The 102,581-nt window shown below is 34.0% G+C and overlaps 10 protein-coding genes and 1 pseudogene across 12 annotated transcripts; 5 read left to right on the forward strand and 6 right to left on the reverse strand.

The window, feature by feature from the left end:
• Nucleotides 1-10,141: 10,141 nt before the first annotated feature.
• Nucleotides 10,142-12,612, forward strand: LOC110731661 (protein CURVATURE THYLAKOID 1B, chloroplastic-like). The gene is made up of 6 exons (XM_021911540.1): nucleotides 10,142-10,548; nucleotides 11,152-11,306; nucleotides 11,421-11,507; nucleotides 12,001-12,063; nucleotides 12,173-12,210; nucleotides 12,302-12,612. Exons 1-6 carry the CDS (start codon nucleotides 10,377-10,379, stop codon nucleotides 12,357-12,359), a joined length of 573 nt encoding a protein of 190 aa, XP_021767232.1. The 5' UTR covers nucleotides 10,142-10,376; the 3' UTR covers nucleotides 12,360-12,612.
• A 185-nt stretch (nucleotides 12,613-12,797) lies between these two features.
• Nucleotides 12,798-16,782, reverse strand: LOC110731660 (caffeic acid 3-O-methyltransferase-like). Its single transcript, XM_021911539.1, has 4 exons — nucleotides 16,236-16,782; nucleotides 13,721-14,031; nucleotides 13,333-13,397; nucleotides 12,798-13,241 (listed from the first exon to the last, which is right to left on the reverse strand). The coding sequence occupies exons 1-4, from the start codon at nucleotides 16,709-16,711 to the stop codon at nucleotides 12,945-12,947; spliced, it is 1,149 nt and encodes a 382-aa protein (XP_021767231.1). The 5' UTR covers nucleotides 16,712-16,782; the 3' UTR covers nucleotides 12,798-12,944.
• A 7,319-nt stretch (nucleotides 16,783-24,101) lies between these two features.
• On the reverse strand, nucleotides 24,102-28,864 carry LOC110731662 (caffeic acid 3-O-methyltransferase-like). The gene is made up of 4 exons (XM_021911541.1): nucleotides 28,261-28,864; nucleotides 25,055-25,368; nucleotides 24,862-24,926; nucleotides 24,102-24,657 (listed from the first exon to the last, which is right to left on the reverse strand). Exons 1-4 carry the CDS (start codon nucleotides 28,698-28,700, stop codon nucleotides 24,361-24,363), a joined length of 1,116 nt encoding a protein of 371 aa, XP_021767233.1. The 5' UTR covers nucleotides 28,701-28,864; the 3' UTR covers nucleotides 24,102-24,360.
• Nucleotides 28,865-34,448: 5,584 nt separating this feature from the next.
• Nucleotides 34,449-35,312, reverse strand: LOC110731663 (flavone O-methyltransferase 1-like). Its single transcript, XM_021911542.1, has 2 exons — nucleotides 35,098-35,312; nucleotides 34,449-34,964 (listed from the first exon to the last, which is right to left on the reverse strand). The coding sequence occupies exons 1-2, from the start codon at nucleotides 35,194-35,196 to the stop codon at nucleotides 34,638-34,640; spliced, it is 426 nt and encodes a 141-aa protein (XP_021767234.1). The 5' UTR covers nucleotides 35,197-35,312; the 3' UTR covers nucleotides 34,449-34,637.
• A 4,735-nt stretch (nucleotides 35,313-40,047) lies between these two features.
• Nucleotides 40,048-48,283, forward strand: LOC110731664 (protein LHY-like). Of its 3 annotated transcripts, none has more exons than XM_021911543.1 (9): nucleotides 40,048-40,472; nucleotides 40,581-40,604; nucleotides 40,885-41,080; nucleotides 41,751-41,862; nucleotides 42,580-42,641; nucleotides 45,771-45,995; nucleotides 46,089-46,383; nucleotides 46,467-47,521; nucleotides 47,620-48,283. In XM_021911543.1, the coding sequence occupies exons 3-9, from the start codon at nucleotides 41,042-41,044 to the stop codon at nucleotides 48,034-48,036; spliced, it is 2,205 nt and encodes a 734-aa protein (XP_021767235.1). In that variant the 5' UTR covers nucleotides 40,048-40,472; nucleotides 40,581-40,604; nucleotides 40,885-41,041; the 3' UTR covers nucleotides 48,037-48,283. The 3 variants fall into 3 exon arrangements, with proteins under 3 accessions (XP_021767235.1, XP_021767237.1, XP_021767236.1); XM_021911545.1 differs by having other exon boundaries at nucleotides 40,888-41,080; XM_021911544.1 differs by having other exon boundaries at nucleotides 40,581-41,080.
• A 309-nt stretch (nucleotides 48,284-48,592) lies between these two features.
• LOC110731666 lies at nucleotides 48,593-54,919 on the reverse strand (annotated as a pseudogene).
• A 3,644-nt stretch (nucleotides 54,920-58,563) lies between these two features.
• On the reverse strand, nucleotides 58,564-61,433 carry LOC110731499 (SUPPRESSOR OF GAMMA RESPONSE 1-like). The gene is made up of 6 exons (XM_021911349.1): nucleotides 61,351-61,433; nucleotides 60,912-61,044; nucleotides 60,459-60,645; nucleotides 59,779-60,266; nucleotides 59,083-59,337; nucleotides 58,564-58,999 (listed from the first exon to the last, which is right to left on the reverse strand). The coding sequence occupies exons 1-6, from the start codon at nucleotides 61,431-61,433 to the stop codon at nucleotides 58,946-58,948; spliced, it is 1,200 nt and encodes a 399-aa protein (XP_021767041.1). The 3' UTR covers nucleotides 58,564-58,945.
• A 5,712-nt stretch (nucleotides 61,434-67,145) lies between these two features.
• LOC110731667 (probably inactive receptor-like protein kinase At2g46850) lies at nucleotides 67,146-70,108 on the forward strand. The gene is made up of 3 exons (XM_021911546.1): nucleotides 67,146-68,196; nucleotides 68,793-68,876; nucleotides 68,985-70,108. The coding sequence occupies exons 1-3, from the start codon at nucleotides 67,386-67,388 to the stop codon at nucleotides 70,016-70,018; spliced, it is 1,929 nt and encodes a 642-aa protein (XP_021767238.1). The 5' UTR covers nucleotides 67,146-67,385; the 3' UTR covers nucleotides 70,019-70,108.
• Nucleotides 70,109-71,912: 1,804 nt separating this feature from the next.
• LOC110731462 (soluble inorganic pyrophosphatase 1-like) lies at nucleotides 71,913-74,363 on the forward strand. Its single transcript, XM_021911315.1, has 9 exons — nucleotides 71,913-72,145; nucleotides 72,583-72,723; nucleotides 72,831-72,859; nucleotides 73,027-73,092; nucleotides 73,200-73,307; nucleotides 73,422-73,487; nucleotides 73,566-73,686; nucleotides 73,790-73,871; nucleotides 73,983-74,363. The coding sequence occupies exons 2-9, from the start codon at nucleotides 72,585-72,587 to the stop codon at nucleotides 74,023-74,025; spliced, it is 654 nt and encodes a 217-aa protein (XP_021767007.1). The 5' UTR covers nucleotides 71,913-72,145; nucleotides 72,583-72,584; the 3' UTR covers nucleotides 74,026-74,363.
• Nucleotides 74,364-74,781: 418 nt separating this feature from the next.
• LOC110731668 (endoribonuclease Dicer homolog 1-like) lies at nucleotides 74,782-84,911 on the reverse strand. Its single transcript, XM_021911548.1, has 20 exons — nucleotides 83,772-84,911; nucleotides 83,578-83,691; nucleotides 82,430-82,640; nucleotides 81,816-82,210; nucleotides 81,486-81,717; nucleotides 80,848-81,020; nucleotides 80,637-80,759; nucleotides 80,302-80,462; nucleotides 79,990-80,223; nucleotides 79,727-79,877; nucleotides 79,438-79,620; nucleotides 78,889-79,050; nucleotides 78,711-78,806; nucleotides 78,013-78,638; nucleotides 77,562-77,662; nucleotides 77,290-77,489; nucleotides 76,275-77,189; nucleotides 75,975-76,139; nucleotides 75,494-75,867; nucleotides 74,782-75,363 (listed from the first exon to the last, which is right to left on the reverse strand). Exons 1-20 carry the CDS (start codon nucleotides 84,909-84,911, stop codon nucleotides 75,186-75,188), a joined length of 5,934 nt encoding a protein of 1,977 aa, XP_021767240.1. The 3' UTR covers nucleotides 74,782-75,185.
• Nucleotides 84,912-87,795: 2,884 nt separating this feature from the next.
• On the forward strand, nucleotides 87,796-94,541 carry LOC110731669 (transcriptional regulator ATRX homolog). The gene is made up of 11 exons (XM_021911549.1): nucleotides 87,796-88,242; nucleotides 88,802-89,118; nucleotides 89,286-89,363; nucleotides 89,511-89,616; nucleotides 89,906-89,994; nucleotides 91,594-91,705; nucleotides 92,037-92,090; nucleotides 92,172-92,220; nucleotides 92,645-92,745; nucleotides 93,820-93,935; nucleotides 94,028-94,541. The coding sequence occupies exons 1-11, from the start codon at nucleotides 87,853-87,855 to the stop codon at nucleotides 94,374-94,376; spliced, it is 1,761 nt and encodes a 586-aa protein (XP_021767241.1). The 5' UTR covers nucleotides 87,796-87,852; the 3' UTR covers nucleotides 94,377-94,541.
• Nucleotides 94,542-102,581: the final 8,040 nt, after the last annotated feature.

The raw sequence follows: 102,581 nt of genomic DNA on the forward strand, positions 1-102,581 counted from the left end.
ATTTTGTACAAATAGAGAAATCATATGATCTTCTGGCATCTCATACGAGTAATAACTAGTTGATAAAACATCTTTGAATTGTTTGTTAAAAGGATCATTTCTACTCTATCTTTAATAATGCTCCATATCTTTTATGCATTACAAATTTATTTTGAGTATACTCACTAGTACTACACTACTACATAAGAACTGTGCAGTTTTTTACACCTTAGTGTCATTCCTCTAGTTCCAAATTAAGATGGCAAAGAGCAATTTGCAAAGAATAATTTCTCCTAAAAGCGTGCAATCAATAAATGACTATCTTAAGTCGGATCTTGATACAATTCCCTATGAGTCAAATGGCAAGGTATATTACGTATTCACCATAATATATCATACATCATTTAAACTAATAGATGATCACATTAGGAAGATTAGTTAAATAGATAATACTTTGTACATAAAATGATGAAAGATGGTATCAACAATATGAATAATAGTGACTACGAGAAAGTTTCTATTGATTATTAGTCGTGTATTACACACACTATATAACTATGGAGTATATAAGTAGCTTAGTGATTTCTCTTACAAGTGACAAATACTCCGTAGTATTTAATAAATGGAGTGAATGTACAAAGTAGCATGGCATATTCAGTATACCAGAAAATTTCCTAAGACATTGAACGCACGCTTGATACATGAGTTCATGGAAGCGTACCACCCGTTGACTTTGTTGCTCTAAATCATATCCCCTGCTCTGTCTACTCTGTATACCAGTTCCTAGATTGAATAAAAGCTACAGGTTAAACAACTCAAAATTCTTTCTAAAAAATAAAAGTAAATCAATCAATGTACTTGCTGACTTTGTCTGATTTTTACAGTATTTTTTACACTCAAAACTGTGGTGGAAATAATATCGTAAAATGCTAAATATCGCCATATTTTAATCAATTAATCTTACGTTATATTTCTTTTAGTTAGAAAAAATCAATTTAACTAGCAACCAAAAGTTATTATTTCTAGTGATCAATTAGCTGATCTGATCTAGTAATCTAGTATCATCTCAATTTTTGTCTAAGATACTATATTCAATAAGCTAGACGTGTGATTTAGGATCATGTCCAGTGTTGTAAATTGTCTTCCAGTATATAATAACTTGATAATATTCAAAATGAGTTTAATTTGACATAACTCACAAGTAAGTTGATAATTATGAGGAAGTGTATGTCTCCTTTGACTTTATTTTTTTTCATGAACTTTCTTCTCAAAATCCTGGTATCATTGAAAGTTTTGTACTTGTATTCACAAATAATTGAGATCTCTCAATTATTTATTCTCTTTCATGTATGTATCAATGATTGAAATTTTGACTGTGAAACATTGAAGAATAACCATAACAATATTACAAGGAGTATAAATTGATAAAATCCAAATATTTATTTGGCGGTGAACATTATTTGAACTTGTCTCGAATAACTCGTAAAAGTTGCCCTATAATGTGGAAATACAAAACTAATGGTGACTGTGAAAAGAAAGTGTAACACTTATTAAAACACGAAGGAAGTAAAAGTTGTCCTATGATGTTAAAATACAAAACTAATGGTACACTGAAATATGTGATATATGAAGAATGAGATTGTTATGGAGTATATAGTTATACTGACTATAGAGAAAATTGTGATTAGCCTTTTTTATCTATGTTACTCTTTAAAGGGAACACCCTTTTTTGGTTGGGAATTTTCCCTTTCCAAAAGTAACCTTTATAAAAATACTTATTTACTACAAAAATATAATCTTTTTAAAGTAAAAAATGAAAAAAAAAAAAAAAAAAAATGCCAACAATCTTTAAATAGTTTAACATGGGATTAAAAAAAAAAAAAACTACCAAAAACAAATTATACATAATAACTACCAAAAAGTTTGATAAAACTATTCTTTTCTATCTCATACTACCGTTAAATAAAAAACTAAAAAAAAAAAAACAAAAAAATTTGTTTACAATTGCATCAATTTGGGTGACTCAATCTCTCATCTATCAAATACATAACAATACTTACAAGGTAAATTTACATTTATTGTCTGTATATATCTTGAAAATAACAACACAAATCTAAAATCATTTCAATTTCTTATTTAATGAAATGCTTAATGAAAATTATTTTACTTCAAGTTTCTATCTACGTGAAATTTAAGTTGTTCGTTTATTTTACTTTTTTCTACTCCCTTTCGGTGTTTGGTTACGATTATTTTTTTCTCTTATTATATTGAATAACAATGAGTTTTTACCAAATCTTAACTTCGAGAAGTTTGTTGCATTTGATTGTGGGTAATGTATGTGTTTAGTCCTTCTTTAACATAGGGTATGCTTAATTATTAGTTTTTTTTATATATAATTTGATTATGAGTACATAATTTCAAAAATATATATTGTACTTTGTTCCTATGAAAAAAAGTTGTTTTGTTTAATCTATATAATTATTTAATTTTAATTTTTTTTTCCTATATATCTCTATTACTAATGTAATATGTGTTCTTATCTCTAAATTTATGAATGCGGGTTAAATTTATATATGATCATAAATGGAATCAATTCGCTCATTGGTATATGTTCGTGGATTTACATGCACATGTAAACAACACCTTTTTAATTAGATAAATTTTCATTTTATTATGGCTATGGATTTCTTTGTAAAATTGTGATGAGATCATTATAATTGTTTAAGAATATTTTTAGTGATGCTACTAACCATACCTAATATTGTTTGGTAAGTGAATGAATGGCTGATTAACGCATTGATTATTGAAGGATTTAATATCTTGGGATTATGCAATGACTAGATTTTATGTTGCCAAACCTTAACGTTAACTGAAGTATTTATGATTGTATGGAGTCAATGGTGTATCTCTTTCATCAAAAAAGCAAGGAGTATATCTTGCCTCAAATCTTAACGTTAATTAATAAGATTAAATTGTTGGATTTGTGTTGTACTGTAGGATTACTTTTTTTTAAAACAAAATAAGATGTACTATGATTAAACTCCTTTTTTTTTTTTTTTTTTTTTTGTAGATAAAAATTATTACTCAAAATGGTGTTATCAAGCTTATTAGTTATACTTAAACTCCTTTTTTTAGGACTAATTATACTTTTTACCCTGAATGAGGGTGACAACCTTTCTTTTATTTCAACTTTTATTTATTACTTCAATTTTCTAAGAACCTAACGTTTGAAGTCCTAGACAATATTCTTAAAATAAAAACTTCCAAGTAGAAGGGTTTTTAATTATTTTATTTATTTTTTAAAATTTTTATTTTTTAAATTTCAAATAGAAGGTTTTATGTAAAATGATTTGCTATGGTTAACATATTGGTTAAAGCAATTAAACTTTTAGTTTCGAGCCTGGATGACCCAAGGGAAATTGTAGCTCAATTTCAACATTTACTTTTTTACGTATAATATAATTTATATGTTGAAAATTACTTAATTAAACTCTAACAAAATGTAAATTATATAAATTTGCCACCTTGAAAATCGTGCACTTCCAAGCTTGTATTATTAAAATAAACTAGGGTTAACTTACTTCAAAGTCCAAACCCAACCCTATAGGAAGTATAATTTTGAGGTCAGAATATTGAATTTAGATTTGTGTTTTTTTTAGTCAAAAAGAATTTGGATTTGAATTATCGCCAACAATCTCTCGTCTTCCACTATAAATTTCACATATAGGGTCGGGATCCGGTGAGAACCACCCTTTATGTGAGAACACTCCTAATATGTGAGAATAAATCTAAGCCTTAGGATCAAACGATATCAATGGCTCTAACAAAACCAAACTTTTGATATCAAACGATATACTGCTGCTACTCAGAAAAACAGAGCAAAGAACTACGAGCTTCAATTTCAATGAGATTCAAGAATTTCGAACACAATTCCGTTCGATTTTTGTCAGATTTCAGCAGCAACAAGAATCACAAGCTTCATAGAATATGCAGGTAAATAATCAACAAAAGTTATGTTACTTTTTTCCGAATGTAATTTTCTTAATTTTTGTCAGTATTTTCGAATTTCATGGTTTGAATATTGGATTTTCGTTAAAATTTTAGCAATGAGTAATCTTAGCATCAAAATTTACAAAATATTTTTCAATTGCATGTTGATCTTAGTATTTGATTTCAGTTCGAATTATTTTTGTTAAAATAATTTTGGATAATTTTTGTTAAAATATTCGATTAAGTTTAAATCTTTAATTAATTGATTAATAAAAAAAGTTTTGGATATTGAATTTGTTTACGCACTCACTTCTCTAAAATTATGACCAACTCACATTAAAAAAAAAAAAAAAAAAAAAAAAAAAAAAAAAAACTAAAACTACATATTTTCTCCGTATTTTATTATTTGCTCCATTTCTCTTGAAAATGTATGCCAATGCAAATATTTGATTAATAGTATCTTTAATCATCAATAATTATAAATTCTAACAATTGAAAATTAATAATCTATTCATTGAGACAATTTTAACAACTACCCACAAAAATATATTTTTTTCTCATGTATAAATCACAAACATTAGTCGTATATGTAAATGGGAAGACATCTTTATCGTACAAATGAGGTGCAGACTAGGGTTTACTTTGCAGCACATGGCCACATGGGTGAGATAAATGTTGGACTTTGGGATCCAACAAAAGGCCCAATTATTTTTCTTGGAAGACAATTAAAAAAAAAACATCGTTAGTACTTAGTACCTTTCACTGTAAATAAAAGTAGTCCCAAAATTATTCACCTCGAAATTTGTTAATTACTTGTTCAATGTCTCTGTCTACAACTCAACACCCTAGGACCATTTTTACCTTCTACGAATCTAGTATTTCTTCGACCTCTCTTCTTCTATCTAAAGTATCTTTTACATTCTTTCGAAAAAAAAAAAAAAGTATCTTTTACATAATTGAAATTAACAAAATTAGAGTTTTCCATAGAGCAGTCAATCTATCACCCCTCTTTTTTTCTTTTATTTTTTTTATACCTTAGGCATTGTGAGGTCCTTGTCATTTGTTTCGTAATCACTTACTTTGATTTTGTCCCATTTTCCTATCAAAGCTTCTCCATACCACCAAATGGCTTTTTTTTTTTTTTTTATTTTTTATTTTTTTTATTTTTTATAATTTAATTTAATTTTTTTTTTTTTTTAAGTACTGTACTTTGTATTATAGTACTTATTCCGTTTTTCTAAGTGTCACAAGTGATAAAAATCAATTTCAGGATCACCTAAAATTGGGAGGAAAGTTTTAACCATTCGAGTTATCTCTCACTCTCAAGAATACTGGATACTTGAAGTTACATCAAGCCAATTCACCCACTTGTTAGGATTTCTTCTTTAGAAGTTAACGAAAAACCAAGACTATCATACATATTTCTCATCCTATACGAAGTAGTCAAGCCTGTAAACTCGTAAAGCCCAAACATATCAATCTAAAAGTGTTACAGTAAACATATCATTCTACAAGTGTTACAGTATTAGCACATAAATAAATACAGGGCCTGGATCAAAAGGGCCCAACTAACTAAATGGGTTTGGCCTTAAAAATTTGGAAGTGGGCTTTGAAACCTTTCCTCGGTTATCATATATTCAATATCATATCATATCATTAATAAATAAAGTCGATCTCGCAATCAGGCTACGAGACAGCGACACTTGACATTCTAATTTTTCGTCAAGTGTCGCGCCACATAGGAGATAAATAGGTATTATTGTGACATATATGATGCTAAGTAAGCGCTTTTTTGATAGATTTTTTAAAATAACACTGTTGTATAGAGTTTTATTATCGATAAAATTCTAATATTTCATATATACAAAATTAATTATAACTTTTAATAAATATCCTATAACTCAATTCTATTTCCATCATCAAATTCGTTTTAAAAAGTTTTTTAAAATAAGATCCATTTATAATATATTTAATCACAAACTTTTATATGTAGCTGGCCAAACCGTGTCACCAACTATTACAAGATTAGATTTACTTCGTTAGTGTTATAAGGGTTATTTGGTCAGTGTTATAGTGGTTACTCAATCAGTGTTATAGATAGGGGTTACTTAGTCAGTGTTAGAAGTTACTTAGTTAGTATTACAAGGGTTACTCGATTAGTTTTATAGGGGTTACTTTGTCCGGCCATATGGTGTGGTTAGCCGCATACAAAATGCATTGTTATTTAATTTATTTTTAAAAAATATTAGAGAATCAGTAAAAATAATTTTAGTTTGGTAAAAATACTTTCACTTCAGTAAAAATAATTGAAGTTCAATAAAAATAATTTCAAGTCAATAATAACATAGATATCTATTTACAAACAAAACTATACAAAGTACACTCCATATGATATCGTATGTCCAAATATCCTACATTATCAGAACGAATTATTTGATCGTATTTAACATTCAAGTAAAAATGTTATCTTAAAATTTTATCAACCGTCTGGACATCGCCTGGGCACAAAACTAGTCACTAATACATAAAACCGGTCTCGCAGCCAGGTCACGAGACAACGACACTTGACATTTCAGTTATTCGTCAAGTGTTGCGCCATGTAGGTGATAAATAGGTATTATTATGACACATATGATCCTAAATAAGGGAATTTTAGATAGATTTTTTAAGATAAAATTTTTGTATAGAGTTTTATTATCGATATACTTCTAATATTTCATACATAAAAAATTAATCATATATTTTAATAAATATCTATAACTCGGTTATATTTCCATCATCAAATTCGTTTTAAAAAGTTCTATAAAATAAGATTCATTTTATAATATATTAATTTTTTTTTAAAAAAATATTGAATATTGATAAAAATACTTTCAGTTCAATAGAAGTAATTTAAGTTCAATAAAAATATTTTAAGTTAATAATAACATATATATATTTAATTTTTTCAAAAAAATAGAGAATATGTAAAAATAAGTTCTAATTAGTAAAAAATAATAACTAGTTTGCCTAAAAATACTTTTAATTGATCAGTAAAAATAATTTAAGTTATTGTGACAGATATGATGCTAAGTAAGCGAATTTTGGATAGATTTTTTAAGATAAAATTGTTGTATAGATTTTTTATTGTTGATATCCTTCTAATATTTCATATATACAAAATTAATCATAACTTTTAATAAATATCCTATAACTCAGTTCTATTTCCATCCTAAAATTCGTTTTAAAAGTTCTTTTAAATAAGATCCATTTATAATATATTAATTTATTTTTAAAAATAATAATGAATATTGGTAATAATATTTTCAGTTCAGTAAAAGTAATTTAAGTTCATTAGAAATAATTTCAAATTAATAATAACAATAGATATATTTTATTTGTTCAAAACAATAGAGAATATTTTTAAAATAAGTTCTAATCAGTAAAAATAATTTTAGTTTGCTAAAAATAATTTCAGTTAAGTAAAAATAATTTAAGTTCAATAAAAATTATTTCAAGACAATAATAACATAGATATCTATTTACAAACAAAACTACAAAAAATAATTTTCAAAAAAAAAAAATACAAAAAGTACACTACTATAAAAATTATCAAAAGGGTTTATATGATCGTATTTAACCTTCACGCCAAAATTTTATCGTGAATCTTATCAACCATCTGGGCATCGCAGCCAGGCTACAAGATAACGACAATTGGTATTTCAGTTTTTTGCCAAGAGTTGAGCCATATAGGATAGATTTTTTGATAGATTTTTTAAATAAAATTGTTGTATAGAGTTTTATTATCGATAGAGTTCTAATATTTCATATATACAAAATTAATCATAACTTTTAATGAATATCCTATAACTCAATTCCATCATCAAATTCGTTTAAAAAAGTTCTTTAAAATATGATCCATTTATAATATATTTAATCACAAACTTTTATATGTAGCTGGCCAGACCGTGTCACCAACTATTACAAGAGTTACTTCGTTGGTGCTATAGAGGTTACTTGGTCAGTGTTATTGTGGTTACTCAATCAATGTTATAGCTAGATAGAGGATACTTAGTCAGTATTAGAGGTTACTCAATTAGTATTACAGAGGTTACTCGGTCAGTTTTTAATGAGGTGTTATTTAATTTATTTAAAAAAATATTAGAGAATCAGTAAAAATAATTTTATTATGGTAAAAATACTTTAAGTTCAGTGAAAATAATTTAAGCTCAATATAAGTAATTTCAAGTCAATAATAACATAGATATCTATTTACAAACAAAACTACAAAAAGTACACCATTATATAAATACTAGTACGTACCCCGAGCGATGCCGCAGATTTCCTCCGCAATATATATCTTTATGTTTTAAAAATCCTTACATTAATTGGCTATTTATAAAATAATTTAAAAGTAATAATTATTTTCTCAAAGGCATTATCGTTAATGTCTAAATCTAACCACGTTTGAAACATTTGTTGCTTTAAATGTTCATAATTGGATGAGTAATTTTATTCTACGGTTTCATTGGCATTTAACAATTTGAACTCCTAGACTTTATTCAAAACCCTTAGTTCGAAAGTAAGTCTTCAGCTCCTAGACTTTTAGATTTTTTTTTTTTTTTTTTGAAAGACGATTGTCTATTTGGAATTTTAATTCTGGTGGCGATACCCAGTTTGTTTATTGAATTTTAAAATAAAATTTTAATCTATATTCCAAATTTTAAAACATATCATTGATACAAACATTGTTATGTAAGAGGTGTACTGTATATCCCTTTTGATTTAGGATATTTTGACAAAGGACACTATTGATTTTTGTAAGAGCGCAATATATATTATAGAAATATACACTATGTATGAGAAACATGATATGAAAATGCTCTCTTTAAGTAATTTTGCTTTATTAATCCGATCCAATGTCGTCCTTCCAAAAAAAAAAATCCAATCCAATGTTGCATAATAGTATCTAAAAATATATTGCTATAATATTTATTGTACTTCAACTACTAATTGTATGGAGTATAGTAAAATAAACCCTTATCAGTTATCGCTAAACTTATGGGCTAATTCCACCAATTTTTTATTTTATTTTGAGGAAATTTTTTCATTTACTCACTTATGTCATAATTTAGGAAACTTATGGGCTAAAAATAGGCTTATTGAAAGTTATAATTAGTGAAAGGTATAAAATATTGGTATTTTATTGAAAATAAAACTCTTAACCAACAATTTTATCCTAAAAATCTATCCAAATTTTATTGAAAATAAAACTCTAAACTAACTTTTTTATCTTATAAAATCTATCTAAATCTATCCAATATTTTTATCCTACGTGTCATATTAATAATTAATTGTTGCATACATGTCGTGACATTTGGCGAAAAGTTGAAATGTCAAGTATTGATGTCTCGTGACCTGGCTAAAATTTTAGCTTTAAATATTAGTTATATGATAACTGATAAGCCATATGATATTGTATGTCTAAATATCCTACATTATCAGAACGAATTATTTGACTGTATTTATTAACATTCAAGTAAATTGTTATCTTAAAATTTTATCAACCATCTGGACAATGTCTGGGCACAAAACTAGTTATCATTATGTTTTCAGTCCAAAACAGGGAAGCACTTTGACACTGCGGAAACACCACTGAAAGTGCAATCTTTAGCTCCATGGCCTTCATTTATACATACTTTGGGCGTGTTTAGAAAAATTAGTTGTTATAGTAGTCGATTCTCCTAGTCGTCATGGTAGATATGTGAGTAGAGAATTAGAGATGTTAGATGTGAGAGTAGAGGTTAGCTACTAATTAGTATAGTAGTGATAGAGTATAAAATCCAATCATACGTAATGAGCTTCAACCATCCTGATAAACTATATTTATAAACCCAATCTCAGGCTTAATATAGATGATCGACACAAATTAGCTATTGAGATAGGTACTTCATAAAATCAATTATGGTAATTTAAGTGACTACTAACATCTTAGCACTAAAATCCACCATAAAGCATAAACCTTAAACAGATGCACAAAATCTACAAAGGTGTAATCAGCCAATCCCAAGTGTCCATCTGTAAACTGCTTACCAAATTATGCACCATAAACCTCCTATCCTAAAATCCATGTCAGCATTATCCAGATTACTTTGCCATTTGAGTGGCTCTCTACCATTCTTACTATTGTAAACAAAATGCATCTCCACCTTTCACTCTAAAAATCATCAAACACTAATTTTAAACACCAGACACTTGAGATTTTTGATGAAATTTAATCAACACTATTAATATTCATTTGTTTTCTTCCTTCCATATTTTCCCACTTATTAGGACTGCTTTGTGTGGCCTAACAATACATAAAATTTCAACATTTTATTTGTATTAGCAAGTTACAAAGTGTAGGAGTGTATAATAATTAGTAAATAATGGCCACCTCCACAACCAATGCACTCTCACTCTCATCTTCCTCCGCCCTTGTTGACGCCAAGGCCACTCATCGGCAATCGGCTTCCGCCTCGCCGCAATGCGTATCCCTTCCTACCCTCCCTCCGCCGCCTGTCCACTCCCAAAACCGCATCTCCAAGACTACTTCTTACTGTATGTCACTCTTACCTTTTTGAATCAATTTTAGTACTTTGAACAATTTTACTGATATGTACATACTTTATTAGTGTCTAGTGGCATGGTAACATTAACAATTGTACAAACTGCAGAAGTAGCATATCATTTTATTATAACTGTCGGTTGTTTTATTTGTGTCCTGCATACTCCGTAAATAGTTTGATATACGTAGTAATTGCTAAAATTACCAACAACAACAACAGTAACAAAGCCATAGTCCTAAAATGATTTGGAGTCGGCTAGCATCCAAGCAATTGGTTACCGATTAAAACATGGAAACCAATCACCTTGCCTAGCTACTTACTGAAAGCGCTTACGTATAGTACACATGGTTGATCATGAATTCTATTCATTATTTGGAATAAGGTATCTGTCCGGACTCCTGACCTATATGAGTAAGTGCCTTATGTTTGAGATTAAGAATGATCACTTATTTGATTATTTTGATACAGTATTAACAAGATGTACACTTCTTTTTCCTGGCTAAAATTTAGGCATTTGGCCTTTTGTGATTTTACATACATTTGGTGTCTTAGATTATACAACGAATATCATTGAAATATATTGGTGTAAATATAGGCCGAAAGATTGCTAGGAATGTTGTTTCCATGGCAACTGGGGACGCGCCAGCAGCAGCAGTAGCACCCGCAGCAGTAACCCCAACAACATCGACTGCTGAAGAAGTTCCTGCAGCAGTTGACACAACAGAGCTTTTGAAAACTATCCAAAATGCTGTATGATTTTTAATTCTCCTTTATTCTATTCAAAAATGTTGTAAGTTGATTTTACGAGTAGACTAGTAGCAGTAACATTTGCAATACATTTTATGGGTGGATGAATTGTTACAGTGGGAGAAAGTCGAAGACAAGTATGCAGTGAGCTCACTAGCTGTAGCTGGGGGTGTTGCTCTTTGGGGTTCTGCAGGCCTGATCTCTGTGAGTCATTTCTGTCTCTACTCATTATCAAAAGAGTGATTTGTTGCACGGCTTGAACCTGTATAGTGTAAACGAAGTATTTTGTTGGTGCGACCAACTATTCTTCAGTGACTTGTTATATGATTGAGTGGTGACTAATATATGTTGAGATATGAGTTATTATGTTACGATGAATATTTATAACTTAGACGAACATGCTTAAATGTTGACTGTAATCTGATTACTGATGTTGCTCATTTCACTCAAACTGGATGATACTAAGTGCTAACTAGGGTGTTAAAAAACATGATGGTAGAGTATTAGAATGGTCCATCTGTTATTAAGCTTTTTTTTTTTTTTTTTTTTTTTTTTTTTTTTTTTTTTTTTTAACTGGAACTGTGTTTTAAGTCAATTTTGTACTAAGGCATGAAAAAAGGCTCCATTCTTAGGGAATATAGAATAATTGTACTATAAAACATACTAACAGATGGGTGAATAACTTGCTATTTTGCAGGCAATTGACAGGCTTCCTTTGTTCCCTGGCATTTTTGAGCTTGTAGGGATTGGTTACACCGGGGTACTCTCAACACCCATTACTAATTTCTTTCATATGATTACATTGTTATTATTCTACTAAAATCATGTTTAACCGTACTTGAGTGTTTTATTTTTGTATTATTATGCAGTGGTTTGCATACCGGAATTTAGTCTTCAAGCCTGACCGGTAAATTACTGTTTAGATCAAATTATATTAACACTCCTACAATCTTATGCCAAATATGATAGCGTATTCAATCATTTACACTATGTTTCAGGGAAGCTTTGCTACAAAAAATCAAGGACACATACAAGGAAATAATTGGAAGTAGCTAAAAGAATATCAACAGGAAGGAAAGTTAGCAGGAAATTTGGGATGTATGCCCAAAAGAGTTGAACAGAGATGCTGCAATTTTTTTGCTTTTGAAACGGAAAATCCTACTACTCTTTTGTACTCATATTCCTCTTAACATTAAGTAAATTCTTGTAATTTACCCTCTCTCCCTCGGATCAAAAGACACTCTTGTACCTATATTCTTCTAAACCCTTTGCTTTGAGCATCACATAATACCAATAATATTCCATGCTATTTTCTTGAGTAATGGATCATGATTGTTTATTTCGCCAATTTCATGCTTTTATCATTTTATTGATATGCATCATGGGAACACAAATACAACCTAGATCGAGCACTCGAGCAGCGGCGGAGCTAGATAAGTTATACACTTACACTAACCCATGATACAATTACAAAAACTTGAACTAGAGAATCACTAACAAAACACAAATGCACTTAATTAAATTATGTAGAAACTATGATCCTCAAACACTAACACTTCCATCATCTCATTGCATTACTAAGAAATGCTTACATACTTCATATGATTTTCTTTTTGTCAAATTCTAATCAGATTTCTGAAATCATTTGTAAAATTCCATAACCCAAAAGTTAGAGACATAACAAACAAACTTGACACCAGCAAATCCAGTTGCTTTGGCCAGGGCCTCAAACTCTCTCCTAGTCCTCTCTTTTCCTCCTGGATTCTGTGTCATCATGCTTACATCCAATTGGCAAATGGCTCTTGCTAGGGCCGTCGTCTCTGGCTCATCCGTGATGTTTGTCTCCACGACGATGACCTTACCATTGTCCGGCAAGGCCTTGTGGCAGTTCTTCAACAACGTTAGGCAACGGTCATCACTCCAGTCATGCAAGATCCACTGTAACATAGATTAAAATTTTATTTATACATAATTGGAAATACATAAACCTAATGTAACAAATGAATGTGACAATTAATTTATAATTAACCTTCATGAAGATAGCATCTCCCTTAGGAACACTTTCAAACATATCTCCACCAACATGCTCTATACCTGAAAATTAAAGATTATTAGAAATTGAGGCATTGGATCATATGTATACCCTAAAATAGATTAATGACCTCATTGAAATTTCGAAATGTCCCTTGAAAACTTCCCTACCACCCCACCTTATTTAATTTATTCGAACATATTGTAAACAGGCATATACTACATCTGTTTCTTTTTAGTTGCAACAAAGAGGTATTATTTGTGAAATACAAAAAATTCCTTTATTGTAACTAAAAAGTTACGGAGGCAGTATTAGAATTGGACTAATCTAAACATATACGAAGTATAGAAGTTAAGATTATACACTAGGTATTTAATTTCCATACCAGGCAAAGAAGGGGCATGTTCGATAACATGAGGTAAATCAAAGTTGATACCCTTAATAGAGGGATATATAGATGTAATGGCATGTATACTATGGCCAAGACCTCCACCAACATCAACAAGTTGTTGGATGTTTTGAAAACCCTTGTACTTGTCAAGTATGAGCTTGATGGTATATGTTGTCTGATCATACATTGCTTTGTTGAAAATGTCATTGAACCTTGGATCCACACTTGGGTATTCAAATGCATGCATTCCATGTACCTTGTTGAATGGGATCCCTCCTTCTAACACCGTCTCTTTCAATTTACTCCTACAAAAATTACGCGCGAAAAAAAGATTTAATTTAATGTTAATTGTAATCTTAAGGATTGATCATGTATAAAAAGGGAAACGCAAAGATGTTTATTAAGCATTGAAAAACATTAAGCAAATTTGTCATTTACTAGCAACATGTTTTTGATTAAGTGATAACATTGTTTAACAAACTTGTGATGAGGTAGATGTGAGGAATTCACAGCGCACGGGCGTAATAACTGTATACTGTATAATTTTATTTTTTAAAAATAATTTAGTGATGACAGCATATTGGTACGTCTAGTTGATTGAAAAATAATATATTAGTTGTATAATTTTCTAATTGGTATCCACAATTATTGGAGAAGACATATCGAATGGAGAAAATGAAGTGGTTATGTTAGACGATAAGGACTTATCTTTGGCAATCGTGTGGAAATTAGGCCATTAATTGGAAGTGTGTAATACTATTCTTACTACAACTAATTAGTGGATTTATTTGAATGTTTGTGAGATGATTAAGAAAGCTGACTGACTATGATTAAGAAGGCTGACTGACGTTAATTGTATTATCATTGCCTCATTGGTTAGTGGTTACTCGCGTGTTGTGGATGGATTGATGATAATCTTATCTTATAATAATGTACTCTCTAATTACTTTCCACTTTCCTGCTTACTCCACTATCTCTGGATCTTTTTGCTGAAAAGAGTCCACCTAATCATCATGTTTTTTTTAGTGTGTTACGGAGTATTTTCGTTGACTCTTTAAGTGACACATTTATCTATTCATAACAGTTATCTTAATGAAAATTGTACAATTAAATTAACTACACATTTTAAGCCATAGGTTAACATGACTTACTAATTTCATAACTTTTTAAATAAGAAATCAAAAATCCAAGAGGCTGAGATTGAATTACTTCTACATCTTTATGGCTTTCTTTACACCCAAAAAAAAAAAAAAAAAAAATATACGAATATTGGATAACGTGTTGTTGCTATAAAAAAAAACTAGCCAAGATGTCAAATTTAATATTTCGAATGGAATAATGTGCTTATGTACGCACACCTAGAAGTATATATGTGCCGGAAAAATTATTGATTTATGGTTAAAAAATAAGAGAATTAAGTCATGCAAATAATGCAAAGGATTAATACTGTTTTTTAATCCCAACTTTCACCAATTTATTTTTATTAATCCTACCTTTGGATTATTCCTCAATAATCCCAACTTTAAGGTGGGTTATCATTCTTCATACCCAAACCGGTCAACAAAAATCAACAACCTTCTATTATAAGTTGCTGGACACGTGTCGCCACGTGAGTGGTCCAATTTATTTTTATTTATTTTTATTTTTTAAAGAAAAAAACAGAAAAAAAAAATTTTAAAAAAGAAAAAAAGAAAAAGGAGTTTGTTTTGTTTTCTTAATTTATTTATTTTAATTTTTTGACGTAATTAACATATGACATGTGTCGCCACGTGAGTGGTCCATATTTTTTTTTACTGAATCAATTTTTTTTTAAAAAAAAGAAAAAAACAGAAAAAATTCCCTTTTATTTTTTTTCCTTTCTCTTGATTTATTTTATTTTAATTTATTTTTTTAAAAAAGAAATAAACAGAAATTTCTAAAAAAAACAGAAATTCCTTTTATTTTTTTTTCCTTTCTCTTGATTTTTTTGATTTTATTTATTTTATTTTATTTTATTTTAATTTATTTTTTAAAAAGGAAATAAACAGAAATTTCTTTTTAAAAAAAGAAAAAAACAGAAATTCCTTTTATTTTTTTCCTTCCTCTTGATTTTTTTGATTTTATTTTATTTTATTTTATTTATTTTAATTTACTTTTTTAAAAAGAAATAAACAGAAATTTTTTAATAAAAAAGGAAAAAACAGAAAAAAAAGAAAAAGAATTTTTTTGTTTTTTCTTAATTTATTTGATTTTATTTATTAATTTTTAATTTTTTGAAGCAATTAACATGTGACACGTGTCAAATAATTTTTTAAATTTTTTTTTTTTTACCCATTCATCAGGTTACCGGTTTTTGGGATTGAAGAATGATAACCGACCTTAAAGTTGGGATTATTGAGGAATAATGCAAAGTTGGGATTAATAAAAATAAATTAGGGAAAATTGGGATTAAAAAACAGGATTAATCCTAATGCAAAATGAATGGCATGCATATAAGTACTCCGTAATAAGAGTATGTAATAGAACTGACCAGCTTTGAAGGAAGACCTTGTCAATAACTAAGTTCAACATAGGTGCCAATGACACCCCATCTTGATCAGGCACAAAGCACTTAGTCACAGGCGCGGGACCATACCGCCTTTGGACTCCACCATCGGCGGTGGGTACAGCCGTGCAACTAACTACAGAGTAAGTGGCTAGGACCCTCAACATCCGATCTAACATTGTAGGAGCTTCAGGATTTGTAGCCTTGATCTTGGATGCCAACTCGGCGGGTGATAGGCCGCTAGAGCACGCCTCATCTTGGATGATCTGAAGCACCCCCAAGTCAATGGTGGCGTTCAAGACCATGGGAAGGACACAAGAGTTTAGAATTTGAGCGGCGTAAGCGTAGGACTCTTCTTCCTCTTTCGCTTTCGCTTCGTGGTTCGAGTGGTCGCCGTTTAGTGACCCGTTGGTTAGACTAGTGTACATGTTTTTGTTTTGCACGTTGAGTTCGTTAGCCATTTGTCTTGAAAATCCACTTGTAAGTGTATTATGTATATGTTTGTTTTGTGGAATTTTGGTACAAGGAATATTAGGAGGAATTATGGGGTATTTATAGTACTACTCCAATTGGTCGATCAATAAAGTAGTCGAGCCAATTATTAAGTGTTGAATTGACTACCTTAATATTTTGATGATTGACATACGTAAAACAAACTCTGACCGTGTGTAAGTCTTGGTTAAACAGAAGATTCAGGTACAAAGCTAAATGTTCCGGAGTAGGAACAAAAGAGTTTGGAAGTCTTGACGTAACAAGCAAGCTTTCAAGATATCCTCACAAGCTCCAATACTTAGAATGTTTTTGTACGTACTTGAAAAGCAAAGTGTTGGAAGGAACAAATAAAAAACTTGAATTTCCTGAAGGAACCTGGAGTTCCTGAAGAAACTTAACGTTTTGACTCTGAAAAGATTTTTACGAAAAGATTTTGAAATCCTTGATTTAAGGAAAAGATAAAAATCAGTTTGAAAGGATTGTTTTAGAAATAAATAAATATTAAATAATTCCTTAAATTAAAAGATAAGTTTACTAATTTTAATTTAAATAATTATTTATTTATTTTATCTTTTTTTTTATCTTTTTAAATAATTATCTTTTTAAATATTAAATAAATAATTATCTTTTAAATAAAAGTTTTTCTAACTGATTTTTGACTTGGTAAAAATACTGCTTGCTTAATTCAAGGAATCACGTTGAACTTGGGAGACAAGTCAATGAAACCAGGTATCTCCACTTCCTCAACGTACATCCTAACTTCTCTGTTATGGTGAACGTGGGATTGAGGGGGAAGTGGGAACATGGTTGAGGCTTTACTAATCTCCCTATAAAAAGCATTCAACGTTGTTGTTTTAAAGTGTATAAAAACGATTTGAATTTTTGAGCTAAAAAGTTTCTAAGTGTTTTCAAAGTCAAGTTCCTTCCATCCTTGAGTTTCTTGAGTACGTTAGGGAAATCCTTGTAATTACTTTGTAATTGGGATTGGGGTTGTGAGAGTTGTAAGTGTGAGGCTTGAGAGAGTTCTTCACATTGTACAAGTGATTCGGAGCAGAATCACAAAGAGTGAGAAACTGCGATTGAGGGATCGTAGTTGGGTAACTTGAGTTCCTCACGTAACTTGAGTCTAGGCAGAACATTAGCGATTGTAATTCATCTTTACATAGTGAAATTATTCATTGTCTATCTCGAGTGTCTTCTCTTGTTAGATAATTTAATTCCGCAAAATTTTCTATAGTCTACAATTCACCCCCCCTCTTGTAGTTAGGGGTGAGCAAAGATCCAGGGTACCCGGTACCGGACCCGGAACCGGTTAGGACCCGCCGGGTCCGGACCCAGAACTGGTTTCACCGGTTTCGGGACCGGATCCAAAATTTCGGACCCGGTTGTAACCGGTTCCGGTTCCAAATCCTAAAATTTTGGACCCGGTACCCACTGGGTACCCGTTTGTATATGATATAGTATGTGGATTGTTTGTGTTTTTAAGAAATTAAAGAATTATATGCAGCCCATTTTAATTTCTAAGCCCAATTGCTTATAAAACTCTCAACCCACTATCAAACAAAACCCTAAAACATCTAGATTTTTCTCTCCGCTCTATTATACCGGCTACCCAACATATATTGTACAAAATATATTTAAAAAAACAAAAATATGTTGAACGTAACTAATTAGTGAAATAAAAAAAATATTAATATTTAATATAATTAAAATAGCTTAATGTATATAAAAATATAAGTATTAAACGCTAAAAGTAAAAATACACCAAAAAAAATATTATGATGTGTATTATATTTCAACACTTATATATATAAGTGGGTACCCAGAATCGGAACCGGTACCCGGTGGAACCAATTTCAATTCCTAAATTTTAGGACCCGGTTGTACCGGTTCCAATTCCGATTCCAAATTTTAGGACCCGATCCCAACCAATTCCGGGTCCAAATCCTAAGATTTTGACCGGGTACCCGATTTGCTTACCCCTATTTATAGTAGACATTGTTCTATCATTAAGGCAGACATGGTAGTTGTCACTTATTGTCACCACTTGATGTTAGTCCAGTACTCCGTATTTGACATGGTAGTGGGTTGGTAAGTAAAAGTTTATCGTCGAAGGAAATTTCCCTTTTACCTTTTTGATATACATCAAAGTGGACCTGTTAATCGGGTCGTTCTGCTTCAGGTTACGGGTTATTTTGGGTCATGGGTTGAGAAATGCTCAACCCTAACCCAAAGTTTTGGGTTTGAATCAACCCAATGGGTTTAGAACAAATTTTTAAAAAAATATATATTTTAACTAATTTAGAAATTTCTAATTTTTCAAGCCTACTCTACTTATTTTTTTCCTTCTTATTTTTTAATCGAATATTCTCACCAATATTATATTTATCCATTACATGCCTGCTACATAATTAAATCGTCACAATTTCACCATAATTCCTAACTAATTAAAAATGATAATAAATTTAATAATTAAACTTTTAAATATCACAAATTTAAGGAAAATGACAACATTATTATATATGTGGAGTATAATATCTCTTGACATAATATCGGTAGACCTGTCAATCGGTGGCATGATGATGTGGGTTATATGGATGTAATTGGTGTTGGTCGATAATTGATGTAGAAGGTGGTTGGTGTGGATTTAAGAAAGAGTTATATGAGATAGATAAATGGGGAAGAGAAATGCATGTTGGAGTTAGACAAACGATCAAACTTAATCAATAAACTAGATATTAATTTTCAAATAAATGTAATTTAAAAAAAAAACCATAAAATCGAGTCGATGGGTCGGGTTTGACCCATAAATGTACAGGTCAAACGGGTTCGGGTTAAATTGGATTACGCGTAAACCTGGGCACCGTGTCGGGTCGGGCCGCCGCGGGCCGTGCCTGGCGGGCCACGGGCTGGTTCGTGCCGTGCCCGTCGTGCTGGCGGGCCCAGGATTTCGTGTCGTGCCGTGCCGGCCATTTTCACAGGCCAGCCCACGGCACGGCCCTCGTGCCTGGCGGGCTCGTGCCTTGCCGGCCACGTGCCGGCCTGCGGGCTGATGCAGTTTTCAAATAATTTTTTTTTTTTTTTTTTTTTTTATGACAACATTATAAATTAATAAGTTTATAATGTATATAAGTTATAAAATTATAATTATAAGTTTTATAAGGTTATAACTTATAAGTTTATAACTTATAAGTTATAAGTTATTAAGTTATGAATTTTATAATTATAAGTTGAATATTTATGTTTTATAATTTGTATATTCAATATTTATATTTATATATTTACTTTATACTATTACTTTAAAATTTAATGTTTATGATTTATTAGTAATTGGTATAATTTTATTTTATTTTTTAATATGAATTTACAAATTGTAACAAAACGGGGAAAAAAGGCAAATTGGACTTTGGACGTGAATAATGCGTACTTTATATTATTATTACTTGAGTTGAGAAAATTGTACAATGATAACAATGATAAAAATCATACAATGATGGTATTAAACAAAAATTGGAAAATGATAAAATTGATATTTTTAAAATCGTACAATATACAATAATTGTCTATTCTTCTTCTCCTTCTTCTTGCTCGTCTTCGTCTTCGTCTTCGTCTTCGCCTTCGCCTTCAAGGTCATCGGCTAGTTGCATAGATTGGGAACTAGCCGAACCCGAACCGGAAGCGGAGATTCCTTCTTCGTTGTCGTTGTGGTCGTAAGAACGGTCTTGTGAGCGATTTTCCGCATCCAACCAATCTTTGAAACACACGCACATTTCTAGTGTTTCGGGTTTTAGACTTGTTCTTCTATCGTCTAAAACCCTTCCGGATGCGCTGAAAGCTCGTTTGGAGGCGACGGAGGAAACTTGGATAGCAAGAATGTCTCGTGCCATTGCCGCCAAAGTTGGATGCTTCGAGCTTTGTTGTTTCCACCATGCAAGGAGGTCGAGGTTGTTTATCTCATCGTCGTCCATGCCTTTGGTGAAGTCGTAACTCAGGTACATCTGCAACTCCGAGACGTCGCTTTGCGTTCTCCTGATTGATGAATCACCTGAAAACCTTGAAATCAAGTTAGTAGCTTGTGAAAATAAATGTTTGGCCTTCTTACTTACGTTTTTGGATGGTTGGGAAGGCCCTGAGCGAGGAACGGTGCCATATTTGGCTTCATAGACTCTATATAAAGCAAAAAACTGATCCTTCACATTAGTCTTATAGTTTTCTACATCATCGTCAAGAAACATGCATTGAAAGTAAATGTCAACTAACATAAATGTGTTTCCATACTTTTGCCTAGGATCTAATATGGAAGCAAAAATATAAATCAAAGGAATCTCACTATAATATTTACGCCACTTTTTTTCCATTGCTGGAAGATACTGATCATAATCACTTTGATGGCGATGATCAGCGAAAAGTTGGGCGAGTAAGCATGCATTAGAAAGAAAGTTTTGAGCACAAGGATTGTAAACAGTAGAAAAACAATACGTCATGTTATATAATAACTGTAAAAATTGCATATATCTTTCACAGTTATTCCAATCATCATCATACAAAGAATTTTGTGGAAATTTTTGGTTGTAAAATAATATTAACGGGCCCTTGTACTCAATTGCCTTTGTTAACATGTCATAGGTGGAATTCCACCTAGTTGGGCAATCGGTTCTAATTTTTATTACCCTTATCTTTTGTTGTTTTAGAAAACTCTTCCATTCTTGGTATCTCATGTTAGAGCTATTAATAGACATAATAGCATCTCTGATTTTGCTGTAGTATGGGCCAATTGCCCGAACTCCATCCTGTACACATAAGTTAAGTACATGGCAAACACATCTAGTATGAAGAGCTTCACCGTCTAATAGTACATCGGTTAAGTTTTGTTTGATAAGATTAGTTGTGTATGTCATAGAGGTTGCATTATCAAAAGTCATAGACATCATTTTATCTCGAAGGTTGTATTCGTCTATTGCTTGCATTAAATGGTGAGCAATGTTAATGCCGGTGTGTGGGTATTCCAGCATTTTGAAATGTATTATTCTTTTTTGTAACATCCATTGATCATCTACCCAATGGCAAGTCACACATAAATAGTGATATTTATAACCACTATCCCAAGAATCGGCTGTTAAAGATACTCTACAGTTAAGGTTACTCAATTCGGCCTGTAACCGGACTTTGTACTCTAGGAAATTTTTCATTGCGGCGGAACGAACGGTTTTCCTAGAGATTCTTTTATGTTGGGGTTGTAGTGCTTTGTTAATGTAGGTGTTGAATGCGTCACTTTCCGAGAAAAGAAAAGGTTGTTCGGCGTGTACTATCATTTTTCCTAGTTCATCCCTATCCCTCTCATAGTTGCATGTAAAGCCGTATGGATGGAATTGGGAAATTTTGGGCTGGGTTGGATCACTAGCTGGTTTTGCACAAGCTTTCATGTGTCTAGATAAGTGTCCCGTCCCGTTTTTGGTAACTGCCGTGAATACACTATTACATGTTTTACATTTTGCCCATTGTTCACCATCTTTACTTAGGACAAAATAACGCCATACCTCACTCCTTCGGTTTTTCAAAAGTAGCATCTCAGTTTCGGTTAACCATTCATGATGTGTGTGATGGTTAGTAGTGGGACTAGTGGGAGTGGCAGTAGAAGGGGTAGAACCGGAGGGAATTCGGGTACTTTCTTGGCTACCTTGGCTAGAACAATAGTTTTGTTGATCACCGATATAATTAGGTGGAAATTGGTATGGTGGTAGTGGAAATTGGTTTAGTGGTGGTGCTGGAAATCCCGACGTATTATATGGCTCATAGCCCGGGGGGAAGTAAATGGGGTCATTGGTTTGACTCGTAATTTGGGGGCTCGTTGTATTTGGTGGTTCCCTAGAACTACTACTACGGATAAGTCGGCCTTTCCCCCTAGACCTAGATGATGGGTTGTTCGATGCCATAATTAACAATTAAATTTTTAATAAAAAGTGGTTAACTATAATAATAATAATTAATAACAACAATTTTAACAATAAAAATATCAATAATATTAATTAATAACAACAACTATAACAATAACAATAACAATAACAACAAAAATAAATAATAACAACAATTATAACAATAATAATAATTAATAACAACAATTATAACAACAACAATAACAATTAACAACAATAATAATTAAACAAGATTATTCTAATAATAACAATAATACAATAATAAATTTAAGATTAGTTTAGATCTTACAACCGTGCTTCAACGCTCCACTAATTACGATTACGAACTTTTTAATTTTTTCCGATATTAGGAAAATAATTAGAGAATTTAAGAGAATAATTAGAGAATTTAAGAAAATAAGGATTATTAGAGATTTAGAGAATATAAGAGATAAGAAGAAGAGATTGTGATTTTGTGATTTGGGAATGAAATGGAGGTGAGTATTTATAGAATTTTTGGGGAGCAAATTGGCAAAAAACTAGCCGTTTTTTAGCCGTTTTTTTGGCTTATTAAGGAGTTAGAATAAACGGTAACATTACCGTTGGCCCGCGGGCCGTGCCTGCGGGCCGGCACGGCGGGCCATGCCCGTGCTCGTGCCGGGCCGTGCCTGGGAATTCTCAACCCTGTCCGTGGCACGGCCCGTGGCACGGGAGTTGAACTTCGTGCCGTGCCGTGCTTGAATTCGGGTCGTGCCGGGCTGCGCCGAACGGTGGGCCATGCCGGGCGGCACGCGGGCCAACCCGGCCCGTGCCCAGGTTTAATTACGGGTCAAAAAAATTTGTTTGAGACCCACACGGGTCAGATTTGCGGATTGGGTAAAAAATCGAAAGTTCTACATGAAAGGCATAAAATTAAACATCTCATGCTTTAAAAAACACCTATTTTTGACAATTAAGAGTAACGTCTTGACTTTCACATGGCTATACACAAAATCAAACCATTTTCATAGATTTCATGAGCCAATGTCTAAACACACAAGTGATGATAGATTGATAGGGAATGCATCCCGAGGTCGGGTCATATAATGTTGTTTGGAATCATGCACCCTTCTGGCCTGTCACATAAAACCTCATGGTAACCTTAAGTTGATGAAAGAAGAGGTGTATATGTATGTAACTAATAACTTAATTATTTTTTTTATCGGGTGCACCAAGCGAGTGCACAGATCAAGAATTATTCGTTAGTCATTTACAACATTTTATCATTAATAGGTAGAATCTTATAACATTATTTTTATTAGGTAGTTTCTCACAAATATTTAGTTTATTAGGTTGTTTTTGACAAAAAAAAAATTCCCTGAATTTAATTACTTTACCACTTTTTTGTTTTTAAAAACAATTACTTTACCACTTTATTATACATATGTTGTTAAAATGACATTGCAAGTGTATAATAAGTAACGGAATAAATTATGATGAAATTTATGCTTATTTCAAGCTCGAGATACAAATTAACTCTTGTAAAAGGTTTCTCAACACAAAAGTATACAAAGATTTCTTAGGATATAAAATACAAATGCACTTAATTATTCTGACATTTCAACTAGCTTAGTTGATAAAATAAGACTAATTAATGTCACAACGAATGTTGCATATTATTAATATACGATCCCTCAGAGTAATGTTTGCGTAGCAGATTCACAAAATCACTTGTAGAATTCCATAACCCAAAAGCCGTGCACAGTATATTGGAAGTTGAAGCATGTAAATCCAGCTCCTTTGGCTAGAGCTTCAAATTCCCTCTTGCTCCTCTCTTTCCCTCCTGGATTTTGCGTCATCATCAACAAGTCTACTTGGCTAATGGATCGTGCAAAAGTTGTCTTCTCTGGCTCATCCGTGATAATTGCCTCCACGACAATGACCTTCCCGTCCTTTGGCAAGGCCTTGTAGCAGTTCTTCAACAATATCAAGCAACGTTCATCGCTCCAGTCATGAAGGATCCACTACACAAAAATACATTATTGTTAACTTAATACTAGAATGTATGACCCATAAAGAGAAGGGATAAGTAATAGTGATGTGAATGGATGTGATTCGATTCCAAGTCTTATTAATTTAAGTCCCACCTCGGAAATCTAAGATTTCATAACTTTACACTTATTGTATATATATACACACGGAGTATATGTGTATGATTGTAATCTTACCTTAAGAAAGATTGCATCTCCTTCAGGCACACTTTCAAACATATCTCCACCAATATGCTCCACACCTACAAATTAAAAAGTACATACATATTACCATATATATAATTAAGTTTCTGTTCTTGAAAGTTGAGGGTACGAAAATATTAATTAAGAAAATACTTCAGTATTAATCATGCAATGTATGGTGATATACCAGGGCATGGAGGGGCATCTTTGATGACATGAGGCAAATCGAAGTTGATGCCTTGGATGGAAGGATATTGAGATGTAATGAAAGCAACAGAGTGGCCAAGACCTCCACCAACGTCGACGAGTTTGTGGACATTGGAGTTCTCCAAGCCTTTGTACTTCTTGAAAATCTTCTTCACCAACATAATTGATTGAGCCATAGCCTTGTTGAAGACTTCATTGAACCTTGCATCCACACCTGGGTACTCAAATGCGTGCATCCCATGCACCATGTTGAATGCTATTCCTCCTTCCAACACTGAATCTTTAAGCTTGCTCCTAATATTATTTTTAGGAAAACGTTAGGCAGGAATATTATAAATCTGAATCTGCTAAAAGTACGTAAGACTCTGCATACACACACATTTCATCTTTTAGATATTACTTGCACGTTGATCAAGATAAGACATACTTATTTTATTTATGAAGGAAACATAAAATTAGTTGAAGTTAACTTAGACAAAGATACGTAGTTTGGTTTTTGCATTTCATTAATTTTATTATAAATTATTCCGAAGAAAAATATGTTTCAGACTTTACCTATACTTAACATCACATGAACGTTACCATATGTTACATAGATACATCCAAATATACAATACTAATTATATATGCTTTTATCGTCCCATGATGTAACAAAATTCCATTGTCTACAATGCATGCGACCCATCTCTTTCAAAGTTTCAATTGTTAAGGTTAATAATGTGCGACCAATTGTGAATTAATGATATAGGGTACGGATTAGGCTAGCGAACAACTAACCGAAGCCAGTAAGCCACCTAATGTGGTGTACTAGTGTGTAATTTTCGTTGCACCACCTTAAAAAAAAAAAAAAAAAAAAAAAAAAAAGTTAAACAAAAAAGATTTATAAATTATTCAAAAAAAAAAAAGAAAAAAAAAATATTTACATATATACGGAGTATAATGCGTAAAAGACAAACATAATAGGGATATATATGATGTATGGTCCAAACTACTTTATATTGAGCAATCACGTTGCGTATAACATTTCTCTTATGACGTTCGAATTGTAGAAATTTAAATTAAGTGGAAAAAAAAAATTTAAATAGTGGCCATAAATTCATTTATTAATAGGTCTTCCTTAATATCATCTTCAAATACTTATTGACTTATTGTATTGTGGTATAGAGGATTTTTAGAGTGAAAAATTAATCTATAAGCTAAGGAAATTACATTACAAAGATTAGGTCTTAATGAAGGTAAAGCTATAGGAATAATGGTGTTGCCTTTTGTAATTATATACAGTATGAAGTATGGAGTATTTGTTTATGAAATCAATTTTTTATATTGACATTTTTTGTCGAGATAATTGCTTTGTATAAAAAATGTTCCAAGTTTATAATTCTTTTTTGTTATTTTTTTTTTTTACAGACAAGTTTATAATCTATCTATTAACTATAATTATAACAGAAAACTACTGACATCATCCTCTCTCCCAATCTGTATATGTGTCGCTTTCTCATAAAAACTTTTCCCACCAAATGCACTTATGATGTCATATATATATATATATATAGGAATTGGTTATTTTTTTATCATTTTCATTCCAATCTTTTGAGGGTGTCAATAAATAAATAAATAAATAATTTTTTTGGTTGGAATAAATAAATTGATATCGAGCTTAAACTTTTTAGGTAACTACGAAGTTTTTTTGAAGGATTTAATGTTATTTATTATTATTTTATTTTATTTTATTTTATTTTATATTTTTATTTTTATTTTTTTATTATTTTTTTGTAAGGATGCTATGAAGTAAATGTTAGCATTGTTTTGTGTTTCCAAGGTGCTTCTATTTATTTGAATTAGGATCTTTAAATCACAAGTATTTTTATTTTGTATTTTGAACTCTTAGATATGGAGTATATAAATTGGTATGTATATGGTTTGATTAGATCAGATTGGCTTTCATTTTTATATTTTGTTACTCATGTAATTTATGATGATAGCTAGATATCTTTTATGATCTAATTTATAAGTATACACGGAAAAATAAATAATAGAAATAAGCTATTTCATTTCAATAATTTTTGTAATCCGTGCATCGCACTGGTCTAATCTAGTTATCTTACAAAGAAGACAAAATAATGAATGGTGAGACATTTAAGCTAAGGAAGAATTGTCTTATTTGTATTATTTAAGCTAAGGGTGATGGCCTCATGGGTAGGTAATGATTCCCTCAAGTTTTGAGTGATTGTTTTTAAATAGGCATAATTAGTTAGGTTAACTTGATAAGTTGATTTTATTATTATATTGTATCCATAATGATCCCTAAACACAATGAATAAAGGTCTATAATACTCCGTACAGTATTTAAATATCAAAGTTCAAAATGCTTTTATAAGAAAAGTACAAATATCGTTAACAATAATTATTACTCCATCCTTTCTTGTTCATTGCTATACTTTAACAACTATTTAATGATTTGAAGAAAATATTAGCTACTTTGGACATGGTTATATTTGGAAGTTATTATAGATTAATATAATCTATATATGTTAATAATAGGTCAGAACTCAGAAGTGTTATTTTAATCTCTTTTTTTTTTTTTTTTTTTTTTTTAAGAATATCTCTACTATTTAATTTGGCTCCTTATTATAAAGATAACTTCTAGTAAAGTTGGGCATGGGCCGGGCTGGCACGCGGGCTGCTCGGCACGGCACACCAGATGGCCCGGCCCGACACGAGCACGGCAGCGGCACGACACGGCACGTGGAACGGCCGGTGAGCCGTGCCGTGAACAAGGAAATTGAAATTTGGCACGAACACCGGCCCGTCGGCACGGCCCGCCAGGCACGATACTTTTATAATAAAATTAATATTTTTTTAACAAAATAATAAAGCAAATATTGAAAAAAATAATAAAAAAAATGGGCGACACGGGGGGTCGGCACGACACGGCACGCTAGGCACGTGGGCCGTGGACAGACTTGTGAAAATGGCCGGCACGACACGGCACGATGCCCAGCTTTAACTTCTAGCTAGACCCTCATAATAATAATGCGACATTTATGCAAGGATTTTTGCAAGGGGAAAACACGAAAATACTAGAACCACATATTTTCTTTTATCAAAATTTATCTAAACACTTATCCTAATGTTTTCACATTAGTAAAGAAAGAATAAGAAGAAAGAAGGGTAATGAAAACTAACCAGCTTTGAAGAAAGACCTTATCGGTAAATAACTTCAAGCAAGGAGCCAATGAAACACCATCTTCATCAGGAACATAGACCTTAGTCATAGACGTAGGCTTGTAACGCCTTTCAACACCACCATCAGCGGTGGTGACCGTGGTACAACTAACTAAAGAATATGTGGACAATAGCCTAAGCATCCTATCCAACATGGCGGGTGCCTCAGGGTTCCTAGCATGAACCTGAGTAGCTATCTCAACGGGCAAGAGCCCATTGAGACCTGCTTTATCATTAATGATTTGAAGCACCCCGATCTCAATGGCCGCATTGAGGACCATAGGAAGGGCACAAGCATTAGCAATTTGAACTCCATATGAATAATTAGCTTCCTCTTCTTCATCAAGACTCAATGGCTTTTGGTTTTGGATATCAAGTTCGGTGGCTTTTGAAGGGGCCATGATTTTTCTTGTTACAAATTATTGTTTTTTAGTAGATTTGTAGGATTTCTATATATGTTTTACGTAGTAGCTAGTTTGATCATGTAACAAAGGTAGACAAGGTTGGATTTGCTTATATAAGAGTTGGAATGTCGCATACTACAAATAAAATAGTCCGTAATAATTATTGTTAAGGGTTAGTAATCAAAAGTTGGTAAAACCATAGCTGACTAAATGACTAAGTCCAATGAATTAAGAATTAACTATAACCGCATAGGTGCTATATCTTTGCTAACATATAAGATGGCATTGTTAAAGTTTGTCACATGAAAGTGGGCCAATAAATTACAAGGTGAAAGGGATTTTGGGGGATAATATGATGACAAAAAGTACCACTACGTGCATAATAGTACAAAAAAAGTACTATTAAGACAACTTATATTTTAATGGTACATTATACATGCATAATAGTACACATAAATGTATCACTGTAGAAAAACATCAAATGAAAAAAAAAAAAAAGAAAAAAAAACCCCAAAACGCCCTCCTATATACATGCTTAATAAATAGGTGTTATACGCCTATATGCACTCAAATCCAATGGGGTTAGTTGCAATTGCAAATACGTGATACACATACATGACACACCATATAATTGTGTTTTATGGATAGCATGAATATATGATATCATATGATCTTAACAATATGAAAATTAGAAAAGTAAGTTTTACCTACTACGATCTTGTCTTCTTTTCGTTGTCAAAAAAAATAAAAATAAAAGTCAAATATTGATGACTATTTTAATAACTATGCCATGATGATGACTAGTAGTGTTAGTACAGATGTAATGCATCAATCTCCTTTTCCACCAACCCCTTTGCGCCAACCAGCCATTATGAAGGGGACACACACTCTTTAAGTCCTTAAAATATGAACGAACCTCCCATGTTATTTCCTCTTTTTTGTTAACAAGTTTGTTGAGATGCTTTGAATTTAATGTGTCATGTATTTTTGAACTGTCCTTAGTAAAACCGTAAGACTAATAATGTATAATATTATTTGCTAATAGACATACGCATTAATCCGTACTATATCTATCAATTAGTTTGTTGTTTGTTCTATCTTTATAACTAAGTAGCATCATGCTAGTTTAAGTTTAAATACTTATATCTACTTGGCTTGAATGAATTGAGTAGTCTCTAAAAATAATTGGTATATGTTCAAATTAGCCGTATAGAATTATATTCTTATGATGCTAATTGTATTACGGTTATTGTCTTGTATTTTTATTTTTAATATCTTTTTGACACTCTTGTGTTAAAGGCATTAATAATTGAGTTAACATTAGTTTAAGTCCAGTGACAATGAGCATTTGGATGGGGTTGGTGAGCTAACAGGGCCGGCCACTTTGAATTATTAAAGGACCAAACGTAGTGTACACTATACGAAGTATATTATTAAAGGCTCAAATCAACTATGAATTAATTAAAAATAATTATGTACTACAACAGAACAAGTACTATAATTCTATGATTTATTTAATTGTTCCTTTAGTATCTCAAAATTCTTAATGGTCAAGCTTAAGCTAAAAATTTAATTTAAGTAATTTAGTACATATTGGAAAAAAAAATAAAAAAAAATAAATAAATAAAAAGAAGAAGATTTGAGATCTTTCAATGTATAGACCTAGTAGTAAAAAACGCCTATATAAGGTAAATTCTTTACTCGTCTTAAGAACATTTTTTGACAGGCAATACAAGCTTGAGTCTAGGGCCGGGAGATATGGCAAGGCCAAGGTAGGCCATGCAAAGTCTGGGCAAGGTGAATTAGATGGTTTTGGCCACCAAATAGGACTTCTGGGGTACCTTGGAAATTAAGGAAAGCATCTCAATGCCTAACCTTTTCAAGCCTAAAAATGTTCACTATAAGCTACATTAAAGGTTATACATATAAGTAGACCATTTTCGAATATTTTGGGACTTGGTGTCAAAAATTCAAGTATTAGGGGAGGATGCATCTTGAGGCCATAAATGATCATTTTAAGCCATATACACCTACTAGTTAGCTACATAAAGGCATGGGATGACCTTAAAGCTGGGCATGGGCCGGGCTGGCATGCGGGCCGCCCAGCACGGCACGCCAGATGGCCCGACCCGGCACGAGCACGGCAGCGGCACGACACGACACGTGGAACGGCCGGTGGGCCATGTCGTGAACAAGGAAATTGAAATTTGGCATGAGCACTGCAGACGGCACGAACACCGGCCCGTCGGCACGGCCCGCCAAGCATAATACTTTTGTAATAAAATTAATATTTTTTTAACAAAGTAATAAAGCAAATATTAAAAAAAATAAATGGGCGGCACGAGGGGCCGACACGACACGGCACGCTAGGCACGTGGGTCGTACCGTGCCGTGGGCCGACTTGTGGAAATGGTCGGCACGGCACGGCACAATCGTGCCAGCGTGATGGCACGGCACAACACGACCCGTCGTGTGGCTAGGCACGACCCACGATGGCACGGCACGGCACGATGCCCAGCTTTTAGATGACCTTGAGTCAAGGACATGATCAACTAAATTGATAATTTCCATACACCCAATTAAACACCCGATGCAAGTGGCCTCCCCATGACTCATGAAGTTCATGAGAAGTACTTTGTCCTTTATCATTTTCAAGTCCGAAAAAAGTGAAGGTCTATACATGATTTTAGATCAATTTTGAAATTTGTATATAAATAGGAAATGGATGTGGGGCAGGTCACTTGAGTCATAAAAATTGGTTTAAAATCATACAAATTCTACTTGTAAATATATCAGTCCCAAAAATGAATTTAGGGGCCGTTTGGTTGGGGGTATTCAACAAAGGGAATGAGAATCAACGGAATCATTCCCTTTGTTGTTGTTTGTTAGGCCACTTTTCCATTCCCCGTTACCCCCTTCATTCCCCCAAATCCTTCTAAGTTCTTCCCCACCCCCCTAGCCTTTTCCATTCCCTTTCCTTAGCCAGCATTACACCACCATGCCTACACCAGCCACCACCCTTCTACCCTACCCCCACCACACAACCACCACCCAGCCACCTCACCGCTTTCCCCCCGACCATTGTCGTCCCTTCTCCGCCACTCGCCGACCTTCGGTAAGCTCGCACCTCACTCAAAAATCTTCCCCAACCCCTCGTTAGAACTCACTGCCCTTGTTTGCACCTCCGTTACCCCTTGCCGAAGGTTATCACACCTCCCTCATCCCTCGAAAACCTTCCCCGACCCCTTGTCAGCCATCCCTTCCCCTGTTACGATTGAGCGAAGTTCGAATAGAAGAAAAATTAGGGTATTGATGATTGGGGTTTTCTGGGGTTTGAAGCTTGGAATTGACGGCAATGGCTGGTTCAGAGGAGAAGGAAAGGTGAAAGGGATTAGGGGAAGGTTTTCCGGGGAGGGGGAGATATTTTCGGGGGAGGGGAGGTGCGACGGGCTCCGGGGGATTCCGACAAGGTGATGGCTGGGCGGTGGGGTGGCCGGAGAAGTGAGAAAGTGAAGGAAAAAGGCGTGTGTGGTGGTGTTGGTGGTGATGCTGTGGTGGGGTGATTCCCTTTATATTTTTAAAACAAACAATACACTATATGGAATGGTTTTTCATTCCATTCTCTTTCATTCCCATTGTTCATTCCATTCCGATTCCCCTGCCCGAACCAAACGACCCCTTAGTTCAATGAATGACATTATAAGAACAACATGAGAGTTGAAGTTATATGGAGTAGGTGACAAACTAAGTTAGTGTACATGTGCCTTGTTATGTGACTGGTCTCACAAAATTTATAACAGAAGTTTGACCAACTATATTATACACCAAATCACCAACCAACATGAGTAACTACTTAGAGAGCACACATTGACAATGCCCACTTTTATATGGTGATAGTGTGATAGTATTAGGTGGCTTTGAGCCAATTAAAACGTGGGCGACGTTTTCTATTAGGAGTCCAAAGAAAAGAGTTGAAGTTTGACAACTTTTTACTCGATTTTTTTATTTATTTTTTCCTTCTGGAACAATTGCATATATGGGGTATGTATGTCTTGTAGCACCCCTTTCATTTTTTTCAATATAAATATTCACGTAATCACATATGATTGTTGTATTCGTCACAGTTTAAATTTCTAAATTAAATCAATTTTTTTTAAAAAAAATGTATTTACTACCCCGTAATAAAAACCAATAAATATATTAATGTTTAAGGTTTACAGATTCAAGCAAAAAAGTCCTAATGTACCTAATGTGTAGATTGAGAGGAGGAGGAGGAGAAGAAGAAGAAAAAAAAAAGGAGTATTATGAGTTTCTATATGCATGAATAAAGGATGTGCATATCTAGATTCTGTTAATCTTCCAAAGAAGAGCTAAGCGATTCAAACTTGGCCAAGAAATTAGGTGATTGATTAGGAATTTTGGATATGTAGTTTTTTGTTTTTTTTTTTTTTTTTTTTTTTGTGAGAAAGAATTTTGGATATGTTCTAGTCAACTTTCCTCTAGGTTAAAGTTTGAAGACTTTGAATATAGCTTGCCTCAAAAAAAATAAAAAAAATAAATAAATAAATAATAGACTTTTTTGCTTGACGAATTAAGGGCTATTCGTGTTTTCTTTATGTTCATAAATCAAATTAATTATTTTTGATTGATTTATTTTCACATGAATGCTCCTTTTTTTAAAAAAAAAATAAATAAAAAATTATTGGTGAAGAGAAGGGCCTTACGAAGCCGAAACCTCTCACAAGACGTAGAGTACTAGAGTCTAGGGATGTCAGTGGGGTGGGGATGGGTCCCGATTTGACGAGTGGTGGGGCCGGGATGGGGAGAAAAACATACCCGTCATGGGTGATGGGGCCCATTTTAGGTTGTACCCGCCCCATTCCCGCCCTACTCCACCCGCCCCATCCCCACCTCATATTCACATCTATATATTTAAAAAATAAAATTGTATACTTTTATACTATTTTATATTTAAAAAATATTATTTAAAATAAAGTAGTAAATATAATACATTTATATTAATATTTAAAATATAAAAATAAAAAACGTGTAACATTAACAATGTTTTTTTTTTTTAATTTGTAATCTATATTATGTAGTATTTGGGAGGCGGGGATTAGACGGGTCTTGGGTGAGGATTAAGTGTTGGGGAGTATTCAAGTGGGGGGTGAGGCGGGGATGAGTTTGGAATTGTACCCGCCGGGGCGGGGATGGGATGAATTTTGGACCCGCCGCGAAAATGGGAATGAAAATATTTGGTGGGGTTGAAAAAGCCAATATCCGCCCCGCTCCGCCCTGTTGACATCCCTACTATAGTCCATTAACTAAGTAGTGTACGTACAGTCATATGTAAGTACGGAGTACATTGTACATTGGTTTCCATTTAATGATAACAAAAAATTCAACACGATGCTAACATCTGGATTTATAAGGATCGTTAAGAGCTTTGACTTGTTGGGCCTTGAAAATGCAATCATATTGTGGGCTAGGTTTCTTATCTTTATGGGTCGGACCCAAAGCAACGAACTGGTGTATTACTCCTTTTGACACTTTGGTTTAGCACAGCGCCATATCATGTTTATCCATTGTAGTCGTCTAGTCATTAAAGTATTTAATTTCATTAACATTGAATTAGAGGGGTTTTTTTCAAGTATTTATTACTACGTATATTTAATTAAACTTCTTCAGACTAATAAAAAACACTTTGCATTTTAGATAACTAAAAAAATAATAATAAGCAGATTTTAAATTCATGTGGTTATTCAAACTAAGTTTGTACCAAGTACATCATATTTCATACGCGCTGTCGTAGTATGACAGCCCATAATGGTATAATTGAGTTACATTAAATTTTTCAAAAAAGTTAAAAAGCAAAACAAAAAACACTTTATGACTTATTTCCAAAGGAAAAATCTGGATGAATGAAGATAGAACTCACCAGGAATCAACAAAGACCTTATCCTGACTCAAGCTCATTAGAGGAGCCAATGAAACACCATCATGGTCCGGAACAAAGTACTTAGCCACTGCTGCTAACCCAAATCTCTTCTTAACACCACCATCTTTAGCCTCAACTACCGTGCAACTAACTACATTGTAGGTTGCCAACAGCCACAACATCCTCTCCAACATGGATGCAGCTACTATAGGGTCTTGAACTCCCGGTAGGATCGCCGCAATTTCCGATGACAATAGCTGCCTGCCGGGACCTGCCCTTGCAATTATCCCTAGAACATCTAGCTCAATGATTGCATTCATTACCTTGTAACAATAAAAGAATAAGGTTACAAATAAATTATCTGTATACGTATGTACTCTCTGTGTCTCTGTTTGTTCTTCCGTGACATTAAGAAGTCGAATATTGTCTCATAGTATATAAGTACAAGTATATTACCATAGGAAATGCCATTGAATCAACAATCTGCAATGCATATCCACAGTTTTCTTCTTCTTCATTTTCAACCAGAGAAGTAGCCCAATTATTGTCACCCATTTTTATTGTGCAGAGATTCGCTAACTCTGTTAGTGGTCTTAACAATGATCACGTGTGCTTTCTTATACTCGCACTTTCTATTGAAGATTTTTTTTTTTTGTGATGTAATCCGTCAATTGTTGCATAAATACTACGTAAATAAAAAATATGTACAACTATTGTAATTTAAGAAAACATTTGAAACATAAATTCAATAATTCATATACAATTTACTCCGTATAATTTAAAATATATGTATATTCTTGTACTATAAGCAATACTCGTATATACTACTATTATTGTTGTTTAATTTTCACCATCTATACTACATACAGTGCTATGTACGTACTACGGAGTAACATAGTTGTTAAAAACATATGCTAGCTAACACGTACTCAAAATAAAGTAAATTGAATAGTATGTTGTGGTAGTACATAGAGTATAAACGCCAATTTTATCATATAATAATCCCATGGAATCAACTAAATGCAATGGAGTCGAGTCCAAAGTTTTCTTCTTCCTCTTTCTCAGCCAAAGGAGTGTGCAATGATTAATTAGGTAGTACCGTTGTAGCCTTAGTTTGTAGTATGTTTAATTGCTTGTATAATTTTGAGCCAATAATTTTGGTATATAATTTGTAGCGCAATTGCGTAACTGACTAATTAATGGAGAAAACGTAAATCTAACTCACTCATGTTCTTTGATAAGACTATATCCAAAAATTATTGTCAAAAAAATGTATCTTGTATGTACATTGTATAACATATCATTGTTAGGTGGAGATGATGCAACATATTCTGGAAGTCTTCATGTGCAACTTATTATTTGGCCTAAAGTTTATATATATATATATATATATATATATATATATATATATATATATATATATATATATATATATATATATATATATATATATATATATATATATATATTCGGATAAAAGATGCGCGCAAATTTATTTATTTATTTTTTTTCCTAATCATTACTCATTTTAAAATTTTAAAATGGGTAAAAAAAATTACCCTTTAGTACACTTACCTCTATGTGTATCCTCTACATATACCCGAGTGTATATATAAAAGGTGTTATGCTTTATATAGTCCATGTACATGTTATATTACAATACTTCTATGTACCAATACTTACTACTATAAGTGTAGAAGTTAACACTAAATTGTTAATTTTTTCATTAGTAAACTTGATTATGTTATCATAGCTAAAATAAAGTCTCAAAATTAAAAGTAGCTAGAACACCACTTAAGCTTGACTATATGGAAAGTGTAATGAAGAGGTAGCAATTTAACTAGAGGCACGAACGAAATTGGCTTTTTCATTAAAGTGTAAAAGTTCTTATTTAGCTAATTTAAACACGTTTTTATCATATACTACCTCCGTTTTTTTTTTTTTTAGTTAACACGTTTTGACTTTAGCATTATTCACACATTTCCCTTTGACCGTGGTTTGTACTTTATACGTAATGAAAAATATAGTCACGTGAGATCTTGTTAGATTCGTCACGATATATATTTTCAATTTTCATAATTTTTTATTATCGGTAATTAAAGATATGAATGGTTGAAGTTGTGCATTAGCAAACGTGACTAAAGAAACGTGTCAGCTAAAAAGAAACGGAGGAATTATGTGATAACATAAATCTTCTACATATAATTATTCCTACTTATTATCATTTCATAGAAAATGGATTAGCTTGAAAGACAAAATTTCACCTACCTAAGTCTGATAAACAATTTCCTCCATTTTGTGAAGACTATAAATTCATAACAAAAAAAATGAAACCAAATAGCTCCACATTTTTCCACAATTTGGAGCATTTTCCTCAACCATTTTAGCACTTGGTCTCTCACATATTGTTTCACTATGATAGCATTGTAGCATTACTGGCTTTGGAATATTGTTTGGGCCAATCCAAAATGAAGCCCGGTTAACTAAGGACCATCTCATATGGATGAAAGTTTGTTGGGCTTTAAAGTCAATTGCCTTGGACTTGGACTTCAACTGTATATAGTTTATGGATGCATGATTTAATGGCCTAATTAAATTCTTGCATGAAACCTTTTTCAAAAGCGAACATTGTAGAAAGTTGATTGTCAAAAAGAAGCTTAGGAAAGTCAAGATTTCCTGGCATCCACTAGTTTTTTTCTTTCTGTTTTTTTTTTTTTTTGACTACCCACTTATTGTACTACGTAGTTTTATAGATGGTTGACATCCACTAGTTAATTAGCTTGGTCATTAAATTTACAAATTTCTAGAACAACTATCTTAAAGTTAGCTTATTGTGAAACATTTTAGAGTGGTTAGCAAAAAATATTGGCACGGTATAACCTAGATAATGAGTGATGTGCATATTATAAACTCAATCGAAAATGGTAAAGCTAAAGCACGAGTGATGTCATAAAACAGACAAATTTGGGTTAAAGCTACAGTATGCACCTTGTAATTTGGGTTGTCTAATCAGTTTGTAAAAATTTATATTTTGAGAATCAAGGTTAGTTTAGTTGGTTAGAGGCTGTCTTTCTACCCCTGTGAAAGGGGTTTGATTTTTACCTCAAGCATGTAAGATCCCTAATTTCCTCCCTACTTGTAAGGAAATTATCCTTACCTACAAAAAAAAAAAAAAAAAAAAAAAAAAAATAGCCCTTTTTTTTTACGGGAAAGAAAATAACCTTGTTGTATGTAAGTTTTTCAATTTTACCATAATTTTTTTTTTCTTCAAATTATTACAATAATTATCTTATGCATGATACCCAACAAAACCAACCAAATTCAAAGTACCGTAAAAAGTGACAACTTTCTTGACAAAAAGAAGTTGAGTACTTTTATCCGAGGGTAGAGCTGGGTACGGGCCGGGGTGGCCCGCGTGCCGCTCGACACGGCCCGGGTGGTGGCCCGGCACGGCACAGTGGCTCGCTGGCGTGCCGTGGGCTATGCCACGGACAAGAGTTGCACTTTTCAGCACGGCACGGCACGAGTCTGCCCCTTGGCCCGCCAGGCCGGCACGGCACGAGCCCGCCAGGCACGAGGGTCGTGCCAGGCCGTGGGCTGGCCTGTGAAAATGGTCGGCACGGCACAGCACGAGGTTTTGGGCACGGAGGCACGACCAGCTCGGCACGACACGATGCCCAGGTTTATCCGAGGGTAAATTAAAACCACATACACCCATTAGTCGGTCACATTATTCATATACAAGTCCATGGTGAGGTGTGTTTGTAACTAGACAAGTTGATAGTTGAGATGCAAAGTGGATAGATCAAACCACCTAAAAGGTTTCCCCGAGTGTCATGAGGTCGTCTTTGGCAAGCTCTCCTTCCATGATTCGAAGAAGTACATGATTTCGTTTAGTTTTGAGAAATAATTCCAAAACTGAACTGGATGAAAGGGTGCTTTATAAATTATGAGGGTCACAAACTAAACTGAATTGGTTTGGAACTATAACAGAATATAAATAGGTACAATAACATGTCTATTTCGAAAATCAGTTGTAGTGGTTGCAAGAAATGCAATAATCACTAATAGGCAACCTAGGCTTCAATCACACATTAGATTCATTCACACATTTGTTGCGCGTTAGTTGTTTTATAATGGTGTTACACAATTGCTGTTTTTGAATAATAGTTATACTTTTCTACAGTGAACCTTTAGTATCACGAAAATGAAGGATTAAAGGTTTCTTAATGGAATCATAATTAAACTTAGTTATGTCATGTTATGTCTTTTAAATGCAATTTGGCCTATGTGAAATTTTTAATGATTGACTTGAATTTATGAAAGTATCATGTAGGTAAGGTTTGTTATTGAAATAAAAAGTAAAAAGAACAAATAGTGTCTTATAGTTTATCTAGCAGTAAAGGAAGTGAGAAAAAGATAAATGATACTCCGTACTTAAGAAATAAAATGAGTGAATATCATGAGAAGAGCTACATATATTATACAAACACTGTAAAACAGTCATTTCAAGGGGTTTAATTTGCATTAAAAAAACGACAATTTCAAATATTTCTATATTGAAAAATAATACTATATATGTTCTATGCAATTGACACAATTAAAAAATTTTCATTACCATTTATTGACTATAGTTTTCATAATTTTTAATTTATTTATAAAATTATTCCCAGGTAAAATTTTGTTAAGCACGGAGTATAATTAGATGTTACTAATGTTAGTATAAAACATTTGAACATAAATTTTATTGTTAATTTTAGTTAAATATTTATTAATCATACTCTATCTATCGAATATTGATGATCAAATCAATGTATCAAGGTTGACAACTTCAGTTATTATGAAACGAAGAGACTAAAATGAAAAGGGGTAGATGGTGTGAAGTAAATTCGAGGAAGAAGGCATGTAGGTAAAACGTCGACCCAAAAAAAGACCCCAAAATTACTCGAACCCCTCATTGCTTCTTCTTTTTCCCCGTAAATAGTCTAGAAAATGAGCAGAGAAATTCCCAAATGGCAAGATCTGATAACAAGACGCCACGTAGCAAACACTTTTGCCACGTTGGGCGAATCCAAGGGTGTGCTTTTTCCATCAACTATTTCTTACCACATGCGCCACACCAGCCCCCATTTGTAGGCCCCACTGCCTTCGTGTAACTCGCTTTTTCCTTCACTCACCTCAACTCGCTCTCCTCCGAGTTTGTGGCACTCATTTTATCCCTCTCTTTTTCTTTTTCTATATTTACTAAAATACACCAAAAAGTGCACCGGTAGGTCTCTACATCATCCACTAACTCCCTGCCACTTGTCACCATCCTACGCCCTTCATCACCTATTTCCATTTTCTTTTCTCTTTTCTTTTAATTATTAAATGAAAATTCATTCAAATCCACAAGTATTATTCGTGGCTCATATTTCCTCTCACAAACTCCTGGTTTCTCTTCCTTCTATTTGGCATCCTTCTCTCTCCAACTTGGAAATTTTATTATTTAATAAATACAAAAAAAACCCAACAAAAGAAAAGAAAAAGAAAAAAATAAATAAATTCAGCTTCCTTTGCTCATCATCTTCTTCTTCTTCCTCTTTCTTCTTCATTTTTCTCTGTATTTTTCTTTCATTCACTAAAACTTCTTCCACTCTTAGTTTCTCTCTCCTACCTAACTTACCTCACTTCTTTTTATTTCTGCCATTTTTTCTAGCTATACTTTGGTTTCCAGAAATTTCCTCGAGTTGAAATTTTGATCAATTTTGTTATTGTTTTTACTGAAATCAATGGGGTGAGCTTTGTTGTTGATCATGAGCAGATAGCATCTGCTATTGTGTCTTCTTAAGGTAACTTTTAATTTTATATTTCTTTTTTTTGTTGGTTGAATTATGATTTTGAATCTGGAAAATTGTATTGAATTTTTTTTTTTTTTTTGGAAATTTTGGATTGTGCAGATTTGCGAGGACACGATTGTTTCGGTGAGGATTTTGTGAATTTGTGATTGTAAGGAAAATAAAAACTAATAAGAAGAGAAAATGGGGGAAAAGGAGGGAAGTCTGGTTTTTATTTTCTTATAAATTTATTTATTTATTTTAATTTGTGAGAATTAGTTATAAATTATACATATACTACTATACTATATGATATGATGATGCTGTGAAATTTTGACTGAATTTGGTTTGGGAAATGCTAAAAGGCGGATTATCTTTGAATATGTTTGTTGTTGTTGTTGTTTGGAAATTGTTTGTGTTTGTGCAGTAGAATTGAGCTCTAATACTACTGCTACTACTATTACTACTACTATGGGTTTTGGGGAAAGATGACTAGATGAGAAGAAGAAGACGAAGCTATTTATTATCATTTGCTTGTTTTTTGAGAGGATCTGAAGCAGCTTGCTGCTCTTCGTGTCCGTTTAATGGACAATTATTCTTCCGGCGAAGAACCGATCGTTAAGGTGCTTTTGTTTTGTCCCTTGTATTTCTATAATTGCTTACTTTTACTTATTTTACTAGTTAAAGTCTTTTTACACTTATTTAAGAGCTCAATTTTTGTTTAGTCTGTATTAGAGTGGTGATTGTATTGATGTTATAGTATGGCTTTTAACGCGTATTGATATTGTGAAGTATGAACTGAGACCAAAAGGACTTATTATTTTGGATCAAAAGAGATTGGCTAATTTGACTTGTATTGGATTGATTAGTTTGGCTTAAACTACTTTTTATATGAATGAATAAGTTTTCTTAGCTAAATCGACTTATAATTTGGATAAATTATTTTGTGTTAATCGACTGTTCGACCAGATGAAAAAGAATTACTTGTATAATGAATAAATAAAGTTTGGCTAAATTCCTTAATAATTGGATGATAACTAATTGGCAAAATTGACTTATATTTTGGATTAAAAATTTGGGTAAATTGAATTATATTTTTTGTCAATTTGTTTTGGCTAAATCGACTTAAATTTTTTGTTTAAAAGAATTGCCTTGAATTTAATTGTGCTTTGATTCCAATGAAATTCGGATTATTGACATATATTTTGGATTAGAGGGGGTGTTTTTTTGGTCTAGAGTGGGAAGAATCTTATACCTTGCTAATTAATATATATATACTTCTTATGTTAAAAGACTCGAAAACCTTACACAATCACCAAGCAACGGGAGCGATGGACAGAAGAGGAGCACAATAGGTTTCTTGAGGCCTTGAAACTCTATGGTCGAGCTTGGCAGCGGATTGAAGGTTTTATTTTGCTTTAAACCTCTTCTCTATAATTTGTCGTTGAGTTTCTATATCTATGAGATTAGTCTTTCAGTAAGACATTTACTGAATTACCAAGTGGATGATAATGTTACTAATTAATAGTAAATGAGTATTATGCAATGTAAAATCAAATTAAAGGTGAGGTGGGGGCAGAGTATGATATCTAAGTTCAATCATTTAATTGTTTGTTATTACCAAAGAGCATATCAGTCCGCTTGGCATGCTCACAAATGAGGATTTTGGAGTATAGTATTTGAATAGAACTGAATTGGAATTATTTTGTCAATTCTGTTGTTTGGCTCACACCAAAACCTTTTTGTTTATCATTCTGCTAAATCTGAAACTGGCAATATTCTGTTCCTTCCTCTGATCCTTCAATATTCAAGATATTGATTGGTGTAGAATAAAGGAAGGTACGAGATGTATGAGAGTGTCGCAACCATTGAAGACACATGCTCTACATAAATTAATGCCTTTGATTTAGTAGCGTCATTAAAATATTTTATAAATTGAATTAAATTCTGATTTTGTGTTGGCCAAACAGTGGAAATGTGACCAATTTGCCCCCATATCCATTCAGTTCTGTTCTTTGTCTCACCAAACGGGCTCATAGTGCAATTTGTTTTCTATATTATTTCTTACTTGAAGAGCTGCTCCTTCTCTTCTCTTTTCCTTTTTCTGTTTGGTGGTGTGCAGAACATATTGGGACAAAGACCGCTGTCCAGATTAGAAGTCATGCACAGAAGTTCTTTTCAAAGGTCCTTCGGTATCTTTCGTCTCATGCTTTGGTTAAAGTTTTATCTTCTTTTGCTAGTATCTGGAAAATGTTGCGCCTGATAATGTCGATTAATATGTCATGTGGAGCATGCTAGAGATTACAGAGCCTGAAATCACTCTAGATATTGTTTGTGGGAGGGAGGGGGACTTCCATTAAAACTATTATTTCCATCATATATTGGCAAGAGACTTTTGTAATCCATGATCAGTATAAAGAATAATCTTAGTGATGGAATTGAATACACAACAACCAAATCAGAAGGTCAAAAAACAAAGGGTGTATAAGCAAACTCTCTTTGCGCCCAAAAATATTATTGCTCACTCTCTTGATCATCATAGGTAGTCAAGCGCCAAACTATAAAAGAAATTTCTCGTTGATGGCTGATTTCTAGCCTCCAAAGTTTATCAACCTATTGCTACGTGTCAACCTGAGGGGTTTTGCCCAAATCATTGGAGGCTTGTGGCCTTACCCTTACATAGACATTTTCAAGCCCATCAAAGGTTATTTTCGACATGAAGTTATCCCCCCTAGTTCTATGTGTTCATGGGCGCATCAAAGTCCTCCATAGCCTCGTACCACATGTCCAAATGTATGGATTTTTTCATTATAACTATGCTGCACTCATTTTAGACTTGTTCAAATTGCTCCATGCCTTAGTGATATGGTACATTGGTACCCCCATGAAGAGGCTAACATGCTGATCGATTCTTTCGATATGATATGAAAGTTGTAGGTTAAACAATTTGTCTTGGTGAAATCAATTGCAACAACAGCCTCCCCCTTGGTCCTGAATATTAGGAAATTTATGTGTTAAGCCCATTGGATTCTTTGTGTGTGACTGAATATTGGTTGTCATAGTTTGAGAAAATGTCAGATCAAATTGAGGTTCCTTGATCCATTCCAAAATGTTAAAAGTTAGGCTGGAGCTCATGCAAACTGTATTGCAATTACCGAGTCCTCTACTTGCTTATCAACGGGATATATGCTTACAAAATTACATATAATCTATCATGAGTACTCTTATTGTGCTCTTAACCACTCAAGCTATAAAGGTTAAATGTAGTTGCACTTATTTGATATATTTTTTCCATAAAGGATGACTGACATTGAAAATTTTGAGAGGGGGAATGGGTCTTGTTGAAGTGCTTTTATAAAATTCTTCTTGCCAAAATACAATAGATTTTCCTAGTTTCTTGCTTGGTTGTGAATTAGTGCTGGATATGTTGATGGTATATTTGATTAATTCTGGCAGTAACAGCTGTAATGTATGGGTGTTTGATTTTGACATTTTCCTGTTTCCCTCAATTTTGGTGGTTTCTTAACTTCCTTTATTTCCCTTTTCTACTAGCTATGCTAGTATTTCTTTCAATGGATTGTTTTGTCAAAGGTAATTTTGAGATTGAGCTAGTTATAAGAGTTGCTTTGCATGATATCCATGGAGAAAGAATACAGGGCAGATAGAAATATCTCTATTCTTATTAGTTGGAGTATGATATTTTATTCTGATGTGTTGTTTGCATGATGCAGCACCTCCCTGTATGCTTGTGTCTTATTTTGTCAAGGCTTTATATGCCTATGCCTTATTTTGTTTAGGTTGAAGGTTATCAGTTTAAACTAGGGGACTTTGTGTTGTTTTTAATCATAACAAGTTTGATATGGTTTATATCTGTTGGTTTTTAGCAAAATGGTCTTCTGCATAGATCAACAGTTTCCCACTACAAGTCGTGAAGGGGGCTGGTTTGGCCGAGCTCTTATTGCTTGGACAAACCAGTCCCCTTTTTTGATTTTGGTATTGCTCAAACAGAAAAGGCAAGCTTCATGGTTACCTCCTCATAGTGGTGTTCACCTTCTGTTCCCCACAAAATTCCTACAGAAAATTGACATCATTTTTTTGATGCTCATCCCTGGTATTTCACATTAGATACCACACTGGAATTAAAGTAGGAATTAGGAATCTCAGGAGAAATTTGTTTCTCTTGTTACAAAACTTACAATCAGTGTGAAAATTATTGATAAGCAGATATGGAACGCTATTTGAATTAGATTGCATTATAGCTCCTAAGCTGTGAGTTAATAGTCATAGTTTAGAAGATCATGAAGAATTTACTTGTTGAATTAGGCTTACAGAGAAAAAGAAAAGGATAAGGAAAATTGCAGAATGTCCTAAAGTCAGCTAGATCATACTCAGAAATGCCTGAGGTGGATGAAAAACTTGTATCATCTATTGAGTTGGTAGGTATAATAAAATGAATGAATGCGACATGCATCTCACCCACAGCCGGTCTGTTCTAGTTCGGTGACTTCTGTGAGTTCTGTCCTAGGCATCATCATATTGTTTGACATAATTTGTCCATTGGAGCCTTCGAGTCTTGAGTGTCTGAAAAATATTCAATGGCCAGGGCCACTGATAAGGATTCTAAATTTCGTATTGAAAGCAGTGTAATTCCATATACTAGTATCTGTATTGCGCCATCTTTGCCAATATCAGATATGGCCTTACAGTGATTTAACTCTTTCAAGTCAACTCTACTGTCTCAAACTTTAGTAGATTATTTAACATAACTGCGTATCTGGAATATATCTGAATGCAACATTTGCTTAGTGCAAAGGCAACTCTGGCTTTCATTTTCAATATTAATTAATTCTTTTTTGGTTTCCCTTAAAGCTTTTATGAAAGGGGCTTCTTAGAAACTTGCATTCTTTTTATTTCAAGGTGTAAGTTCTTGCGATAGATCATATTTCAATTCTGATTTTCAGTCTCAACATAATGTCTCTATTTTATATAATAATTTGAAAAAGGCATAAATTTTTTGGTCAACTTGGAACAGATTTGAGACATTTACTATTCCTGAGTGGGTACTTTGGACTGTAAATATTCCACAATGCCTTGAGAGTTTTATTAAGATGAATGCCTTTGTTTCGAAAATGGTTTGTATTTTGTGAAATATCTATACCTGAAAAAAATGGCATATTTGGAAAATCATGAAACATATGTGATTCTTTTGCTTAGAGTGATAATCTGGAGTTGGAATTTTCACATTGCCTTTTAAAGTTCAATTGATGATTTGATTTGTTCTTTATCTTAAATGTTGTGTTTTAATGCTTTCAGTTGGAAAAGGAGGCTCTTGTTAAAGGTGTTCCAATAGGGCAAGCAATTGATATAGAGATTCCTCCTCCACGCCCTAAAAGGAAACCAAGCAATCCTTATCCTCGCAAGACTGGTGCTATCAGTTCCCCTAACACACAGGTAAGAGCAAAGAATGGGAAGCAAATACCAGGTTCTATACATACTACAGAAGAAGCTGTAGATTTAGAAAAAGAGCAATTTCCTGAGGTATGGTTTATCCTACACTTTCCGGTCTTGATACGCTAGCTGCCCTTTGTTCATATGTTTTTCTTAATACATTAAGTAATTGTTTATCTTCAGGAACCTGGGGGTGATGATGGAGAATCAAGCCCTAAAGAAATCAATGGTGGTGACAAGTGCACTGAAGCATTTACACTTTTCCGAAAAGCACCATCTGCCTTGGGAGCATCTTCTAATGAATTATCTGCCACAGCCATGGGAACAGCTAGAAAGTTATCCAACTGTAAGGAGTTTGTGCCGATAAGGAAGCCACTTGCCGACAATGAAACAAGAGATCTTAATGTTGCTGATGGACATAACACAAGTCATGAGCCCGATAAATCTGATGTTGTGGAGATGATTCAGAATGACTCAGGTGAGATTTCGATTTCAACTCAACCAACATAGGGATCATTGCTGATGCTTAAATAAGAATCTGATAGTGTTGGTCTATGCCAGAAAATGAAACAAATGCAGCTAAAACATTTCCCAGACATGCTCCTGTTCATATTCTTGAGGGAAACCTGGCGTCATGCAGTCAGGGTTTTTCTTCAGATGTATCATATCAAGAACCTGCATTTCATCCAATGGGGATCCCGGGCCAGCCTGCATTTTTTAGCAATCCTACTATTTCAGCTGCTGTAGAAAGCCAAACTAGCACTTCAAAATCCACTAATCACCAAATGTTTCCAAATTCCCATCCTCCATTTAGTCCGTTTCCTAACAGTCAGGAAAATTATTCGTTTCTGCAGATGTCCTCAACTTTTTCAAGCATGATTGTTTCTGCTCTTGTTCAGAATCCAGCTGCACATGCTGCTGCAAGTTTTGCAGCTTCATTTTGGCCCTGTCCAAATTTAGAAAATTCAGCCAATTCCCCTGCAAGCTCCAATGGAGGTTTACCACCTCGTCCAATGAACTCAGCTCCTAGTGTGGCAGCAATTGCTGCTGCTACAGTAGCAGCTGCTACTGCTTGGTGGGCAGCACATGGACTGCTGTCTTTGTTTGCTCCACTACATGGTGGCTATTCTTTTCCTCCTGCTTCAGCGACTGCTCCATTAGCTAATTTTGGCCAAACTCCACCTGCTAATGAAGAGAACAATTTCCAAACTCCTGGATCACAAGTTCAGCAACCTAACCAGGAATTGTCTGTAGCTCTAAAGCCACAACATTCAGCATCCAAATCCTCAGCGACATCTTCGTCTGATTCGGGTAACGTTATTAGTGAAAAAATGGATATCGGAGTGGCAGCCGACAATAACGAGAAGGATGTCCCTGACTTAAGTGAGCAAAATGACACAAGCAAGGGGAAGAGCAAGAAACAGGTGGATCGCTCATCTTGTGGTTCTAACACACCTTCAGGCAGCGATATTGAGACTGATGCTTTGGAAAAAGTTGATAAAGAAAAAGAAGAAGCCAACGAGCCTGATGTAAGTCGTCCTACCAGTGAACCTAGTAGTCGCCGCAATCGAATCATTGGCAACATGTATGACTCCTGGAAGGAGGTTTCCGAGGGGGTAATTGCATCTCTCTCTCTCTCTCTCTCTCATGATTACCTAACCGAATCATAGAATTTGTTTATTTGTTAACTTATGTTGTGTAATTTAAATACCAGGGGCGGCTGGCATTTCAAGCACTTTTTTCTAGAGAGGTTTTGCCCCAGAGCTTTTCACCACCACTAAATTTTACTGGTAAGAACCAAGAAATGAATGGCATTGTTGAGGAGTATAAGCTACATGCTGAGGAAAGCAAAAATGCATCACAATTGGACCTCAACAGCAATACATGGGAATCTTGCTCCAGTAATCAAGGCGTAGAAAAAATCAAATTACGAGAAGAGGACAATCCCAAAGATGGGCTTCTGACATTTAGTCATGAACAAGGGAAGCTGAAGACAAACAGAACAGGTTTTAAGCCATACAAGAGGTGTTCTGTGGAGGCCAGAGAGAGCAGCAGGGTGATGAATTCCAGCGCTCCAGAGCAAGAAAAATGTTCAAAGAGATTGCGCCTTGATGGGGAGGCTTCAACTTGATGTCTAATGACGCAGGCAATTTCTGTAAGGGAAACCTTGCTCACTACAAGTCCCCCCCAATTATCAGTTTCTTTATTTCATTTAGCTTTATTTCAGTCCTAAAAAGTTCACGAGACTTGTCGTGTTTGTACTATAATAGACTACATTGCTCGATTTCATTTCTCAGACTTCCTCAGATGCTTGCAATCTCCATGAATAGACTTAAAATCATTATTCTCATAAGCTCTGGATCTAAAATTAAAATAAACCTGTTCTGCTGCTCTTCATGTTATCATACATTCTGTTGCTTCAGTTGCCCAGTATTATGATGTAATGGTAAGTGACAATATGACATTGACAAGAACTGCGCAGTCCCAACATTAGTTGACAACACCATCTGCAATATGACAATATATCACAAAGCAGCTGGAAGTATCTTATACCAGTGAAAAATAACAAGTTTCAGTTTGGGCAGTCTATGCTTCTTTATATGAAGTATCGTTCTAAATTATGTCATATAGTTAACACACAGACGCGTCATAACACCAAGGCAAGTCAACTGCAACTCTCTACCACATCGAAAATTCAAAAACATCCATACTTTCACGGAAAATTTTCTGTACACGTAGTGTTGCTGAAGTGCTGATATTTACAATCCAGATAAAGAATACAGTCATATGTACATGCTCTCCTAGAATTTACTCTAATTACAAAGAAGTCTGTATTTTAATCTTTATCAAGCACATAGCAAAAATTTGTCATCTCTTGTGTAAGGTATTGCCATTTTTTTTGTACTCCAAAGCCGGCCTTGTCATGGCTTTTGGGAATCATGTTAGCAGTCAGCCATCCATCAAATGTTATTCTAAGAAATTCTGTACAGTTTCTTGTATTTACTTATGACCGAAGCCTGGCAGCTGCTTCACAGAAGACTGGGACATCTGGGAGTGACTCAGATGATACTCCAAGCTCTTAATATATTTAAGGATCCGCTGCTTACAGTCCGGAGCTAAAGAAAATGGAGGACTCAGTGGCAACAATGGAGCTTCTCTGACAATGAATGAAAACAAAAGCAGAGCTCTGGAGTACAACACTGAGCACTATCTCGATTCCCAACAAACTCATCTGCCTGAAAAAAAATACAAGGAACAAGCATCACCTCATCTTGAATAACAAGAAAGGAAACAAGGAATTAAAAATTAAACATTGATAAGATGTGTGCTTACAGCTCCATCTTTCCCAGCAGCAATAGCAGTCTGATATATAACCTCCATAGCATCAGGCATCTCAGCAGCACCTGAAACACACACACATACACCAGAACAAGAAGGGGGAGAGTTAAGAATGCTAATGTACCCTTGAAGTTGATATAGAAATATTTAATTATGTGAATAGAAAACTGCATTACAAAATCTAGGTCATCTTACCATCTACATCCTGCAAATACTTGGACAGCTTCTCTGTTCCATCATATGCATTAATAAAGCCTTGTTCAGCCCAGACAGCCACTGATGAAGGATTCATAAAGTCTATAGTGTCTTTCGTTTTTGAGCAAGAAGAATATTCTGCTCCCTTGCCAGATTCACTTGCAGAAGAGCTCTGGGGTAAATCACTTTGCAACAGCCACGAGTTGCAATTTCGTAATGCCTTATTCCATAGAGCCAAAACAACCAATTCAACTGAAAATGATTCCAAAAAGAAGCCTGCATTTAACTGCAATAAGCGGCTAAAAAAATCAGCTACATTCAAGACTCACAAACATATTCCTTTACAAACATGCTTTCTTTTTATAGTTAAAGCAGAATGTATGATGTGTGAGGCCCTTTAATCAGAATAAATATGTTCAGAATGTCAACAGGCATCAACATCCATTTACTATGACTTGAGTCCAAAGTAAATGCCAAAAAGATAAGCAGATATAAGCAAGCTACAAGACATAATTGATGAACAGCCTGAAGCTCACCTTATCTCGTGCAAGATCTGATAAAACACACACATACTGGTGTATAAGTTGCAACCTCATTGAAGGATGTAGTATGGGTAGGTCCTGTGCTTCCCTTGATATGGAAGGTGGACCACTTAGAGTTAATGAGTTCATTTCACTCTGTAAAGAATTATCAAAGCCACCAACAAGCTTGGGAGTCAGTTCGTTCATCTCTGGCATGGTAGGCAATTGCTTGTCATGATATGTTGGTGCTAAGTTGCAAGCTTTAGTAGCTGAACCTTTTTTCAAGGATGTTCCCAGAGAAGAAGTAAGGATTTCCATTGAAGCAAAATTAGAATGAACTAGAACATATTCTCCTTCGATAGAATCCAATGAATAAGCAACTGGAAACAGAAGCAAGATAGTCAACAAACTGAAAAACAAGGAAAGTAAACTGAGCAATCTTTATAAACTGACCTCGAGTCTGACTTAGTGACTGAGAGCCATCCTCATCAGAGTGCCTACTTTTGTCAGTAGGAATATCTGGCACAACCCCATAGACACTTCTTACACGAGATGTACTAAAATGACCTTTCTCTAATTCCCTTTTCTCGTTGTACACAGAACTCAGTTTTATTTTCTCCTCAGACACCTTTTCATCTTCATGATGCAATTGAGGACCCTGATCATCAGTTATATTCAGAGATTCAATTTGAGAAATCTGAGAAGACAATTCTGCATTGACTTTAATCCTGCATATGATAAGACAATTACACAACTAATTATCCAATGAACAGACATTAACATCTTAAGCAGCCACTTGTAAATGTAATAGATCAATAAAATTAGACAGTTTCTCTAAGGCTGCATACATCTGAGTTTTCCCAGACCCTAATTCTGAGATGTACTTATTTGATAAAATTAGCATAAAATAAATTAAATACAGGAGGAAGGATTAAGGGTATATAGATTCACATTAGGAACTACCTGGGTCCCATCAAGAATCTGTGATTAAAGAACTCCTCAAATGTAAGGCGTTCAACTGCAAGCACAAACCAACAATAATAATTATAAGTAATATTTCCTCCTCAACTCCCCTGCTACCCTTAAACAAAAGCCAACAAATAATATGGATTTAAAAAATAAAAAGAAAGAAAGAAGAAGATTTTCTCAACTCCTTATGTCTCTTCTTCACAAGTCCTACAGATATACTTCTAAATGACAAGTTCATAAAGCATCCATAAAGAAGATTTTCACTTCTGGTTGGCAAAGCTGACATGCCAATTGCTTTGTGCTAATCCAACTACTCCTATCTTCAGTCAATTTTTTTCTGTGTTTAATCCAGTTTCATTTAGGTATCAAATGCTATTTTTTGAATCAAAATGGATGCTACATCAGAAATAGCTTTACCAATTAGGTTGTTTGTGCACAAAGGTACCTGGATTTTTACGCAAAAGGCTTCTGCAGAACTCCACATAGTCAGGATGCAGGACCTGCAGGGCACCCTCTGGAAATCGCAGTTCAGTCGATCTCAAAATATTTTGGAAAAGCTGTACACAACAGAAAAGTTCAAAGTCATAAAAAGTGTAGCAGAAACTATTTTACTTGGAAATGATAGTCCTACCAGAAGCTATACACTTATACACCCCCAGTCAATAGTTAAGATTACGGAATATGCATCAGAGTAAAGCAGAAAGACCTGCAGCTGACTATTTCCATCAAATGGTGGTTTTCCTATCACCAGCTGATAAGAAATCGCTCCAACACTCCATAAGTCAGCCTGGAAAATCGGACCATAATGTAAGTGTTAATACAACAAAAGATTCCCTAACTTAAGGCATTAGAATCACTTGCATACCTTAGCATCATATTTCTGGTTCTGAATGATCTCAGGTGCCATATACAATGGTGAACCACAAAGTGTATCAGCCAACCCTTGTTGAGTCAAATATCTACAAGATAAAAAATTTCTTAAAATCAGTGATTGTAGAAATAATGTGCCAAGCAAGGCAGACAGCTATAGGAACCTAAGCCATTAGTGTCCCAAAACAACCATTTGAAATAAACACTTGTTGATTTCTACACATTCAATCTGCCTACTCGGACAGTCAGACGTCTCAGACATTAAAGGAATGGACGGAACTTGAGGAGTATCCAAATAAGAAAAGAAAAAGAACTTTGCAAAAACTTTAGAACATTCCAAAATCAAATATGTGACAATGATTAAGGAACAGACAGAATAATATTGATGATTATTAGCAAAATTTTCAGTTAATGTAGCAACATAATAGTAGTAACGAGTAAGGCTGAGCCCGAGCATAAGAAAAAATGATTTAGAATGAAATGACATTGATGGATTAAACACAAAAGGTTAGGAGTACTATACAGATAATGTCAGAAAGAAGCTGCAAGAATAATACATGAGCATCCATTGAGATTTTATAAGTTGCTGAAGTAGATAACCATCATATAATTTCAAGGAATAGGACTAAAGGGGGATGAAGCCAGTTAAGTGTATAGTTACCCCAAAAAAAAAAAAAAAAAAAAAAAAAAAAAGCACATCGTACAGATCATTTCTACAAAAGACATCACAAATTCACAACAAGTTAAACAGGGTAATGGAATATGAGTTGCTATGAGTAGCAATTGCATCAGAAAGGTTAATAAGGCAATACAACTCGTGTTTCAGTGTAGTACAAAAAACACAAACCATACATAAACATGTGAAGAAAGAGAAGTCTTTAAAAACGAAAAGGAGACGTGATAGCAAACATCCTTACCTAGCAAAGCCAAAGTCACCTATCTTCAGCAATGGATTTGTCTCCCTACCAGACAACAATAGGTTCTGCAAGTTGAAAACAATACTAATTTCAGATCAGACCACTTAGGACTTATAAACGAGCAAAGGCGTATATTATCAGAAAATGTTGGACAGTTGGAGCCACAACATCAATAGGTAATATAGCATCTTTGGGAAGGAAAACCAATTGAATGTTTCATAGTACTGTACATAAAATTTTAACTTCCCCAAATTTTGCCATTGCATATTATTTTAAGAGCATGGATAGTTGGATACTAGCAACATAAAACTAGCATATCGCATTGTATGATTTTTTGACAAGAATATAATTGACATTGTTGGATTAAGATCCTAAGAACATAGTACCTGGGGTTTTAAATCTCTATGAATAAGATTGTTCTCACGAAGCACTTGCAATCCTGCAGCTGAACATGCAACCAAGGCTTTATAATGAGGGTTAAAAAAAAATGCACCAGTTGATTTGAATAAAACGAGTGTTCCATAAGATGAAGATGACTATATGGGAAATGGGATAGCTTGTACAGGTAACCTTTACAGAAATTAGGTGATTTTGGATGAGATAAAGCCAATACAGGTTTATTTTGCATAAGATATACGACAATTTGAATCATGTTATAATCTTTCTTATACAAGCATTTGCTTTCTTCAATCTGATGTACATCAATTTCGATCAATCCCTGTTCTTTTCTAGTAACAACTCATCCCAATCCAAAGCCCAGGCCAAAAATCATCATAATTCACATAACTGAATTAAGTTGATTAACAATTTCAACACTGACTATATAAATCATACATTATACATTCTAACCAAATTTAAATTCTTGTAGAAACTGACCCACATCCCAAAATTAGTATACCAAACTGAATAATGACTACAAATCTGCAATAGCAGAATCTAAGTATACAATAATTAATTATCAAAGATTAAATTAGAAATTAATCACCAAATCAAATTTATTTTAAAAAAATAAAATTTTACCCAGCTGTTTGATGAAGTCCCTAGCAGAATCTTCAGTAACTCTACCATGCCTATGAATGTAAGCTCCAAGGTCACCACCATCGCAGTACTCCAATACCAAGTATATCCTTTCCTCTGTCTATAAAAACCCATGAAAAAAAAAATCAGAAAAATCAAAAAATAACCCATTAATTTATAAAATTACAATAATAATAATTTGTCAAATAAAATCAACCTCAATGGATTCAAAAAGGCGAATTATATTTGGATGAGTTATGTTTCTAAGAATAGAAATCTCCTTCCTCAAATTATTATTAAAATGCTTCTTATCAATCTCTTTGATTGCAAATTCTGCACCCAGATGACGATGTTTTGACTTCCAAACCACTGCAAATGAACCCGACCCGATTTTAGGCCCGATTATATAATCCCCAACAATACGACACCTTGAAGTTCCTGCATCAAAATCCATCCTTTTTTTTTACTGGGTATTTTTTTTCCCGATTACCCTTTTGAGATCAGTAATCAATCAAAAACCCCATTTGTTCAAAAACACAGAAATTACTACTCTCTTTACTGGATTGTTTGTACAACTAAACTGGGTACTTCGAATTTTTTTTTTTTTTTTTTTTGGGTTTTAATTTGATTTGATTAAGGATTAATTTCCCCCTCTTTTTTTTAGTTGGGGAATTTAATAGAAAAGGAATGAAATTTATCGTGGTAAAAGAAAGAAGAAGAAGATGGCATGCTGAAAAGGAGGAGAGAGAAAAAGGGGGGAAAGGTGTTTGTTGGTAATTTCTGCAAACACACACAGAGAGAGGAGATGGATAGCGTACAGGGAAGACCTGGAAGTTGAGTTTAACTAGTATTTGTGTGATTGCTTTTCAGAAACCAAGATTTTTTTTTTTTTTTTTTTTTTTTTTTTGTGGGTTTATTTAAATTTTTTTAAAAAAATATAATTGTTTTCTTCAAAGATTAATTTTACTTGGTCATGGAGTCATAAGCTCATGGTGAATCTTATTATTGCCACTTTGGGTGTGAATCTGTTAAGAATGTTATTTTTTATTTTTTATTTATATTTGGTGTTTCACCCGATTTAGTCTTTAGACTAATTTGGATTCGGGACTCAATTATGGGTGATTAGATTTCAGTTCCCTTTCAATTATTTTTGAAGGGAAATCGAACACGCGGTTCTCTCTACCAAATACAACCTAATTAGGACTGCCAATTGGTTGATAAGAATATTTATTTGAGTAAATTATTAGGATGCTTATGATTTGTTTATGGGGGAAATGCCAAATAAATTAATGGTAAGTGTCATAGACCCATACTTATCAAAATCCTAGTATACTTAAGAATTATACTTCGTAGTAGTAATTAGATAGGATGACATATGATATTTGACAAGTAGTTGATCAATATCAATTGGTTTGCATGTACCGAGTTCATTATAAGTTTTTTTTTTCCTTTTTTTTTATCTGGGAATTTTACTGTAATCTTATAGTTTATTTATATTCAATTTAGTTTACTCCGTATAATTTAATGACCAAGGACATTATTATGTACTCTACATATTATATCCTATGAATATTAACAGTAAACTAACGACAATTTTTCTCATATGCGTTGCAAAAAAAAATAAAAAAAATAAAAAAAATCATATACTCTGAATGCTCACTAAGCAAAAACACGTACAAACAAATTGATAGATATTATAGTTATGATAATATTTGTCGCAGATCAGGATATTTTTTGTATATATTATGTATCCTTATCGTACTAGGATTACGAGTCTTGTAAAACTCTATATATAATGATCAATGGTACACAATCCAATTGGAGGAGTTTTCCCGAAATCTAACGTGGTATCACAACTTTAGGTTTCGATCTAGCTTCCGCTAATTATTTTTTTGTCTTTTATCTATAATTAATTCTCAAATTGATTGTAGCTTTGTCATATAATACCGGCCACTATTCGTATTGTTCTCAGCTTAGTTTTGGCTAAAAAGTGGACGATTCATCAATTAGATGTCAAAAATGTCTTTTTACATGGCAATTTGCAGGAAACGGTATATATGCATCAACCTCCGAGTTTTGTTGATCGGAGAGCACCCTCCTATGTATGTCGACTTCGTAAGGTTCTATATGGATTGAAGCAAGCTTCTCGAACTTAGTACCAACGCTTTGCGAACTTTTTGGCCAGATTGGGTTTTGTCATTGCTAAAAGTGACACCTCTCTTTTTACTTTTCGACATGGTGATGATATGGCATATTTGTTTCTTTATGTTGATGATATTATATTAGCTATCTCTTCTGACAGGTTGCATGAGGGAATCATATCTCAGTTGCAAACTAAGTTCCCTATGTCTGATTTGGGTCCTCTGAGTTAATTTTTAAGGATTGCGGTGACTCGTACTCCCTCTTATTTGCTACTTTCACAGGAAAAGTATGCACAGGAGATTTTAGAGCGTGCAGGTATGGGCTCTTGTAAACCTGTAGCTACTCCAGTTGACACTAAATTTAAACTTAGTGTAGATGTAGGATCACCATTTCGGAATCCTACTTTGTATTGCAGTTTAGCAGGTGCTTTTTAGTATCTCACTTTCATCGGGCCAAATATTGCCTATGCGCTACAACGGGTGTGTCTTTTTATGCATGATCCCCGGGAATCTCATTATGATGCTTTAAAATGCATTATGCGTTATATACAGGGTACCATTGATCATGGATTACATTTATATCCGCCTGCCTCTCATCAATTGATTACTTACACTGACGTTGACTGGGGAGGTTGTCCCGATACCCGTCGTTTCACATCGGGTTATTGCTGCTTTCTTGGGGACAACCTCGTTTCTTGGTCATCTAAGCGTCAACATACTTTATCTAAATGGAGTGTAGAAGCAGAATATCGAGGCGTCGCAAATGTTGTCTCTGAGGCATGTTGGCTTCGTAATCTTTTACTTGAATTACATTGTCCTCTTCGACAGGATACTATTGTTTATTGTGATAATATCATTGTTATCTACCTTTCTGGCAACCCAGTACAACACCAACGCACCAAATTCGGGTTCTACATATTCCTTCTAGATATCAGTTTGCGGACATTTTCACAAAAGGCCTACCACGAGACTTATTTTTGGATTTTAGATCCAGTCTTAGCGTACGACCTCCTCCCGCTATGACTGCGAGGGTGTGATAGATATTATAGTTATGATAATATTTGTCGTAGATTAGGATATTTTTTGTATATATTATGTATCCTTATCGTACTAAGATTACGAGTCTTGTAAACTCTATATATAATGATCAATGGTACACACTCCAATTGGATGAGTTTTCCTGAAATCTAACACAAATGAATAGCTTTAGTTGTAACATACACACGTTCTTAATATTATTTATACTCTTAGGGGCCGTTTAGTTCGCTGGAATGGGGAAAGGGAATGGGAATGATTCCCTTTGTTAGTGTTTGTTTTCACTTATTTGTCATTCCCATTCCCCCATTTTATTTTTGGGTTTACCCAAAAATCTCCTAAACCCATTCCCCACCCCCTACCTTTTGCATTCCCATTCCCCAACCACCAGTCCACCACCATACCCTATCAACTGGATGCACCTTGCCGGAACTCACTTCACCTTGCCGGACCCTCGCCGCCCTTCGCCGACCACCCCATCAACCCCAGCCCTTCACTGACCACCATCCCCATCAACCGCAACTCTTCACTGACCACCAACGAACCACCACCATCAATGCCCTCCCTTTCCCCTCCTCCCGGAAACCACCAAAAATCTCATCTCCCTTACCCTTAAACCACTAGATAACCCACCCATCCTACCTCCCTTTCCCCAAAACCACCAGAAAACTGACCCACCACCTCACTCGTCCTTCAAAAATCACCACACCCACCACTCCATCCCCACACCCGCACCACACATGTCGATGAACACCACCTCCAGCACACCTCGCCATTCCCACAAGAATCGTCGTTGCTCTTGACGAGGTCAAGGTGGGAGTTCGAAGGAAAGAGATGGTCTGGGTTCGTGGAGGCGTGGGTTTGAATTTGGGTACGTGGAGGTCTGGGTTTCGTCTTGGTGGTGGCGTGGGTTTGAATTTGGGTTCGTGGAGGTCTGGGTTCTTGGGGGTGGCTGTTGGTTGGGCGGTGTGGTGGCTGGAGAAGGTGGAAAAAAATGAAGGATAGGTGTTGTGGTGGTGATGTGGTGGTGCAATGGTGTGTGATTCCCATTCTTTTTTTGTAAACAAACAACATGCTTAATTTTGAGGGTTTCATTCCATTCTCCTCCATTCTCTTTCTGCATTCCATTCCGATTCCCCTCTGCGAACCAAACGGCCCCTTAAAGTATTCGTAAAGTTTTTAAAATTGAACATACTCCATAAAAGATAGAGAGAAAAGATTTTGCAGGGAGGAACTATCTCAACATCTCCTAATAATGGGGTATGACTGTCCCAAACAACCAATACAAAACAAAAGACGCTTCAGCAAAATTCATACAAAGCTACAAACGAATGTAATGTACCAGTAGTTGGCCCTTGTGGCCATGAAAGTGCCGTAGGGTAGTTTCCATTTTTATAAGATTTTTGAACAACGGTATATTCTAAGGCCAAAATATGTCCAAATCCAAATTTAAATGGACAAGAAAGCATTGATCAGGCAATCAAATCCTCACCTTTGAATGGATGAGCTTCGAATGCAAGCTCATAATGTAACATCTCATTATTATGCTAACCTGAATTGTGGTATGAGCTATAAATGCACGTGTCTAACTATCATAGTCATCAAAGCATGATATTGTAGGTTATCACAAGTCCGTAGTCACGAAGACATAATATACACAAAGTATATACATGTAGATTGCATTCAACAACACAAACAAGTAAACAATCTTGTCACGAGTTAGGATACAGAATCATACAAGCAACTAAAAAAAGAAAAAAAAAATTAAAAATTTGTCAATATTTTCCTTTGCTAAACATTTCTGAGGAATAAAACACAAGATTAGAAAGGCTCTCTTTAATTCAACAGTTGTCCAGTCGTCATACTGTATAATCTTGTGTTGAATCCTCAAAAGAGTACGTATCACAGCAAAGAAAAACTGGTGATGAATACTAACATTGGATGGAAATCCCTTAGTGTACCCTGAAAGAAAGCAAAGGTGAAGATATTTGCCATGGGTTGTCCTTACAAAATTGGGAATCCGCCAGCTGATTCTATCATGGCTTGTCCAGCCAATTAAGAACGCTGTCTTGAGAACCAAACGGTAATTCCTGCAGTAAGAATCAGGAGATCATATATTATATCAGGCTGAAAATTAGGCATTTACAGCAATAAGATCAATCAGGAAACTTACTGTAAACTGAAGCTCAGTATCAAAATTGCTGATGCCATAGGATTGGCAATAGTCGTCCAAGTCATTTAAGCTCATGGTGTCGTCGAGAGGAGCACAAGAACTAAATATTTCTTTGCAGAGCAATGGGTCATCAATGTCATTCACGCCAGGGTCTTGAGCCTGAGACTCCCCTGCCAGGCATTCAGGAAGTTCGACATCTCCCATGTACGAAGTGGATGGAGTAAAACAAGATTCTATCTTTGCACATGTAGTATCCTGATACAAAAGAAAATTACCTGCATTAGTGTCAATAAGCAACAAGGAACAGACAAGATTAATGGAATATAGCCTAAGCATGGAGAAAGAAAATAAGGTTCATTTAGCAGGAAACAAATTCCTGATGAGGCATTAACAATTCAAATACAATTTTATGCCATAATTTCAAAGGAGAATTCCTGCACAAAAACAAGTTGACGATATGGTACATCATATGATTAATATCACAAGGAAATCGAAACTCTTTGCTGAAAGCAACTCAAAATAAATCCATAAAGCTAATGTCATGTACTTTGTATATAAAACTCAACTTATATAGATCAAATTTGGTAACTATGAACATATTAAATCGGCTATGTTCTCTGTACAGTTCAAGATAGTCAGAGCACAGGTATTTCAAATAAGGCATTCTGTTCAAAACCACTTGCAGTTGAAACTAACCTCAGCAGCAGTGAGCATAATATCATCCAAAGCATCATCACAGTGGGCAGAACTTCCTCTAGGAAGATAGGGTGTAACGATCTTAGGAGTCTTTGGACAATATGGATTGAGCACAGCATTAGAATCATCCGTAGCAGCTACACCATTGTCTTCTGTTTCAGTTTGCTTTGATTGTTGGTAGAATATTTTTGAAACAACAAATGCATCATCCTTCTCATCATCTTCAGAGCCTAAATGGTACTGATGCATCACCCAGTTTGACTTGACAGGCTTGGATCCCTTTTCCGAGCTTTTGTAAAGGACCATAATCTTTTTGCAGCCTTTCTGAACTCCATTGTCACACACAGGTTTAGTCTTTCCAGTCTTGTGCCAGCGGACATTCTCCTGATTTTGGTCATTATGAATCTTGCGCCGCTTGCGCTGGCCAGAAGCATATGCATTTGAAGTTTTGTGAAAGAAATGAATACTAGTTCCATCTTTAGTAGCTCCTGCAGAACAATTTAAGGCAATTAAGTAAAACTTTGGTTGTCATTAAGAACCTTTCTCTACAAAAATCTGACCAAAGTGCATTCAGTTGATAGCCATCCACTGATCCACATATAAATCACTTTTATCTTGTCTATTTATTAATGCCAAATCCTGGAACTAAGTCAAATTATATATGATGAAAGCTTCCTAACCTGGAAGATCTTGTGGATGAGTGTAGCAAATCCCTTTATCCATCTCAAGTGTAGGAATGAATTCGTCGATGAATGCATGGGATTTTGCTTCTCCTGCACCACATTTTGCTGCAAGATGTTCAAGAAGTTGTGAATCCGAAGGATCAAATTTTACACCAGCAGGCAGACCAGGCCATTCATATGAAACCTGAGCAGGAGATAAATAACATAAAGACTTTAGCTTACACTTGTAAACAACACTAAAGACACCATTCACATTCAAGTTACACTCGAAGATTATTAATTAAATGCTAGAGGACATGATCTATGTCGAAAACGAGGTATGGATGAAGTTGAATGATGCACTTGATGGTCAGTGGTCTTGACTCTTGATACCGAAAACAAATTTTAAAGAAACTCCCAACATTGCAATTGAAAAAGAATGGAAGAAGTATATCATAACAGCAATCTTACATCGCTATTGTCAATCCAATGATGGCATTTTGGACATTCGCGCTTTGCTCCACAGTCTTTAATCTGTACACCTGAAGGTAAGGATGCATGCCTTACTTTCTTAGCAATCCCTTTACAATCAACAAGCCAACTTCTGCAACACCAAATTTCACACAGAAATAAACATCAGAGAATGACTCAACCCGAGAAACACGAAAATTACAAACACATAGCGAACACACAACACAATGCAGCAATGAAACAGCATTGCACAGTAATCTTGTATAACAAACAAGAATGTTACTCTCAGCCAAAATGCAGGACCTGAACTACAATTTCTAATCATGTAATAATTTGTTTATGGCATATTCACAGCTTAGGAGATTGATTTAGTTAGTTCAAAGGCTATCACATGATTCACATCAACCAAGACAGACAATGCCATTTTCAGTAATTTTACAAAAGTTCTACATTGCTACAATCAATCCCATGTACATGAAAATCTTTTTTGATCTGATTAAACTTCCTCTGCACAAATTCCATATCTGTTATTGGAATTAAAATGTAGCAAGCTCCTAGAATAGGGGATTTTAAGATTCTTCATTTGTCCTCAAATGTGCTATGTAGAACAACTCCAATACCAATCCAATATACAATGCTACCAAAGAAATGAAAAACCCAATATCGAATATGTTTAATAAAATCCAATACCAAAGAATTCGATAGAAAACTTAAAAATACGTTCCCACATCATCAAAACAACACACAAAATTTGTAACTCGAGAAATTTTGCAATGTCATATAAAATAATTCGAAAACATGAATAACCCAGCAAAGATAATCCCAGGAAATGTAATCTAAAGCGGTAAAAACCCAATAAACGAAATATCAAGAATTGATTAAAACTCTAGTCTAAACCCTAGAAACAGTAGAAAAACTTCGAAATTGAGCGAAAATGTGAAATTTTACAATCAAAATAAACCCCTCAAAGAAAAACCCCAGAATTTCCTTACAAAAACCCATAATTTCAACATACCCCATGAAAAATTTTGAACAGAAATTCACAGAAACAACTTCAAAAGAACCAAAAAGCAATAGAAAGATTTAATTTTTATTTCTGGGTTGAAGTTAATTTCGCTTACTTTGCCATTTCATAGAATACCCAGAAGCTAAAAATTACAGAGAAAGAAAGAGTGAGGAAATTTCAGCTAGTCTTGAATATATATATATATACTCCCAAAATTCTTCAGAAACTTTCTCACTCTAAAAATTCTCTCTCTAGAAACTGGGTTAAGTAATCTCTGACATAAACTGAAGAAGAGCGGGAAACTAGACGTTTATCAGCTTCGGGATTACCGAACCAGAAATGCATCAGTCGAACCAAAAACGTCAACACATTTTCTGAAGGGACCCGATTTTAGAAATGACTTTAATACCCTCCCATAATTGTTGCTTCAATTTATATTCTTCATACTGTAGCTTATAAATTCATCCCGTTAAAAATATAACAGTGAATTGAAAATCATAAAATTATTGATTCATGGCCCCTAAGGCCTATAGTGATATTTAATATTGTATTAATGACACAATAAAGTTATAATATACACAAGGTAATAGTGTAATCGTTTATTAGTGATCCCTACAATTCTTTGATTGAATTTTCCCTCTTTGTAATATTTTAAATGGTTTTTTTTCCCTATTATTTTATTCTTTTTCCCGCTATTATCTTATAAAGTTATAAGTCTAATTTTATTTATGAGCAAAAAATTAAGACTATAAAACTAAAATGTATCGTTACGGAGTAATTTGATTAACTGAAAAAAAAAATAGATAGAGAATAATGATCAATTTGTTCATAAAGATGGCATGGTGCAGTGAGAGATGAGGAAAAGATTGATGAAATTTTTTGTATATTCATGAACAATGATGTTCTTATTGTCAAACATTAAGCGACATTTTATTAGTGCGGAAAACTATTTGGTTTAGAAGCAGATTACATGCTTTATTAATTAATCTACTATATCAAAAAAGAAAAAAAAGGAAAAAAAAATAATAAAAAAAACCAATAAAACAATAACATCCTAGTTATAGTAAGTCCACTAATAGTAAAGGTGTTAAAACCAAACTGATTCGAAAAAAATTATCCGTTTCAAACTGTAACCGATCCGATTTGACCCGAGAAATTCAGGACCCAAATCCAATCTGTAACTGACTTGAACTTAATCCGAATTTGAATTTAACCCAATCTGAACTTAACCCGACACCGATTTGACACGACTTGAACTCAACCCAAACCCGATATGACTCGACTTGAACTCAAACCGAACCGATTTGACCCGACTTGAACTCAACCCGATCCGAAAATAACCCGACAAATAACCGATTTAATTCGATCTATTTTAACCCGAAATGATATTAACCCGACCCAATTTTAAACCGATCCGATTTTAACCCGGCCATAATTTTAAACCTAACCTATTATTGACCCTTTATTTCAAGTTCTTATACTACTATATATTTACTAATTTACTAATTATTAATAAGTTAGAAAGTCTAAAACTCTAACAAATATCTTATACAAATTGAAATAGTAATAAACAAACTAATAGTACTCGTAGCCTCATGAGATTGAACAATTGAAGAGTAGTACCTTAAAAAGAGGACATTCTTTTTTGTATATCACCATATGTGACTATCATCTATCAGTCTATCACTAGTTCATTACTAATCGTTTCACTTATGTACGTAGGTATGATAAGTATTGTTAATTATTCAATTTAAATTTGGCTCCAAAATAATTATTACACAAGAATTGATCGAATGAGAAAACTAATTCTTCGCATTTTATAATAATTAACCGCGCAATATGATAAATGATGCATGAATAACTTAATATTGACCCAATAATAAGGTTAAAATTCAATAATTACTCTAGTTTAAAAATGACCTTATTTGGAGTATTGTTAGTAACATAGCATTTAAATTTGGTATTTTAGGAGTATTGTTTTCTAGGTCTCGTCAAACAAAAAAAAAAAAGTCTCTTTAATTTTTTTTTAAAAAAATTAACCGAGGCTGGATCCAAACCTGTGAGTGAGTCTCTTAAATGGGGCCTACTAAATACTAATAACTCTGTTAATTCTCATAGATATTCGTGCCTTGGGACAGCATATGTTTGAGGAGAGAGATTGCCTTGCTCCCCAAGCCAAATTTGGTAATGGTTGGGGTCAACGGGTCAACCAATGTCAAACTTTACCCTTTTTTTTTTTTTTTTTTTTTTTTTTTTACTATTACCACACGCTACTTCTAAATTGAAGAATGAACGTACATTATCTTGTTATACTTACAATTCGTATATAGCAATGCCGTAATGTGAATTATGTAATCATAATCATTAGCGAGTCATCAGTTAGTTTTTAATTTTTTTATAAGGAGAGTTCGTAATCTTTCAGGAAAAAAAAAGGGAAATTTGTAAATACTTTATATGTTACAAACTCACAATTATATTAAGCATAGAAAGTACCACTCTCACACCAGCAAAAGTGCTATGTATCTCCCTAATTTCGTCATGTGAGGTAATTTTTATATTTTTATAATAATAATAGACATAAAATATTCTTGTTGATGTTGTTAAAGATAGCACCGTATAAGAATTAATTATATTGTAAGAAGGAATTATAATATTTATTCTAATATATATGTTTGTCGATCCTACTTATTATATGTTTTATCCTCGTGAAACTCGAACCCTAATTGCCACTCTAGGTAGATATTAAGATCTAAAATAGTATGTAAGAAGTGGCATGGATGCCATATTCTACTTCTATTTGGAGCAAATTTCAGTAATACAATTTTATTGCTCTATTTGACATGCTACTACCTTCGTAGTTCAACATTTGCAATTAGTTTTCTGATAACATTTATAAGAGATTTAGTCGTTTAACTGGTAATTAAGTGACTAAATTAGTTCCCATTAAATTGAACATACAAAGATCATATAGATCTCGATCATTTCAAGGCCTGTTCTTCACTTGTGGTTAATAGCATACACCCCATGCAACTTTATTACTCCCTTCTTTTCTATTTGTTAGTCCCATATACTATTTTGGGTGTTTTAAAAAGATCTACCCATATTGAATGTATTCCATTTTTAACTTAGTTTTTATTTTCTATTTATACATATTAAATTCTGATTGGTTAAATTAATTGATTGTTGATTGATGACATAACTCTAAGTAAGGAAATCCCTCCCTTAACTTAGGGATGGCAATGGGTCGGATTTTTAATCTGCCTCCGCCTCCGACTCCGAGAATCCGACTCCGATCCGACTTAAATTTCCAACATCCGACCCGATCCGACACCGACTCCGATTTTAAATTTAATTTTGACCTCATTATTAATAGCAACCCGTATATAATCAACTTCAAAGACCTATAAATTCATGAATTGAATAATAAAATATATATATAAGTACATAGAAAAGTCGGAGTCAGATCGGCTAAGTCGGATTCTAAGTAGACTCCAACTCCGACCCTTCTTCGACTCAGAGTCGGATTTTTTAAACAAAGTCAGATTCGGATTATTATTTCTTAGATTCAGTAAAGATTTTTTTCTTCGAAGCGGATCGGACTAGGGGTGGATTCGGACTAGATTGCCATCCCTAACTTAAATTATGCAATTATGACTAATGCTTTCCAAAAAAAATTGAATAAGTTAAATAAGACAAACTAATTATGAACTGTTTTTGTACTTTAATATTAGATTCCAAATATTGTTCTTTTTTTTTTTTTATGTGATTGATTTCATACGGGACTATCATATAAAAACAGAGGGAGTAGTAATATACATTCGAGTTTGTTCAAAGCCCAATTAAGTGTCTTCCACTTCCCAATGTCGAATTCCCCTGCCTTCCAATACTCTGGTTTGCATCATACTATTTCTACTACTCCCCCGTAGCTTTCTATTTATAGTTCGGGAAAACTCAAAATAAATATATTATAAAAAACATAAAAATGAAAGGCCTAATAAATTCAGACATAGAGAGTATTTAGTATTATATTAGAGTATACGAGTTTTATGTTGTGTACTTAGTGAAAGGAAGCACAAGTTTCAAATATAAATCAAAACCTCAAACTTTTAAAACTTGGAATCCACTTAGGTTGTAAACTTCTCTTGATGATTTATTGATTGGTGGGTTAGTAATCAAACCTCCATTTTTTAATCAAATTGATGATTATTGTTGCCTTTTCTTCTCTAATTTGTGTGGCCAATCAAAACCAAGTATTGCTCTAATAAAATATACCAAGTAGGAGGGTACAAATCTACAAACAAGATTATTTGTAGGAAAAAAAGTGGAGGAGTGGAGTGCAAATGAAGCTTATATTGTGTCATAGACTCATAGTCATATAATTAAATCTAAAACTTCAATTTTTCCCTACTATTTATCTTACATTCATTCCAAAATTTCAATTTATAAGTGGTATCAAACAAATCCAATCTCTAAGATCCATGCAAATACATTGCACAACTACATCTATTACATTTATTTACTACAAATTCTTACCTAAGATGGAACCATGAACTTTTTGTTAGAGAGTCTACAAGCAACTATGATTGATCTTAAGTACATAATCCAATTTTGAATATGAAAGATGTCTGGTTAATTATGAGGATTGCTAAACTACCTGTAACAATCTTGTAAGAGCAACTTAATTGGTAAACAATAAGATTTATAACTTGACTTGCCACATTAGAATATGAGGTATATTAAATTTAAGTTACAACATTTAATAGTTAGCTACATTGCTTTGTAATTTGCATAATATATTTTTTAAAATTTACACATTTTTAGTTAATCAAATTTTAACAAAACGATATACCTTAATTGATCATGAATTCATGATGCTTGTGTTGACTCGAAGTAAATATTTCAATCCAATAATAGATTACCTGCTGTTAGATAATATAAACAATTTACAAATAGATCGTTAATGTAATACCACTAAAAATACTCTAACATAACATTGGTTAATTATAGTATGACGGTCTTTTCGCCCTCGAGATCATATAATCAAATTATCAATGCATCATTGTCCATTTGATTATATGAAGATCACACATACCTTATACCTTAAGCAAAAGTTTAAAAATATAGTCCGTAAGTCCGTAGTATATGAAGCTCCAAAAATAGTACACCCAACGAGGGGGTTTAAGGCACAAACCCAGATAGTATGTGTAGCCTGAAAATGAGACCAACCGTCTTCACTTCCCTAATTTCAAAGGATTTTAGTTTTACTCCAATGCAATTTTCTCTTTCCTCTCTTAAACATCAATCTCCATGGCATGGCCTCTTTCTTCTCAACACTTGTTCTTACACTCTACAATACCTGTTTTTTCACTCACTATTTTGCAAATTAAACTCTCAAATTCTTTCTCTCTCTTCCAATTTCTTCTTCTTCTTCTTCCTCCTCCTCTTTGGAAGTTGGCTGAATTTAAGAAATGCCCTGTTTAATTTATACTCTCCTTTTCACTTTCTTTCTTACTTTTAGCCAATTGGGTGCAAAACCCATATCCGATTTTGTGAAAAATTTAGAATTAAATCATAAAGTTGGAATCTTTGATCATCAAATTTGCAATGAAACTTGTGGGAAATTTCAAGTATCATTCCCATTTTACATAAACAATGCATCTTGTGGGTTTTCTAACACCCCATTATCAGAATCATACCAATTAACTTGTCTTAATTCTACTTCCCTTTTTCTAAACATTGATTCGCAAAATTATAGGGTTTTGGAATTCTTTTCTGATGGGGTTTTAGTTGATTTTCCAGGGTTTTCTAACACGTGTCGCCCTTACAATGATTTAAACTCATTTGGGTTTGGTGGGAATGATTGTTTTGGAATATCAAATGATAATGTAATTGGATTATACGATTGTGAGGATTCTTCTTTGTGTAAGGCTAATTGTGAGTCTAATGATTTACCTGATTGTGACAAAAATGGGAATGGAAGTGGGCCAGTTTGTTGTTACCCATTGTCTGATCATAGTGTATGGCATATAGGAGATGAATTTAATGTGTTTGCTAAGTTTGAATGCAGAGGTTTTTCTTCTTGGGTTGTTCCAAGAGGAATGAATTCTGGGAAAAGAGGGGTGAAATTAGAATGGGCTATTCCTTTGAACTTATCTAAAGAAGTTTGTGATGTAAATGGGTATATTGTGAATGCTACTACTGTGAAGCATGGTGTAAGGTGTTTATGTGGTGATGGGTTTGTTGGTGATGGATATGTCAATGGTACTGGTTGCTTGAAATGTGAGTTGATTGCTTAACTTACATGATTGTTCTTTGCCTACTTGTGTTTTTTTCTCACTATTGTTTTCTGTTTGATACTTTGTACTTCGTATGATTTTGCTTCAATTTTCGTCTCGTGTGTGTGTGTTTGAGGAGTGGATGATTATTGGTTAGCAGGGATCAATTCTCTCCGGTAACTGGACCGTCGAGTTATGGGGAACTTGGGGGGGGGGGGGGGGGATGTTATTCTTTTGAATCTTTTTATGTTAAACTTTGGTGAATAACTGAGAATCATGTAATTTTTTTCAGTTAACATGATTATGTGCTTTATGATGGCAGAACATACCTATATTCAATGCAACTTTCAAATTTGTAACAATGATCAAGGGAAAGGATTAAGCATTGTATGTATAGAATAATAAGGTTGGATTAGAATTGCAGGAATCTGTTGCTGATATGAATGTCTGAAAGGAAATTTTGGTGCAAATTACATGGGTTTTTTTTTTTTTTCTTCTCTGTCTCATTATTTTTCTGAATTATACTTGGCCTTTGAAGATTTGCTCTTCCTTGAAGGGATGGTGTAATCTCTGTATTGAAGTTGAATTTGGTTTTCGCAGCGTGCTTCAAGGATGGAAAGGAAGAATTTGGCAAAGACTGTGAACCAGAGAGGCACAACAAAAAAAAGATGATAATATTAGCTGGTAGTACTCCATTAGAGTTTAGTGAAAGAGTGTTACATACTTCAAAAACTAATACAATCTGCTTTGACATATTGAGAAACTAATACCTTCGTCCTTCATAATCTGCAGGCGTTCTTACATCAGCTTTCGCCGCTGCCTCTTTGCTTGCCCTTCTTTGTCTGATAAAAAGGTCAGTGAAATCTACCGCGTATGGGTCTACCCACAAGCCCCAATTTCGCAGCACATTATCATTCCGAAAATCTTGTAACACCCGGCTTTTCACCTTAAATGAACTAGACGAAGCCACGGATGGATTCAACGAAGGCCAGAAAGTAATGGACAGTTGTGGTGGCAGTGTCTTCACCGGTAAACTCAAGGATGGTTCTCACATTGCAGTCCAAAGGGTCAAATGTGAGAACGAGAAGGACCTGATGCAAGTATTGACTCGGGTTGAGCTTTTATCCACTATTATGCATCGGAATCTGGCTCATATCTTTGGTTGCTGTATTGACTCAGGTTACACTCCTATGGTGGTGTACGAATTCCCTGAAAATCGAACCCTCGAAGACCATCTGCACAAAGAGCAACCTGATAAAATTGGCCTTGATTGGTACAAGAGGTTAAGCATTGCTGCTCAAACAGCTAGTTTACTAGCTTTTTTGCAACATGAAGTTTCTCCTCCTGTTTCACATCAAAATCTCAAGACTAGTAGCATTTTCCTGGACCAAGATTTTAATGTCAAAGTAGCCTGTTTCGGGATGTTCTGTAGCTTAGAGCTGTATAATAGCGAGGTTTATGAATTAGGAGTGTTTCTTTTGGAGATAGTCTCAGGCTCTAAGCACCCAGATATGCCTACAATAGCCTTGTACAAGACTAGGGATGGTAAAATAGAGGAGATAATTGACCCTCTTCTTTACTACCATGAACAGCCGGCTTTTAGGAGGGATCAGATTGATAGAGTTGCTGACATTGCCACAAGGTGTCTGCTGTTTGGAGGTGATGGAAAACTAAGGATGGTGGATGTTGCACGAGAACTAGTGCATATCACGAGAGATAGCCTCGATGGTGGTAGTCGGAGAGGGCCATCAATAGAGGAGACCTTCTCAAACTCTAGTCTTCTCCAGATGATTTCCATATCTCCAGATTCAATTTATGTCCCTTAAATCTAAGTCTTCTGGCTACATATTACAATGACCTAAAGATCAACTCTGATTGAGTGATTGTTTGTTAAAAAAATGTGTATTATTTCTTCATTTCTGGTGTGTGGTTAGTGTTTGCTTTGATTTTGTAATTGAACCTGCATTATATATGTGTATGTATTTAGTAATGGCAATGTAACACATCTTCAGATTTTATGTATATATGGTGCATTGACAACCTTAGTATTTCTGAGACGGTCTCATCTATGCTGTTTTAGAATAATAGCATATATGGACTATATTACTATATTCTTCACCAAAACATGCATGTACAATAATGATACATGGTGTTACTTGTTTGGTTGTTAGGACTATACCAATTACCTACACCGGAGCTGTATCTGTGACTAAACCTGATCAGGAGGCAGGCCGGAGTTGAAAGAACCAGCCATTATGGCTTGACATTGGGCTAGTAAGGATCACTTCATGTGGCAAAAAGCTCGGTTACTTGGCTGAGCGCATCAAGCTGCATGGTCAATTCAAATTGATCTAAATGATGAATTTGGGACAGACCACCCCCCAATGGTGGCTTGATTAGGTCGTAAATAGGGCCAAAGATCATGGTGCGTAAATTGAACCGGTCCATATTTGATCTTCTCTACTTAATAGTTAATACTCCCTCCGTTTCATAATGTTAGTTCCATATGGAATCAATCACATAAAATAAGAAAAAAAGAATATTTGGACTATAATATTAAAGTGCAAAATAATTCATAATTAGTTTACCTTATTTAAGTTTTTTGATTTTTTTTTTGGGAAAGCATAATTCATAATTGTATAATTCAAGGTAGAGATTTATTTACTTAGAGCCATGTCATCAATTCACAACCAATTAATTCCAAACAAATTAAGTTAAAAATGGAACATATTCAATATGGATATATCTTTTTGAAACGCCCAAAATTGTATATGGGACTAACATTATGAAACGGAGGGAGTACCTCCTATGCAAAAGTAAAATTTAATTAAGTTTTTTTTTGTTTTAAAAAAATGTGACAAAGGTTGTAAACTTTTGCCCTAAATGATCTCCTAAACTCAGATTGTAAATCTAATAAAGACAAAATTTGGCACTTTTCTAACATTTCACTCCAACTACAGATCTAGTATGTCTATTATAATGTCACAAATCATAGTCGAGAATTTTGATTATAAAGTTCACTGTCATTAGGCTGAAGTTTGGACCACGACAAAGTTTGGATCTTGGGGATATGAACATTATATTGTTTTTTTTTTTTTTTTTTTTTTTTTTTTTGGGTGGGGTGGAGGGGGCGGGGGCGGGGATGGGATAATCAACAATTAAAATTAATTAATGTTAATGAAATTCAATGAATCATCCAAGCTTATTATACGGAGTATTCAAATTTATTTTATCAATGGTTGTATTCTTAAATAATTGGGCACATGATATGCTACTCGGCCTCAATAATTATATTATTTAGGGCCTTCAAATACAAGTGCTAATATTTATGTCTTAAGATAATTAGAACAAAGATTAATTGTTTTTTTTATTTATTTCTAGGGTCTTTTTAGGTGTAGTCGATCTTTATTATTAAGTACATTCGGTAGTACAAAGGTGTATAAATACAAAGTTGGATCTAACATTGATACGTACTCCGTATTAAGTTTAAATCTTTATAACTTTTTTTAGCAATGATAGTATGTAAGTAGAAAAGTTACAAGTTACAAAATTTGTATATGTAACTATTATATTGTATTGGATGTCTCGGAAGAAAAAGAAAATAGAATTGTTAAAAAAAATTGTAATGCAGAGCATGGACGGAGAGTGGAAACCCACTAGTAGAAGACTAAAAATTGCAATAATTCTGTTTATAAACTTAGCATATGCCAAGCTAGCTGCCAAATGATTGATTTGACAAAGTCATATTTAAGAAGACGAGAGGTGCCACCTTATTTAGCATCCTATAATTTCTCGTCATTCCACATCCGATTTAACTTTTCCTAGCAATTTTGACCATCAGTTAACTACCTTTCATTCTTTCCCTCTTTCTTTTTCTCCTTAAAATCTCTATTCTAACATCATTTTTATCCTCCTCCTAGCATTTTCTCCTATACAATTTGTTAAGATTGCAGGTACTCGTTGCATTTCTTTTAGACGATTTCATGCATGTTTGTATAAATTGTATTGCTAGAGTTAGATTATAGGCACGGCTGTGCCACAGCCTCTAGAGCACGAATCACAACAATCATGTCGTGTCATCCATCTTAGGGGTTTAGGCTCATAAAACAACCAATGTGATACCTATCTTTAGTATTTTCCTTCTTTTATTGATGTTTGGTCATGAAGGCATGTGGCTGCCTGTCGTGCCTGTGCAAAACGCGTTCCAGGCACAGCCCACCGATCCTGCTCACTGCCAAGCTTATTTGTATATATATGTCAAGTTAAATGCATTTTCATACAGGACTCAAGAATGACTTATAGCATATGAAAGACTATTGATAAGAAACAATTATCCTATGTACAAATGAAAAGATAACTTGCCCTAACATGCATTCTAAATGTTAATCAGAGATGGCTGAAGAAACAATATTGGAAAATGAAGAGATGGTGTTCCCATCACCAAGGCGACCTGCCAAATTGAATGAGCGAATCCTTTCCACCTTATCCAGGAGATCAGTCGCGGCACATCCATGGCATGATCTTGACATTGGTATTATATGTACTAATGCTAGCTATTAGTGTTAAAAGATGCAACTTATCTAGTAGCAACTAATCAGTGTTAAGGTGAACTAATTAGCTGCAAATTTCTGGTTGCAGGTCCTGAAGCACCACAAATCGCCAACTGTGTAAGCTTTATGTCCTTGCAAATTTCAGATGGTCGTGAGTCTCTGAAGGGGCAGAAAAAGATTTATGCTTCATTATTTACCGAAAGCCACAGCTTTAAATTTTAAGTCAGCATTCAGAGTTTAAAAAGATCTGACATTTGTTTCCTGGTTTGGTATATGCTATACAGGTTATTGAGATCTCAAAAGGAAGCAAGGTCAAATATGAACTTGACAAGAAGACCGGAATGATAAAGGTAATACAATTATTCCAATAATGTTACTGCTATAATACATGTAGATTTTTCAGTTTTCTCTGTACCATTTTGAACTACAAATATTTTATTGCTGAATTTTTTTGCAGGTTGATCGTATCCTATATTCATCTGTTGTGTATCCTCACAACTATGGTTTCATCCCTCGCACATTGTGTGATGACAATGATCCTATCGACGTCTTGGTCCTCATGCAGGTAGTTCAGTTTGCTTAAAAAGGCATAAATCTTGCTCATGCAATTTTGTAAAACACAATACTAAATTCCTACTGATAGTTTGACTCTACTGATGTTGACATTGGATATGAACAGGAACCAGTCCTCCCTGGCTGTTTTCTGAGAATTAAGGCCATTGGATTAATGCCCATGATTGATCAGGTTTAGACTGATCTATGCTTAATTCCTCAGCTATTTCTAACTTCGGTATTTTTTCTAAACATAGCCTACATACTGCAGGGTGAAGCAGATGACAAAATCATAGCCGTTTGTGCTGATGATCCTGAGTACAAGTTTTACTCAGATATCAAGGAACTTCCTCCCCACAGACTTGCAGAAATTCGCCGCTTCTTTGAGGACTGTATCCTTAAACTAACCAAAACAAACACCTTCTAAGGATATTTTTTGTATTCTTTTTGTTGGTTATTTTTCTGTTTAAGGTTTCCTCAACTTCTGCAATATAGACAAGAAGAATGAGAACAAAGAGGTTGCTGTCAATGACTTTCTGCCTAAGGAGGCAGCCTTTGAGGCTATCCAGCACTCAATGTAAGAAATATATACCCTGCCATATTAATTTTATCCGTAGCTGATCAGGTCTATATTAATCTCTTCTCTCCTTTATCCTTGTTAACGAGTTTTCTTGTCATCTGCAAGCAGGGATCTGTATGGTGAATACATAATGCACACTCTGAAGCGGTAGATCATATGCAAGCCCGGTTCTTTGAGCATTATTCAGAGATTATAAGTTTTTCTACAATGTTTAGCAACTTAGAAAAGTTTACTGATATTGGGTTAAAAGGCTTTTTAGAGTAGGAGCTGATAATTTCTCCCATTCACTATAAGAATGGCAATATACTCCCTCAAACTAGAGGTCTGAGACATTTATTTTCAGTAAAACTTTAGGAATTTTGGATTCACAACCAATTCTACTATATGAAGCTTTGTTGAGAGCCAGATTCTGGTTATGTTTTGCATTATCGGTGTTATCTGTATTTTTTGAAGTTCAGAAATGTAAACCAATGAGAATTGAACCCCTAACACTCAGGGAGAAATGGAAGCAACAACCACTGCCTCCATCTCGTGATTCACATCAATGCTATTATACTTCGTATTACTAAATCTGTTCAACAAAATTCCAGTACTAGCTGAAGTTTTACATACTAATTATTTCTCAGCTCTCAGCCAAAACACTGAGCAATTTCTAGAATGACGGTATACTGCAACTATGCAATTCTAGACTACCCCGCAACAGCATAATTTACATTGAATTCAAGTTGGGTCAAGTCTCTTGGAAATTGGAATAAGATTGAAGCGAACATTAACCTAGAAGAATCGCGTCTAAGACTTCCTACTTTTGACATGACTACGTTTTTAAAAGTTCTTCATATTTTTACTTTATTTCAATTTTCAAAGAAATTCCTCTGTACGGAGTACAGTATAATGTTCTACAGATATATCACTAAACAAATTAGCTTTCTTATCCAAAAGCAAAAAAGATCAAAGACAAACGAAAGGAAAACTCCATATCTTAATATTACTATATTCCATAGCACAATACCAGTGAGTGAAACTACCAAAATTTGTATATACTCGGTATGCCCCAAACAAATTGAGGGGTAGGTTCAAATTTTGACTCATTCATGCAAATGAAACCAGTACTATCTATCTAATGTAACCTAATAAGGGTACTTTGTATATTACTTCACTTTGACAACTAAAGTTCACCTAAGGTAGCTAACATGCACGGATGCACCCAATCAAAGGTAGAACTTCAAGCAACTGGAAAGCAAACCACTCTTGCTTCCGCGCAATATGCAGCTCAGGGAATAAAGCAAACTCAACTATGAATCATATTCACAATCATGAATACCATTTGTTCAGAAGCTCCAACAGAAGTGCTGCAGCTGAGTCTTTGGCCTTCTTAACACTTGGCATGGGCTCTCCAATGCATTCACCTGTCCAACCTTTATCTGTGGTATTTACACGGACTGCAAATGTAAACCTCTTGGCATGTGCAGGGCCGCCTTCGTTCACACATCTTAATATAGCCAAAAAAAAAAAAAACCTCAGCCTCTAATTAATATAATATATATATATATATATATTTTTTTTGGGGGGGGGGGGGTGCGGAGGGGAGGAAGCTGGAGGATGAAGGAGCTGAAAATTACCTGTAGAGTGGCATAGGCCAATTTCTACGTAAACAAATATCATTTAATGTCTGTCTTGTAAATGTTTGTCCACTGTTCTTTTTCTTTTTCTCGGCCTCTTCAGCTTTATCCATGGCTTCAGCAGTTTCTTTCTCCTTTAAAGCAAGTAGAGCATTACGAGCAGCCAATTTCTGTGCCATCTTTTTCTGTGGATTTTGAGCCACCCCAATCTGTATACCATCGACATAAACTTCAACAGTGGCTAAATTCCCATCTCGAGTGGCCTTGTATTCCAGACCTTCAGCCTGCTGCTGACATCGTTCTTGCAACTCTCTCACGGGATGCATTGGAAGTGTTTCAGGAGTAACCATTGGTTGCAATAAAGGCTGAAAAACCTGAGGCACATGCCAAAATAGAACATCAAAACCTTAAAACTTCAACTAAATATGCACTGCAAAATTAAACTAAGTGACGAAGAAAAATGTTTATGAATAAAACTTACTCTCCACACAACTGCCGTATTATGACCGCTATCAAGAAAAATGGCTCCGGCAATTGATTCAACAATATCACCTAGAACTTTTGGGGCCTTGCAATCTCCTAAGCCAAATGAATTAAATCCAGGTTTTGAATATTCATTTTGAACTTCCTTCACAAAATCCCGTATCTACAAAAGTAGGTGAAAGACAATCCAGATTTAAACGGCGAGGATTGAAAAAAGGCCAACAGCCATTACAATACTGTATCAAGATCAGTAAGGCCAAAAAAAAAAACGAAGCACGAATTAGAAGAAAAAAAAAACCTGCTTCTCCAAGGCAGTAGACCCATGTCGTAAATGCACATGAAGCTTGTGTTTAACTGCAACTCGAGCAAAATTTTCATTATTAACAGCTGCAGCACGCAAATCTGTCAAACGTCCAGGGGGCAAATCTGTATACTTGAAAAATAGGTGCCTAGTTATAAGATGATCCAAGACTGCATCACCTACAAACTCTAGTCGTTGGTAGCAGGCGACTCCAGAAGATGGACGTGAAGCATGAGTAATTGCTTCAATCAACAATGCCCTGTCTCGAAATTGAATTTTTAGAGCACCTTCTAATCCATCGAAATCCACACTTCTTAGAACACCTTCTGGAACAGTACTTGGCCTCTTTGGACACTCAATGTCTTCAGGATTGAACTCTATTTCTATTCCAATCCATTTCATGAAGTGATTAGCAGCTACTTTTCCGCCTTCAACATAATGAACTCCAATGAGTGATTCAACAACATCTGCCAATGTCTTGCTAGAAAGGACCCTGTACGAACTTGAATCACTTTCAAGTTCACCATCTTCCATTTCATCATCATCAAAGTTATTGACATCTAACTCGAGACCCGTCTTTGCAAGAGACTTTTCCTGATCAAATAAAGATGATTCCTCTTCTTTGACATCCTCGTCAAAAACTGGAAGAACACCAGGGGCAGCCCACCTAGACGGTGCAAAGCGATCTGCTTGGATATACGACTGAAGCCCTTTTTCAAGTGCATGGTGGTATAATATCATATTACTAACCATTTGCTGTCTCATTTGTGTGAGCTGACCCTCGTGTTTTTGGGGATATTTAAGAAAAAGAAATCTACTAACAACCCATTTCAAATAAGCATCTCCCAAGAGCTCAGCTCTTTCATAACAGAAAGTCTCTTGACAAGAGGCTGCAGTCAAAGCTTCCAGAATCTGTGAATAGGCACAATTGTTAAAAGAATAGACACATAATCACTTCAAGTTAATCACAAGTTTGAGATAGAAAATAAAAAAGCAAAGCAAAGGAGGCTACCTTGGAAGCAGGTACAGGATAGTTGATGATATTTTTAAGTTCAATAGCAAGTAACATGCTTTCCACCCTTCTCATTATTGACGGAAGTCTTTGAGCTCCTCGAACTAGCTCGCCAGGAAGTGGATGCACAAAACACAATTCAGCAGGCAGATACACATAATAAGTTTTGTCAAGGGTCTCCTCAGATTCACCCTCATATTCTGCACCAATGAACCCAGTTAGCCATGGCAATTATTTACAGGAGAAATGAGTATTTAGCATAGCCGACATACCTTCAGAATGTTCAAATCTAGGGGATAGGAGATTCTTGCAATATGAAACACCACGACCTCTAAGTAAAGGTTGTTTCTTATAGATCAATTCGACTCCATACCTATTAACAAATGATGAAAAAATACACCAAATGTACCCTCTATTATGCTGGGGGAAGCAAAAAGGTACCCAATTTATTATAGGAGGTATAAACTACTGTAATAGGTGGCTCTAACACCTGACAGTAGTCATGAATTCCTTCAAAATTGGGTTAAAGCTTTCTGCATCTCCCAGCACAAATTCAGGTACATTATGGCATTTAATCACATCTCTCCATTAGTATCACAGACAATGGAAAATAACAACTGAACACAGAAGGCAAGGCAAATTGATATAGAGCTTATATGCGATTAAAGTGTGGCGTAATATAAGAGGGAGGGGTGTGTGTGAAGACTTTAGTATGGACCATACTTTTGCTTATAGTAGTCTGCATATGAACTATACTCCAAGGGACCAAGATAACCTTCTTTCCTAGGGAATGAGTTGTCTGCAGTCATATCATAACGTACGGAATCCACAAAAAACCTCTTTCCAGAGTGAGCAGCTGTCACAATTTTCCCCACCAAGTCTTCTGCATTGATGCAGGTATCAGCCAACATTAAATTTCCTTTAGGAAGTTCAAAATTGGCCTGTAAACCATAATCCCGGCCAGGAACCAATCCAGAAGCCTTTACTACATCATACTGTGCAACTGCTCCTCTGATACCATACGTAGGATGGGATTTCTGTCCAAATGCCATGCCATAACGCAGTTTCCCAAACCCATACTCTCTCCTATCCCCACCCAGACTCCGCTCATTTGTTCCCAAGTAAACATCTGGCCGAGCCCTTTGTAAGGGATTGTTCCACGCATCTGTACTTGTTATATTCTCAACAAGATCCCAGTCTATTTCTTTTAAAGGATCTACAGATTTATCGCCAACCATAGGGACAAATAGATAAGCCTTTGCAGAATCCCACGGAGTTGTAGAAGGTTCAACATCCACATCAAGTATGATGCTCATCATTCTCACATGGAAACTCTTCAGGGATGCTAGCTGCACATGACCATATATATAAGTTATTAAAAAGAAACAAGAAAATATAGATCCAAAACAAAAGAAGCACACCTGGCTTTCTGTGACATCTATTGAACCCCGAAAGACAAGAGATGCCTTAATCTTCATGGTTCGAGCGATAAAGAGATCCATCGACATCGATAACACCTGATATCCAAGAAAATTTTATTAAATGCAACTGAAACTATAATCAATGCAGCAGCCAAAAAAATGAGTCTTGAGGGAATACCTCTGCATCCAGCTCACTGCCAAAAAGTACCGAAAAATCTGAAACTTGGGTCAAGAATGGATCCTTTGCGGACCCTACATGTTCCCATTTTACAGCATACATATAGAGATGACATAATTTGGAATCATCACAACCATCTCTGCCAGACAAGATCCATTCCCCCTGCACAGCCAGAAACAAGAATTAAAACCTAGAGGTTAAAATAGAGAAATGCAAGGTGACATGTAACTATTGTAAAGGCATCAAAGAAAACCCTGAAGCATATTCATAGAAAGCTCAAAATCTTATACATTAAACTATATTACTTCATATTGTTTTCTCCACTTCAGTCTGTCAATTTATAACTTTCTGGGATACTATTATAGTCATAACTGCCTTGGCTAGTTAGCTTAGCATGTCCATGGAGTTTTACTATAAACTACACACTACCAATAATTCAAGTATATGAGCAAAATCTGAAGGAGTGATAAAATGGGACATACAGAGAATTTTTAATTTATTATTTTTTTTAAGAAAAATAAAATTGTGAGCTGTGCTAGAAATACTAACCCTAAGGATTGAGGCAATTCCTTCAGGATAGAATTCTCTGTGTCTGGCTGTTCCTGGAAGTGGATCTCCTTCATCATTTCGCTCAATCTTTTCTCCATCTTCACCACTTCCCTTATCAGGCAAGAGCATGTCAGTAAATGCCCCCATCTCATGAAGCTTCTTACAAGCAGCCAGGCAAACAGCCTGCATATGAAGTCCATAACAAAAAATAAATACAGGCATTCAGCTGTCACCAATATAGAGGCAGTAAAGAAGTTGATACAAAAGTGAACATCAAGGCTAAACAAACCTGTTGCGCAAGACGAATCGAACTGCATACCGGGCCCTCAAGCTTTTCGAAAGGGGCATTACACGGTAGTTGAAGCCTACAAGAATAATCTGTGGATCCATCTGGCTTCTCATGCTTCACCATGATAAATTCTGGATGAAGTATTGAGTATCTGTATCATGGATGATATCAACATATTAATATTTTGGCATTCAAACATCAAGAATTTTACTAGTAAAAGGAGATCAATAGCAACATAAATCAAAGATGAAAGAAAGCTGTACCTATCACTGGGTAGCTGCGAACAGTAAAAATGAATTAGGCCTACAGCAGAATTCAAGCTCACAGTGGCACCAGTTGAAGCAACCTGGTACACTGAACCTGGGGCATTTTCAGCGGAAATCAATCTTGAAGTACCCTTGAGATGACTTACATCAGTCCTCTCAATTGCTTCTTTCCGCAAAGTTTCTTCACTATTTCTAGCATTCCTTAGAAATGTTTCATGAGACAAGTTTCCCCTGATAAAAACACAACTGAGTTGAGTATCTCTCTATTCTCCGCTTCCGTATTTATATATACAAATATTAAGCAAGTACCTTTCAACCATCAAGATATAATCTGATCCTGGCTTTCTTGCACGGCCCCTAGATTGAATGTATGCCAAAACAGTTTTTGCAAGGTCAAAGCGGATCACCACATTACATTGCCGGATATCAAGACCTTCCTCAGCGACACTAGTAGCGACTAGTAAAGTCACCTGGAAACAATGCGAACAGGAATATCAAGGTAATTTTCTATGTGATACAAATTTAAATTTCTTCTAGTTTCACTCCAAAAAGGACTGACTTCATATCAAGTACTGCTGTGACCATCACTTAAATTCACTTTTATCAAACTAATATATTCAGCTATAAGCAAGGTAGAAACATACACGACCATCTCGGAATTTAGCTATTGTATCCTGCATTTGTGATGTCCGCATTTCCTGACTATTATTGTGTCCAATCAAACTTGCACACTTGATAAAACTTAAAGATGGAAGCTCAGCAAAAACCTGCATATATGACAATTGACAAGTCATAAATCATCATGATCAAGAAACAGGACTCGTGACAACAACAACAACAACAGAGTACACTGACCTTTGGAAGAACCAATGCAGCCACAACTCTCTCAACAAAGATGATTGCACGAAAGTCATCAGTGTGTTTATACTTCATTAGTACTTTAACCAGTGACTGCACCTTGGGGGTGACCTTCCCATCAGCTACAGCAGCTCCAATGACAATGTCAACATGTTCTCCACCAGAGACAACTAAACACACGTAGATTAACCAAACAAAAAAGTTGCATTATTATTCTAATTAAAGGTATAGAAATTTAGCACACACATTATCAACGCATCACTAACTTTTTTCACATTCCAGCACTTTAATACCAATCTTGACACTGCTTATCAGAGTATTGATGATATAATGACATCAATAAATTAATACTACTGGAAGAATAATCAACACTTAAAAATTTAGGAAATAATAACCATTTAATTTTCGGAGTCCCCTTTATATAAAACATTTATCATATACTCGTGTATTTCAGAGTCATGTCAGCAAATTCTGATGAGTAGAAAGCCCCTAGAAAATTGTAGTGCCAGAAAAGCCAAAAATGCTCTCAAAATAGAAATCTATCTAAGAAGTTCATAGAAAAACGGAAGAAGATAAATAACAGGTAAAATGTTGATCAACCTTGCAGATAACTGGGATGTATGTAAAACACTCACCGTGACAATCAGGAAGTTCTCCCTCCTCAACCTCATCAACACTGCCATTATCTTGATGGCAGCCATTATTATCTTCGATACTGCTGGCATCCTTGTTGGAAGCGGCACCTTCTGATAGCTGACACTGTAAAAGTGCAACGACCTTGCTCAAATAAGATTCTTGAAACTTCACATCAAGCTGGTAGTTTGCCCTCTCATCACTCTGTAAGGCTACTAAAAAATTGTGAGCAACCTGCAGGTAGCATAAACAATCCAAGGGTGATTACATAGAGAGCCAAGAATAAAAAATAAAAAAACACCAACAGATATTTGCAGAGCTGCATATCAAACCTTGTAAGCACACCATTGTCCCAGTTCACCAAGTGCATAGTTGACAGCCCTTAATTTTTGAATCAAGTTAGCAGCACCATCACTCTCAGTTCTTTCAGAGACACCGTAGACCTGGCGTAACTCTTCCTTGGCTCCTGCATCTCTAGCTCCCATAAACTGCCATTTGCTCTTTCTTGAACTTGCTCGTGCAGCTTCTTCAACTGCTACTTCCATTTGTTTGATTTGTTCATGCAGATATAACAATGAAGCTGCTTTGTCATATTCCACAACAATTTCTGATGGCATAGGAACATGTTTCTCCAGTTCTCTACGGTCTTTTATTGTACAAACGACGGAATCCAACTTAGTCTCTAGGTTTCTTATCTTGACAGCACAATCAACTTGACTGGAAACACCTACATCACCAGAAAAATTTATAATAGCTCATAGAGAACAAATTAAATAAGCCCCATCTACAATGGCAAAGTAAATTAAGGGTTGTAAAGGCGTAAAGTGGCTAAAACTGTGGCATAGAAGATAGAATTTAGACAACACATTCTATAAGAGTACATCATACCCCATTTACAGGAAAGGGTTATAATTTAAAAAAATATAATTATATATCAGGTACATACCCTTCAAGTTAACAGGGGAAGCAGTCATTCCAAAAACAGCAGGCCTTTTTTCCTTTGGAGTTGTGTGATAAAATTCAGACATCACTAGAGAATATGGATGCTTCTTGACGGCATGGTGACACTCATCGAGAATAAGGAGATGTATACATTCCATTTTGATTATGCTATGCCTTAAAATGTTTAACAAAATCTGAGCAGTCATGACCAAAACCTGAAGAAAGAAAACTCCTTAGATTCTAATCATGGTAACCAACCTTTGAATAGTACTAAAAGAATATACAAAAAGTACACAAGCAGAAGGATTCATAAGAGGCATAGATCTAGTAGTAGTTATGATACTGCTTTCCAGCATTTGTTTTAATATGGATGGCGTATAGATTACAAGTACAGATGAGCACCCAAATATAAGCTGAATACTCAAACATAGAAATCGAACGAAAATTTCTAGTGACCTAATTATGGCTGACAGCCTGTATACAGACATAAATTGAAGACTTAATTACTTTAGCATACAGAAATAACTAGATCAAATCCATATCAAGCCCTCATTAGGAGGGCTTTCTAAGTTCCTAATGTTTTATTTTTCTTACCTTTTTTAAAAAAAGTTCAGGAAAATCATCAAACTACTTATCATTACTCTCCATCATACAATTTAAGCAGACTTGTTTATTAAAACAAGAAATATAACATCTTCTGGTTTTTAATAGGAATCTTATTGTAGTCCACAAATTACTCCATGAGTAAGTAATCATTCAAATTCGTCAGATAAAAAGAGAAAATGGTACCATTAACGAAGAATTGAAAAAAATACATCAAAAGTTTTAACATTCTCAAACAATAGCTTGCCAAAAGCCAAAAACTTCAATCCATATTATTGCAGTTTGCCAAGAAGATGCACATAATAGACAAAAAGAGATGCCGAAACTACCATTAAAACATTCAAAGTTGCAGATATGAAATTCCAAGTCATCACATGAGCAATATTTTGAAACGCTACTACGGAGTACACCATACAATATTTAATTTTCAAGAGTGAAAGATCATGTATGAGACAGCAACCTGCTTCTGCACTTGCCAACTTTTATGATTTAAAGGGGAAACTTTGAATTTAAGCTCCACTAAAAGTAACAGAAGATTATGAAGAATACCTGCTTAGATTCAAACTCGCGTTGCCATCTTCGAGTATCCCAGAAATCTTGACCCATCTCACCACAGTAATGACCAACACTGTATCCAGTTTGCTCACGTATAACTTCTGCTTGCTATACATTCATAGGAACATAATTAATCTCCAAATTCATAACAATAATATTCAACCAAATATCCACTGAATACATTTTACCTGATAAACTAGAGGAACCTTAGGCACCAAGAAAACAGCCAGCACTTTCTTGTTCTGCTGCTGCAATCTATTGCAGATGCTTTTAATAAGTAAAACAGCAATCAAAGTCTTACCGGCTCCAGTCTCCAGGAAAGCAATAGTATTTTTCTGCTTTGCCTGCTCAAGTACTTCCAACTGATAATGGCGTGCCCGCTCCTCCAAATTTTTCTCCTTAAAACTCCCCTCATTCTTCTCAACCTTTGCACTGCATTCCTTGTTCTTTTCAGACTCCACCTTATTTGTGTCTCTATTTCGTGCAGATTCATATGAACCAACGCGATACACAATTTCATTTGACCCTGGCTTTTCCCTCTCCCAATAACCCTTCGCCTCTCTATCTCTCCATTCCCTATCTCGGCTATCTCTCCTCCCATTATAGTAATCCTTTCTCCTACCACCCAAATCCCTGTCCCTCTCTCTTTCCCTATCCCTACCCTTATCCCTATCCCTCCGTCCAGTCTCCTCAAATTCTCGATTCCTCTTCCTTCCATTACTCTCCCAATCTCTCACACAACTCTGCCCACGACTCGAATACCCCCTCTCCTCTCTAAACCCATTACTTACACGAGTCCTCTTTCCGCTCCTCTCCTCGCTATCTCGATCCCTATCAACCTTGCAACTCTCTCTATCACTCAACACGTTCGAGTCCCCATTACTTGTTCTAACATGATCAGTAACACCCTTATTAGTTCCATCACCACCGTTCAATTTCACACATACACTCCCATTATTATTGATATTATTAAAATTATTATTATTATTACCATTATCAACATCAGCCATTTTGCTGTCACCAATTAATGAACTTTGAACCTCAACATTACAATTCACAACAAAATTCTCAACTTGCAAATCTTTAGAAGGAGTAATATCCATACCATCATTGCAAGGCAATCCTTCACCGTTCTTGATACTATCAAGAATATGATCAATCCCACCAAAGAAGTTGGGATCAATGCTGGCAATTTCGCTCTGATTCCCGGTCCCGAAATCGCCAAAATCCCCAATAAATTCACAAGGGATGATATCATCTTCCTCCTCACAAGCATCAAGCCAGTAATTCGGCCTTGAATCATCCGAACCCTTATTTCCTTCCTCCATAACTCACTCAATCACACACTTAATTTAACAAAAAAAACAACAAATTCAACAACAATAACAGCAATTAAAATCAATGGTACAATAAATTAAGCTTACAAAATTAAAAGGGGGTTAGATTTTTGGATTTCGAAAAGGAGAATGGAGAGCAGAGAAAGCGTTGATAGACCGTACGAAGCACGCAAAATGCAGAAGCTCAAAAAAGAAAAAAAAGAATTTAAGAGAGAGAAAGATTAGATGAAAGAGCAAAAGCAAATTGTGTGATTCAAAGATTCCACGGTCTATCAACGCGATTCTGCTTTAAATTCTCAAAAGGGAAATTAGGAAATTGAATTCAATTGCAATAATAATCATCTATAAAAAGAGATTACTGTAATAATTATCTGGGTGTGATTTGTTTTGATGGAAAGTTTAGATTTTTAATATTGAGGGTTTTGGGTTAATAGGGGTTTCTCTGTTTCTCCTCCTGTTTTTCTGCAGGAAAGATAAGTAAAGAGAGGGAGAAAGAGGTGGACCGCTGGAGAAGAAAGGCGGTTTTGTATGGAATCTTGACTTCTCACGAGTTCACTACTTCGGCTACTACGAGTTGGGGTGAGCAAAAAATTAATCTGTGGTTTATACACACGGGTGTACAATGCTCATCATACACCCGGATAAATAAAAAAAAAGGCGGAAAGAACATCTTGTGTTTCATAAAGAACATACTTGTATTTGACAAAGAACATGTTTGTATTTGACAAAAACATGCATTACCGAAGAACATAAAGATATAATAAAAAGAACGAGATAAAAACTTAATAAAATTTTCTGAAAAATTACACATTATTAACGGAAAAAATTTAGAGGTGATAAAAAATCGAGTAGAGCCGGGCCATATCATAATTTCTCGTGCCCAAACCCGTAGAAAAGTAGCGGGTTTTGGGCTTTTTTCGAACCCGGTTCGAGTTTTAACTAAAAATGCATTTTTAGGTTTGCCTAAACCCACCCTATTTCGGGCCGGAACGGGTCGGGAAGCGAGTCATGCCAATATTGATCAACTCTTAAAAAATCCTTACCAAAAATATCATTTCCCCAAAAAATAGTTTTCTATCTCTCCAAAAAATAATTCAACTTCCCATAATAATTTAGTTTTTTTTACTCTAATATTATTTTCAATTAAAAATAATTTAAGATTTCAATATCAAATTTCAAAATAACATATGTTAAAAGAACATAATTTATATTGTAAAGTACATATAGTTAATACCTAAATAACACACTAATCAAACTCAAAGAATATATGATAATAAAAGTAATTTAAATATGACATATGATAATAAAAATAGAATTTGGACGTCATTACGACCTTAAAGAACATACACGCCAAATTCAAAGAACATACTTTGTATTGTTAAACCCAAAAAAAAATATATGTTAAATAACATAAATTATAATGCAAAAAACATATAATTTTACTCAAAGAACACACTTATCACACTCAAAGAACATATTAAAGGTATGTTCTTTGTCAAACATAGGTATGTTCTTTATCAAACATTATATGTTCTTTCCGCCTTTTTTGTTTACCCGGGTGCACCATGAACATGGTGCACCCGGGTGTATTATCTAATTTTCATTTGTTCTTGGGAAAAATTATTAAACTCCATAATTTTTTTTGGTGTGTTTAAAAGAAATATTATTGCCAAGGTCTTTTTCCCATTTTCAATGGCTTAAGCAAAAAATTACTTTGTACAAAGAAAAAATAGAAGTGAATGATTTTGTTCTTTATCCATATGTAAGTTACACATCTGTGTTTTAACTATTCGATGAATTACTTGCCGAGTACTTTATTGTTTTAATGAAAATTTTCATACTTAATGTACATCACATATCAAAACAAATTATAAACTTTTGATGCAATAGAATTCTTAGAAATACAAATTATGAACTTTTGATTTGTAAAAATTAAAATTTGATTCAAAACATGTGTCAAAATTTTTTTATTCAAAAACAAATAATAAATTAACACAAAATGTTAGTTAAGGGCTTAAGGCACTTAATTTAGGCAAAATTAAAAAATAGGAAACAAAAAAACATAAGCATATCCAAAATTGGGTAACGTAGTACTCCGTATTTGTGTGGAAATACTTCAAAAAGGTTTCGTAGTATTTAGAAATTAGATGGAAGCCCGTGCGATATACGGTTTTTTCTTCTAAGATTTTTAATTATTTTATTTATTATATTTAATAATTTCAGACAAAATTACAAAAGTTTAAATTTTTTTCTCTATAATTTATAATGAATTTATTAAATATAAATAAATTGTAAATATGATATTTTTTCCGTTATATAAATTTTTTAATGTGAATGATAAATTTTTGATAATTTAAATAATCCTAAATCATTATTCATTGTTTTACCATATCTTATTTCGATAGAATCACCAACCTCGTTCGCAACCAACCTACTACATCAATGGATAAATTGAACCGTGAAATGTTAGCCAAACTGAAATTGATATAAATTAAATCTTTACATTTATATAAAATAAATCAATATATTTACCAATAAATGAAAAATTGTTGCGACATAAAATCAAATCTATGCATTGTAATTTTTTCATCATCTCCAATAATAACCAAAGCCATCCATACAACATCTAATCGTATGCCATTACATAAACAAATAATCGTTAAGTATCTTAAATACAGTGTAACTAATAATTACAAATATAAATTTAAACATAACATTTTATAAATTACCCGGACATTGCTGACTTAAAATTAACACAAAATTACTACTACAAAATTCTCTAGGTGGCGACATAATTTTTTAATTCAAAAATAAAATACAAATCTTTCTTCTCATTGGTCGAAATAACTGTATTTCTTACGTCCGAATACAGAAATTTTGTATTAACAAAAACCAGGGAAACCGGGAGAAGGAGAGAGTAAGAGCTAGGAAAATGGGGAAATCTAGCAAAAAGACGAAGAAGATATCAGAAGATGATAGTGATTCTCAGTCTCCTTCATCCTCAACCTCCGACGAGTCAGACCGACGGCGTCGGCGTCGCCACCGCGACGACGACGATGATGAAGAAGAAGTGAAGCGCAGTTCGAGGAGAGAGAAAGAGAAGCGGCGGCGAAAGAGAAAAAGAGAAGAAAAAGAAGAGAGGAAGCATCGTAGAGATAACAGAAGCAAGCGACGATCTCGTTCCAGAAAGAAGGTTTCTGATTCTGATGATAGTGCCTCTGATTCTGATTCTGATTCTTCCGGTGATGATTTTTCCCAGGCTAAGGATGTTGCTAGGGGTTTGTTGCTCGAATTTCCCGGTGTTGCTGCTGATCTTAAGCAGGTAATTTTTTATTTTGATTATCATGATTGTTGTTGTTATTATAAGTTTGGTAATATAATCCTGGTAGAATTTAGTTTGCCCTGAATGTGGAAAATTGATAGATATTGCTTGAAATTGTAGGAAGTTAGTACAAGATTTTCATCAATTGATTCTATTGTCTCCAAAATATGCAATCCTACTCATGGAATGATAGGAAGGCTGTTTTTTATTGACTCGAAATTTTATTGATTATTAAGATGCTATTACTTCAATTGGATTAAGGGAGAGAGTGTAGAGATGAACAAACTATCATGGAGTAAAATTTTCATGTCAATCTCGTTAATTAGGAGGGTTAGTATTTCTATATGGAGGTAGTACATTAGTATTTTACGAGTATACTCTAAGTGTTGAAGATTGAAGAATAGTGAATCTACTGGCTCTGTTGCATACGGCAGAAATTGGGGAAGCTTTGCAAAATTATTTCTAGTTTGCTCGCTTTGGTTGTTAGAAGAATTGATTTGCTGAAATTTGTTATTTGTTATTTTTTTTTTTTTCTGAAGCATTTGTTTTTTTAACGTAGCTTCTACAAATGATTGATGATGGGCAAGCCGTTGACATCAAAGGAATTTCTGAAAAGCCTTTAATGAAGCATCTCAAAAAGTTGTTTCTTTCCTTAAATCTCAAAGAAAAAGGGGACAGAGTTTTCTTGCTACGGTCTAGGGCTCGTCCAACTTTAGAGATTGTTGGACCTGTGATTGCTTCACAAAGTGAAGTGGCTGAACAGAAAACTGAGGACCCCCTTCCTTCTCAGCCTGATGAAGACGTTGGAAAGAATACCAATGATGTGCCTTCAGTCACCATAGGTCCTACTTTTGAAGGTGCTGCTCCTCGAAGGAGGTTTGTAGTTCTTGGTTATTTACTTTGAGTTTCTCATTGCTTTAGCTAAATGTTAGTGAGTTACATATGCTTCTTGCTATATCTTTTCGATTCTGTTTTAAGCCGAATTTTCATCACGGTTCCATTTTATTTTCTTATTGAATATTGATATATGATTATTGTTGTAGAGTAATTGGCCCGGAGATGCCATCTGCTGAATTACTTGCTGCAGCAGCCAAGTTGACCGAAGCTCAGGCTGAGCTTAGGTAATCCTTTGCCTTAAATATTGTATGACATCTGCTAAGACTGAAACTGGCTAGTTAAGTTGGGTTGTTAATATTGCATTGCTGGTTCTGTTTAGTTCTGGTTTTTATATAAATCCGTGCAGCTGAATTTATTGATAAATCCTACAGGGATGCTGAGATGGAGCAAGATGACAATGGAATATTTGTTGGGCCACCACCTCCTGCTCTTGTCACTGAGGCTGAATCATCTAATGAAGCTGAGCGTTTTGAAGAGGTCTGGACTTCAACCTCTGTTTCTCTCAAATTTTTGTATAGCTATCCTTATTTTGTTATCAATCCAATTATGCTATTTGGAGAATTCCATAATTACAAATTTGATGCTTATATTCACATACTTTGAGCATTCATTTTGCACATTTGAATTTACTTTTTGTGAATTTTGGTTTTAAGATATCTGTAATTGTCATCAACATTATTACTTCTGGAAGTCTAAATTATGCGTACTTTTGTATCAGCATTGTAGACAGTCATCAAACTTATGATTGTGCAATTTGTTGCCCCAGGTCACTAGAATCATGGGAGTGGAGTCAGATAATCCTTATGATATTGTGGGAGTCAACCACAAGATGCCTGCTGCTAATATAAAGAAGAGGTATTCTACTTATAACCCCTTAAAGTGATTTTTAGTTACTGCTATTAGAATAATTTACTTGTGAGTATTACTGGCCAGATATATTATTTTACTGCAGGTTGTCTTTAGTTTTTACAAATATACGGCTAGCATGATTAATTGTAAATTGTAATTCAGTTGTTGAAAGTACATTTTAATATTTTATATATCAATGATCAATCACTATAAGTGGCATACATATGCTACACAGAGTGGGACAAGGGAATTAGAATCTGTTTACTTATGGAATGACTGTAATTTTTTTCTTGGGCAATGTGTGTTAGACCTTGAATTGTTCTCATACCTTATAGTTACCATTGGAGGCTTCTCTGTAGTTTATGGAGAAAATACATGTTGAGTCTCTTAGACATGAGTTACAGAGCTTATCTTTGAAAATTTCATTGCTTCCCATATAAATTTTCAGAGGTATATCTGAGCCTTTTGGCGCAGTATGATCTACAGCATAAATGGAAAGTGTGCAGCTTAGAGGAGTTTGCTTTGTGTCTCTTTGAGGTTTCACGGCAGTAATTAGAGTGATTCTTGTATTTTGTATACAGCGTGTTGCTGTTTTCAGGAGTGAGGAGGGATATTGTTCTTGCTGCATATATGGACTTAAAGTCTGTAAATCAAGGAAGGCTCTCCCTATATTTTTTTGTTAAATATAAGTCAGGCCCGAGAAGACTATCCTAAGTGTGATTTATAGTAATTATAGCCTATACATTGAGGTTTACCAGGGTTATTTCCCATTGCCTAGATGGGCAATATGGAATTATGGACTTAATACTTGATTTATGTCAAGGGTTTTAATAATTTTGAGATGAGAATACTCTGTAGCAAATGGCTTGATGAATTTGTAACAATTTATCCTCCCTCTATTTTTACATTGAAATTTAGAATAGTCTTACTCGATAGGTAACTATGCTCCCTTTAAGTTGACATTGTAATTCAGCATTTAGTAGTGTTACTAGTGGGGTTTATAGCCTTTGAACTAGGTCTATGGATAAAAAAAATTATTGGGGGGTGGGGGGTTGGATATGGACCTTTGGGCAAATCTGTTGGAGGTTTCTTGGAATACTTGTGACTCTCCAATGGCATTGTAAAAAGTATATGTGACTCAATTTGAGTGTTATTTAACCGGTTGAACGGTGTGCACAACTGCACGCTGGTCCAGTGTCCATAGTCAATATGACTCAGACGGACAGATGAGCCTTGTGGCATCTTGACCAATGCTTTGAAGCAGAAACTTGTTTTTCTTAATGAAGTTTTTCTAAAAGTATATCATACTGTCATGGAGTCCTTCGAACTAGACTTTTTGAGCTATACTGTATACTGAGATACTTATGTGTTTCATTGTACTCTATACTCTATTGCTTGATATAGTCTATATTTCCTATCCTTTGTTGGTTGCGTTTAAATGTAGAGTGGCGCTGTTGATTGTAGATATTGTTCTAAATTCTGTAGGTAGTTGATCAATGCAGTTCATAGATTGTGATTACTTACATTCTTTTATGGTTGATTTCTGATGTTAATATGCTACTGTTATACGTATACTAATCATTTCCATCTTGTTCATCGCTATAGGTACTGGAAATTGTCACTTATGGTGCATCCAGACAAATGCTCTCATCCACAAGCTAACCAAGCATTCATTAAACTTAACAAGGGTTTCAAAGATCTGCAAGATCCAGATAAGGCGAGTTTCTATTGTAAACATGGGTTACTTGATTTTTATTATCATAGCCCAATCTTTCTATTTACAAAATTGCCCCTCAATTAAATTGTAGACATCATCTGGAGTCTGCCAGAGTAGCAATAAACTTGTTCTACAGTCTAGACTAGAAAGCGGTGTCCCAAAAGATTGAGCTGCTGTTTCTAAGAAAAGTGAAATGTGTATCTTAAATAAGCAGTGATAGAATGAAACTATTAAAGAATTAAACAATTTAAGCCAGTATCAATATTGACAGTTGACTATTGGAGAATGTTTACATGCCATCTGAATCAATTTTTCTTTATCTTTTTTGCAGAGAAAGGCATTGGATGATAAAATTAAGAAAAAGGAAGAGGAAGAAGAAATGAAGGTAATGCCTTTTACTTTAACTTTAGGTAGACATTTACAGATTTTGGATTTATCAAATAATAGAAGTGTTTGGATGATGTAGGCCGAATTAAGATCAATGCGGGAAGCTGCACTATGGAGGCAGTCACAAGGTGAGAAACAATTGTCAAAACAATTATATAAGGATTCTCAATTTTTATTTGTCAAAGAAGGAAAAGGAAAAGGCATATTCACTTGTCTAATCATACCTCTTTTGTGGCCAATTTAAATTTCAGCATTTTTCTCAGTTTCAGCTTTCTAGAGCTGTATTATATTTCAGTTGAGCTCAAAGATGCGGAACAACTTGATTTTTAAACAGCATTGATTCTAATTAGTTCTTGTTTGACAAGAATTATTGAGACAAGACAGTATGATGTTTCATTGATGCTCCAATAGGGCATTAAGCAGAGGACAATTTAAGTAGTGCATCTTGCACATCAGACTCAACCACCCCCCCCCCCCCCACTTTTTAATTATTATTATTATTTTTAATTCTGAGTAGAATTTATGCAGCCTCTGATTTTGCTTTATTGATAGGTTTGGCTATGGAAGGGGATGATGTGTTGCTTGCAGAGTTGGAAGTGAAAGCTCCACCTAAACGAGATGAATGGATGACGTCTCTACCTCCTGAAAGAAAGGTATAATTAGATAAGTTTTTGACTTTCTCCTTTATCCTCGAATTTTCTGCTTTAGATGGCCTCTGCGCCTAAAATGTTTAAAGGTGTTCAGTTTTTTCAACTATGTTTATACTTCGTATATTATAGACTTTTTGTTTATTTTGAAAAAAGTTTGATTTTCAAATATATTGAAATAGGTTGTTATAGGTTTGATGTACATTTAAAAATTCCTTATCCGAACCATATGACAATTTCATTTGCTTATTCATATTTGTTGCTTTTTATTCGGTTCATTGTCTAGCTTGTTTTATGATTTATATTTTGAATAGGGTGACTATTAGTACATATTTCTAGTAGGAGTTCCATGGTTCATAATGAGTCATTCTTAAGATTTTTTTAGGTAATATATGATATATCTGTAACAATGTGTACTATGCCATAATCCTCTTAAATCAGTTGGGTTTGTGTGATGTTGCATCGTACTAAATGCAAGGTCTCTCATGTATATGTGGCCTGTTACTATTACAATTACTGGCAGGCTTTATTAATATTTGATTAGGAAGGCATAATGTAGCCTACTTGCTGGCAGTATATAGGAAGCAAATGGAAATTCATATTAGTGGTGTTGTTAATGATTTGGACGAGATGACAGTATGTTAATGGTCAAAATCAAAGGGCATATATAAATAGGCATATTGCTATGAGAGTATTAGAGTATTCATTAGTATAAGTATGGCATTATGTTTTTGGTTTCACTCTTGACAGTATCTACCAGGACTGAAGCCTATATAGTTTTCACTCTTGCTGCTGAATATGTGTGCTCAGGGAAGAACCTATATCTTAATTGCTTACAAAAGGTTAACTGTGTCTATGGGGACTGTTGGCCTCTGAGCACTGCAGTGTAGTTATGGAAAATTTTAGACTACAACATCTAGTTTGCTTTTGTGCTAATGACCAAATCTTATAAATTGTGGCTTTGAGTAGCTCTTAGCCTAAATGAGAACTGAGTGGATTCGCACAAACTTTTAACATACAATTTCTGAATTCTTACCTCTTGCATCTTGCTCTGTGACTGACATTTGGTATCTATTTCAGCCTGGTGGTATGCCTACGCACACTACAACCTTCAGTAGAACTGCTAAAGAAGGGCGCGGTGATACCAGTGCTTGGACAGACACCCCTTCAGATCGTGCTCAGAAAGCGAAGACAAAGTATTAATTAAGACATTTGTGTTATTAGTCCTTAATATATATTCATAGCTGTTTTTGAGACCTAATGCTTTGTTTCTATGTAATCTGTGCAGTTACTTGGAAGCCTATAATGTGGCAACAGCACTTGCTTCGAATGAATTAGACAAGAAAACCTCTGACATTGATGCTGCTTTGGTAGACCAATATAACAAAGCCAAAAGATCGAAGACTTTGGTACAAAAGCATCAAGAAGAGTCTCAGAAAAGTCATTCAAAAAAGAAATCAAAGCAGACGCAGAAGCAGGATGAGGGAGAATGGGTGGGAAAGCACCCCTGGAAACCTTGGGACCGAGAGAAAGATCTCTCAGCTGGACGGCAAGATGTAAAACTTGATGCTGAGAATTTGAAACAGGGTTTGTCTACCAAATTTGCATCTGGGTCCTTCCAGAGGAGCTTCCTTTGAATGTAATTTTTACAAACAAGTCTTTATGTTTATTAGCGAGTTAGTGTACACAATATTTCTTCTGGGGATCCTACTTCAAAACTTTATTGACATCGTAAATTTTTTTTGTAACAACCAAGCAGGTATAAATTATAATATAAGAATTTATACAGTTTTATACTTTTACGACTAGGCTTATTTTGTTACTTGACAGACAACATTTACCTAAATTGGAACTTCTATTCAATGAATTCCTTTAGTAATGTCCGTTTTATGATTACCATTGAAAAGGTTACTTATCAGCTCCGAGTCTGAAGAAATACTCAAGTCTTTATGCAGTTTCTTGTAAACAAATTTGTTACATCAAACTTGACATCCAGCACGAACTTTTATACGTAACTTTCCTTTTGTAACGTTCGTTTTATGTTTACCTCTGAGTCTAAAGACATACCGCTTATGCAAATTTTTCGCAAGCAAAGTTATTCAGGCATCATGGTGTAGACTACATTTACAAACTTCAGTAGACAATTTTTTTTCCCTCTCGAATATTTTGATAAAATTATTTTCTTTGATAATAAGACTACATTTTACTTTAATTTTATTCATTTTTTGACGTGAGTCTACTTACTCAAAGCATTGATGTAGACGAATTTTGATTATCAACCCGTTTTAAGTTTAGCACCGAAACTAGTGATACCTACAAGCCAGTAGAGCATAAATGTGAATACAATGCAAGTTTAGAGATTCTCCACTGTAAATGAGCATCTTAGTATGTTCACATTGTGTTTATATATCGTGCAACTTAAATATGAGTGGCCTATGCTAGAAAGGCCCGACAAAGGAGCTTACTCAATTATAACGCCCATCTATTTCATCATCCAAATGTAATTTGGTGAAATTAACAAATTCATATTCTATAAAATCAATCAATCATTTTTATTTTTTTTTTAAAAAAACCGAAAGTACGGCAAAAAGAATAATATTTTATAAATTTAAATTGAATTTTCTTGATAAGTAATTGATGTGAAATTCAATTGGGAGTGCATGCTTTATAATAGCAATGTGGCCCTGCAAATTACAGTAATTATTTGCCATATATTTTGTGAAATGAAATTGATTTCTTACTTTTTGTTTCTTTTGCGTTTGCACGTGTTTGTACTCAAATTCACCTCAATTGGAAAAGCTCAATAGTAATTAACTTGATTTTTTTCACCAAATTTATCAATCATACTTCTTATTGTTTTGAAGTCATTCGAAATTATTACTATGATTATACTAATTTTAAGTAGGGTAACCTCAATCTATTATGTGTATTTTTCATCTCCAATTATTCTTGGCTCTAAATTTTATGTGTAACATTTCTAATGATTTACCCCAAAAGGCTTTTTGCTGGGATTGATGACCCTAAACACCAATCACATATTTACAATAAAACACTATAAGTGTGTCATGTTGTTATGAAAATGCAAGCAACACGTCATTGTGAATTCAAATTATGTTACTCTCATCACATAAGGAGTAGAATTTATAGGTGGCAAAGGGATCAATCTTCTTAAATCTGCTTACTAATATAAGTGTGTTATTATACTGCGGTTTCAAATATTATAACATTGATCGAGCTTAACTAGTTAAGTGTTGTGGTCACCCAAACTATAAAGTATGTTATTTTCAAGTGATCACGCGACTAAAAATACAACATTATTACCTTATATTAAATTTCCTATATAAGAAAAATATTACTGATGTTTCATGTTTGTACTGCATAACTAATTTTGTTAAAGTATCATAATATCATGCGCTCTTACAGTAACCCTGCATTATATTTTCTATAACTAAAATTGATCTGCAGTTTTGTTATTTCATATATATATCATAACCTAGGTAATAAAACTACAGTACATCTGAAACATAAATGGGCAAATGGCAGCAGAAATAAAATAAAGATTGGCAGAAATAAAGTATGTAACCTTTCTAATAAAAACTACTGTATAGTTCAATATATAAATTATATGCACATATAAAACAAATACTTGATATGATGGTGGCCTTTACCTGTAAACCATGTTCTAAAACACTTGGGATGATAGTCTTGGAATCAAAGTAATCAGAGATGAATAAAATACTTTGATGAATTTCATCATAACAACCCAAAAGGGAACATTTAATACTTGAAAAATTACGAACTTTATTTATTTCTAAGCTAGCACCTTTTCCACCAATGGTTTCTTTCCCACAACACATACATGAGACATCCCTAGTCCCTAGATGATGAAAGCCTGGCCTGATATATATATTTTTTTGTTTCTTGAATAATGATTATTAGTATGAAGTTACGGAAACTTGTAATCCGTTCGTTTTCTTTTGATGTACTCAGTTATCGTATACTTCTATTAATTCTAGGAAAGGTGGGCAAACGTAAGCTAAGAAAGACCGAGCGAAAATTCGTAGATATCATAGGCTTGATCAATTGTTGTACATATTCACACAGTCACACCTTTAACCAGTTTTATCGTAGCCTTCTATTAATTCTAGGAAAGGTGGGTAGGTGCAAGAAAAACTGGGTAAAAATTTGTAGATATTGTAGGCTCGATCAATTGTTGTACATATTCACACAATCATTCCTTAAACTAGTTACGAAACTACTAGTGTTTTAACACGTTAGAGAGACTAATATTTTCGATATACTAAGGACAATAATAATAAGAAGAAGAATATGTTGAATAAATGAAAAAATGTTTAGTACTAGAAGGAGAATATATTGAATTAACAAGTACATGTTTAGTTTGAATTAATGAAGAAAAAAAAATGCTAGGGTTTATTAACATAAATGTCATAATCACATTTAGTTAAAAATTTGCTGACCATCCTCTCTCTATCTGTTCTTCTCTTACTAGCTAAGAGGTTGAAAATTTATACATAATACATTATGTTTGTTTGTTAGAACAAAGCATATAATATTATACATATAAATTATTAATTAATGAGGCTACATTTATTTATTTAATCTACAAGACACAACAATAGTATAGGATTAGTATGACCTTATGAGTGTATCAAGAGTCCCATAATATAAACCGCCCAAAAAAGAAAGACAAAACGAAAAACACACACCACTTTACTTAAGCTTGGTTTATACTATATCTTTGTCCGCCTAAAAAGCTGCCTCACTTTTCCAAGCTTCTCCATTCTATTTATTTCCTCTTTGCAAATAAACTTCTAACGTGTATTGTTAGTTGATACATTTTATTTATCACGTTTATAATTCTAATAATACGACTCTTTGAAGTTATATTCAATTGTTACATTTAGTTTACTAATTAACATAGAGTATGGACTATAAGACATTTGAATAAAATTGTCACATTTCTTAAAGTTATAAAGTAGTAATGATCTAAGTTGGTATCAATAACCATATATTAAATTCGAGTGATAGAGAAATTACTGGAAATGATCCATCTATTATAAATGGAGAAATATCTCTAAAATTTTCACCATAGTAAATATATAAAAATAAATAAAATAAAAAAATAAAAAAGTGATAATGTAAAATTATGTATTAAGATAAATACAAAAAAATCTCACAAGAATCACATATAAATTATAAAATGCAATTTTAAAAAAATATAAGAGATTGTATCGTTAATTCTAAATCAGAGAGTACATTTTATATAATTGTGTATATGATTACTATGCCACAACCTTATTACTTTACATTTGTAGGTAATTTCACAAATTTATCATTATAAAATATCTATAATACTTATATATTAAAAATATTTCATTATAAAAATGAAAAATAGTTCTAAATTATAAAATGAAGGAAATGTCTTATTCTTATATTTATATTGATTGGTGTAAATAATTTCCATGCTATTGAGACAAAGCGTGCTATTCTCTCTTATTTCAAGTTAAGTTCCTTTATTTTATTGAGACCATTTTTAGTTTATGCATCAAATATCTCAAAAAGCATGTGGAGTTATTTTGGAAAAATAATGACAACGTACATATTATTTTTAAGGGAAAGTGAGATTATGATCATTCGATCAGTTCTTCCATAGACTATAACAACTAGCTAGCCAAATCGAAGTTATTTTGTACTAAGCTATGAGTTTATTCACATTTCTCTTTACAATGCATTGCCTAGTTCTCTACCCTAGGGCCGATTTAATGAGTATGCTACTTAGACCACATTCCAAGATTATATTCTGGTGTATGTGCATGCATGTTGTGCACGCACTTGATCATTGCCTTTACCAAATTTCCTAATAACTAAAGGATTGTTCAAGATACTAATTAATCAAACCCATATTTTATCTTTAGAAAAGTAACTTAATTGACAAATGCCAACTTAAATAAAGGTTGCTAGCTTAACACTCCTTAAACCTTATCGGAAAGTAGTACAGTACAATATTAACCTAATTGAATGACCTGTATAGTTCTTAATTCTTCATGTTTTAAGCTAAGCAACTTTTTATCATATAACCCTTGTAAGTGGGTGAAATCATATCTTAATTTCATTAATACTTATTTAGGTATACCCAACATTGTATACCCTGCCATTTGGAGCAATATTATCCATCCACAACCTTAATAAATTATTTCTGCATAATTTTTGCATAAAGCTCTTTTTCTAATATATATTTTTTATATATATATATCATTATATTAATGTATGATACACTGCACCAAATTTAAGAATTAATTAATTTAGCAACTTATTTAAAATAAATAAAATTGTAAGAGCATACTTGTAGTATATTACAATCAGAAATACATTCTGAGGTGTATAAAAGATGGTAACAGCAACCTGCCACGTGTAGCAAAATAGACCACAACACCAATAAAAAAATTTAATAAAAATTGGGTAAATTTCTTTTTCATGTTAATGTATGATTAAATCAATAGAATTTATTAATTAATTAGTTAGTTAATAATTCTGTAAAAAATATAAATGGAGTATTACTTTTACGTTTAGTTAAGTTTATAGCTGAATCTTGCGCTAGATCCTATGAAAAACCTTTTAACACGCGATGTCTCGAATTTCTTCATACAACCAAAAATAAGACAATGATGTAAGATTATGTATGTCAGTATGTGACATCTCCTAATTTTATTTTTTAATAGAATATTAAAAAGTGACAACCCTCACTTTTAGGACTAATTTTTGGCCATTTATTGTCTTTCTTGGTGATTACTACATTTATTTTTATTGTTCTTACTTCATTAATATTCAATTGGTTCTTTTTGTTATTTTATATAGCCTTTAATTAATTTATATGTTCTTTTCAATGAACAATAATAGATCAAAAGGGGGTCCTTTTGATTAGGTTCATTAAGTTATTGGGTACTAACTTTTCAAGAGAGACATCTTTATAGGTGTGTTATGGTTTCAAACCACCTTATATGACCCCAGGAGTCACCCCACGCATTCAGTTCATTTTTTAAAAAAATATCAAAAATTGATCCACAATCATGTATTATAGCATTCAATTATGGACAATTTTTCACTTTTTTGGACCCGGAAACCTAAATTGCCAGATGCATCCCATGGACCCTAATACACCTTGGGAGCGCATTTGGGTGGATAACACCATCCAATATGCCTTTAAACTGTCAATTTATCCGTTTACAACTTGCACCGATTTCATAAGCTCGAGGCTAATACGGACATTTATGACAACATATAATTATCATATATGGTTCCAAACGACATTACATGACCCCGGGATGTATCCCCTAATATCTTGAGACTTTTTGACACCTGGTCCCGAAACCTCAGAATTTTGCCAAAAAGCGTTTATTATAGCCTTCAATTTTCGAATTTTTTTGATCTGGAAACAAAAATTGCCAAGAAGCTACCTATAGACCCTAATACCCCCTGGGAGTCCAATTGGGTGGGAGGGACCATCCAATTTTCCTTTAAGCATCCAATTGACCCGTTTTCGTACACGCCTCTTGTATTGGCTATAAGCTTTCATGGGGCCTTTATGTAGCCGAATTATGGTCGTATATGAGTCCAAACAACATTATATGACCCTGGGATACATCCCGTAGAATTCCTTGAATTTCTGACACTGGGTCCCGACACCTCCTAAATTGCTCCGATTTCGTGTATTATAACCTTCAAATTTGGCTTCCGTTCACCATTTTTTCACCCGGCAAGATTATGCATCTAGGTACTTTCATGGGTTCCCAAAGGGTCTTGTGAGTCATGGATAGTGCCCGGAACCATCTCATTCATCCTTAATCATCAAAAAATTGTATATAACTAGTAATATAATTTATTACAAAATACAAATAGAGGAGGGGGAATTTGAACATGTGACCTATATATCGTAAACAAACTTTAATAATATATACACCGATTTGATTGTAATCATAGATAAATTTAAGGATAGGATTCACTCATATATGTTAATGTCTTTTTCAAATATATTAAGGATGTTAATTGCTTACTAATATTAGTATATTGCAAAGAAACTTGGACGGTTGGTTAAGGAAGATTGTAATGATTATGGAAGATTATTTTTGTGTTTTTCTTTTTTGGTCTCTATGATGTGGTAGGACCACTCCAGGAGCTTGTTTGTTGAATTGAAGGATGAGCCATAACTAAGTTGTTACAAACTCTCCACTTTGTCTACTTAGATGGTAATTAAACTACATTTTTTTCTAACAAATAAATGGGAATCCAAAGTTTAAATTTGGAAGTGTGTTATCAAACATATAGCTGCACAAGTATCAAGTTATAACATAATCAATCATCTTTGTTCGTATAATTATATAATACACTTGAAAGCATAGGTTAATAATAGCGTGCATAATATAAGGATTAAGTGTAAAGAGAGATCAAAGACAAAATATTTATGGTTAAACTTATGCTTTGTATAGTGTTACTGTAAAATTTATAATTGTACATGAATTAGAGCTCAATTTTAATTTATTAAGAACAATTGACCGACCAATATATTGTAGATGTCTTATCACAAAATAGAACGAAAAAAAAAGGTCAAACCCTAGGTAATTAGAGAAATAGTGCCAAATCAAATCTAGAGGCCCACGAAATTAGTGACGAACCGGCCAGATGAAGATATCTTGACATACCATGAATTTGACAAAATAAATAAATAAATAATAATAGTAGTAATATTTGGCATAATAATATATTAATTGTGAAATAATGATAGTTTACTATTACGCGCACTATCTTGTTACTTGAGCAAACATGAAATGATTTCCATTAATCAAAACTCGTTTTCTTATAACGGAAAGTGCATTTGAATGCTAGTGATGATGCTTCCTCAAAAATGCGGCGGTCATAATCTCTTCAACAAATTTGTAAAACTCAACAATAATGTGTTTAGTTTTTGAATTGGTAGAGATTGATCCGAGACTCGAAATCAACCCCAACTGAAAATAAGTAATTTCTTTTTGATGAAAACTAAACATAAATGTCTTCACATGTTTATAAATAATGTTAACCAAATTAATTTTACATTGGTTAGGATACACATCCAAATAATAAACTCCATTTGTTTCATGATACAATTGAATATACAATTATACAATATTGCGCTATGCTTTAATTAAAAGGTTCTAGATATTGAAACTTATATTGAAGCAAATAAAAAGATTTAGGAAATGACATAATCCATTACTTCATGTGATCACAATAATATTGAAGGCGCACAGAAACATGATTCTTAGGCATAAATTACAAAAGAAACTTGTTCTACAAAACATTTAAGATCGAGTAAATATTATTGTCTCTCCATCTTGTAATTGTTGCCTCTCTTAATAATTTATAACTTTTTAAATGTTGTACATCCACTCTTGAAAATTAAAGATATTACACTCTGATCTTTAATTTTCTCTGGATCGCCATTAGTAAATGAGCTTTTTTATTAAAAAAAAAAAATTAAGCGTAACTTGTTTTTTAGAGGAAAACAAATTCATTTGCCATGGATTTTATCTAAACTGGTTTTTTTTTTTACAATGGATAAAATTGTCAAGAAAAATTCTTGAAAAAGGTAAAATAAGGATGACTAATATATAAGTCTGATGAGTTTACAAATAGTTTCATATAATTTGGGACACTCTGTAAGTAAGTAATTTGAACAAATAGTTTCAAATAATTTCGCTTTATGATACAAAGGGAATAATACAAATCTCTATCAAAGAATGATATTATTTGTCACTTTAAGATTCAAATTGTAAAAAATTAAATGA

The sequence above is a fragment of the Chenopodium quinoa genome, unplaced genomic scaffold (genome assembly GCF_001683475.1).
Source record: "Chenopodium quinoa cultivar QQ74 unplaced genomic scaffold, ASM168347v1, whole genome shotgun sequence".
Lineage (NCBI taxonomy): Eukaryota > Viridiplantae > Streptophyta > Magnoliopsida > Caryophyllales > Amaranthaceae > Chenopodium > Chenopodium quinoa.

What these genes read in the sequence shown, in the direction of transcription:
- LOC110731661 (XM_021911540.1), top strand. Translation starts at nt 10,377, where the DNA reads ATGGCCACCTCCACAACCAATGCACTCTCACTCTCATCTTCCTCCGCC. An exon ending in CTCCAAGACTACTTCTTACT is followed by an intron (nt 10,549 to 11,151) that starts GTATGTCACTCT and finishes GTGTAAATATAG; the next exon opens with GCCGAAAGATTGCTAGGAAT. An exon ending in TAGGGATTGGTTACACCGGG is followed by an intron (nt 12,064 to 12,172) that starts GTACTCTCAACA and finishes ATTATTATGCAG; the next exon opens with TGGTTTGCATACCGGAATTT.
- LOC110731660 (XM_021911539.1), bottom strand. Translation starts at nt 16,711, where the DNA reads ATGGCTAACGAACTCAACGTGCAAAACAAAAACATGTACACTAGTCTA. An exon ending in ACATGCCCCTTCTTTGCCTG is followed by an intron (nt 13,398 to 13,720) that starts GTATGGAAATTA and finishes TTTAATTTTCAG; the next exon opens with GTATAGAGCATGTTGGTGGA. An exon ending in GAGATGCTATCTTCATGAAG is followed by an intron (nt 13,242 to 13,332) that starts GTTAATTATAAA and finishes TCTATGTTACAG; the next exon opens with TGGATCTTGCATGACTGGAG.
- LOC110731662 (XM_021911541.1), bottom strand. Translation starts at nt 28,700, where the DNA reads ATGGCCCCTTCAAAAGCCACCGAACTTGATATCCAAAACCAAAAGCCA. An exon ending in AGATGCCCCTCCATGCCCTG is followed by an intron (nt 24,927 to 25,054) that starts GTATATCACCAT and finishes TTTAATTTGTAG; the next exon opens with GTGTGGAGCATATTGGTGGA. An exon ending in GAGATGCAATCTTTCTTAAG is followed by an intron (nt 24,658 to 24,861) that starts GTAAGATTACAA and finishes ATTTTTGTGTAG; the next exon opens with TGGATCCTTCATGACTGGAG.
- LOC110731499 (XM_021911349.1), bottom strand. Translation starts at nt 61,433, where the DNA reads ATGGAATTTGTGCAGAGGAAGTTTAATCAGATCAAAAAAGATTTTCAT. An exon ending in ATTGGATTGACAATAGCGAT is followed by an intron (nt 60,646 to 60,911) that starts GTAAGATTGCTG and finishes TCTCCTGCTCAG; the next exon opens with GTTTCATATGAATGGCCTGG. An exon ending in TCATCCACAAGATCTTCCAG is followed by an intron (nt 60,267 to 60,458) that starts GTTAGGAAGCTT and finishes ATTGTTCTGCAG; the next exon opens with GAGCTACTAAAGATGGAACT.
- LOC110731667 (XM_021911546.1), top strand. Translation starts at nt 67,386, where the DNA reads ATGCCCTGTTTAATTTATACTCTCCTTTTCACTTTCTTTCTTACTTTT. An exon ending in TGGTACTGGTTGCTTGAAAT is followed by an intron (nt 68,197 to 68,792) that starts GTGAGTTGATTG and finishes TGGTTTTCGCAG; the next exon opens with CGTGCTTCAAGGATGGAAAG. An exon ending in AAAGATGATAATATTAGCTG is followed by an intron (nt 68,877 to 68,984) that starts GTAGTACTCCAT and finishes CATAATCTGCAG; the next exon opens with GCGTTCTTACATCAGCTTTC.
- LOC110731664 (XM_021911544.1), top strand. Translation starts at nt 41,042, where the DNA reads ATGGACAATTATTCTTCCGGCGAAGAACCGATCGTTAAG. An exon ending in GCGAAGAACCGATCGTTAAG is followed by an intron (nt 41,081 to 41,750) that starts GTGCTTTTGTTT and finishes TTATGTTAAAAG; the next exon opens with ACTCGAAAACCTTACACAAT. An exon ending in AAAAAGAGCAATTTCCTGAG is followed by an intron (nt 45,996 to 46,088) that starts GTATGGTTTATC and finishes GTTTATCTTCAG; the next exon opens with GAACCTGGGGGTGATGATGG.
- LOC110731462 (XM_021911315.1), top strand. Translation starts at nt 72,585, where the DNA reads ATGGCTGAAGAAACAATATTGGAAAATGAAGAGATGGTGTTCCCATCA. An exon ending in AGAAGACCGGAATGATAAAG is followed by an intron (nt 73,093 to 73,199) that starts GTAATACAATTA and finishes ATTTTTTTGCAG; the next exon opens with GTTGATCGTATCCTATATTC. An exon ending in TCGCCGCTTCTTTGAGGACT is followed by an intron (nt 73,687 to 73,789) that starts GTATCCTTAAAC and finishes TCTGCAATATAG; the next exon opens with ACAAGAAGAATGAGAACAAA.
- LOC110731668 (XM_021911548.1), bottom strand. Translation starts at nt 84,911, where the DNA reads ATGGAGGAAGGAAATAAGGGTTCGGATGATTCAAGGCCGAATTACTGG. An exon ending in CTGCATTGGTTCTTCCAAAG is followed by an intron (nt 80,760 to 80,847) that starts GTCAGTGTACTC and finishes TCATATATGCAG; the next exon opens with GTTTTTGCTGAGCTTCCATC. An exon ending in TGGCCTATGCCACTCTACAG is followed by an intron (nt 75,364 to 75,493) that starts GTAATTTTCAGC and finishes GGCTATATTAAG; the next exon opens with ATGTGTGAACGAAGGCGGCC.
- LOC110731669 (XM_021911549.1), top strand. Translation starts at nt 87,853, where the DNA reads ATGGGGAAATCTAGCAAAAAGACGAAGAAGATATCAGAAGATGATAGT. An exon ending in GGTGCTGCTCCTCGAAGGAG is followed by an intron (nt 89,119 to 89,285) that starts GTTTGTAGTTCT and finishes TTATTGTTGTAG; the next exon opens with AGTAATTGGCCCGGAGATGC. An exon ending in AAGAGGAAGAAGAAATGAAG is followed by an intron (nt 92,091 to 92,171) that starts GTAATGCCTTTT and finishes TGGATGATGTAG; the next exon opens with GCCGAATTAAGATCAATGCG.
- LOC110731663 (XM_021911542.1), bottom strand. Translation starts at nt 35,196, where the DNA reads ATGGGTGACAATAATTGGGCTACTTCTCTGGTTGAAAATGAAGAAGAA. An exon ending in ATTCAATGGCATTTCCTATG is followed by an intron (nt 34,965 to 35,097) that starts GTAATATACTTG and finishes TATTGTTACAAG; the next exon opens with GTAATGAATGCAATCATTGA.